Here is a 123,318-nt window from a genome sequence, read left to right on the forward strand (position 1 = left end):
CCTGTGGGCTTGTTCTGTGGTGTTTGGAACGGTATGTTTGTGTTTTTTGGCTGCTCATGGCCTCAGCTCTGCTTCTGGTGATATGTATCTTGTACTGGAAGAAGCAAAGATCACCAATGTCAAAGCCATGATTCTTCAACATCAGCTTTGTTGGACTGGTCATGTTGTGCAGATGCCTGATGATCGTCTTCCAAAGCAAATTCTCTATTCCAAACTTAAAAAATGGAAAGCTTAATGCTGGTGGTCAACAAAAGAGGTTTAAAGACTCTCTCAAGGCAAATCTTTAAAAATGTAGTATAAACACTGACAACTGGGAAACACTGGCCTGCGAACGCTCCAGTTGGAGAACAGCCTTTACCAAAGGTGTCATAGGCTTTGAAGATGCTCAAATTCAGGACGAAAGGGAGAAATGTGCTAAGAGGAAACCCTCACCGTGATCAACTCCTGCCCAGAAACCTTTGTCCCCACTGTGGAAGGACGTGTGGATCCAGAATTGGCCTCCACAGTCACTCACGGACTCACTGTTAAAACCGTGTTTATGGAAGACAATCTTACTTGGCTACAAGTGATCGCCAAAGAAGAAGAATTTGGGGTGCTTGTGGGGTGTGTAATGTGGGTGTGCTGCAAGGCATGGGGTGTTCTGGGTATGTTCAACCCACACTTGTTGTAAAGAAAGTACACAGCTGAACCGACATTGCTGAACAAAAACAAGAAGGTGAGAACATATTTGTGAGAGGCTAGTGATGAAGCACACCTCAGGAGAAACAAAATGTCTGCTGCAGTGCGACAGAGATTTTATGAGGTTTGTTGGGATCACACAGTTTAGTTCGGTTTTGTCTTTTAAATATATTTGGTTTGGACTTTTCAGTTGCCTCAATACATGGCAAGCAGGGCCAGTCTAGGGTGTCTTGCCACTTGAGGCAAAAGGCCTCATTGCCTCCCCCCTCCAACCACCATTCTTTCCAGATCCGGGCCCCTGCCGTGATGCCTTAGCTGCACCCCTATCCCGGGTGTAGTGAGGATGCTGTGGCAGCAATGTGAGCATAGCATGGGCAGGGAGGGTGCAATAGTAGAGGAGGCAGTGAGTTCCTCAAGCCTGGATCTGGCACCTGAGGTGATGGCCTCACCTTGCCCACATAGGCAGGCTGGCCCTGTACCCCATAGTTCGGTTCAGAGGCACCCTTAGAACAAGCCGGTGACATGAAACAACTTCTTGGGCAGGTAATTCAAGTGGGAGATCTGTTTCCCTGCCTCCAAGCACAACATTTCCTCCCAAGTTGACACTTTTACTTGGGATTGGAGAAATCCAAAACCTGACATGGGTTTCCTCATGGGCTAATATGGGGCTACTGCAAAGTCAACCTGAGGATCTGCTGCATTGCAGGCATGTCCTTTGGGATTTTGAACTCTATCCCAGTCTATTCAGGCAACCGTGCTTGCAGGGGAATCTGTGGCAGGAGACAATTCTGCAAACATAGGTTTCCCTAATGTCAATTTTACATCTGCATCATGAAGCCACAAAAAGCAAGCCTTGTTTCATTTACTATTATTTACCTGCTTAACGGGCAATATAATATCCTTTTGGAAAGAGAAAAATTATCAAATTATTCACTTCCTATCTGTTTTTTAAAGTATAGAAGTAGCACCTCTCCTTATCTTTGCAAGTCTTTGCACACTTACCTGAGAGTAAGCCCCTTTTGGGTTAATGTGCATAAGGAAAAGGTAAAGGGACTCCTGACCATTAGGTCCAGTCGTGGCCGACTCTGGGTTGCCGCGCTCATCTCGCTTTATTGGCCAAGGGAGCCAGCGTACAGCTTCTGGGTCATGTGGCCAGCATGATTAAGCTGCTTCTGGCAAACCAGATTAGCACACGGAAACACCGTTTACCTTCCCACCAGAGCGGTACCTATTGATCTTCTTGCACTTTGACATGCTTTCGAACTGCTAGGTTGGCAGGAGCAGGGACCGAGCAACAGGAGCTAACCCCATCACGGGGATTCGAACCGCTGACCTTCTGATCGGCAAGTCCTAGGCTCTGTCGTTTAACCCACAGCGCCACCCGGTCATGCTTATTCCCTCTCTGATGTTTTCTTCCCCTTTTAGCTGTATTTGGCTTTCGATTTGCCTGTAGAGCTTGGAAACAGGACTCACCTGGGAGAACAGTAATATGTATACGGAATCCAAGATCATAGCCTCTTTTCTTTATGCCACACCAGTAAATCCCAGCATCTTGCTGTGTGAGGCTGTCCATTCTGACTGTGAATTCCAAATCAGTATGATTGTCCTTGATAGACATTCTGCCAGCTTTCACTTCTTCTTCAGATCCTGTAGTCTGAACAACTACACTACATTTGTTCCATGAGCTTCCTTTGCACCAATATTTTTTATATGTCTGATACCAATATTCATATCTGCACATCACAGAAAGAGACTTGCCTAGAAATCCACCCAGTGCTTCAGGACCAATCAGAACAGACATGCAACCTGGAAAACAGAATGAACCTGGAATGAGGCACCACCTCTCCAACTAATATCCCTCTCGTATAGCAGAAAAAATATTAAATTACACATCCCTGTATCCGGATGAGAACTGTGGCCTTGGCACTAAGGATGCATAGGTAGAGATTTCTTAATGGCTGTTTGTGTGCCCAGTACCCAGAGAAGAAAAGAGATAATGTTAATAATGTTGTTGCTCAGATGGGACAGGTAGTGTTCAATCAGTTCTGCATGGGGTTGCACACCCTCTGAAGGATAATTTTGGGAGTATTCCCTTGAATCCATTCCTGTCACTGGAAGCCAGGACTGCCATCATTTTTCATTGAAAAAGCTTTTTAATTTTTATTAAAGTACAGGCAACCACCGATTTTTGCATTCTGGGTCATCATGCACGATGGTAGGGCATTCATCAGCTTGTTCCCTCGCATTATACCCTGTTCCACCAACCATGCCGTCCCATTTCCAGCCACTTCTGTGTAGCTGCGATTTGGGTCCAATTGTTGCGTGTAAATTGGTTGTTGCCTGTATACCAGACAGCCATAAAGAAAATTAGAAAGCATAATGTGGAGGCAACAGCTAAGGCAGAGTAGGCAGATACAGTGGTACCTTGGGTTACAGATGCTTCAGGTTACAGATGCTTCAGGTTACAGACTCCACTAACCCAGAAATAGTACCTCGAGTTAAGAACTTTGCTTCATGATGAGAACAGAAATCGTGCAGCGGCAGCGGGAGGCCCCATTAGCTAAAGTGGTATCTCAGGTTAAGAACAGTTTCAGGTTAAGGAATCTGGCAGCGTGCATAGACTGGAGCTACAAGGAAGCCATGCCTTCCCCTGCCTCTGATCCCACCTCTTATTGCCATACACAGCTCACGTCCCTTTATGGAGTCTTGCTTCACAACGACCACCTTTCTCTCTTCCTTACCTGGAAGCAGCCCCCAGATCAGGAGCGTCAAAGTCCTCCAGAGCCTCATGGTCCTGCTGTTTTCTCTGTTCAAGCCAGAGGGAGCTGGAGAGTAGCCAAAGTCTCCCAGGAAGCTCGTGGTGGAGGAAGAGGGGCACCACAATGTGTTGGAATCCAACTGCTGGAATAATCTCTGGCTAAATGAAGCGGATCATGAGGCAGAGCTTCGAAAAGTGGAAATAGGAAGGCTTCTATGTTGTATGTTTGATGTGCAAGACTGTGGTTAGTGTAGTTCTGCTTTTATGGCATGCGCAGGCGGAATGGGGAAAGGAAGAGCAGCTTCGATGGATTGGGTCAAGTGTCCGTCAAGCTCTCTTTCCAAGAGTGGCCAATCAGATGCCTCTGGAAAGTTCAAAAGTTAGCATGTTTCTAATAATACCAGATGCTCCGCCTGGTTAGATGGTACTGAATCAGGAGCAGGCAGCCAGATGCCTCTTCACAAGGAGGAATGGAAGTAATATTCGTTGTTCAGCATCAGGTACTCAGGGATATACTGCCACTGTATAGGGAGGTTCCATTTTTACTACAATAGTTAATAGGTATTGAGGAGGCTTATTCTACATTAACATATCTTATCCTTTAAAAAAACCCACACATGTTCTAGCCTGATCACCTTGAATTGCCCTTTGAATCATAGGGGGAAGTAGGATCATGACAGTTTCTACAGAATATTACAACATGTCATAAGTCCCAGTGGAGGTCTGAAAAGTCCTTGTTTCCAACTACAGTGGTACCTTGGGTTACAGACGCTTCAGGTTACAGACTCCGCTAACCCAGAAATATTATCTCAGGTTAAGAACTTTGCTTCAGAATGAGAACAGAAATCGTGTGGTGGCGGTGCGTTGGCAGTGGGAAGGTACCATTAGCTAAAGTGGTACCTCAGGTTAAGAACAGTTTCAGGTTAAGAACAGACCTCCAGAACGAATTAAGTTCTTAACCCGAGGTACCACTGTAAAGGAAAGCTCTGTTAGCTCTTTCCACTGTTATACAGCTCTTACAGTCTGAAAGTTCTTCCTGGTGTTTAGACAGAATCTCCTTTTCTGTAGGATGAAGCCATTGGTTCGAGTCCTATCCTATGGAGCAGGAGAAAACAAGCTTGCTCCATCTTCCATGTGACAGCCCTTTAGATATTTGAAGATGGCTATCATATCTCCTCTCAGTCTCCTCTTTTCTAGGCTAAACATAACCAGCTCCTTTAAATGCTCGTTGGAAGGCTTGGTTTCCAGACTCTTGATCGTTTTGGTTGCCCTCCTCTGCACCCATTCCAGCTTATCAATATCCTTCTTAAATTGTGGCATCCAGAACTGGACACAGTACTCCAGGGGTGGAGTAGATGTGCCATTGGTCTGATCCTAGTAGGGTTTTACTTTTGTTCATGTGTCCTCATGACACCCTCACATATTCTTTCCAACTATGAGGGGGTTCTCTGAACTCCCCTCTTGCTTATCTTCTCCAGGGTTGTGATGACAGCTGAGGAAATGTACCTCCTCCTTTTTGCCAACACAGCTCACTGCCCAATCTGATCAAGGCACATCACCCCACTGGGAATAACTGCAAATGTGCATAGAAGGACTATAATCATCACAGCATTTTATATAGAAGAAGAAGAGAAGAGTTTGGATTTGATATCCCGCTTTATCACTACCCGAAGGAGTCTCAAAGCGGCTAACATTCTCCTTTTCCCTTCCTCCCCCACAACAAACACTCTGTGAGGTGAGTGAGGCTGAGGGACTTCACAGAAGTGTGACTAGCCCAAGGTCACCCAGCAGCTGCATGTGGAGGAGCGGAGATGCGAACCCTGTTCACCAGATTACGAGTCTACCGCTCTTTACCACTACACCACACTGGCTCTCGCCAGTATATGTAGCAATAACAGTTTTTTATATATGCATTGGGGAGATGTGGCCACAGCAGTGGAATACTAGAAGGAGGAGGCATGCGTCTAACAGTATCGAGTGCTAGGTGGTGGGTGCCCAGTGGCAGTGAGAAGTTAGGGGTCACAGGGGATGGCAATTGGGTTTTTGTCTCTAGCAGCAGAACATCACACTCTGGCCTTGAACTGGATGATTATAAACACCCCATAAGCAAATCACAAGAACTTGCAGGCTGAATGTTTATTTATTTATTTCACACACACACACACACACACACACACACACACGTTTGATTGTGAGAAAACCTAAGTGGTTTTTGAAAATATAAAATAAAACATTAAAATTATCAAGAAAACCCAATTAAAAACAACCTTTCTAAACTCCCTTCTCTCTGTACAGTGGTACCTCGGGTTACATACACTTCAGATTACAGACTCCGCTAACCCAGAAATAGTACCTCGGGTTAAGAACTTTGCTTCAGGATGAGAACAGAAATCGTGCAGCGGTGGCACAGCAGCAGTGGGAGACCCCATTAGCTAAAGTGGTGCTTCAGGTTAAGAACAGTTTCAGGTTAAAAACGGACCTCCGGAACGAATTAAGTATGAAACTGTACTCAAACCTTGTTTTAACCTGCCACTTCCCCTCAGTGTCTTCCTCTGTTCACTCTACATAAACCTCTGCCATTCCTTATAATTGCCACTCTCTCCCTCTCAGTATGCCTCCATCCCTGCTTTGCTCAAACTTCTGCCATTGATTTAAAGCATAATTTTTCCTCTCTCCCTTCTCATTCCCATTCCACGGCCACTGTTGCTGTGTAACCTGCCTTCATTTTGCTCTCTTCCTCCACCCTGGTTTTGTGAAAAGCCAGGATTGTGATATAGTATTACAAATCCTCCAATGGATTTTTTATTATATAGAGAAACTACGATAATATAAATGCCACCAGCACGCACACTCAAACAAACAAACAAACAAACAAACAAACAAACAAACACATGTAATAAAATTTCCAAGTGAAACTGATAAAATGAAATGATTGTCAGCAAATGGGGTCCGGGGAATCAAGACACTGACTGATCTCTGTTTCAGAGTAGACAAATTCACAGTGACTTTGAGGCTGGATGACTTTTTTGGATCCTGGTACTTGCAGATGCAGAAGTTGAGGACACAGCAGAATGACAACGGAAGAAGCTGAGAAAAATGCCTTCTTGCATAGTTTGTTTCCTCTTTTCTTGTTGGGTTGAGTCATTGTCCAGATAGGAAATGGTGATAGTTCTCACAGTGGTCCTTCTGACGTCACCTCCTCAGAGGGCTATGTCTTCTTACTGCGCACCCAGATAATTGCAAGGATCATACCCAGGAAGATGGGGACTTTCAAGGCAATTGAAACCAGGAAGGACATGTAGACCAGGTATCTGCATTGGAGAAACAGAATATTATCCTCACTGGAGTAGATCGCGATGCAATAACCCCCCATTCTCTCACAAGAAGCTTTGTGGCTCTGAAAAGCATATACCAAGATCCCAGAAGCTACAAAGCATGGCTTACTGAGTTGGGGGCTTATTGTACAAACTCTGTCCCTTACTTTATGCCAGGGGTAAGCAACCTAAGGCCCAGCGGCCGGATGTGGCTCAATCGCCTTCTCAATCTGGCCTGCGGACTGTCCGGGAATCAGCATGTTTTTACATGAGTAAAATGTGTCCTTTTATTTAAAATGCATCTCTGGGTTATTTGTGGGGTCTGCCTGGTGTTTTTACATGAGTAGAATGTGTCCTTTTATTTAAAATGCATCTCTGGGTTATTTTGGTGGCATAGGAATTTGTTCATTTCCCAAAAAAAATATAGTCCGGCCCACCACATGGTCTGAGGGATGGTGGACCGGCCCACAGCTGAAAAAGGTTGCTGACCTCTGCTTTATGCCTTCAAGATCCACACAGAGTAAGGATTGATGATCATTAGCAATAAAAAGGTATCTGTGCAGAATGACAATCAGGGGACTGACTGATGACTGGCCACCACTAGTCTCCCTTGACCGACAGAACCCAAATAATCTAAAGAAGCCTCCTGGAGGCTAAGAAATTCCACCTTCCTGTCCCTCATCTCATTTTACAATTTTTATCATGGTTTCCTGAGAAACCCATTTTAACTAGTCCAAAATAGAGTGACCCTTCTCCTGGAGAAGATGCACTGGGGCTATTTCAGGGTCCTGACTACTCTGGAAAACAAAAACGAGCATGGCTTGTAGGGAAGGAAATAAGGAGAAGGTGAGGCAAGGAAGGACTATAAATAAAGCCTAAGTGGAGCATCACTGTGGGTAGAGCATCATGAAGTAGAGTGCTATGGAAGTTTTTGTTTTTATTCAGAGTTTTCAACAAAAAACAAACTAATCTAAAGAAGATAAATAGGAAAGAAGGAAGAATATGCCAAAGGAATTAAAACATTAGCCGGATGATACAAACCTGTGCAGTAAGAAATAATCAAATAGGAAGATAAGAGAAAATTTGCGTGTCATCCAAAATATTCAAAACATGTGCTCTAAGTTCCTGGGGTATCTTAAGCTGCATGAATTAATTATCATGTCATAATATGGAGTCCCAGGCAGTGGAGCATTTCCAGCCACACAGATTTATTTTTCAGCTAGGTGCTATTTTGCTGACAAGGACTGAACTCTGAATTTCTCAGGAAATGCAAGAAGGAATAACTTGACCTAATTAACCTGGTCTATTAGCAACATGTGAGGTATACCTGATTTAAATGAGTAGGTTGAATAAAGAAATCCTTTTAGTTAATTATAAGTTGTTCACTGCACAAGAACAATTCGCTCTAATCTTAGGTTTCTCTTAGGTGTCTCCCATTTACCTGAAGCAGGATGCGGGTGGCGCTGTGGGTTAAACCACAGAGCCTAGGACTTGCTGATCAAAAGGTTGGCGGTTTGAATCCCCACAACAGGGTGAGCTCCCGTTGCTCGGTCCCTGCTCCTGCTAACCTAGCAGTTCGAAAGCACGTCAAAGTGCAAGCAAATAAATAGGTACCGCTCCGGCAGGAAGGTAAACTGCGTTTCCATGCGCTGCTCTAGTTCGCCAGAAGCAGCTTAGTCATGCTGGCCACATGACCCGGAAGCTGTACACCGGCTCCCTTGGCGAATAAAGCGAGATGAGCGCCACAACCCCAAAGTCGGTTATGACTGGACCTAATGGTCAGGGGTCCCTTTATCTTTAAGTTGTTCAGTGCACAAGAACAGTTCGCCCTAATCTTAGGTTTCTCTTAGGTGTCTCCCATTTACCTGAAGAGACTCAGTAAAAACTGCATGAAGGTGGGAAAGATTTCAGATAGGAAAATGTTTTGTTTTTCTTTGGATATGTCAGCTTGTTGTGTGTGTGTGTTACACTAAATTAACTATTTTAAGATTTACCACCTTGTACCAATTTGTTAGCAGGGGCTCCACAACCTGCATGTGTAAGCACAAAGGTGTGTGTGTGTGTGTGTGTGTGTGTAGTAGCAGGAGATTGCAGACATTCAATTGCAGTCTTTAAACTGGAGATCTTTATTCCTGTCCGCATCTGTATTGGGTTTGCTTTTTACATATAGAATTGTTCTTTATTGTTTTTATTGCTGATGTTTTTACTGTGAAATTGCGTTCAGATATTTTTGGGGAAGAGGTTCATAAATGGAATCTCATTCACGAATAAATAAATGATTCTGTTCCTCTGGGAAGCAGAACACATAGACAAGTCAGAAGGGAGAGAGTGGCTCAAACCAGACATGCTGTGAAGGAAGTTCACGCACCTGATAGAACTGATATCCTTGTGAAAGGCGTCTTCTGGTCCTCTGGTAGTTTCTAATATAGAAAGAAGAAGAATGGAAGACAAGGGTGTGAAATTGGGCTGCTCCACAGTAAGTCTGTGCATGATATAAACCTGATCTCAGCCTGAATAGATGAATCTTGCTGTCACTCAAATCAATGGATTAAGTTTCCCTCTACATTCAGTCTTTCCAGAACAATCCATTCTCCAATCTCTATCTTGCATGGCCTACAGCAGGGGTCGGCAAGGTTTACCTCACCTGAGCCAGTTCACTCCAGTGGAGATCCCTCTGTGGGCTGGATCGTGCATGGGCTTGTGATTTCTGGCATCTGCGTCTGCGCAGACGCAATTTCCGATGCCGTGGAAGTGAGTCCCCGAGCTGCACTGTGACGGTTTAGCTCAGCGCACAGGGACTTGCTGAGGGGGCGGCTCAGTTTGGGGGCGGCTTGTGGGCTGGTTAAACGACCCCATGGGCTGCTTGTGACCCATGGATCTTAGGTTGCTGACCCTTGGGCTATAGTTTATACAGGAGTGGCCAACGCATATAGGATTTGACTGAAGCCAACATGACTCCTACTTAAGGAAGCTGTAGACAATGAACATGTGTTCGATCAGGTGAAAAACAATATAAGGAAGGTATTAACTGGAAAAAAGAGAGCTTTAATGGGACGAAGATACGATACTGCCTGGGTCACTCATATTCATAGTTGTCAACTTACAGATTTGAAAATAAGGGACCAGCAGCCTCGAAAATAAGCGGTGGTTCCCACAGCGCAGCAACCCGGCAAAGGGGATGCAGCAAGGAAAACCACCGTCACCTCTCTGCTGGGAAGCACTGAGCAAAGGCAAGTTCCCAGGCAATGCGGCCGATTTTATCGGCACAAGGCATGCAAGCTCCACCCCCCAGTTGTTCTTAGACTCCTTATTGGGTAAGCAACGCAGCCAAGCAACACAGTTGGAGCCTCCCTGGCCAGCAGGGAGGGAGAGGAGCTGCTTCCTTTGAAACCTGGGAAATTTAAGGGACACCATCAATAAGGGACAGCAGCAGGACACAGCGCTGAGATAAGGGACTTTCCTGCCAAATAAGGGATGGTTGACAGCTATGCTCATATTCTCCAGAAATTTTGAGCATGAAGGCAAACATAAAAAAGCAGAAGCTACAAAGGAAATTGGATGGAGGTATGGGAAGAGACTCTTAGTAACACTTTCATTTCCAATTTAGAAACAATCCTTTAGACTTTCAGTTTTTAAAAAAGAATGAGGAAAGGAAAAACACAGAATCTTGTGACCTGTTTTGATGGTGACATTTGGCTTAATACAACTTTAGGCGAAGCCTAATATTTCCATATGTTCTGAAGTTGCATTAAACGGTTGGGTCCCTTGGACAGCCCTAATGCTCCCATCATGCATGGGTCCCCTGATGTTGTTGGACAATGACCCTCATCATCTCCAGCCAGGTCAAGGATTGGAGCACTGTAGTCCATCCATCTCTGGGGACTGAGAACCAAGGAAGGCTGCTGGAGAACAATCAAACCAATTGAATGAAACCAATTGAATGTTAGGGCTGGAGAAGGCTGTCCTACAGCAATTATTGATTATTATTATTATTATTATTATTAACAACAACAACAACAACAATAACAACAACAATTTATTTATACCCAACCCATCTGGCTGCGTTTCCCCAGCCACTCTGGGCGGCTTCCAACAAAATATTAAAATACAATAGTCCGTCAAACATTAAAAGCTTCCCTAAACAGGGCTGCCTTCAGATGTCTTCTAAAAGTCTGGTAGTTGTTTATCTCTTTGACATCTAGTGGGATGGTGTTCCACAAGGCAGGTGCCACTACCGAGAAGGCCCTCTGCCTGGTTTCCCTGTAACTTGGCTTCTTGCAGCGAGGGAACTGCCAGAAGGCCCTCGGCACTGGACCTCAGTGTCTGGGCAGAATGATGGGGGTGGAGACGCTCCTTCAGTCCAATGGGGAAAAGCAGTCCTCTCCTTCTCTCTATTCTCACCATCACTTCAGCTGTGATTCAGCTTCCTGGGCTAAAATCAGAGCAGGGGGACTCATTAACCTACCTGTCACATTGACTGGAACCATCAGATCCGAACCTCCCTGCACAATCATGCCACATTTGTACATGCCGGTATCACTGTTGGTCAGCTCATCAATCGTCACTGTGAACTGGTTTAATGAATGGTTGTCTCTGATGGAGACTCTGCCTTTCCTCACTGGCGCTTCTGAACCTGAAGTCTCGACAATTTTGTCACATGATGTTCTGCTCATTTCTTTGCACCAGTATTTTGGGTTTCCCTTATACCGTTCATCGTATCTGCATTCCACAGACGCCAATCCTCCCAGGATTGCATGCATCTTGAGGATGGTCAAGTCAGAGAAACATCCTGAAGAACAAAAAGAAGCAGGCTAGGTTACAATCTTTCTTCTCCCCAGCAACTCTGTGTGTGTGTGTGTGTGTCTAAATTCCAAAGCTGGTCAGGGTGGGGAGGCCCAGTGCAGAGGCTTTATCATCACCCCCTCCTTTTTCCTAAATTCCATTGTTATCTTCTCATACACCTCTAATTTTGACATAGTCACATTTACTTGGCTGAACGATAGCCTCCCACCAAAGGTCTGTGCATAGGGCCCCACAGACCATAAAGCTGCCTATTTTCATTAAGATTAGTTAAAGGTAAAGGGACCCCTCACCATTAGGTCCAGTCGTAGCCGACTCTGGGGTTCCGGTGCTCATCTTGCTTTATTGGCCGAGGGAGCCAGTGTACAGCTTCTGGGTCATGTGGCCAGCATGACTAAGCCGCTTCTGGCGAACCAGAGCAGCGCACGGAAACGCTGTTTACCTTCCCGCCGGAGCGGTACCTATTTATCTACTTGCACTTTGACTTGCTTTCGAACTGCTAGGTTGGCAGGAGTTGGGACCGAGCAACGGGAACTCACCCTGTCGCGGGGATTCGAACCACCGACCTTCTGATCAGCAAGACCTAGGCTCTGTGGTTTAACTCACAGCGCCACCCGCGTCCCAGTAAGATTAGTTAGGTATGGCTTAATTGTGACTGTCCAAGCTTCTCCCATCCTCTCGGCATCCACCCCATTCCCACTTCTAATATGAAAGCCTATCAGTTGGCACCAGAGTCTACAGCAGGGGTAAGCAAACTTTTTCAGCAGGGGGCCAGTCCACTGTCCCTCAAACCTTGTGGGGGGACGGACTAAATTTTTGGGGGGGAAATGAATGAATGGACAAGCCCTGGTGGCTACTTACCTGTGTCTTGCGAGCGGCAGGGGCTGGCGGAAGCGGAATGATGAGCCACGCACGAAAGGGCTCCGGAGAGGGGCTGGCAGCAACCACTGGTGGAGGAAGAGTAGTGCAGGGGGAGCGCTTCGCACCCGGCAGTGCGATCCCAGTGTGGTGCTATTGCGGCCGCTCTCCGCCCCCCGGTGCCGGAGCATGAAGCTCCGCCACTGGCAGCAACAAACCCCGAATTCAGCCAGCTTACAATGGTGGCTGCTCAAGCGCTCACTCATGCTGCTGCTGCCGGCACCAACAAAGCCCTTCCCCTTCCTCTCTGCTCTAGGCAGGGCGGGGAGAAGCCAGGAGGAGGGAGGGAGGAGGCGCCACCGCGGTGTGAGGGAGAGGAAGGGGAAATGGTGCAGCGCGAACGATCAGATCCACGCTGAACCACACGGCAATTCCCAGACCATGTGCGGGCCGGGTCCAGAAAGCAACTGGGCCAGATTCGGCCCAGTGCCTTAGTTTGCTGACCCATGGTCTACAGTGTTGTCCTGCAATAACAGACAGCGTTCATTATGAAAGCTGTACAGTGGTACCTCGGGTTAAGAACTTAATTTGTTCTGGAGGTTCGTTCTTAACCTGAAACTGTTCTTAACCTGAAGCACCACTTTAGCTAATGGGGCCTCCCGCTGCCGCTGCACGATTTCTGTTCTCATCCTGAAGCAAAGTTCTTAACCCAAGGTACTATTTCTGGGTTAGTGGAGTCTGTAACCTGAAGCATCTGTAACCTGAAGCGTTTGTCACCCGAGGTACCACTGTAATTAGTTGTAGCTAGCAACTCTCATTCACAGGCAAGCTAACCTTTGATTAAATTTGGAAGCGGTAAAATAAAAACAACCATCTTACCTGGCAGGAGGAATACCAGGCCGAGCAAGGACAGTGGCTGCATTGTCTGGTCTAGACAGCTGCTCCCTTCCCACATCTCACTTCTCTTTGGGACACTTAAAAACAATTATCTGCAAATATTGCCTGTCATGGAGGCAAACAATTTGTGCTTCTTCTTTCTTCACATTGCTTCATCACTTCCTTTGGCTTCCTCCCATGTCTTTTCCCACATTGTTGTTTTGTACAACCAGCCTATTGTAATGACAACCAGGCGGGTAGAGATAATTCTCTGTCTCAAAAAAATTTACGACAGAACATCCTAGCAATGCGAGTGAGGGGGAAGAAAAAACACATTGCCTCTGCCTAACTGCAGTTGCCTTTTCTAGGGCTAGACTGAGCAATTTCCTTAGCCTATTTTCTAGAAACAGCCCCCAATATAACTAAACCCTTTACTGTATTCTTTGAATATGCTCCACTTCAGCACAACATTGTTCTCCTTTGTCATCTTTCTTTCTTTGACATGCACATTTTCTTTCTGTCTTTTTAAAAATCTGTTTAACTTCCTGTGAGTGCCGTTTTAAGAATTACAACAACGCTCTTGCATCATCTGCATTTATATTTATTTCTCTTCTGCTGTCTGCATTTATATTTATTTCTCTTCTGCTGTCAGTATAAATACCTTTCTGGGTGCTTCCAGGTATCTGTTCATTGTGGGATCTGTGCTCCTCATACAGGCATAAAACATTCACACAACATTGTTGGTATATAAATGTCAACCATATTAATTCCCTGACTTTTTACATTATTGGGGAAATCTGATAAATTTGTTTTTGTTTTAAGCTCTGGCTTGGAAGCATTGTTCCTAACATTTAGAACTTGACATCCTCTTCTGTCTTTCCCCAGTGGGGTAGCCATTTTAGTTATTTGCAGCAAAACCAATGAAGTTGTCTTGTGACAACTTCAAAAGACTAAGGGTTGTATTCAAAGTAGTGCTAGGGAGATCATTCAGTTAGTGCAATTGTTTCTGCTTGCCTGACGAAACCACCTCCCCTCTCCTCCCACTTTATGCTGGTCTGGCGGGTTCTCCTGACCCTCTGGAGCAGTTTGGGGGAGGCTGTGAGGGAGGAAAGTGGGGGGGGGGAGACCTGCTGCACTAAAGGGCAGTGGCATAGCATGCTATACCAGCGCCCGGGCTCTTGTGGTGGGGTGGGAGGGAGGGAAATGGAGTACGCATGTGCATTCAACAGCCTAAAGGCGTCCATGTCACCCAGAGATAAGAAAAGAAGAGTTACATAGATCACATGGAGAAGTAGTTTTCAACAGAGCCCAGCGATGGAAGCGCACAGCTGTATTGAGGCAGCACCAGGCATTGAAAGTTTGCACCCCATACAATTTTGCACCTGGGGCAGCCGCCCCTGTGGCCCTCCCATGCTACGCCACTGCTAAGGGGAATCATTGCACTGGTTTCTGCTAGTGCAACGATTTAGCTTAATACGAACCTAACCAATTTACCACAGTGCAAGCTTCTGTGGACTGCAGTTCACCTCACCAGATGCATGAAGCTGCAAGAACATAGACTCAGCTGGAAGTATATATGCATATGGGAACTGTAAACAGTGAGGTCAGAAGTAAATAAGATACAGAAAGTACATATATGATAATCACACAATTCACTGTTAGTTTTTAAGGTGCCACAAGACTCTTTGTTATTCTTTTTCTCTCCCCCTCCCCTTTGTATCTGTACTAACTTTCTTACCAAACTTCCTATCTCTCTTCTATTCTTTGCAGGGCATCTTCAGACATGCTGTTCACCCATTTGTTCATGCACAAAGCTTATCTGGTACAGTGGTACCTCGGGTTACATACGCTTCATGTTACATACGCTTCAGGTTACAGACTCCGCTAACCCAGAAATAGTACCTCGGGTTAAGAACTTTGCTCAGCGGCAGTGAGAGGTACCATTAGCTAAAGTGGTACCTCAGGTTAAGAACAGTTTCAGGTTAAGAACGGACCTCCGGAACGAATTAAGTTCTTAACCCGAGGTACCACTGTAGTTAGATGATGTTCAGTCTTAACTGACTATTCTTTCTGATTGATTTACAGGGTGGTTATTACACAACAATGAGTGTTCATCCTGAGTTTACGCACACCCCTCCCTTTAATCATTTGTTCATCCCACAATTTTCAGTGTCTACAATTTACCCTTCAGTCCATGTTAACTTTGATTGCAAATCTATTATACCACCACTAGACGGCTCTGTATGCTTCTAACTACACAGGTTTAGTGCCGAGGGTGTGATTTCTGTTGACCAAGAAAGTGAAATCTGGATTTTTTAACCTTTGTGGCTATAAGAATATTCTCTTTCAGAAACATCTCTGAGCTCACCTGTCCTTTCATGTGCTACTGGAAGATCTTAAATAGGCCTCCAGATGTTGATGGACTACAACTCCCATCATCCCGGACCAGTGGCCATGCTGGCTGGTGCTGATGGGAGTTGGAGTCCAACAACCTCTGGAGGTAACTAGGTTGGCTACTCTTGGCTTAGAAGTTATGCACACATAGCTAAAAAATTTTTTTAGCAAACTTCAGCTTTTCATATGTATTGGTTCTGTTGTGTCTGAATGTCCAAATGTGTTTTTTTTCAATTATCCAACTTTCCAAAAATTCAACACTTCTTGAGATGGTTTGACCCCTTTCTGTTTTAACAATACAAATTCCACAAATATTTTCCATATTTCCTCAACATAATTTCTCTTCCACATTCCCCTTCTTACTTTAATAGCACACATCACTTTATCATTAATTGCCACACTTGCCTGTACCATTCCTCCATTTCATATTCAGCTTGCCCCTTCCACTTCCTAGCTATGATAACTCTTGCCACTGTCAACAAATGTCCAGATGTTTCTGGCTGATGTGAGTTGCAAAGTTCAAGCTCCTTCAGTGAAAAGATTTCCCCAGTCTAAAGTGGTCTTGCCTGTCTATAGCTTTGAACTACTGATACCGCGTGACATTGCAGGAATTGCACTTCTTTATTTTAGCCTCCCACACACCTCATGGCAAGTTCCCTTTTATGCATTTTCACTGCAAAAAACACCATTCCATAGAGATTTTTTTTTTTTTTAATGAGTAAGGCTTTAGTCACTGGGCATATGCCAAATTTTACTAATTTGCACCTCTTTCACAACTTCATTTACGTCTCTCCCACCCTCCTCCCAACCATCCCAGAAGCAAACAAGGACCAGACATCTCTTTGCATGGTGCCCCATACGCATACAGGTATGGATCCTGTTCTGTATAGACGATAGTCTCTGGGCCAATAGCTGAAGAAAGGAAAGCTGTCTGAGGACTTTTGGTGTAGTGTGTGTGTGTGTGTTTTAAATCCATACACATTTATTAAAGAAACCCATAACACATTTTTGGAAGGAACACCAGAAGGCAAAAGAGCTCCAGGATCAACCTTGAAATTGAAGAATACCTTTTGCAAATCAGTTGATGCTTTGATAGGCTATAAAGGATTTAGTCTGGACAAAGAAGAATAGGTAAATAATTACTGTTAATGCAGCAGCAAACGGCCTTCCTGGCCTGGCTGGTTATGCTAAAATGCATTGACAATGTTTCTATAAGGTAAAGGTAAAGGGACCGACTCTGGGGTTGTGGCGCTCCGAAACATTTGAAAACTGAAAGCTCAGTATGGAAGCCTCAAAACAGAAAACTCAATATGGAAGCCACATTTCATGTTCAACTTCTGAGGCTCGTTCGACAACTGAAGCACTTACTTCCAGGTTTACGGCGTTCAAAAACCGAAATGTTTGTCAACATTGTGGCCAGCATGACTAAGCCGCTTCTGGAGAACCAGAGCAGTGCACGGAAACGCTGTTTACCTTCCTGCCGGAGCGGTACCTATTTATCTACTTGCACTTTGAGGTGCTTTCAAACTGCTAGGTTGGCAGGAGCAGGGACCGAGCAACGGGAGCTCATCCCATCGCGGGGATGTGAACCACCGACCTTCTGATCGGCAAGTCCTAGGCTCTGTGGTTTAACCCACAGTGCCACCCGCATCCCAAATGTTTCTTTAAAAGCTGTTGTAAATTTGCAGGAGGTCCGTCTGCCTGAGCAGCAACTCACCAAGGGGAGGGGGCAGGGAGGGGTAGCTGCCCCCCATCAATAAAAAATACATAGCAAACTGAGGTTCTGCCTGCCGCCCCCCCCCCAATCCTGGATATGCCCATGTCACCAGGTGAGGGCGATTTGCAGGGCCTCGAGGAGCAGACACTGGGTCTGGGTGTATCAACGGCGCAAATCCATCCTCTTCTGACTGGGCAGAAAGTGTTGGAAGCTGGGCTGTGAGACACTGGGGAAGAGTGTTAGGGCAGCCAGATGATCTGGCTTGACTCTCAGAACCACGTAAGGAGCGCCAGCTGGATGGCATTCTGTGTGGCTGGCACAGCTTCCTTGAGCAAAAGGCAGGCTTGCCTAAAACAGGGACAGCTTAGAGCTGAGCTGCCCCCGTGGTCAATCAGCAGGCCAGCCAAGCTATTCAATATTTTAGTATGCTTTTGCCCATGTTTGATGAAGGAGAATTACAATGAGCTGAGGCTTTGCTTTCCTCTCGTATTGTTCTGATTGCTTTGGTTTATTACTTGCCCCTCGTGCTAAGGTCCTAGAGAGGGTCTCAGTTTAAAACACAACCTTGAAAACAGTTAAAAACAAATTGTAAGAATTGGGTGGGTCCTAAAAAAAATAGACACATCAAATATCAAAGGCTTGGATAATGAGGTGAAACCTCAGCATTCAGTGGAAACTGTACAGTGAAGGCACAAGACATAGCTATGGGAAAAGGAGTTCAACAATGATGGGACTGCTGTAGAGAGTGTTCTCTCCTGCTCCTCCACCGCACAAGTTTCTGAGGGCTCTGAAACAACCAAGAGGTTACGGTTCCATAGTGCGTTTTAGGTCAAAGCCTTCTGCTTTGAGAAATGAGAAGAAAGCTTCCTCTTTCAGGTGGTCACTGAATTTCTGTGCATGGAAATGGAAGATGGCGCTCATGCCTTGGTCGACTCCTAGGCTAAGAAAGAGATGGTTCATCAGCTACAGAAAAGCAACAAGAAAAGATTCCACATTAAAGTAGCAGCACCTGAGCTGTGGTGTTTTGCTGGGTTCCTCTTTCTTATCTTGGACTTGGTTTCATTGCTTATCCCAAGAAAAACCTCTTGTTCGTACAGAAAAAATCAGGGGTTAAAATTGGTTTGAAGGAGGAACAACATAGAAGTTATTTGTGGGACTGCTTTCTGGTTTTGACTCTGGATAATTAGGTAGGTAATAATATCAGAAGAAAGCAGAGCTTGGTGGTATAAAACCACCCAACGCTCCAGGCTGTTTCACACATTTTTCAGGCAAAATGCAAAACATTTTACATGTGCTTTGTAAACACATCACACCTGCACATGCTTGTCTAACACATGTGGTCACCTTTGGTGTGTTGTGCTAGTAATTTGCCAGGGATCTGCAATCAGCAACATTTCTCTGCAGCATCTGGAAAACATGGATTTGGGCTGTGCAATAATTTGTGAAAGAGGCCTTTGGAGTGTGAGTAACCTGACTTGATTTAGGATAATAAAAAACCCCACATTGGCCAAGTACTGAGAGGAGGAATAGGGAAAAATAAATTTTGTTAACTGCAGCAGCAAAGGCCTTACTAGTTTCTTAATAGGATCCTGGATTTTCTATATTTGGCATGTAAATTATCTCTTGGGTATCAGTGTTGGCAGGGCCAAAGTATGCAGACCTCCCACCTTCTCACCTTCTCACTTTCTCACAACATCCCTGGAAATCTGGAAATTAATGACACGACTGAGTCATCAGTGAGAGTTGTTTACCCTTAGATGGGATACCTTAAAGCTCTTCTTCAGTCTCTGGAGCCTTGGGGTTGGAGCTTCCTCTGGTCTTTCTGTACCATACATGCACCCAAACCACGGTGGCCATCATAGCTAGGAAGACGGGGATTTTCCACATGACCAGGAGCAGGAAATCAGTGTTGCTAGGCTGGGTTCTAAAGAGAGAAATGTTCCACTAGTTTCTTTCTTTCTTTCTTTCTTTCTTTCTTTCTTTCTTTCTTTCTTTCTTTCTTTCTTTCTAATTCACTGCCATAATGACACATGCAAGCAGTATGAGCATGAATTAAATGTGCATTAATTTTATTTCTATCTTGCCTTGAGGCTTTTTTGTTGTCGTAGAAAGGTAGATTAGAAACAACACAACAAGATGGAAGAAGTAAAATATTGAGATCACACATGGGTGAAGGGAAGTGAGGGGTATATGGGAATCTATAATATCATTTATAATATAATTTGTTAATTGCGTTGTATTTACAACGGGAAGCTTAGAGCAATTAGATATATTTTAATTTAGGTAATCTATGTAATAGGCTTATGTTAGAAAATGAATATGGATTTTGAATTTGGTGTTTGTAAATTTAAAAAAATTGTAATAAGAAAAAAGAGATAGATGCTGGCAGATAAAAAAGAAAAGAAAAAGAAAGATAGATTAGACGCAGAATGAATGAATATGCATAACATTTTTGCCATGGGTGGGAAAGATGGCCCCTGGCTCTTCACTACAATTAGACGTGGCATTCAGCTGGACTTGGCACCCAGCTAGTATAATAGGCTACACTGGAAGTCCTCCCTGGAACATATGGGGTGTAAAGGGTTATGGCACCTTTCAGGATCTACGGGAGATACAGCTGGCTCTTCTGTTGCTTGTTCCATGCGTCCAAAATGGGTTGAAGGAACAGAATCTGCAGGGGGGTGAAAAACATGCACAGTCAAATCCTAACCTGGGAAATTTATTCATCTTTTCAGATTTATTTTTTTAACAGGAGATTTTGGTGTGGGTTCAAATGGTTTGCAAGTTGACGCTACTCAGAGCCAGCCATGCAATATGAAATAAAAGGAAAACACTAAATGAAGAGGCAACTGAATGCTAGACCTGTGCCCTGATCCATCAGAGCTTGTGGCAAACCTGCAAAAGTTGCATGTGTGTCATTTAAACATTCATATACTGCTTTCCTGGTGCTGGAAGAGACTCTTGAGAGCTCCATGGACTGCAAGAAGATCAAACCTATTCATTTTTAAGGAAATCGGTCCTGAGTGCTCACTGGGAGGACAGATCGTGAAGCTGAGGCTCCAATACTTTGGCCACCTCATGAGAAGAGAAGACTCCCTGGAAAAGACTCTGATGTTGGGAAAGATGGAGGGCACAAGGAGAAGGGGACGACAGAGGACAAGATGGTTGGACAGTGTTCTCAAAGCTACCAGCATCAGTTTGACTAAATTGTGGGAGGCAGTGGAAGACAGGAGTGCCGGGCATGTTCTGGTCCATGGGGTCACGAAGAGTCAGACACGACTAAACGACTAAACAACAACATACTGCTTTCCTGTTATAAAATAGTATTCGAAGCAGTTTACAAATCCCAGTAATATTGAAAGCAGTTTACAAATAAACCCTTTGCATTTAAAAGCTTACCAGCAGTAAAATCAAGCCTTAGGGTGAAGCCCAAAGTAGAGTTTAAGGAGATTGATACACCAATGCAAGCATGTCTGCTTGACTGATGGGGTGACCAACCCTCTACTGACCCCAGGGGTGATGTGGAGGAGGTCATGGGGGAGGGTGGCATGGGGAGGGGAGGGAGGAAAGCCCTGTTGTAGTAGTGGGACTTGTTGTGCTGGCTCCCACTAGAACAGCTATTTAGCTGAATCCAGCCCTCAGATTATACGGAACTGGAAAGAGCAGTCAATAAGAACAACAAGCACCGGTCACCTATCAAATGTCTTCGAAAATAAAAAAAGGGTTGGCCTAAGTGATCAAAACATTGACAGCAGCTGAACCTGCCTATGTAAAATGATGGGCCAAAGCAAGTAGAATTGTTCGCCAAAAAGACTGCATGCTTCAACCAATATACACACCCCACATACTTGGTGGGATTGACTTTGCTTTTGCTAGTCAAGCCGATAGTCCTAGATTCCTATGGATTCTTCCAAGGCCTGCTACTCTCCCCACTTCTGAGATGTCACCACCATTACCCACACACCTTCAAATCTATCCCTGTAGCTCTCAAGGGCCAGAAGCATGCTCTCATTTAATAATAATAATAATAAATTTTATTTATATCCCGCCCTTCCCAGCCGAAGCCGGGCTCAGGGTGGCTAACAACAATCAAATAATCAAACAGTCAAATAATCACACATTCTAAAAATATTTCATTATAAAAATTAATTAAAATCAAATTGATGGCAACCGATTAAACAAAATTCTGTGCAGGTTGCCAGAGGAGGGAGTCAGGCTGCGCCCTGACCAAAGGCCTGGTGGAACAACTCTGTCTTGCAGGCCCTGCGGAAGGATGTCAGGTCCCGCAGGGCCCTAGTCTCTTGTGACAGAGCGTTCCACCAGATTGGAGCCGCAGCCGAAAAGGCCCTGGCTCTAGTTGAGGCCAGCCTAACCTCTCTGAGGCCTGGGACCTTGAGGATGTTATTATTTGCAGACCGTAGGTTTCTCTGTGGGGCATACCAGGAGAGGCGGTCCCGTAGGTACGAGGGTCCTAGGCCGTATAGTGCTTTAAAGGTTAAAACCAGCACCTTAAACCTGATTTAGAAAGAAAGGTGCCATTCTCAAGGTTCTGAGTTCAACCCATATCAAACCATCACACAATTCCAGCTTTAGGAAGCTAGAGTCTGGAGTGGCCCAAGCCATTTTGCCACCCGCGGTGAAGGACAAGGTGGCGCATTCCACATTCTATGCACAAAATCTGACCAGAATTGTAGCCTTGGTGACGGAACAGCATCTTCCACTGCATCCTAGGGCACCGAGCTGGCACACATTTCTAGTCACTTCCCACCCCTCAGAATCTGCAACCTGAGGCAGATGCCTCCCCTGCCTCATGGAAGGAATGGCTCTGCTGGAGTGCATTAGCTTCTTTTGTAGGCACAATGGCCTAAGAGTAAATGCAGCAGTGGGGAAGTGTACCTGTAATGATAACTTCCACTGGGTGCCAGATGTTATAGGCTCTCTCTACCCCACAGATATATGTCCCGGCATCTTCATTAGTGAGGTTTTCCATGGTCACAGTGAATTTATGGAATGTGTGGTTGTCTTTAATGGACATTCTGTCATTCATCCCCTCTGCCTCCATCCTAGTTGTACGGACAGTGTGGCTACTAGAACAGAGGGTCAAACCTTCTTCTTTGCACCAGTATTTGACAGACTTTTCATCCTCCTTTCCATATTTACACTGGACAGACAGTGAGCCACCAAGAGGTGCAATGACTGTTTCAGGGCCTTCCAGTGTCCAACAAACTGCGAAAGAGAGAAAGAGAAAGGAAATACTTTTCACTCAGAACAAATCAGACGTTAAGCATATTCAGAGCTATTACACACAAAATCGTCTGTTCCAAAATGGATGGAGCCATATTGCCTGCCTCAAAATCTGTTGCTTTAATGGTTATGCTTTAGGGGGAACCATCCTGAATATTGCTAAGGCTTCAGTTACATCAACCACACATTTATAACACTCTTTTCATGGAGAACCCTGGGAACTATAGTTTGCTAAGGGTGCTGGGAATTGTAGGTATGTGAGGTCAGCACCCTAAATAAACCACATTTCATGGCATTCTCCATAACTCATCAAGTGGTATAAGAGTGCTGTAAATATATGGTGTGAATGTGACTGAACACAATAAGCTGGAGACTATGTTCTTTTATGATTTTAAACAGTGGTACCTCAGTTTTCGAATGTGTCCATTGACAAACATTTCAGTTTTCAAACGCTGTAAACCTGGAAGTAAGTGCTTCAGTTTTTGAACGGGCCTCAGAAGTCGAACATGAAATGTGGCTTCCATATTGAGTTTTCTGTTTTGAGGCTTCCATACTGAGTTTTCAGTTTTTGAATGTTTCGGAACTTGAACGGTCTTCCAGAACGATTACGTTCGAAAACCAAGGTACCACTGTATATTGAATTTACCGGTATATACCTCCCTTCATCTGAGGACAACAGGGCATAAAACAGCATAAAACAGCATAAAAACAGAGAAATACATAACATGTTAACAAACAAAGCAACCCACCCATGCGTCCACACGTTTAAAAGGTCATAGATGGATTAATTAGCCAAAGGCCTGGGAGAGGCTTTCTTTTGGTGCTTAAAGATATGCAATGAGGGTGCCAGACAAGCCCCTGGGGAGAGCTTTCCACAAATGAGGAGCCACCACAGAAATGGCCCATTCTCATGCTCAAATTCCCATTCAGCCATGAAGCTCACAGGATGACCTTGGACCAGTCATTGCCTCTGAGCCTAGCCTACCTCATTTTGCCTCATAAGGTTGTTGTGATGATTAAATGGAGGGGGGGCATCTACACCACATTGAGCTCCTTGGAGAAAAAGGTGGGATATAAATCCATTAAACAAACAAACATCCCCATACTAATCACTTTTTCAATTATGCAAGTATCTCTGATTGCTTATTTCTGGGGTGGAAAACTCAAGAGCAAGCATTTTATCCTTGGTTCTTGAGCTCCGCAGATTTCTGCGCAAGCCTTGATTTCAATATTTTTATCATTGACCAAAAGAACGAAGGGGGGGGGGAGGAAAGATGGGGATTCCTGAGCCTGCATCTTCCCCAGCAGAATGCACCCAGTGGAAAGCCCAACTTATTCCACACCTCTAGTTCTCACCTTGGAAAAAAGTCCAAATCAGACCACGAAACAGTTCCATTGTCCTTGTCCTCTGTTCAGGTAAGTTATTTCGCAGGGGGAAAATTAGTTTTTCAGCTTCTGGGAGCTTGTATTAATTGCATCTCTCAACGCCAATCCTGCTGTCTAGTCGTCTGTGGCATTTCTCTCCTGCCTTGTCAAAGAAGGTGGTTTTTCACTAAGGGGAGGAGAACTCACCAGGTCTTGCTCAATTTATGAAAATACATGATGATTAATCTCCTATGAAGGAGAGACGTGAGGCCCTGCAATGTCATAGTAAGAATGGAGAAGTACCCAGATTTTTAAAGTTCTCAGAGGGGTAGTAGCCATAACCGTCTGCTGCAACAAACCCAATAAACCACTGTGAGCTTTTGTGGACCACAATCCACTTTATCAGATGCACGAAGCGTCATTCTGGGTTAATATCCTTTCTCAAGAACTCAGGGCTAAGTGGACATCTTTGAAAAAGTCTCAATGGTCAAATCAAATCTATAGTTCATTGTCCTTTTTGTATTGTTGTTGATTGTCCTTTTCAGTATGTTTGTTCTTTGGAGTACTTTATATTTTCATATATGTGGGTCTTACAGCTTATTGTGACTCCATCTAAGGCAGCTTCCCCTGTTTCAGGATGCTTGCATTATCAACAGTAACTCTCTAACTGTATCTGCAGGATGTCTTGATCTTGCTCATGCTACTTGTATGTACCACAGCACTTCACATTTGTTGAAGCTTGGAGGTCCACCAGCACATCTCCAGACTAAACCGAGCCAGCAACTGGACCATGCCACGGAAGCCTAAAATGGCTGGGCAGGCCAGCATCATCAGAAGGCAGCCCAGTTCGCTGCTGCAGAGTCAGGGACAAACTATGGTTCTCCCAGAATGCCTCCAACCCAAGTATCCCTCTAGCAAGCTGGATCATTGATACCGTGTGGGGCAGTGCTATTTTTCTCTAGAAAGAGATGCCAGAACTCACATGAACACCTCTTATAATGGCAATGGGACCCACCTGACAGATGCTGGAACTGAGTTCAGGTGAGTTCCAGCTGAAAAAAAGTCCTGGCGTGGGAACTTCCCTATCCTTCAAGTGATCAGGAGCAGCCTGAGGATTTCTTGCAGGGAGGTGTCAAATGCCCTGGTGAAGGTACACACTGTTCCTATCCTGGCAGCCTAACATGGGAAGAGTTGGATCAAGCCAAAAGTCTTTCTAGTCCAGCATCCTTCTGTCTCCTGGCTGTAATTCTGCAGCCTGCATGGAAGCATTTCAGCTTTTCCTCACCCACCTTGCCTAAGAATCTTGCCCAGAATCTCCCTTTTCTCTCTTGTTTCAGCCAGATGCCTGTAGAAGGTATGCCAGCAAGACAAGAAGAAGAAGAAGAAGAAGAAGAAGAAGAAGAAGAAGAAGAAGAAGAAGAAGAAGAAGAAGAGGAGGAGGAGTAGGAGGAGTAGGAGGAGTAGGAGGAGGAGTAGTAGTTTGGATTTGATATCCTGCTTTATCACTACCTGAAGGAGTCTCAAAGCGGCTAACATTCTCCTTTCCCTTCCTCCCCCACAACAAACACTCTGTGAGGTAAGTGGGGCTGAGAGACTTCAGAGAAGTGTGACTAGCCCAAGGTCACCCAGCAGCTGCATGTGGAGGAGCGGGGAAGCGAACCTGGTTCACCAGATTATGAGACTACCGCTCTTAACCACTACACCACACTGGCTCTGAACACCACACTGAACACAACAGCACTCTTCTCATGATTCCCAGCCCACTGGTCTTATAGCCCACTGGCAGGGATATACTGCCTGTGACAGTGGAGGTGGAACATAACCATCATAGCTAGCAGCCATTGACAGTCTTATCCTTCATGCATTTGCTTATTCCTCTCTTAAATACACCCATTGGTGGCCATCACTGCTTCTTCCTGGAGCAAATTGAATATTTTAACTATGCAGGGTGAAAAGAAATGCTTTCTTTTCTTTGTCCTGTGTCTGCCACATTCAGATTCACCAAGTGACCCTGGGTTCGAGTAGTATATGAGAGGGAGAAAAATCTCTTCTCTATCTGCTTTCTTCACACCATGCATCATGTTATATAACTCCATAATAACCTCTTCACTTAAATTCAGTTCTCCACATTTCTGCAGCAAGTCACCATTTCTTTTTAAGGAAAACTTGGTGGAAATTAATCCTTTCAGTGTGAGTTTCTCCTAATAAACATTTTTGTATGCAATTTTAACTAACGTTCAGATGCTTTCAAACAATTTACCCTAATAGAATATATTTACTGTGCCCTTTTCACTAATATTTTCATTTCCCCCGCACACTTTCCCTTAATATATGCGCTTCGGTAAACATTGTTTGATCAGAGAACTGCATTGCAACATTCACAGATGTGTGAATTTTGAAGGATGCCTGCGTATGGGAACTCATATTGTTTGGGGGAAGTGCAAATTTGATAGATTCATCTTTAAATGTGAACTGAATTGAATTTATCCCCTGATTTCCTTAAAGAAGAGAGCAAAGCTAAACAACTTTGGGTGGCCCCCCCTCCCAACAAAAATCCTAGCTACGCCCATGTCTCCCATCAGCCCCAGTCAATGGGGCCCATGGTGTAGGATGATGGACATTGAAGTCCAGCAATATCCTGTGAGACTCAGATTAGTCGCCCCTGCCTTAATTTACAGCCTGAATATGATACCTGCTGATTCCCTTCTGCCTCTGCTTTTTGGAATTATATTATACTGTCAATACAGCTGTAAACTGACGTTCTCTTCATTGTTGAACCCAGCTCAATGTCACCAAAGGACACATGTCTTAACCATCATGAATTGCAGTCTGGGGTTTTCAATTTTTTTCCTTTTTTCTTTTGGAGAAAAGGAATCTTTAGATTTGGAGGGGGGCAGCTCCTGCTTAAGCATCATGCTAATCACTGAAATGGCTGTTCATCTGGTGGAAATAAAATGCGTAAAACTATTTGGGTCAGTGCTCAGAACGTTGCTTGAAGGCGATGCAATTAGACTTCATGCAGAAATTTGGAAGGACGTTAAGGAAACATCTCTGAGCGCACGCACGCAGGGACATGCATCCTTTGTGACACTACTGGATAGGAGCTCTCAAGTGCAATAAGAATTGCGGAAAGATAAAGGGATGGACAGCAGAGCAGAGTGTGTAATAAGAGGAGCCACATTTTTTAAAATAAAGGAAAACTCGGCTCATGCAAATACGTCTCATGCCTGCTGAGAAGCACTATGGTTTTGAACCAAATTGCAATTTGCAAAGAAATAATGCAGGAAATATCATTAGGGGTTCTGCTTAGCCCATTTGCCATTATTAGATTGGACATGGAGATCAATGGGGTTTATAATCCTACTATTTGTTTCTAGAGCACTGGCTGCACAAATGCATAAGCACAAACGATAGTTCCCTGACCCAAGGAGGTTACAATAAGCAGTTTGGCACTCAAGCAAGAACAGAGAGGCAAGACAAATAAAGGATGGAGATGAGCACCCATAATAAAATGCAATTTTATTTGCAGATGCCTTTGCAGGCAGAAAACCTTGAGGAACAGTTTACCAGGTTAAGAGCTTCTCAGCAGCATGTTGTATGATAACAGTTCATAACAAAGTTATTGGAATGCATTTGTCACTGCGCACAATTAAGACACTTAATTATTCTCCTGGCACACCAAAGCGGCAAATTTGTTCCCTTTCTTTCCCATTGTTCTTCTATTTATAAAAGTACTTAACGTGCCTGTATCTACACCCAATGTATTATGCTAAATGCAGGATAATTTATTTCTTTAAAGGGTGTTCTCAAAGTATAAAATGCTACTGGGAAAACACCACCAGATCTCCATGATCCTGGCCTTCCCAACGCCTGGTACGTATACTTGGATGCAGGCCTGGCCAGGACGGTCTTCCTGTTATATACCTGCTGGGATTACCAAGGCATCTGACCCTCACCTGAATCTCACAGCTCTCCTGATAAGTCATTTGGTCTGCAGTCACAGTGTGGAAATAAAGGATGATTTCCAGATACCAGATACCAGGCACTCTACTATTCAAATTAGGCCCCAGTGTTTTTCTTACAATCCCCTTCTCAATGAATTAATCAATTTTAATCTAGCATGTAAATTCTCAAAACTTTCTTATTTGTTAATCAGAGCAAGTAAACGACTGCTCTCTCTTCATTACAAAACAGAATTTCTACCTGGAACACACTTGAGCAAACCTGCTCCTCTTCCTTTCACAGATATTTTGTTGCCATTTGCAACTCTAGCTGCCTCTGACGGGTTTCCGTATTTTTTGCTCCATAAGATGCACTTTTCTCCTCCTAAAAAGGAAGGGGAAATGTGTGCGCGTCTTATGGAGCGAATGCAGGGGCACACAAGCTCCGCACGGCTCTTGCAGGCTTTTCTACGAGGAGGGAGAAGGGACTGACACGGCCAGTCAGTCCCTTCTCCCTCCTCGTAGAAAAGCCCGCAGGAGCTGCGCGCTCCTTAAAGGGTGTGCGGCTCCTGTGGGCTTTTGCGGGAGGTGGGGGTATTGCCATAGCCGCGCGCAGCCTCTCCCTGCCGGAGAGGTTGCGCAGGGCTAAAGAAGCCATAGCTGCGCGCAGCCTCTCCTGGCTGGAGAGGTTGTGCACAGCTATGGTAGAAGGCTCTTTAGCCACACGCAACCTCTCCAGCCAGGAGAGGCTGCGTGGGGCTAAAGAAGCCAAGACAGCGAGCGGGATGCATCCCGCTCACTGTCTTGGCTTCTTTGCTCTTTGGGGCTGGGGGGGGGCTTCCTCAGCAGCCCCGAGAAGCTCGTGGAGCAGTGGGAAGGCTGCGTGCCTTTCCACTGCTCCCCGACCTGCTCTTTGGGGCTGGTAGTGGGCTTCCCCCCGCCAGCCCCAAAGAGCAGGTCGAAAGGAACCCGAAGCCTGCAGAGCACAGCGGGAACTCCCACAGCACTCCGGAGGCTTCAGGTTGCCTTCACTGAAGCCTGGAGAGCGAGAGGGGTTGGTGCGCACCGACCCCTCTCGCTCTCCAGGTTTCCAAGGTAGCTGCCTGAAGGCAACTGAACGCACCTTGAACGGCACCTTGTTTTAGAGGGGGAGAACAAGAAAAAAAAATCTTCCCCTCTCTGCACAGCGCCTCCTGCCGCTTCGCTGAAGGGGTGCTGGGCAAAGAGGGGGAGAAATTTTTTTCTTGTTCTCCCCCTCTAAAACTAGGTGCGTCCTATGGTTGGGTGCATCCTATAGAGCAAAAAAATACGGTATCATTTAACTCTTTGGGGGGGAACTTAGCCTCACACGTCATGTGCATGGAAGTTGCCGAATCAATTAACCAACAAAAAGGTTACTGTTAACAGCAGCAGTTTTCCTGTAACTTGATATTGCTGGATAGTTCTGATGAACTGCAAAAGCATTTTTAGTTTGGGAGAGGGGAGATTGAGGCACTGGGGAGTGGGCAGGCTGGCGAGGCCCCCTAGATTTAGAGGCCCTAGGCTTCAGTTTACTTAGCCTATACATAAATCCAGCTCTGCCCCCACCCCAAGTAAAACAACCCTCACCCTCATTAAACACTAAATTAAAACAATTAGAAACAGTTTACAAACAGTTTAAAAGACTCCCAGCCACTGGTCTCAGGCCAGAACAAGGGAGCAGCAGGAGGGACACTCTAGGAGGCTGAGGCAGGCAAGGGCTCACAGCCCAGGTGGGGCTCATTTGCTTGGGGAGAAGGTGTGAGATTCCACAGCTGGAGTGGGCTCAGGACAGGTGAGGGTCACATGCCTCATTAAGCCCAGATGCTGCAGTCAACATGCCAAGCATAAAAGGGAAGCAGAGCTGAGGTGCTGCGTCTGCTCAATTGCCCATTTTGATGGACTTTGGGTTAGATGCTCCAGAGACTCTGCAGGACTGTGCTTTGGGTTTGATTCTAGTCTGTGTTTCCTGTCTGCTGGACTTTGGACTAGACATGCTGTATGCACCAGCAGGACTCGCCACCAGGTAGGGCAGTTAGCTTTTTTTTTTTTTTTGCTGCTGCTTCACATTGTTGACTCATGTTTATGGTCTGTGGTCTATTAAGCTTGTGGTCTATTAAGACCCCTAGATCCTTTTTACTTGTACTATGGGCAAGCCAAGTGTTGTCCCCCCACATCTTATATTTGTGCAGCTAGATATTACTATCTAAGTGTAGGAGCCTTGCTTTTGTCCCTAATGAAGTTCATTTTGTTAGTTTGGGCCCAGTTCTCCAATTTGTTAAGGTCTTCTTGAATTCCGATTCTGTCCTCTGTGGTATTAGCTGCTCCTCCCAGTTGGCCATTTTCAGATTAGATGAGCATCCCCTCAATTCCTCCATCATCATCATCATCATCATCATCATCTTTATTTGTATGCCGCCTTTCCATAGTTAAAACAATGCTCAAGGCGGCTTAAAACATGACAATATTTACATAATTACCAACATAACAAAAGTCATAAGCAATAAATAGGTAAAGGGACCCCTGACCATTAGGTCTAGTCGCGGACGACTCTGTGGTTGCGGCCTCATCTCGTTTTATTGGCCAAGGGAGCCAGCGTACAGCTTCCGGGTCATGTGGCCAGCATGACTAAGCCGCTTCTGGAAAACCAGAGCAGCGCACAGAAACGCTGTTTACCTTCATGTGTGAGGAGCTGGTATTTTAACTCCCCTGGCCTCAAACTTCTAAGGAATTTAAAGGTGATAACTGAGCCCCCAAAGAACTGGGGAGCCAGCATAGCTAATGTAATACTGCTGTTGTATGGACAAAAGACCAGGCTTCCATTAGCAGTGCTGTTTTGCCCCAGTGTTTATGAACATTTCTCAAAGGCAATCTCCTGGAAAGTATGTTGTAATTAATCTAATTTTGAAGTGCCTAGAGCATGCATAAAGATGGCAAGATCAGTCGTATCCAGAAATGGCTGCAGCTGACCTACAAGATAAAGAATTGTATAAAATAATTTGTATATTTTTTTTCTGTGAGAAGTCTAAATATTCCCTGCTATTCTTGTTAATGGCCTTTTTCTTAGGCCTGTTAGCGGTTTTGTAACTCTATTGGAGATTTTTAAACACAGGTTGTATGTCTGATACTTGTCAGAGACTTCTTTTTTTAAAATAAAGATTTTCCATATGAAAACCTCAGGGTTGTTGTGAGGATAAAATGAGGAGGAAGAGAATCACGTGAGCCACGTTGAGCTCCTTAGCAGAAAGGTGGTGTACAAATGCAATACAGTGGAACCTTGGGTTAAGAACTTAATTCGTTCTGGAGGTCTGTTCTTAACCTGAGACTGTTCTTAACCTGAAGCAACACTTTAGCTAATGGGGCCTCCTGCTGCTGCTGCATCGCCGGAGCACGATTTCTGTTCTCATCCTGAAGCAAAGTTCTTAACCCGAGGTAATATTTCTATGTTAGCGGAGTCTGTAACCTGAAGCATATGTAACCTGAAGCGTATGTATCCTGAGGTACCACTGTAAATCAATCACAAAATCATAGAATGCTGGAGCTGGAAAGGATCCTGAGGATCATCTAGTCCAACCCCATGCGATGCAGGAATATGCAGCTGTCCCATCGAACCTGCAACCTTGGCCTTATCAGCACCATGCTCTAACCAACTGAGCTATGGCACAGAAGAATGAATGAGTTATACAGGTTTTTCTTCAGGGTGTTGGACTAGATCAGGGGTCATCAACTTACCGCGCCTTGGGCCGGTGTCTCCAGCACCGATTGTGTGGTGGGCCGGAGGAGTGCATGCCCATACATGTGCGCACACGCTATTTCTGGCGCACTTCCGGGTCGGAGGAGCACCGGAAATAGCTTGAGCGCATGTGCACGGGCCTTCTCCGACCCGGATGTGCACCGGAAATAACGCATGTGCACAAGCTCCGCCCTGGAAGTGGGCAGCCGTGCCGGTAAAAGCAGGCGGCGGCAGCGGGGGTCGCTGTGGGCCAGATAAACAAGTCCCTCAGGCCTTATCTGGCCTGCAGTCTTAGTTTGGGGACCCCTGGACCAGATGATCACCCCTCTCAAACTCTACAATTTTACGATTCTCCTTATATTAAATGAACCTCCTGAATGCAGCCCAAACTCAGGACAGAGAAAATCCAATTCCCCCAGTCGCTCACCCACTTCTGGAAGACAAACCTCTTTAGTAGCTAGAAACAAGATCGCACAGTTGCTGTTGGTGACAAATGAGATCATTGGCACTTCGAAGAAGCATCCAGCTAAGGGTTGCTTATACTCAGCCCCCAGCACTTTTTCTGCTGCTGCTCAAGAAACCTGACCTGATTTCAGCGATTGCACAATAGCAGCAAGAATGAGTGAGTGAAATGCTGTTGCCCTTTCCTCCTCGGGGGGTTCCTTCTGTCTGGCAAACATCCTCCATGCTGCTTACCAGTACTCTAAGTCAAGGCTGCGGGATCCGTGGCTCTTCTTGGACGCAATGGCTGCAGATGATGGTTGCTGAAGTCCCATATCTTATGGAAGGCCACAGGGTTCTTCTCAGCCCTGTTGTAAGGAAGGACCATGGCTCAGAGGGAGAGCTGCTGCTTTGCATGCAGAAGGTCCCAGGTTCAGTTCCCAGCATCTCCAGGTAGGGCTGGGAGAGATTTCCTGTGTGAAACTTTAGGCAGCTCTCTGCCAGTCTTGGTACATAGACAAGGCCTCTCCTCCTCCACCAGGGGAGGGGTTGTGAGTGGGAACAGCTTCCCGCTGGGGCAGGGAGGCGTGCTCGGCTCCCTGCTCCTGATTGCTTCTGCTGCTGCGGCCAAGCCTTCCAGCCGTCCAATAGGGCTGGTTGGTGGGCGGGGCTAGCTGTATTTAAACAGCCGCGGCAGCACTCTGCTCCCAGTCTGTTCTAATGAGGAGAGCTTCCAGTTGTACAGTGGTACCTCGGGTTAAGTCCTTAATTCATTCTGGAAGTCCATTCGTAACCTGAAACTGTTCTTAACCTGAAGCACCACTTTAGCTAATGGGGCCTCCTGCTGCTTCCGTGCCGCCAGAGCACGATTTCTGTTCTCATCCTGAAGCAAAGTTCTTAACCCGAGGTACTATTTCTGGGTTAGAGGAGTCTGTAACCTGAAGTGTATGCAACCCGAGGTACCACTGTATTTGCATCAACAAGCTCCTCCCATTGGTTGTGAACCCTGATATGACTTCTGGCTGTGCGGGGTGGAGTCTGGTATTTCTGTTTCATCCAATGCCTAAGCCAATACTACTCACAGGCTGTAACCAATAAAAGTTGTGGCCTAATTTTGCCTATTAACCTAAAATAATGTGTCTTTGTGTCTTATTATACTCCCATGCGGATGGCGGGTCCTTGACTCACAATTCTCTGAGCTAGGTAGACCACAAGTCTGAGTCAGCAGGGAAGCAGCTTCCTATATTCCTAAAGAACAAACTGGGGGGGGGGGCACTTCAGAAGCAGCTTACTAGATCCAGTAGGCGTGCATTGTTTGAGGCATTCCGATGTAGACTTTGAGAAGCTCTAGCTGCAGATGGAACTCAGCTTGGCTTTTGCATCTTCTGTCTCGAAGGTGCTGATCGTTCTGACAGTTTGCAGCACTGCCTGCATATTTACACAAAAGTAGTGAGTCCTCCCCCTTTCAGAATTGAATCCCTGCTCCTAAACCATCAGAGAGAAGGTTTTGTTTGGCTAGCACCAACTATCGAAGCCTCTGCCATTGATGTGCCTTTAAATTTGTGGGTGCCCAGACTCTTCATGGGGAATTTTGTGGGTGCTTAGGAACCCAGGGCCCCAGGGAGTTGGCACCTATGGCAGTGTGAAAAGCTTCTCTTGCTGGTTTTTGCAGATCAGGTTTGATGTTGAAGGCCCTGGATAGCTCCCACCTATTCCCATTCATTAGGCAATCCTAGAAAAGCCATTTTGTCAGCAACATAGCAGGTTGCTGTTGTTGCATTACACCTTACTGTACAGGAGGATTCTCAGGATCTGGAACCAGAAGGCTAGTGAATGAGTTCATAGGTCTGTTCTTCTCTCATGCCAAGGAACCAAACAGAAACTAATCAGTCATATCAAGCAGGAGCCATCAGAAACAGCTGAAATTCATGCTGCCTTTTAGCGTGACTATGTCTTGGGTTCCTCCACAAAACCTGTTTGTTCGCAATTCACCCAGATTTGCTCGCACAAAGCTTACATTCGGGTTGGTGCCTGCCCAGTCTTTATTGAGTATTTGTTCTGATTTGTTTGCGGGGACTTGACATGACAATGAACCTACAGTGTTTATACATCTTCCTGTTAATAATTCGTTCAGCCCACAGTTTCCATTGCATCTCCTTGTTGCTTTGTAACCACAAAAACAAAATGCCATGGAAGGGCTGGGGGTGGTTTTAAAGCAGGTTTGCTGCACTAGGGCAACAGAGCACTTAAAGTCAATTTAATTGATTGATCAAACCTAAATTTCCCTCTATGCTCTCAAATTCCTTGTGCAAAGTACTGACAGTTCAGATTCCAGGCTAGTTTTTAAAGTCTATGTATGGCCATAGTGAACTTTTGCCGCATGACTGACCTCTAGTGGTCAATTGGGAAATTGGCTTCCCTTATTACTGACTGCTCTGATGGTAAAGGTAAAGAGACCCCTGACCATTAGGTCCAGCCGTGGCCAACTCTGGGGTTGCGGCGCTCATCTTGCTTTACAGGCCAAGGGAGCTGGCGTACAGCTTCCGGGTCATGTGGCCAGCATGACTAAGCCGCTTCTGGAGAACCAGAGCAGCGCACGGAAATGCCGTTTACCTTCCCGCCAGAGCGGTACCTATTTATCTACTTGCAGTTTGATGTGCTTTTGAACTGCTAGATTGGCAGGAGCAGGGACCGAGCAACAGGAGCTAACCCCGTTACAGGGATTCGAACTGCCGACCTTCTGATTGGCAAGTCCTAGGCTCTGTGGTTTAACCCACAGCGCCACCCACGTCCCGCTCTGATGGTACAGAGACCTAATAAGCAGAGTGCTTTGAGTTTGACCTGCTGTTTTGTGGGCAATAGCAACCTGTCTCTATCCTGAGCTTCCCAGTTCCTAGCTAATTCAAAGCACGCCCTGTTCTGCCATCACAACTCTTGTAAAACAGAATTGGTATTGTCTATTAATTGCCCTTTATTGTTTTCGGATGCCAAGTTGTCCAATATAAGCTGATAAATAGTTAAATACTTTCTTGTATATATTTGTTGACCAATGAAAACAATGGTAAGCACAGTAAGCATTGCTTGTTCATCCATACTCAAAGGAAAGGCCTTGCGCTGGTTGTCATTGATTTCAGCTGTGTAGCATTTATTTAGCTAACTGGATTACTTCATAAGGACCTGGGCGCCAGTGAGAAATCTCAGGTGATGGAGAGACTAGAGACGCAGGAACAGCTTGTGTTCAATGGGTCTCCAACAGAGATTGTATCTGTTGCATTTTCCTATTAGTCAAAGGTTGCCTAAATTTAACAAGATTGTTGCCTTTCAGCCAGCTCCTCAGATGGTGCAGATACACAACGTTTCATTACTTTCAAAGCAGTTGCGCTGACATGATACAAACTAATTACTTGTTTTATTGCCAAGCCCTGTTTGCTTGTTCTGTGCTTCCCAAACTGAATTACAGCCTCATAATAATGACATGTGCATTCTTTCATTTTATTCTCAACCGTTGTTAATGCTACTGGGCCAAACTTATCCTTCGGGTTGTGGGCACCTCTCCTTTGAGCCAGAAGGCACACTCCTGATCAATTTGTTTTAGTGTAAAACACAGAGGAAAATGCACTCAGGAACCTTAGAATGAAGGGTAACTTTCTGCACCAGCCCAGTGCCTTAATAGGAAAACAATAAAGAGACAATGAATTTCTAGTCTAGATTACTAGCTGGTGTGCTGTCTTCATTTGTGGTGACCTGGGGCTCTCCAGAGAATGGGCTCCTTCTCCCATTAGCCCCAGCCAGCATGGCCAATGGTCAAAGCTGAGGGGGGCTGTAGTCCAACTACACTTGAAGGGCCACAGATTAGCCAATCCTGACCTTAAGCCTTCACTAACGGGGGTAACATAATGTAGTGTCAACCATTGCTGAACTTGAAGATGCCCAGACTGTACTCTCAGATGCGTGTGCATTGATTTTGTAGCTCTTAATGCAGGCTATAATAATCTTCTGTTTTAAATAAGGAATTGTTTTGTGCTGTATTCTTTTGCTATGCGTCTGATTTCGCATTTTACTCTGTTGGAGTTTGCATGGGTAGAAATAAATGAATATTTCAGTGCCGTTCTGAGGGGGTTTCTATAAATAGCCAAACATGAATGCTCATGACAAGAGTGAGAGTCCAGGGAATTCAGATGGTTTCTTAAAATTCACAATGAGGTCACTTTAAAGTTATTGCCACCCACATAACAACAGTCACTCTCTTGATCTGCCAAACACGAGGTCCCCCGAATGAAGATTTTAAAGGCGTTTACTATCGGCCAATATGATGCAAGACGGATGTCACAGCGTGGGGAGGGAGATGGTGGCTGAGTTTCCTTGAAAATCAGGGTGCAAGTTCAAGTTGGTTTCAGATGTTATGAAGGGACAGACTGTTCAGGTGACTCTGGAAGTAGTAGACAAAGGGATGCCACATGCATCTCACTAAGTCTGGGGGGAGGAGCTGGGAGATGCATGAGTTGCCTTTCAGACTTTAAAAATTAGCAGGAGAAAGAGACCCAATTTAAATGTACAGTGGTACCTCAGGTTACATACACTTCAGGTTACGGACTCCGCTAACCCAGAAATAGTACTTCAGGTTAAGAACTTTGCTTCAGGATGAGAACAGAAACCGTGCTCCAGCAGCATGGCAGCAGCAGGAGGCCCCATTAGCTAAAGTGGTGCTTCAGGTTAAGAACAGTTTCAGGTTAAGAACAGACCTCCAGAACGAATTAAGTACTTAACCTGAGGTACCACTGTAGTAGAACATTTAAAAATGTCACCATTCACCTGCAGTCTGAAATGGCATAGTCCATTCTCCTTCTTCACCACCCTATGACTTCATTTGCTGCTGTGTGGTGGACCCAGGTCACCAGGATAGGTGTACCTGCTCCTGCAAATCATGATGTCATAAGCCAGTGGCCTGTCATCCAATCATTTCTTGCTTGGGTTTACTTATTTTATGTATCAGAATGCAGACACAGAGGGGGTCTGATCTCTCAGTAAGACGACTTGCTGATCCATTAAATCTGCTTAGGACAGACCTCACAAACTTTGGCAGCAGGGTGGAAAATAAAACAAGACAAGGTTTCAGGGTCTGGGATGTTAATGGCTCACTCTTCTAGACATTTGAAAGGAGAAAAGAAAAATAGACATGTTTCTACCAATTCTGGAAGGTTTGCTGTGGAATGAATGGATTGTCTTTATTTTATCATAGTTCTATGGGTGATGGGATTCTGACTCTACCACTTTGTAATGCAAGTGTGTGTGAGTGTGTTTTGAACATTAGCTGTGTCATAAGCTCACACATTGACGTAGCCAGGATTTTTGTTGGGGTGTGGGGTGCAGAACCTCAGATTTGTATTCATTTGGGGGGGCAGCTGACCCCTGCCCCCCTTGACTGCCCCCATGAGCTCACAGCACACAGTTGTTGTTGTTTAGCCATGTCCGACTCTTCATGACTCCATGGACCAGAGCACACCAGGCACTCCTGTCTTCCACTGCCTCCCGCAGTTTGGTCAAGCACACAGTAAACTGGCAGATAAAGGAGCAAAATATTCTTCCCTGAAGTTCAGGCTTGCATTGTGCACAGAATTTCATTTCATGCATTCTCAAAAATAATTTTAAAAAACCTTCACCTGAAGCGGCCCAGCCCAGAATGCTACCTTCCCATTCTGTGTAATGCATAGGATGGCTCTCTGTGTGCCTGTTTATTTTCTTGGTGTCAATCAAATCTATGTTTAAATGGAAATGTCAAGGCTGGTTATTAAATGGTTAGGCCCTCTTAGCCTTGCATTTTACGGGACTCACTAGTTCTTAATCCTCATTTCCGGTTGCTGGTTGTTGGGTTTCTGTTGCTTGTCATCTCCATACAACTTCCCCTGATGGAAGGAGAGTTTTACAGCTGACTAAAATAGCAGGTCAGTCTTAGGAAATGATAGAGCCTTTCTTCTTCCCTGCTTGCTACCATCCTTTCACTTTGTGCTACATTCGCTGCTGAGACCACTCTCCTGATCCAAGCAGTTATGCTACTGGAGAGAGAGCGGAGAAAAAAGGCAGGCATAATTAACTTGGCCAGGAACAGTCATTGAGCTAGAAGTTCACGGATGTAGAAATGGTTCTCGGAATTGGCACACGTGAGGATGGGGGGAGGTGACTTAGAAAAGAGCCCTGTGTATAAATAAAATATAAACCTAAGCCTTGCCTTACAGTACTGTGTGATTTAATTTTTAAAAAGATCAATTCATGCTAAGGTGATCTATAACTTTAAAAAAGAAACCGCTCGTAAACATAATTTGCCTTAATCCAGTAAGGGAGATTCCCTTGTCGGATTTGGAATTGTGCATGCTGGCTGCGTTATGAAGGCTGCATTGTGAAGCCTGTTTTGTCAGGAGGCTTTCAAAGGCACTTCCATGCAGACTACAAAGTATAGTTTGTGTGTGTGTGTGTCTGTGTTCCGCTTCCCATCTCATGCCAATGAGAACACACAAGCTAATGATTTCAGCTGCTGTTGTCCACCACCCTGGGATCTTTTGGTAAAGGGCAGTATATAAATCATTACTAGACCATGTTGAAATTATTAGACTATGCTGGCTCTACCATTGGGCAGAGTAAGGGGGTGGCCTCAGGTGGCAAATATTGGAATGTAGGGGGGGGGAGCAGCAGCCTTCCTGTCATTCCCCTTGAACCCCTTTGCTTTCCGCTCTGTTGGATGACAGGCTTGCCCTGCCCTGCCCTCACTGTCTGCTCTGGGCCCATCAAAGTTAGCCTGCCACCCTCTGGTGTGGTTGGGGACACTGTCCCATCAACTGTGCTGAAGCAAAAATCGGCTTCCAAGCATTGACTTATAGGTGCAAAATGAAGTTGGGTACTGCCATCTTGCTCTTCATCTTGAGCGGCAATATTTTGGGCTGACACGTTACTGACTTAAAACACAGCTAGGTTACTCTTTTTTTTCAGTTCAGAGCAAAGCTGAGTTGGGGGAGGGGAACACATCAAAATGCAATATTTCATTGTAAAGAAACAAACCCAGAAGGGCAGATGTGAATTATGGTTAACACCAGCGGTGCACCACTTCCCACAACAACAAAGCACCTTATGCAGGGTTAAGCAGGACGTGGCTACACACCCCGAGACTGTTAATTGCCATACGAAAGAAGTGCTGAAAGGGAAAGTCTCTTTCCATCGTAGACAGGATTGCCTTTTGGTATAGCGTAACTTCTTTGACTCTCAGTAGCCTCGATCCTATAGGAAGGGCAACCTTCACCTGCACAACTATAGCTGTGCTCTAGATGGGGCAAGTAGAAATAATCCGTTTTCTTACGTTGCCTGCAATCCTCCTAACAGTAGCTATTGCAAAGAACCTGAGTCAGCTACACGAGCAAGAAAGTGCCATGAAGTCCTGTCCCTTCAGAAAAATGGCATGTCTTACGTAATGGAAAAATAAGTGTGATTGAGGAGCTAATTTCACGTGGCCTCAGTTCCCCTCGGTTGGCTCATTTGCCATTCCACTTTTCAGCCCTTGTTCATGAAAACAAACTAGAAACTGAAGAGAGTTTGTATTTTGTCACATGATACCAGTAACTGGGTTTAAAAGAGGATGTGGGAAACTGCACTCATGTACAGATGCCTGACTAGCTAAGCAGGATATGTAGGTCTGTGCCAATAAGCAACTGAAATAATTCTACATCCTCAAGTAAGACTGTAAAGTCTTTGGCGGCCTAATCTGTTTCCCAGAAGCAGAAGGCAGAACAGAAGTACAGGACATGTTCACAAGGGGAGACGTTTTGAGCAAAGACTAGTGCATCAAATCAGCCTTTGCCAACTTGGTGCCCTATGGATATTTTGGACCATAAGTATCAGGCTAGTGGAAGATGTCGTTCAAAATATCTGTAGGGCATCAAGTTGAGACAACACACACTAGTTCCAACACCCAGTTCATTGGATTGCCTGTTTTTAAAAGAAATCTGACAGGCAGAAATTTAGCAGGTGATGCTTTTTGCAGATGAGGTGATGGGGGCAGCTTCACTGACTTAATTTCAGCACACTGGCTCACTAGTGAAAACACAGGAGCAAGGTCAGTTTAAAGTTGGCAGTCCTAGAATGTGATCTCCCATTACAATACGCTTACTAAACTGGTCCAGGTGATAGAAACTGGAGGTTGAATGGAAGCAGCACCAGCTATAGGGTTGGAGAGTACACAGAAGTGGTCACGCCTACCTCTGCGATGTTGTTTTTTATACATACATATTTGCATGCATGCATACATAATTTTATTTGTATGCTGCCTTTCCACAGTTCAAGCAAAGATCAAGGCAGCTTACAGTATGAAAAGCATAACTCCAACATAACAAAAGTAGTCACAAACAATAAAGCATTAAAAATACACAACTAAACTGCACAATTTCCAAATAACAAGATCTAAAATAGATACCCCCCAAAAAAAACAACAGCAACAACTCCCCCCTCCCCAAATAGCACTCCAGCCCAAAAGTCTGTTCAGCAGTCTCAACTTTTGTAGCTGGAGTCAGTCTGGACCCACCCTCCCAGTCCAGGTGGGAAAAGGCCTGCAAGGCAGGGAACAGGTCTCCCAGGGAGAGACATTCCAGAAAGTCACACATTTAATGTTTACTTGTTTAGTATTCTGATAAAATTGTCCCTGCTGCCACTTGAAACAAGACATTAAGATACCGGGGGGGGGGGGGGGGGTTAACTCCTTGGTCTATACCAACCTGTCAAATGTTCCAGCATCGTAGCTGGAAAGCTGACATAACTAGCTACCATAAGGGAGACCCCTTGGAGGCACACAGTTGACTAAAAATATCCTTTCAGTGCACTTCATTGGTCTGAAGGTCAAGCATTGCTAATAACGATTAGGAAAGAGATCAGTTCTGTGAGTGCCCTAATAGAAAACTGTGTGTGTCCATAGCTTGAGTAGGACATGCAGTTCTAGATGCTCTACAGTAGATCTAATAAAAAGCTGGAGCATTTCTTCCATAGTTTCACAGGCCATATAAAACCAGAGGGGTGCAGCCTGACCAAAATGAAGGCTATCATTCACTGTTAACTACACACTTCCAGTGTGTAGGCTTGGCAAGATTTCAGGCCACGATTAGTTTTCAGCAGGGCTTTATCTCATCGTTGTCCTTTGGGAGGGATGCGGGTGGCGCTGTGGTCTAAACCACTGAGCCTCTTGGTCTTGCTGATTGGAAGGTCAGCGGTTCAAATCCCCGTGACGGGGTGAGCTCCCGTTGCTCTGTCCCAGCTCCTGCCAAATTAGCAGTTCAAAAGCTCGCCGGTGCAAGTAGATAAATAGGTACCACTGTGGCAGGAAGGTAAATGGCGTTTCCATGCGCTCTGGTTTCCGTCACGTTCTGTTGTGCCAGAAGTGGATTGGTCATGCTGGCCACATGACCCGGAAAGCTGTCTGTGGACAAATGCTGGCTCCCTCAGCCTGAAAGCAAGATGAGCACTGCAACCCCATAGTCACCTTTGACTGGACGTTACCTCTTTTTTTACCTGTCCTTTGAGGCTCGCTATTGTTGGCTCCTTTCCCTGTGACGGCTAATCCACTCTTATCCTCTCTGTGCTGCCAAATCTATGGCACAAATGATGGTCCCATTTTCTTTCACTCTCTTGGTTAGCATAATGAAATCCTGCAGAGCTGCAGGTGATTGCCAGAGAGAAACTTTGTTCTGAGCATCAGCAAGCCAGGTGGAATTGTACATGATTAGTGGTTGTACTCTCTGCTATAAGAAACTGCTTGCTCTGCTTGTATGTTTGCAAACACACACACACACACACACAAATATCAAGTATTATAAGGGCTCTTTAAATATTCAATATTCCATCTAATTTAAATGGAAATTGACCTTTTAAAGAGCTAGCTCTGGAACTTCCCCTTTTCCCATTTTCCTCCTGACCAGATATATGGATAAACTCTCCTCTTTGACTGTAAACTGACATGAGCATCCCTGTGATTTAACAACATAATTTAGAAAAATAACCAAGATCTGGATAAATGCACTGAACATTTCTTTCCAGCAACATTCCTTTTTAAAAAAGAGAAAAATAGCTTGATGCTCCAAGATATTGTTAGGGATAGGCACAGTTACCTCAAACATGTGGTCATTCTGTCTCATACTAGGAAGAATAATTGTGTGTAAAAGAAAGTTGCCGCCTTAAGTCACGGCCAGATTTTGGAAAAGAAATACCAACAGCAGAATCAATTCCACTTGTATAGTTACCCTTACCTTCTAAAAGGGGAATTAAATCTACTTGTCATACTACGTATTCCCAAACTCAAGCAGCAGCTTGTATGACCTATATCCTGTTCACTGCATCTTACATCTTATTTATTGTTTTATTACATTTAGGCAGTGTGGTATAGTGGTTAGAGTGTTGGACTAGGACCTGGGAGACTAGGGATCAAATCCCCACTTGGCCATGAAGTTCAGTGGGTGGGCCAGTCACTTCCTCTCAGCCCTAACTTACCTTAAAGGGTTTTGTAGTGCAAATTGAGGGGGAGAACCATGTGCAGTAGCTTGAGCTACTTGCAATAAATAAATAGAATCATGCCATTTCTCAAAGGTGCTCAGGGTCACATGCATGTTCTCCCTTTTCTTAATATTATCCTAACAACCACCCTGAGAGGAAGACTGAGAGACAAGAAGAGGCCCAAGGTTTATGGCCAGGCTGGCATTTGAACCGTGGTCTGCCCAGTCCCTGTCCAACACTTTGACCACTACACCACACCGTCTCTCAGCATTACCTAGTCAGTCATTCCTTTTTCTTGGGAGTTTCGGTCCTTACTCAGGCAGAGATCTGAGGGCAACGACTGTCAATCACTGTCTTGGAATTTCCCAGTGAAACAAAGTTTGGAAAATTGTTGCTTTTTGCATTGTGTTTAATAATAATTATGGCGATCAATTTTGCTTCAGGTTCTGAATTTGCCTGGCAAACAAAAGGCATCCATATTATTGGTTGTGTATTTGAATGCTTGATTTAACGTCTCTTAATATCCAGTGGAGGGACGCGGGTGGTGCTGTGGGTTAAAGCCTCAGCGCCTAGGACTTGCTGATCGTCAGGTCGGCGGTTCGAATCCCCGCGGCGGGGTGCGCTCCTGTCATTCGGTCCCAGCGCCTGCCAACCTAGCAGTTCGAAAGCACCTTCGGGTGCAAGTAGATAAATAGGGACCGCTTACCAGTGGGAAGGTAAACGGCGTTCCGTGTGCTGCGCTGGCTCGCCAGATGCAGCTTGTCACGCTGGCCACGTGACCTGGAAGTGTCTCCGGACAGCGCTGGCTCCCGGCCTATAGAGTGAGATGAGCGCACAACCCTAGAGTCTGGCAAGACTGGCCTGTATGGGCAGGGGTACCTTTACCTTTACCTAATATCCAGTGGGTATCCAGGGACGCGGGTGATGCTGTGGGTTAAACCACAGAGCCTAGGACTTGCTGATCAGAAGGTCGTGGTTCGAATCCCCTCGACGGGATGAGCTCCCGTTGCTCAGTCCCTGCTCCTGCCAACCTAGCAGTTCGAAAGCATGTCAAGGTGCAAGTAGATAAATAGGTACCTCTCCGGTGGGAAGGTAAACAGTGTTTCTGTGCGCTGCTCTGGTTCACCAGAAGCGGCTTAGTCATTCTAGCCACATGACCCGGAAGCTGTACGCCGGCTCCCTCGGCCAATAAAGCGAGATGAGCACCACAACCCCAGAGTTGGTCACGACTGGATCTAATGGTCAGGGGTCCCTTTACCTTTACCTAATACTGTATCCAGTGAAATCTGTTTCTGGTATCTAAAGGGAATTGCTCAAGTAAGACTCTACCTTCCCCCCTTTGAAATGCAAACGAGAGGCAAACTGGTACAAAAGCTCCAAGCCACCTTCTCAGTGAATGATTGCCTCCGGCAGCTCACTTTTATTTAGGAATCTGTGCTACATCTTCCTTTCCGGAGTTGTGTGGCTCTGCTTGCATCAATGATAAAATCAGTTCCCATGAGCATCTGACAGCGGCAAAGAGGCTGTCCGCACCTGGAGGAAAGAAGGATATTGAAAGCTGTTGGGAGCGAAAAATCTTGCCAGATTTTACACCGTATATGATCGAAAACTGTAGCTGGACGTTCTCAGACACATTCACTCCTTTGGTTTCTTCTGAAATCCGCAGTGATAAGTTTGAAAGTTGCTGGTAGTGCCGGAAAAGGAACCAGGGGGCAGTGTGATGTAAGAGGAAAAGCAGAGTGTTTATTCAAGTTTGGGCACTTAAAGGGACGACGTCAAAAACCTTTATTACAATGCATTAATATCTGTTGGGTGGGGCTCGCCGCGGATGTAGCTGACGGCTTAGTCTCCCAGGTATTGCGGGTGCTGTTCTTAGTGCTGATCTGTGCTTAGAGCGGGTGCGGTGGAGAGGTCTCCGTGGTGCTTCTTGGCCGAGGAGTTTCCGGTCTTCTTGTGCTGCCGGAGCTGGCCTTGGTGCTGAAACCCTGTCCAGGCGCTGCAGCTTTATGGATCAGTAAAAGCTGCAAGGTTCTCGCTTGCTCAGCACTTCGCAGTCCCAGGAAACCCAGATTGTCAACAACCGCCCCCCTCCCTCCCGCACGCCGCCGCCGCCTCCCGTACCTCTAGCCTAGCTTCACTTCAGGGCGAGCTCTCTTTAGATGCGTTTCTTTCTCACCTTTTCCTTCTCCGGGAGAGGAGGAAAATGTAGCAGGCTTGAGTCCGGAGAACTGCTGCGCTCGCTTGCTGCATTGAGGTCTGGCCCTGAGCCGGCGCTTTTAGCATTGACGCAATAAAATTAGCCTGGAGAAGAGAAATGGAGACGTACTGGGGATATCAGAGCGGGGCTGGCAGCCCTTATGACTACTCGGGGATGGGTGCCAATGGGACTGGCATCCAAAGCAGCACTTACTACAATGAGGACCTTCTGCACAAGGTACAGATGTATTCTGTGGGGGGGGGTAGTTGTAGGACGTAGGGCAGAGCAGAGAAAGAGTTAAAATTGGAACCACTGCATGAAACAACATCAAGGAGACAGAAAGCTATGGTACAAAGGAGAGGGACGGAGGCTTATTCAATGTGATCTTTATCGTTTATGCCTGGTGCTTTAGAAGTTGAATGTATGGGACAGGAAGTGTTTCACATCCGGCTTGTGAGCGTCCCAGAGGCATCTGGTTGGCCACTGTGGGAACAGAATGTTGGACAAGATGGGTCTTTGGTCTGATCCATCAGGGATCTTCTCATGGTTAAAAAGAACCCCAACAAAAACTGTAGAGTTCTTAAGGAGAGCAAGTAAAAGAGATAGGAGAGAATTTGGTGCTGCATGTAAATTCATTGCAATTGCATACACTTTTATAGGGGAGGGGAGTGAAGTTTAAACCAGATCCATCAAATGGAAATCAGCTGTGGAAACTAAACCATGATTTGTGCACTGTCTTTTTTTAAAAAAAGACTCTGGTCCCAAGCTTGCATATTTTCATATAGCAGCTCCTCCGAGCTCCCTCTTGAACTATCCAAGTAAATATCTGCAATGTTTGGAGAGCCCAAAAGATGGCGAGAACGAGTCCTGAACGTGATGGGACATTAATGCCAGGCTGTGGCTTATTTATAGAACCCCATGAAGAACAGCACTGCAAGAAACTTCCAATTTGCCAGCAAATTACAGGGAATGGAACTGTTTTTGTCTACTGTGTTGTTGACACAACACAGCTGTTGAACAACAACTGTTAGTTAAGCCCCTTGTTTATTTCGAAGGACTAATTAGGATAATTTGAAGAGGAGATACAAACAATCATTGAATTTAAAGAGAAATAGGGTGTGTTGTCTAAAACGGACCCTAAGGGGAGTTTTTGGGAACCTGCCATGTGAACTATGTGGTTCCACCCTGCAATCAGAGTCTTTTGGGTGGAAGCCCTCTCTTATAGTGCCTGGGCAGCTTCTATTCTGGATAACAGGATCGCTGTGTCTCTGTCATCCTTGTGTTCTGTATCTTTCTATAGTCAGTCTCTCTCTCTCTCTCCCTCTCATAGCCTGCAGTCCTCAAGCCACTTATTCCTTATGGCTCTAATAGTTCCTGAATTTAATAAGGCTTCACCTCTATTAACTCAACTTAATGGGTTTGATGGCTGCATATTTCAGCCATGCAGGGTTCTTGATCAGTAGTAAGTTATTGCTTCCAAATGCCTCCATTTGTACCTATTCCCATCATCCAGTCCTATGTATCTAAGGTGTGTGGCTGCTGCTTCCATAAGATTAGCTCTTGGGATGTATTGATGCTGAGTTTGAATCTTTAAATGCTCTCTGCGGTTTGGGTGTTTGTGACCCAGGTGGATTGCCAGGCTGCCTTGTTTCCCTTGTCCCCAGTTGGTGATAAAAATAAATAAATCAAAATTCCAGGCAAGCAAACTTGCAGCTTCTAATAAGATTGCCATGGATGTTGAGGAGGCTATTGCTGCGGGTGTAGGAATTTGTCACCACATCAACATCATGCTCATGGTTCCTGGTTCTAAGTGGTACTGCTAGAGTGCCTGACTGAACAGAAGCAACAGTCGATTTGGAGGGCCTTGTGATGGACCTGTTTTTGCATGCATCACACTCCATGGTGATATCCCTGATGATGATGATGATGATGATGATGATGATTTATTTACACCCCGCCCATCTGGCTAGATTTCCCCAGCCACTCTGGGCAGCTTCCAACAGAATATTAAAATACAATAACCTATTAAACATTAAAAGCTTCCCTAAACAGGACTGCCTTCAGATGTCTTCTAAAAGTCTGGCAGTTGTTGTTCTCTTTGACATCTGGTGGGAGGGTGTTCCACAGGGCAGGTGCCACTACCAAGAAGGCCCTCTGCTTGGTTCCCTGTAACTTAGCTTCTCGCAGCGAGGGAACCGCCAGAAGGCCCTCTGCACTGGACCTCAGTGTCGGGGCAGAACGATGGGGGTGGAGACGCTCCTTCAGGTATACTGGAGTGATGACTTCAGTTTCCTTGGATTTTCATTAGCATTGAGTGATGGTTTATGGCAGGGTGGAACACCCGTACCCTTCCAGCTCCCATCAGCCCCAGGCAGCCAGAGTGACAGGGTGTGTGTGTGTGTCTATAATATTTTACTGAGTTTTAAATATTTAAAATATTGACTCGTGAAGTCCAGTGTTGGGAAAGTTCTGTGATATGTGAAAATACTGGGTTGTATCTTGTGTTAGTTCTACTCAGGCATGTTCATTAATTTCAGTGGGTTTATTCTATCTTAGGTCTATTAATTTCAGTCGGTCTATGCTAAGAAAAAACTTAATGGGATGCAACCCACTATTAGTGTGTGTGTGTGTGTGTGTGTGTGTGTGCGCGCGCGCGCCTGTGGTGTCGTCTGCCTCTCCCCCCCCCCCCATCAGCTTCCTTGACAATTACATGCTTTAAAATTTAGGTGATAACTTGTTTGCTGTGTGACATGTTCTTTCTTTGGGGTGGTCCGCCTCTAGGACAGAAGCATCAGTTCAGTTCAATCCTTTGTTTGAAAGAAACAGAAGCAAGGTTTAGACACTTTTAAAATATTCCTTTGGAGAGCTTTTCAAGGTTATTATAACCAAGGAGATGATGGGGCTCTTGTATACCACCTGAAGTCAAACCCCAGTGCACATGTGTACGTTTAATGACTTGGACTTCTCTGAAAACTGGTTGTTGTCTTGAAATTAAATTGCTTCCTTTCATTGTCTGGCTCATCTTCCCTCTTGTGGCTACATCAGCCCTATAAGTCTTGGTATAAATGGGTTATTGAAGCCTGCACCTTGTCAGAAGCTTGTCAGACACTCCAGTATACCTGAATTACAGGAGTACCAAACTTTTAAGGCTTCGTTTATCGTTCCCCCTGCCTTCTGATGAAGTTGGATGAGCACCGGCAGTCTAGCTGTCAGCTCATTGTAATGTTGGCCTAGTTCTCTGGGCCAACTAGAAGTGACATTGGGAAACCCATAATCATATCTTCTGTGATTTTTTTTGATTTTTTTTTAAATGCTAAATGAAGCCACCTGAGTGAGGGTGGTATTTAGACTAGGGCTACTTTCCCCCCCTTTTCACTGATTTTCCATTTGACTCATTAACTCCCTGTCCCAATTTGCTGATAGGAGAGGTAGAATTACAGGTCGTCCCCCCCCCCCCCCGCATGGAGCAAATATTAGCTCTGGGGGCAGGCAATTCATATCAGGGAAATGGCATGGGAGGGGGGAGGAGAATGGTTAAAAATGTTCACCCAGTGCTACAATCAACAGCCCCAGTACAAATCTACTTCTCCTGCAGATGAATTTATCAGTTAAAAAATGCGAGAGATACAGTTACAGGTGTCAAATCGGATCGGACCCTCACAGAGAAAGTAAGCATGTGTCCGGACTGTACCACTTCAGATTGCAGGTGGAGGCCCACATGATTTGAATGTTCCATTCTAGATACAAAAATGAATAAAGAAAGACGTCCACATATTAACATAAGTATGGGAATGATGTTGGGGAGAGCACTAGACTATAATTCTTCCTGGCATCATTTCCTGTGTGGAGGAGGATGTTGCTGTTGTTTTGTATGGAAGAGTCTTCAGTCATGTTGTAAGCCTGTAAGTGGTGCAGCACCAACTATGCTGCTGATTGTTTTCTTTAGAATTGTCATGTCTCCAAATTGTCTTCTGGGTGACCCAAAATGTTAGTCACACTGGGAACCACTAGTAGGTGAGTGATTTTGTATTTGGATCTCAAGTAGAAGGCACTACCCAAACTGGTAGGGTTTCCTGAAGGTGCAAATGGTAACAGTTGCTTGTGAAAGAAAAATGCTACCACCACCATGGAAAGAGTTAAAGTAGAAGTCACTCCTATAAATGGAATATAAAGGGGCACTATAGGAAGAAGGGCAACAGCTGCTTTGGTATGTTAATAACTACCCAATGTCTTTTGAAGACAAGCAAGGTGGAAATAAGGAAATACGGGACCTTCTTGTAGGGATGAGGAACCCATGGCCTCCCAGATATTATCAGACTCCAGCTCCCATCAGCCCCAGCCAGGATAGCCACTGGTCAGGAATGATGGGAGCTGTAGTCCATCAATATCTGAAAGGCCACAGGTTCCCCACCCTGGGTTATGTTCATCCACTCAACAAGGTCCAGAGTCAGAGAGCAGAAGAAAGCAGGGTAGACCAGCATAGAGGTGACTTTAGGTGAGGAGGAGGAGGAGACCTTTAGAAAAACTAACAAAGCAAGCAAACTCTCTGTTTCATGCTCTGCAGGCAAATGAAATGTGGAAATATCCTGAGTCATGAGCAAATCCTTCATAATACTCAATTTGGTAAACAGATTATGAACTGCACGAACCTGGTTTCAATTGCTTTACTCCTAGGAATATTTCCTTATTATTTGGCACATTGTCCTTTCAATAGTGGTGGCTGCCCCTGGGACCCTATTAAGGGGAGGAGGGGAGGTTTCAAACTGTGAGTGAAGGAAAATATAAGATGGGAAAACCTTCTAAGTTTCTCTGTCCTCTCCACCCTCTTCAAATTGCTTTCACATTTGATAATTAATGAGATACTCATTTTTTTTAAACTGATGCAGCATTGATGTGGGGTGCAGCTTCTGCTCCTGATTTAACCAGCTCCTGTGCTGAGGAGTGCTTTGTATGGAGAAGTGAGCTGTTAAAAAAAGATAAACTTGATGTGGATATGCTGTAGGCTTCTTGTTAACATTTCTGCATTTCTGCAAAGCACACAAAACAGCTGAGTGAAATGCCCCATTTTGGAGAACAAGTGGCACTTGACACACTTTTGGAAGGCAAGTTTCCCCAGCAGTGGCAATGCCCAAACAGGAAGTGGAACAGGAAGTTGCCACTATTACTGTCCTCACAGGGGATGCCTAGAAGTGTCTGCTCTGTGTTGGCAGGAATTCAAGGTAGGTGCAGGACCTTGGAGAGCTCACAAAGTCCTATACTCTCTATACAAATTACTGTCTTTAAAGCTGTGCAAGCGGTTATCTCTGTAAGCACCTAGCTGTAGCCGGAGCCTTATATGAGTTGACTGGATTTCTCATGTAGTGAGTCCCACCTCCTTTGGAGGTGTTGGTTATTAAAGAGTCCTTGTCTTTTTCTCTCTCTTTTTTTTGCAGTCTTCAGGTTCTCTGGGTCTGGTGAGATGGGCGCTGTGGGAGACTCACCCTCTGAATTAGAGGAGGGTGGTAGAGTTGTGTCCACCAGCCAGATGATCCTGAAGAAGGTCTTAGTAGTTCTTCACCCACAAACAGATCTAGAGCCTCATCTTCCTCTGTGTGGTCCATTGCACAGTTTATGGTAACGAGGTGGTAGGTCAGTGGTATAACTCTTGCACTAATATAGCTAGCCAATTTGGACAAGCAGTGTTTCCTATGGGGATCAATGCAGTGACTGTCAGGAGCACAACTGAATCTACCTGCAACTTGCAAGTTCTTCTGTATGGAGGCCCCATCAGCCAGCATTGGACCTGCCATTTTTCTGTGCTTCGTGTATTTGTTGTAAATGGGTTATAAATTCTAGTGTCTTGGTACCAGCGAGGAAAGTGCTCATGTTGGAGCATAACTGGGAAAGGAATACTTATAATGATTTGATATCACAAAGCTGGCTCAACCCTGCAGTGAAACTGCCAATGCAGCTCCCAGGACTAAGGAATTAAGGTTCAGCAGCTTTATACCCAGTGCCAAAGAAACTCTAGGATTAAAAGAACACTCTTGTCCTCTGGGAATTGGCCGAATGGAAATACTGCTGCTGGGTTCCACTGTATGCTATATATTCTGGTGCATGCATTTTATTTAAGTGCAAGTTCCTGCTCGATTTCCAGCAACTTTCCCTTCACTTTTTTCCTTGCCTATTACAGTGCAAATGAGCTTGCAAGAATGGTAGGTGAGCAGAGCACACTGAAGGGCTTATGTTTCACGAGCAAACTGGGAACAAACTCCAAGCATGTGGCCCAATCAAATGGAAACTTCTGATGCCAACTTCATTTGGTGGGACTTAATGTTAGGATCCTGGGCAATGTGTAGCAGGAAACCAGGAATGAATGCTTCCGGGGTAGCACTGCTTTTTTATATAGGTCAGGTGAGATGAGGTGGGATATCTCACTATGTTGCCAGCTACGTGGATGTTATTGTGTAGAACGGAGAAGAATGGGACTATGGCTCTGCTCAGTTTTGTGATTCTGGTGATTTTATGGGTGCTGCTTTTACTGTTGTGTCATTTGTGTTGCATTTGACTTTTATTGCATTTTGTGGCGCTGTGGGTAAAACCTCAGCGCCTAGGACTTGCCGATGCATGGTCGGCGGTTCGAATCCCCGCGGCGGGGTGCGCTCCCGTCGCTCGGTCCCAGCGCCTGCCAACCTAGCAGTTCGAAAGCACCCCCGGGTGCAAGTAGATAAATAGGGACCGATTACCAGTGGGAAGGTAAACGGCGTTCCGTGTGCCGCGCTGGCCCGCCAGTTGCAGCTTGTCATGCTGGCCACATGACCCGGAAATGTCTGCGGACAGCGCCTATAGAGTGAGATGAGCGCACAACCCTAAAGTCTGGCATGACTGGCCCGAACGGGCAGGGGTACCTTTACCTTTACTAGATACTGCCTTGTAAGTTCCTAGTGAAGGGTGGCCTATATAGTTAATGAATAAATACATAAATGCCTAACCGTTAGTCCCGTGATTCCCAATATGGGGCATGTGCCCCACAGGGGGGCAATTTGATTTTTAAGGGGTGCAATTCCAGAATGAGTTATTAACAGATAATGGCAGTATCTGAAGAAGTGTGCATGCACACGAAAGCTCATACCAAGAACTGACTTAGTTGGTCTTTAAGGTGCTACTGGAAGGATTTTTTTTGTTTTGACTATGGCAGACCAACACGGCTACCTATCTGTAACTCCACATGAATAGTTCACTTTTTGAATAATAAGAATTATATGTCATGGGGGTAGGGGGGTCAGGATTTTAGAGATGCTTAGGTGGGGCATGGCCAAAAATAGATTGGGAACCACTGCATTAGTCAAAGCAAATCAGAACATATTCCAAGCTGGACTATCTGGTGGCCAGTATCTTCTCTACTGCAGAGCAACAGCCCTTTCCAATTAAAGGATACCTTACTATTGATCAGCTCTTCTTCCCCTTGCAACATCTCCCCAAGCATTTTAAAAGATGGTGGTAAAATCGTGTCAACACCTAAAGTTAGAACGTTATTATTTTGTGCCCTTTTAGTTCATTGTGGGTTTTTCTTTTTGCTTTTCCATTTTAATTGTGTTCTTCATTTTGTAAACCACCTTGAGAATATGAGGAAGCGGTTATGTCTTAAGACATTCGAAGAAATGCAGGCTAGATTGTACGTTCCCTTCTAGCATCTCCCTTTCTTCCTTCTTCTGGAGAAACTGCAGTTTGCAGCTGAAAAACCTGACTGAACTGCATGATTCGGTGATAAAAATAAAATTCTGAATAATATAATGAAGTTCAACCAAAGGTTGTGGTTAGCACTGTATGTTACTTTCTGCTTACCAAAGGTGGGAGATTTTGGTATGTGTTCAATTTTACAACCCTATATTCTTGTAGCGGGAGAAGACAAAATTACCGAGAGAGCTATACTGTATGTAATAATGAAACTGTGTGGAAATGTTTGTGTATTTGTCCTGCAGGGAGACTGTGACAGTGCCACAATCCTACATGAGTCTGTGTGCAATGACCTGGATTTTTCTATCTTGGGCTTGGTGTCAGTCCTAAGAAGGGCTGGGATTCTGCACCAGCGCTGCCCAGAAAAATAGGAGGAGGATTTTAATTTATCACCCACCCTAAGGTTCCAGGGCAGATTACAACAATTTAAAATAGTTTAAAGCAGTTTAAAAACTTAAAAATTAAAAAATATACAAGCACACAAAAAACCACTACTATGATTAATGTGGAGTTCCTGAAGGGGAGGCAACATATACCATGATCTGGATTTGTATGAGTTTATTTACAAATATGCAGGCTGAGCATAGGCAAAGGCAGACAGCTTAACACTCCAGCAACAAATTCTCTTCAGAGGGACAGCAACACTCCCTTCCCATCTCCTGTTACCTTAAAAAGGTAAAGGGACCCCTGACCATTAAGTCCAGTCATGACCGACTCTGGGGTTGCGGCGCTCATCTCGCTTTATTGGCCGAGGGAGCCGGCGTACAGCTTCCGGGTCATGTGGCCAGCATGACTAAGCCGTTTCTGGCAAACCAGAGCAGTGCACAGAAACAGCGTTTACCTTCCCGCTGGAGCAGTACCTATTTATCTACTTGCACTTTGACGTGCTTTCGAACTGCTAGGTTGGCAGGAGCAGGGACTGAGCAACGGGAGCTCACCCCGTTGTGGGGATTCAAACCGCTGACCTTCTGATCGGCAAGTCCTAGGCGCTGTGGTTTAACCCACAGCGCCACCCACATTCCTTATAGAACCCTTAAATCAGCTCATCCCTCTCTGTGTATCTCTCCCAGGTTAACTTGGCCTCAAAACTGCAGTTTCTCTTCTGTTCCTTTACCATACCCTCCAACATTTCTCCAATGAAAATAGGAATGTCCAATTCAATAATAATTTTATTCTTTATACCTTGTCCATCTGGCTGGGTTGCCCCAGCCACTCTGGGCAGTTTCCAACATATATAAAAACATAATAAAACATTAAACATTAAAAACAATTTGCCTATACAGGGCTGTCTTCCAATATCTTCTAAAGGTTTTATAGTTATCTCCTCAACTGAGAGGGTCGCATAACTCCATAGCCTCCAACATTTCTCCAACGAAAATAGGGATGCCGTAAGGAAAAGTGGGACATTCTGGGGGGGTCAAATCAGAAACCATGATGGCTTCTTTAAATCTGGGACTGTCCCTGGAAAATAGGGACACTTGGAGGATCTGCCTTACATCTGCATGCACAAACACACATGCACACAATTAGTCTTTACTGGGTAGGTGAGTATGTCACCTCCCAGAATCTCGGAGGTTTCTCTGTAATTCAGGATGCTCCAAGCTCTCTGTACCAAGAAACAATTGTCTAACAATTAGCTCCTACAGAGAGAGACTCCTGGGCTATTAGCATTCCTTTGTCAAATACAAGACTCTGACCAGGCATTGCCTTAAGCCACCCATTACTGATTCAATCCTGCTGACAGGTTACCCTTGAGGCAATGTAGCTCTGGGCAGAAGGAAAAGGTTTCTTGCCTTAATGCAAACCCAGAGTGCTAGGCCTATTCATAGCAACCACATGGGAAACCCATAACAATGCTGTCCCCAAATACAGGGTTTCTGGAATTTGGTAGCAATGTAAAATGTGCATGTTGACACTGGCTGGATGATTATGTCAAAATGGGAATTTGTGAAGCTGAGAACAAGGAAGATTGTGAACTGACATCCATGACTGGACATCAAATAATCTGATCTATAGTCCAATTAAGCTGGAGAATTTGGGAAATATCAGTGCGGTACTGTCTTTGAGTTACATGAGCTGAATGCGGATAGGATTGCTACTAAATCTTTTACATGGGCATAACTTGAAAATGCTGAAACTGGTACGCCCACATGGTAATGGAATAAAAGAGGGTGGAGGCAGATATTGGGACATGCTGGAGGTATGGGGTGAGTGTGGGAATGTTCAGGGAGGCAGGAAAGGATATATTGTTTAATTATATCCTTTCCAACTTGCGTTAACAAGTTCTATAATTTAACAGAGTAACATTCCGCTTTTAAACTTACACAGCGGATAGGTTTGCCAGGCTTGCTTAAGTTTCTAAAATAAGTTTCCTGGTAATTCCCCTTTATTCCCTCCTAAAAGGAATAGTTTACTCACACATTCTGTTCACAGATGGATCCCAGAAGGCAGACTTAAGTTACAAAATATATACACTTGGAATCTATCCCATAAGGAGATAGTTCCTTTGTCCTCTCTTGGCCAAGAGAGCATCTCAGGCTGATGAAAGCAAAATGGAGAAGAGAGAGGTGTTGTGGCCAGCCCTGTGCTTTTGTTACCTGCACAGGTGAGGTCATGCCCACCTCTGGTCACATTTAGAGGAAGTTTGTCCCAGCCCAGGAGGAAACAGAAAGTTTATCTACTGTCTGGACAAACATCCCTCTTCATGTCTAAACTTATCCACTCTAGGAATGTTGTATTTGACTGCTCTGTGTTTCACACCCCACAGTGAGAAGGTCAAAGAAGTAGCTAGCTTTCTCTTTAGGGGAAAGTTTGTATCTCAGTGACAGAACATCTTCCTTCCACGCAGAAGTCCAAGTTCAATGTACCGCATCTCCAGGTAAGACTGGGAGAGATTTTGTGTCTGAAACCTTGGTATTTAGGAATGATAGATGTTGCAGTTCCAGCAACAGCTGGAGGGCCACAGGTCCCCCATCCCTGCAGGAGTGGCTTAAATGAGCCATTGTTGATTGAACCATCCATGCATGTAGATAAAACTGGCCTACATTTCAGGGCTTTGTGAGCTTCACTCATATAATGTCTGTGGAGCACTTGGGAGTAATAAACCCAGTTGGGAGTCTACAGGCAGGGAGGGTTATGATGGCAACATTCTGCAGATGGGAAATGTCTTCCAAAACAGAGGCAGAAAAACTTAATTGCTCTATTTTGCATCAGAACCTGTTTGCAGGCCTAAGTCACACAACCTTTATGTTCTGTCTTTGGCCATGGTCAGTTTCCCAGCCCGTTTCCGAGGGATTAAATTTATACCTTGTGGGAACACACTGTTAGAGGTGGCAATTCTTAGACATGTAAACTCTGAATTTGTCAGGGTTACTTTGTCAGAAGTATAGGGGAAAACCTGAAACCCAGAATTGGCTCATATAAATCCCTTGTGGGGTTTATGCCGATTGCTTGCTGTCAAGCCAAACAAGGATGTGAGTAGCAGTTATTCCAATGTAATATATTTGGGAGCTGCCATCTGCCTACCTATCTTTTCCGTTCAGAGGAATTATATTGGATGCTGCTTTAATGCTAGTACAACAAGCCACCTACTATTAAGTCATTATGCCGTCTAATAGTGTATGCATGGGCCAAATATAAATATACTATTGATGTTTGGTTTCCCATCTCTTCCAAAGAACATATGAGCCCTGCATGCATGCAGTTTCCATTCATTTGAGAGCTAATGGTTTTGATTAATATTTAAGGAACAGAATATTGAAAGCCACCCTGGTGACATAGTGATCCAGATCGTTTAAGTGAGCTGCGGGTAAATAATGGGAGATTGAACTCCACACCATTCAGAGTAGCTGCGGAATATTTTCCAGCTCTTATCAATACAGCTGGAGAGCAGCCTGTTGATTTTAATCAGTCCTCTTGAAAGTGCAACAATGTGTTGCACAGAGGAACATGCAAATATCAAGTCCCTCCTGTGACACGATCCCTTTCTTCTTGGCTGAAAAATCACCACACATTTGAGTAGATGTGGGAGAGAACAAAGAGCCAAGCTGTAGTTCATCTCTTCCTCTTTTCTTGGACACCTTGGCACCAATGAATGACAGCCCACACACAATGACCGCTCCCCACATCAAATGGGGGTGCCTTTTGTGTGGTCGCACGCAGCCCCCCAGATCCCAGTGCAGCTCCTGGTAATTTGGGCTGGCTTCATCCTCCCCAGGCTGGATACCTGGAGGTCACCACATCCCTCAGCCAATCACCCAATCCTGCCTGGGGAGGCGTTGCCAGGGGATTGGCCAGGTAAGGGGAGGGACCACCCTGCCCACACAACAGAAGGTGAATCTTACCTGCTAAGCATCAGTTGGCTCCAGAGCTTCTCCCACCCTGCCCTCCCTCAGTTAAGTCTTCTCTTGCAGGTTAAACTCTTCTCCACAGGTACCACTGCTACGTCAGGGTCGCTGTTGAAGGGCCGGAAAGGAATTTTCCTGCATTGGCAGGTTTTGCCTTTCCCATAGCAAAAAGTCACAACTTTGGCAGTTTCAGGCCTTGGGCAGAATCCTTTAGTCTATCTTCTTAAATGGGGGGGGGGTGTGAAGTGGTGACCATGCCCCCCTTGCAGTGGTGATACCAGGGTTCCCCATTAAAGGGGTCTTGAGGGGAGGCATTGGCCATACACTGAAAGATTGTCATTGCTCTCCCCTCCAAGGCGGCGAAACAAGGGGTGGGCTCTCTGCTTGAACATGTGTTCTCCAGAGCCAGCCCAATCCCCACACATTCTGGATAACCCTGGTGTCCCCCAGATCCCCGGCGGGGGACTGGGAAGGATAAAAGCCAAATGCCTGAGCCAAGGTCTCCCTACACCTGAAATTTAATAAAGTTGTGGTCAATTTTAATCCCATAGCACGTTGTCTTGAATCATTATTCCGCTCGGGGTCGCCTTGGGGTTGGGGGGACTCCGCCTGTTCACGCAAACATTGGCTATGTGCACATTATACTGTTTAAAGAACATTTGAAGCACACCATTTCCCTCAAAGAATTCTGGGCATTCTAACTCTGTGAGGGGTAAACTATAGTGCCCAGAATTCTTTGAGGGAAAGGCTGCGTTTTGAATGTGCTTTGAAGGTATAGGCTGGGTGCATGCAACCACTGCCTGTATCCTGCTACCATGCATTGTTTTCCAGAGGTCTTTACTTCTTTTGGTGGTGGGGAACCTGTGGCCCTAAAGATATGGCCACACTACAATTCTCATCAGCCCCAGTCAGTATGGTTCCTGTCTGCCTTCTCCAATCAGCTTGAAGTACTAAACGTTCCTCCAGTGTGTTGTACACAAGAATGTTCCTGCGCCATTTCCAGACTGTCACTATCTTGTGGGCCGGATTCAGTTTTGTACCACCAAATTTTAGTTGTGTAATGAAAGTGGATTTGGTGCTCTTCTGTGGAAAACCTGCTTCCCAAAAAGAAGCAAAAAAGTGAAACTCCCCTCCCCTCCCCCCCGAGTTTTTGCAGTAAGAAAATGATGGCAAAGTACACTGGAAAGTGCGGTAAAATTGCTTAATGTGATGCCATCTCATGTCTGCCGTCAGAACAAAAGCCCAATAAACAGTGGATCTATCATCTTCCCACAAATTTTGTGAAAACAAATTGGGCACGTGCTCAATAAATAGGTAATCCAGAGGAGCCCCTGGATTAGAAAAATGGCTCAGTGGGGTTTTGTTTCTTGTAGAAAAAAAGGACGGAGGAAAGAAGCTGGTGTAATGCTGCTTTTTTAATTTTTTAAAAATATTTTTATTTTTACAAATTTATATAATCATTTCGTGAGATTCTCTTAATCTCTTGACTCCCCCCCCCCCAATCTTACATGGATCCTAATAACTATTTTTCCAAGTCTACACATCAATGCAGTTTCCATAATTTTCTTTTATGCATAAGCTTTGTAACTTTAGCTGGACTTTAAAAATCACTTGTAATGTTTTAATTCGTTTACAATGGTCTCCTAGATAGGTTATAAAATTTTCCCATTATTTTTAAAAGTCTAAATCTTCTTTTTTGGTTTTTTAATTAAATATTTTCTTGATTTACAGAAGTATGTGTGATGTCTCTCTCTTGTATTTTTTCTACGTAACATTTTTACAAATCAGTTTCATTTGTTGAGACATTAGGAAGAAAAGGTGGAGGGGGGATGATGGGGGGGGTCAGGCGGCGATGTTGTTTCTATTTTGCTTGATGTATGTAGGGTTTGGTGTCAGTGTTGCTTGTGCAGGTTCTCTGTTGTTCACTTGTGTTCCTTTGGTGGTGAGAGAGGTTGGGGTTGGCCTAGGGTGTGGTTGCTTGCTTGTGATTGGCTGTGGTGGTCTTTGTTTTCATGTGTGAGTGGAGTGGGTGGGTGTTAGCCATATTGATTTGTATGCTGTTGGTGGATTATTGTCATTGTCTTGTGGGGCTGTGTATTTGATAAAGGGGAGCCATACCGGGAGACTCAAGAATCAAGAAGATAAAGACTTTCAATTGTACACCTAGAGAGGGACACAACTGAAAGTCTTTATCTTCTTGATGCCTGAGTCTCCCAGTTAGTTTAGCTATTTCGGCATAATCCAGTGGTTTGGCTTGCCATTCTTCCCTAGTCGGGATCATTGCTTCTTTCCACCTTTGAAGCCGATGTAATGCTTCTAATGCATTTGAGAACTCGTAATTTCGTTTTCACCTCTGGCTGGAATAGGCAACTGTGCAGGGCAATCTTATACATGTCTACTAAGTTAAATAACACACTCCCAGGTAAGTGTGTAATAGCCTTAATTTTGTTTTTCTCTGTGATGATTAGGGAAATGGGAGTGTGAGTTCAATACTGCAGGGCAGGCTACAGGACCAAGTGGAGCTAGTTCTGAAGGTTCAAATCCAGCTTGTCATTGGTAGCAGCAGCCTCCTGCCGTCCTGACACACTTACTTAGGGCTGGGATAGCTCACAGGTGCCCTCCAGATGTTGGACTGCAAATTCCCATAAGCCTCAGGCAGCATGGTCAATGGGGAGGGATGATGGGAGTTGTAGTCCAACAAAATACATGGAGGGTACCACACTGGCTACCCCTGTACTAGAGTGTGAAGACTATAGGACTTATTTCTGGGTGCATACGCATAAAAGATTGCGCCATTAGTGCCTCCCATGTTAAGTAGCAAGAGGGATGTTTTCAGTAAGCGAAGTATGGAAATGCAATATGCTTTTAAAATGATACGCATAAGGAAGGGGTGTCCATAGAATTGCCTGAGGAGGGAGACCTGGCTCTTTAAGAATTCAGTATTCTGCTGGTTCAGTTTTGCCTGCTTTAATGAGAACTCCTGGGGCCATTCACAAGATCCAGCGTCCTCTTCAAGTAAGGAGCAACTTAACAGAGTATCTGTTCCCAATTACAGAAGGAAATTCAAGCTCACGCCGCCATGGATATTTCCAAACCGCCTCTTGGGCAATAGTGCAGACAGGCCAATCCCCCAGCCAGCAAGCACCCACCAATGAACTGTTCTGAGCCTCCAGGCTGAGCATATCCTCTTCTCCTCCCCACTCCAGACTTTAGCATTTGATTGGTTCATCTCACTATCAGAAACCACTTGTGTCCTGTTTCTTAATTGCACCCATCCCAGGAGAATTTCCCAACAGCAGTTCTTAAGTTTCGAATAAGCACCGCAGTAACAATCAGGCAGAAATGCACACAGATTCCAAACAGCTTGTGATACTTCATTGGCTCTTGATATCAAACGTACCTTACATATAGCAATGGACTCACAGGCAAGCACACAGCAGCGGCCGTACAATAACATGGCAGAACGTAAAACTCATTGATGTAACAGAAATGGTGTGGAGAGCAAGGGATGCTTGAGAAGTCTGATTTCAATGCAACTTGATCTGATCTGCCTCATCCAGATCGCCCCATAGATTTTGCACTTCTTCAGATTTTGCAATCCAGTTCTTGGTTTATAATTTTTAAAAATTCACAGGCTTTTTAAATGTATACTTTAGGATTCCAGATGTTTGCAATGAAACAGAATGTGTTTAAATATTATTTTGTGATAAAACATTTAAATAATTTTCTGTAGGTTTTTTTTTTAAAGCACAAAAATGGAATGGCCTTAGGAAAGAACTTGAGCATGAGAATGTTCCATCCCTGTCAGGGACCTATGAAAACATCACAGCTTATTAGACTGCTAAGGCAGGCAGGCTTAGTTTAACATGGCTTCTTGACTGTAGCTTTCTTCCGAGGTTCCTGCAGTGGTAAGGATCAGCTACAACTCATCACAGGCCACTGGGGATCAAGTGTGTGGAGTCCAGTCATACCACTATAAGTGACAAGGTGATGCAACAGTCCATTATTGGAGGGGGAGAGGAGCAGAAAGGGAAAGTGTCCCACGAGGAAGGTCCCAACTATTTTTCCTTTTCCGTCCACAGTACTTGATAGTTATCAGGATTTGGACTGGGTGGCTACTACATATTGGCATACGTAGCTTCTTCAACTGGAACTTGAAAACTTAAGGAAGCATAAGACACCTGTTCTGTAGCTGTAGGAACCTAGAAAGTGAAAAAACAGCAACAGCACTGGTCAAGGAGGCAGGGACTATTGCAAGAAGAGAAAGCATTGCAGGTGCAAGGAGCCAGCGTCGTGTAGTGCAGGGGTGGAGAAGCTCAGCCCCAGGGGCCAAATGTGGCCCTCCACACCTCTCTTTTTGGCCCTTGGGACTGTCCCCAGGCCACACCACTTACTGGCTAAGCTTTGCATTCTCACTGAGTGTTTTTGCCTGGCTGGAATATGTCCGTGAACTCCAATTATGCCTCTTGCTTCCCTGGTTGAAGGTGTGCAAGGGGGTGTGCTCAGTGTGTGTAGAAACAAGGTAAAATTCACAAGTAGTTTGTGCAGAAGGGAATGTGGGCCTCCAGCTAAAACAGGTTCTCCACTCCTGTTATAATGGGCAGTGTTTTCGATTTGGACTGGGGAGAGTCAAACCCAAGCCCCAGAAAACTGGGGGGGGGGCAGGGAGCAGGGAGGCAGGCTCTCAAACGATAGTCAGCCCACAAGCCTCTCGGAGCCCGTCACAGATCCTGCTCCTCGGAGGAAGGGCAGGATAATCCCATAATAACATGCAACACAAGTGCACACACTCTTGGTTTGCCTAACATATTGCAAGATTGTACTTGGGCAGAATTTGCTAGTAGTGTCTTGGAGACTCTAGACATCACTGCTGTGGTACAGAAAGTAAACATGCAGGATCTCCCTGCCATGAGGGAGTGCTATTGCCATGGAAGTTCATTCCACTCAGCATCCCCATGTCTAGCTTTGGCCAACAGCGATGCTTCAGAAGAGGGAAGAGGGATTGTGGGGAATGCCTGGAGTTGCAACCAGCATCCACCCAAATTTGCTTTGGTCCACTCTTTTGGGAGTTTGTTGCATCATGGAAAAACCTCTGTCAACGGCAGCACCACATTGTGACTTAAGGACAACAGAATGTGTCTTTAAAGTCCAATATGAGCAGTGACAGTCACACTTTGGGGCACATGCATAGTAACTGATATGCTCCTGCGCTGGACCGAAGAGAGCTCGTGTGGATCTTGCCCATTATTTATGCAGTCCTGGCATTGCCAGACTTAATGCAGACCAAAATGAACTAAGACCCATTTTAAACTACAAACAAAAGCATATATTATGAAAAGCCTATTACGTGGTGGTGGTGGTGGTCTGAGCTGTAATTTATGGCGTATGCATTTCCCCAGGGTTCTTTGTGAATCACTAACTCAGGAAAATCAGTTGCACAAAGCAACAGGATTTTTTCCAAAACTACCTTCTTTGTGATGTGCTCAAAAACGATATACGTTTTAGGCGCTGCCCCCTTAACATGCATGGAGATCAAAGGTGGGCTATAAAAAGAGCAAAAAGCATTGGCAAATTTTCTACTCATGGGATGAACCTCTGGCTGAGAAGCAGAAGTCGAAGCTTTCATCACGGTTGCATATTCCACTTCTTCTGTGTGGTTTGTTGCTTGGTGGGAGCTGGGCAGAGCTGGCTTGTGGTGAGGTCTCTGCTTTGGCTTCTCAGTTCTACCAGAAGTATTGCCTTCTGCACGATTAGGAGCCTGAAATTAAACCAAAAACAACACGGTGTCCCATTTGGTATCTTTGAGCAGACCCCACCCCCATACCCCTTTGTATCTGTAGCATTATCTTAGGACATGTTTCCCCAAGACATTTGCACGTGGCCAAAAAAACACACACGGAGCTATCGCCTGCAATCTTAGTTCACAACAGGTGCAAGAACTGTCTGAGTATGGCACCACAGTATGCTACCTGAAAGAAAATGGTACCCTATTGTACCGAGTTCCACAGAAGTTGTAACAGGATGTGCTGGGAGTGGATCAGCGTGGGTCAAGGGAAGTGGCCTTTTAAAGTGACTCTTCCCTGAAACTACTCTTAGCATTCTGGGAAGGGCAAGAATTTGGTTCAGCAAGCCTGCTGAGGTTGGAGGCAAAAGTGAGGAGAGGAGGGGAAGGGAAGGGAAGGGAAGGGAAGGGAAGGGAAGGGAAGGGCGAAGTCCTTTTGCCACTTACCGTAGACAGGAGGATATCCCCACATGCTTTGGCAGCTGAAAAGATAGCAAATAGGTTGCAATGTCACACCAGTGTCTTAAAACTATTTTTTCCCCATTTCATTTTAAAAGCAGGTCAGGGAAATAGGAAAACAAGCATTTGGAAAGAATGAGCATCTCCACCGTATCTTCACATAGCAGGAAGGAAATGTTCTCAAAGGAGATGTGGGTAGCTGGCTGTGGAAAGTGGGAACAGATTTCCTCAGCCCTCCTAATCCAACTTCTGTATTGGTCTGGGTTGAGGCAGATGTTCTGCATGAAGGGGCTGTTCTGTTCTTCCACCTCCTTCCTCTGCCTCAGCACAGCATCACCTAAACAGCAACGTGCTTTAGAAACCCAGTTTATTTTTTCAGGAAGTTTCACTTCTGCCGCCTGCTCTTCTGCACTGCTACTTTTAGGTAGCCACAAATAAAACAATTTTCCAGGCCTCCATAAGTAGCTCCTGGGTGTGATATTGGGGCAATTAAAGCTGCATTGAGTGGCTATAGCTGGAGAAATATATTAACTGTAGTTATGACTATATACAAGTTCAGCCAAAGGAAACATCTGTTCACTTATTTAAAATATTTTGAGCAGGCCCTTCATTGTAATGGAGTGGGCTTTGAACAGCAGTATAAAACTCAGTTTAAAAACATGAGATTCCACACCACTATGTTAAAGGTAAAGGAACCCCTGACCATTAGGTCCAGTCATGGCCAACTCTGGGGTTGCGGCGCTCATCTCACTTTATTGGCCGAGGGAGCCAGCATACAGCTTCCGGGTCATGTGGCCAGCATGACTAAGCCGCTTCTGGCGAACCAGAGCAGCGCACGGAAACGCTGTTTACCTTCCTGCTGCAGCGGTACCTATTTATCTGCTTGCACTTTGATGTGCTTTTGAACTGCTAGGTTGGCAAGAACTGGGACTGAACAACGGGAGCTCACCCCGTCACAGGGATTCGAACCACCAACCTTCTGATCGGCAAGTCCTAGGCTCTGTGGTTTAACCCACAGCGCCACCAGCATCCCATACCACAGTGTTAGATTAAGCTTATTAAATTTGTGTATTGCTGCCCACTAAAAAAAAAGTCCCAAAGCAATTTACAACCAAGTAAAAAACTGCAGAGGGACATGGGTGGCACTGTGGGGTAAACGGCATTTCCATGCGCTGCTCTGGTTCGTCAGAAGCGGCTTAGTCATGCTGGCCACATGACCCGGAAGCTGTACGCCGGCTCCCTCGGCCAGTAAAGCGAGATGAGCGCCGCAACCCCAGAGTCGGTTACAACGGGACCTAATGGTCAGGGGGTCCTTTACCTTAAAAAAGTGCAGAAAACAATGACGCCCCACCCCAATGCCAGCCCGGTAGGATAGCTCATATACAGGGTTGCACTGGAGGTCTTCAGTTAGTTTTTAACAGACGCGTAACCAGATTTCGGGAGTCTGAGGTCACGCAAAGTTCAAATGACCTGAAATATGGAGGAAACCAGAAATGACAGTGGAGAGGCATGGGAGATGGAAAGGTAGGGACAGACAGAAAGGATGAGACAGGAAAGATGAAATGCAGGGACTTCCTGCACACATCCACTCACCTTTTTGCTTCTTCAGGCTCCGCATTAGCAGCAAGGCTGCTACTAAGAGCACCACCAGCACCAGAAAAATAACCGGCAACAGGATTGTGATGAAAAGGCTGGGATATGAAAAAGGCAGGAAGTATGTGAGACATGGTGTGTTGGTTGTTACTTGTTCTTTGGCACGTAGCTCTGCAATGTGAATGGGACCTTGCTGGATAGAATTTAGAAGCTTTGAATCTTCCTCCGCAGGAGAGAAACCCCTTCAGTTTGTGATAAAGGAGAAGGATAAACTCCACTCCCTACTTTTGCTGCTGCATGTCTGGGAGCTGACATCTCCAATGCCCCTTCTCCCTTCATCTTGCAGATCTCTTTCCTTCTACATCAGGGATGGAGAAACCAGTGGCCCTCCTGATATTGTTAGACTTCAGCTCTCATTGGCCAGCATTGCCAATGATCAGGGATGTTGAAAATAATTTAGTTATTACCTTAGATCCCACTTTCCTCCAAGGTGCTCAAGGTGGAATCCATGGCTCTCGACTCCCGATTTTATCTTCAAACAATGGTGTGAGGAATGCGACTGGCTCAAGGACATCCACTGAGCTTCATCCCTCAGTGGGGTTTTGAACCCTGGTCTTCCTGGCCCCTAGTCCAACACCCTAACTACTGCACCACTGTAGTCCAACAACATCTGGAGGATCATTGGTTCTTCACCCCTGCTCTGAAAGTATCTTGCCCAAATCCCCAATTGGCAATTAGGAAAACAAATGTTTTCTGTTCCGTGTCAGAATTAACATAACATGTGAAATACTTCACATGGGCTGCTCAGTGGTTAGCTAGCCTTTTGCTCCTTACACAAAGCAGCACTGTGTCACAGCAGAAGCAAACAGAAGCTGGAAACCACAAATGGAAATGAAGAGCTGCACGTCTTAGATTTCCCTAAACCAGCATTTTAACAGACGTCTGTTGTTCTGTGTGAGTCCTTACCCTGGTGGTTCAGAGTCTGGGCCTCTGGTAGTTACTGCTGCCGCTGCTGCTGCTGTAGTAGTAGTGAGAGGCTCTAAAACAGAGACAAAAACACAGACTTCATCCTATCTCTCTATATGTATATACCATTATATTGTACAATCAAGAGTGCATGTGTGAAGGCATCATGAGTCCACCAGTTCCTCTGGTCGGCCGCCTACATCTGTCATCATTGAAACCGAGCCTCACTCAGTTTCTAAGAGCCAGGCCACTTCCAGATGGCCAATTAGTCGAACATTCATCCCGATCTGTTTGCATAAACTTTGCAAGGAGGTTATACAATGTCAGCTGTTCACTGAGCAGTCATTCGTAATCCTTTGCAGGGAAGTTGTGTGACCTCAAGTCAAATTAAGTGTTACTGCACACTTTCTAGTGCATTTTCTTTCCTGCAAAAAGTCAAATTGCCGGGAGAGTGGATTTGTTGCAGAGAAACATGAAACTCACTATGGTTGTGCCACCTAAATTTCCTGGTCTGTGTTTGAATCCTGACCATAAAATAGCTTAGTCTGGAAGGAGCCCTGGTTAGATGATACATCAGCCTTCTTTCCTGTGCAAATAGCTGCTTACTTCAACCGTTTACTGATGTGAGCGGTGTAGTGGCTGGAGTTGGGGACCAGCATGAGTTCGCTGTTCCTCTTCTGTGGTAAGAACAGTATTGCGAGGAGAATCTTGTGCAACCTCTGATATTACACACAACCAACTGTTTGCATGAGGTTCATAGAATCATAGAATCATAGAGTTGGAAGAGACCACAAGGGCCATCGAGTCCAACCCCCTGCCAAGCAGGAAACACCATCAGAGCACTCCTGACATATGGTTGTCAAGCCTCTGCTTAAAGACCTCCAAAGAAGGAGACTCCACCACACTCCTTGGCAGCAAATTCCACTGTCGAACAGCTCTTACTGTCAGGAAGTTCTTCCTAATGTTTAGGTGGAATCTTTTTTCTTGTAGTTTGGAACCATTGCTCCGTGTCCGCTTCTCTGGAGCAGCAGAAAACAACCTTTCTCCCTCCTCTATGTGATAACCTTTTATATATTTGAACATGGCTATCATATCACCCCTTAACCTCCTCTTCTCCAGGCTAAACATGCCCAGCTCCCTTAGCCGTTCCTCATAAGGCATCGTTTCCAGGCCTTTGACCATTTTGGTTGCCCTCCTCTGGACACGTTCCAGTTTGTCAGTGTCCTTCTTGAACTGTGGTGCCCAGAACTGGACACAGTACTCCAGGTGAGGTCTGACCAGAGCACAATACAGTGGCACTCAGATCTCAGCCTCACAGGTAAAGCGGAGTCAGGTAACCTACCTTCATGCTGGCACCAGCCTCAGAGTGGCAGAGCAGAAGGTTGAGGAAGAAGAAAAAACAAAACACCTGTAATCCTTGCCCATCACTGGGCCTAGTAACCACATGTACTGCAATGCTTGAAGTCAAAATCAAAAAAGCACAATGGACAGAAAGCTCTACAGGGAAGCTGGTACAGAAGTGAGGGAAGTGGCGGTAGATTAGAGCAATGTTAGCATACCCTCCGACATTTCCCTGATGAAAATAGGGATGCCAGAGTGTGGCCGTAGTCAGCTCACTCGCGGAAGAGCGCAGCACCACAGCAAGTGCCAGCACTGGCTTCAAGCCCTGACTTATCCCTGGGACATTCCGGGATCCAATCAGAAGCCGGGATGACTTCTTTAAATCCAGGAATGTTCCTTTACAACAGGAACAGTTGGAGGGTATGCATGAGCAATTGTCACCCTCAATATGAATTCAAATATGAAGAGTAGACGACATGAAACAAATTGTTGTGAACTGTTTCAGCATATATTTATTGAGCAAGGACCAATTTGGTCTGGGAGTTCGTAACGTAGTTTCCCATACCAATTGCATAAGACAGAAGGCAAATGTCAATGGTCCCACATTCAATATGTATTCCAACTATGACTGCAGAGCTCTTTCCATGGTCATGTGTCTGACACACAGTTGTGGTCAACTGAGGTTTGCTTTTCTATGGCTTGGTAGGTGAGGAATTGTACAAGAACTTCAAAATGAAAGCAAGAGAACTTCCTGGGGAAACAGAGAGCTCAGTTGGTTAGACCATGGTGCTGATAACGCCGAGGTTGCAGGTTCGATCCCTGTATGGACCAGCTGCATATTCCTGCATTGCAGGGGGTTGGACTAGATGATCCTCAGGGTCCCTTTCAACTACAGTGCTAGTGCTAGGTGTTCCTCACATCTGCCGCCACCTTCCTGGTCTAGCTGTAGCTCCCCAGCATTCAGGCAATTCCAGTAATCTGAGATTGCAGGGAAAGGATGTTGCTTGTTGTGTGACAAGTACTTAATTTTTTGGATTGCAAAGTATATTTCCATTCTTAGGTTGTTCATCCTCACACGACATAGGCTTCTACAGCCTCCTAGTTCTCTGCAGTTCCTGCCTGTTGTTCTGGGATGAATGCAAAATGTCCTTTTCCTGAACATTTGAACCAACTGTACTACTAAGGTGGGATCAATGCCCTGAGCCACTGCTACCATCGACTGCATGCAAAATCATTGTATCCAGAGAATAGCAATGGAAAAGCGGGGAGGGCCAGTTCTTGGGCCCCCTCCTCTGGTACCCAATGCCCTAACATGAATATGAGTGTTTTCAGCATGAAATACTAATGAGCAAAAAACAGACAGGGTAGCTAGCATAAAGCACCCGTTTTCAAATACATCCTTCATCAGTGTATATACATATTGCAATCTTATGATCATACAAGCCTCACTAAAGAAAATCTTTCCTGGTCCCCTTTATGCAACATGTATGTACAATGATGAAGGATGTATTTGGAATTGAGTGCTTTATGCTAGCTACCCCCCCCCCCCGGTCTGTTTTTGGCTCATGAGCATTTGATGCCAAAAACACTACTATTCACATAAATTAAATTTTTGAATCAGACTTTTGTCTACTTTTTGCTTTTTGGCTTATAACATGTACCCCTTGTTTTTTGTACTAACTTCCAATCTGTCTCAAAAAGTCAGGGCAAGAACTTACCTTGCAAGACAACCACAGTGACTGGAAAATAATCCTCAAACCCAAGTGGTATATTTATCCCACACCGATATCGCCCAATATCCTCCAGAGTCAGGTTCTCTGTAATAATTGTAAATAGGCAGAGGCTACGATTGTCATTGATAGAGAATCTGTCCTGTTTCACTAGGGAAGATGATTCTGTTGTTTCAATAATTTTCTTGCACTGGTAATTCAGATCCTTGCACCAGAATTTCAGATAGGATTCATATGCTTTTGAATAACGGCTTATGACAGATAATGACCCACCCACGGGTCCACTCACTGTACTATTACTGATGATGGGTAATCCAGAGTAAGGACCTGAAAAGAACAGAGTAAACAACACTCACAACCCTCTCCTTCTGCACGGAAAAGTAACACTAGGGACATTAGGCCAAAGGGGGGGGGGGCTAGTTTGGAATTCTATCAGTTAGTGCCAGTTTTCATGCATTGCGTTGACTAACAAATATATAGCATATCAAACATCCTCTGAATAATTTCAAACTAAATACACAGAATGAAACACCATAAAATAAAGATTCCAAAAGTTGTTAAGTCAACAACAACTGAACAACCTTAGCAACCTGCAGAGCTCTAGAAGTCAAATCTCTTGAGGTGAGAGGTTGTATCTCAAAGGCGCTTCCTACCCACACGGACACCCTGTGCCAACCGATTTTGTGACATACCTTTTATTACTGCACTTCATGCAATGCAACCTGGCTAGATTTTTTATTTTATTTTTTTGGTTGTAAGTCGCTCTGAGTTGCCTTGGGCAAGATAAAGTGACTACAGTGGTACCTCTGGTTAAGTACTTAATTCATTCCGGAGGTCCGTTCTTAACCTGAAACTGTTCTTAACCTGAAGTACCACTTTAGCTAATGGAGCCTCCTGCTGCCGCCGTGCGATTTTTGTTCTCATCCTGAAGCAAAGTTCTTAACCCGAGGTACTATTTCTGGGTTAGCGGAGTCTGTATCCTGAAGCGTATGTAACCTGAGGTACCACTGTAACAGATGTTGTTGTTGATGATGATGATAATAATGATGATAATAATAATAATAATAATAATAATAATAATAATAATAATAATTTAATAACAAGGAGGGGTCCTACTCAACTCCACTAAGAGATGAGCACAAAGAGGCGACAAATTATATTGCTGTGCAATCTTAAGTTAAAAATTCTGAGCAAACAGGAATGTCTTATCCAATGCGTTGTGCCACAGGCATGTTTTCCTGAGGAGCGCATTCCGCAAAAGAGGAGATCCCACTGAGAAAGCTCATTCGCTCCTTGCCTTCAGAGGCGGGACTAGCTGCTCTGGCACCTGGAGCGGCACACATGCTGTGCACCCAGGGGCAGAGCTAGCTGCCCGCAGGGCCAGTGTCCCAGGGGTGGCAGAGCAATGTCACCCCCCCAGAGATGAAACCTGGGGCGGACTGCACCCCCCGCACCCCCATTCCTCCGCCAGTGCTCACCTTCTCAGAGGGGCCCCCAGGCATGGAGAGCCACAAGGTGCTGTGAGAAGGAAAAGGCAGGGAAGAGCTTCAAATGTACATTCTGCTCCGGTTCCCTCGGTGTCTTTTAAAAAAGGCACTGGTGAAAGCAATTCTTGTTTTTTAAAAAATAATGTTAAATAGTTATCATGAAAAGAATATTAATATTTAATAAAAGCAGTATGTCGTGGAGGGGGGAAATATGAGTTGCTCACCGGAAACAAAGAGAACTGTTTCAGGTACACCTAATAACTCTTTAGGTTTCTTGCTGCATGGCTGCTTCACAGCCCTTTCCAACCAGTTTTGTGCAAACAAACTCAGCTCCAGGAAAGCTGTCTGTTCTTCTACTGCGGCTGCAGCTGCCCAGTATGTTCTGCTGCTTCCTTCCCCTTGCAGCATCTAAACCACTCGTTTCCTTCACATAAATAGCTAGCTGGTGCGAATGTGCCTTTATTTTATTTTTCTGCGTTTTATATTCTGTGGCATTCTGCAACACTGAGAGAGCTTGTGCGTTTGTTTGCTTGTGGGTTGGTTGGTTTGGGAAAGTATTCTAAAAAATATATTGAACTATAGTTAATTTTTAAATTAACATGAAAAAAATGGAACAACAAAAAACGCAGCACCACCAATAAAATCGGCAAGTGTCGACAAGACAAAACGTCATGAGTCACCTGTGATTAGGAAAACATTCATGATTTTTTGTTAAGACTACCTGTCACGGGGAACTGGAGAATGTGACAGAAAAGGCTCTGCGTTGTGATCACTAATATACAGTTGTTCTCCTCCCTCAACAGCTGGAATGTTGTTTGAATTTTGAGGGCAAGCTTAATATCTAAATTTGCACATAGGTCACTTTTCACTTCTCTATAGAATATTATCTTTGAGAGGCATGCAACATCTGAAATAGTTTGAGGGAGGAATCGTAGGGGGGAATTAAGGATGGACTCAGCAGCCTAATTCCATCCTGTTTCAGTTTAGCTGGTGCTCAGTTATAGTCCTGCTCCATGCCATTTTGTGCAGATCTTTTGAAGGAGTGGAAGAGAAGTCCACATTTAAAACGTATGCATTCTATATGGGGTTTTTTGTGAAAAATATGCATTTCCCCCCAATGCATTTCAAGGCAAAATGCATGTTTTAGTACACAGTCATTTTTAACTTGGAAACTAACTTTTTATATGCACTTTTAGTGCACCAAAATGAAATTGCAAAATCCTCAGATATGCGTAATCTTCCTGGGAACTGCATTCTGAGTAGCAAGCAAGTCTGCGAATATTGGATCAGGTCAGTCTGCTGCTAGAATCAGGCTTAAATCATTCCCCCCCCCCTCCCTCAAAATGTTTACCAAATCATGAGCATTTTGCCTGATTCACAGGGCTCATCTGCATTTCTGTTTGATTGGTGACTTCTGGACATGGGTGTGAAAGGTGTCTCTTTCGTCCCACTGCTTTTCCAGGGAAAACTTGGTAGTTACCACTGAACCAGAGCAAATGTCAATTGGGGTTTTCTGCAGATCGACTTTTGTTCCAATTCAGGGCTTACTCCCCACCTCAGCTTGCCCTGCTGTTCCTCCTGGGGAAACCCGATCTTTAGTGCTGAATCAGAACAAATGGCAACTGGATTTTCCACAGATTGTCTTTGTTCCGGTTTAGCACTAAAGAGGGCTGTTTTTCCCAGGAGAAAGCTGCGGGGCAAAGGCAAAACCTGTGCTTTTTATGCACAACACAAGCAGAAGTGAGCCCTCAGCGGGTTTTCGTGGGGAAACAGTGGGACAAAAGAAAAGACCAAAAGGAAGAAATTGCGGGACAAAGAGAAGTGTGGAAGAGCCCACAGTGAATCACTCTCATTAACTTCTACAAGGTTTAAGAGCAGCTTCTGGAGAGCATATTTGTATCCATGAAATGGGACCTAAAACCTTTCCCCCGGGGATGTTGCTCTGATCAGATGTGGAGATCTCTGCAGCTGCTTACCAATAAGGGGGGAAAACGAGACACCTGGTCAGTAGGTTAGCTCTCTATGAATATTCCACTGAATGCTACCAGTGCTATGTCTTAGTGCACATGGTACACAATATTCCTACCAGCAACCATCAGAGAACATTGGGAGTGGGGCTGTTAGTTCCAAAAAGCACAACCCAAAAACCAGTCTCAAATGTTGTGCTCCTTCACTTGAGATTTGCAAAGAAGGAGGACACGGGGCAGGCAACACACACACAACACCTTGAAGCCACACCATAAGAGAGATGCTTCTCTCCGCAACATCTTACTCAGATGCTTGTGACTTCAAAGCACTGGGATTCCCCCAGACTTCCCTTTCTCACCCATGTTGCTCAGTTTCTGGGAAATTCTACTCAACTTTAGCCCGGTAAATGAACTACTGAGCTAGTGCATCTTACGAATTAAGGAGCTTCCTTTCTGACAGAGATATATTTGTGCTACAGAGGAGTTGCATTACAACAAATTTCACGATGATGCCACGCAGTACATTCCGCAATCTTGGCAAGACGCACGTACCGTAGTAAAAAACAAAACAAAAAAACCCCTCTGAGAATAGAACAGGACATTGTTTCAACCACTAGTGTCTTATTTGCGCTTCCTCTTGACTGTGGATGCTTCCAGGCAGTCACTATTGGGGGGGGGGGATTTAATCACATACACATAAACTTAAGGTTGCACAGTGATAGTTGACTGGGAGGCCATGTGCAATAAATCTGCTTCCCAAAAGATCTGGCTTTTGGGAAAGAGGAAAAGTGATGGCAAAATGCAATTGGAAAGTGTGGGATGGCGCTCGCTTTGACACGATGCCATCAACCCCCTCTGCAAACAAATCGGAATGAATTCTCATCAAATAGTCAGGGTCATCCAATCTCCCTGAAAGCACATCAGGATGAATGCTCCGTAAACAGGTCATCTGAAAGCCTGGTATCCACTGGGCAGTCAACAGCCAAGTCCCCCTCCCCTCCTTACAAAGTTGTTGCTGATAATCAATCTTGCAATGTAATAGAAAGCATTTTCTCAAGCTACCATATAGGAGCAATAGGTTCACTCTACACTGTGGTAAGGGATGTGGGTGGCGCTGTGGGTTAAACCACAGAGCCTAGGACTTGGCGATCAGAAGGTCAGCGGTTCGAATCGCCATAATGGGGTGAGCTCCTGTTGCTCGGTCCCTGCTCCTGCCCACCTAGCAGTTCGAAAGCACATCAAAGTGCAAGTAGATAAATAGGTACCGCTCTGGTGGGAAGGTAAACAGCGTTTCTGTGTGCTGCTCTGGTTCGCCAGAAGTGGCTTAGTCATGCTGGCCACATGACCTGGAAGCTGTATGCCGGCTCCCTCAGCCGAGAAAGCAAGATGAGCGCCGCAACCCCAGAGTTGGTCACGACTGGACCTAATGGTCAGGGGTCCCTTTACCTTTACCTTTACACTGTGGTAAAGAAAGTGCTGCGAGGGTGAACAAATGTTTTTAAACAAAGGTAAGATGCTGTGAGCTTTTTCGTGAGAGATCAATGCTATATAACACCCCATGAATAACAAAATGCCTGTTGTAGCATAGCACAGAAATTGTGAGATCTGATGGGATGCCAAATTTTAGTGGCGTGTTTTAATTTATTTATTTTAAATATCCATGTTGCCCTGATCCATTTTATTATGGGGTATACAAATGGCCTCAGGGTCACTTTTATCACAGAGTGACAGGGAACAATTTGGGTAGATAATTCTAGTAGGAATTATCCAAGCACATTTCCTCCCAGTTTGACACTTTTACTTGAGATGGGAGAAATCCTAAGTGTGGCGTTGGTTTTCTCATGTGTTGACATGGGGCTGCTGTACAGTCAACCTGGGAATCGACTGTGTTGCAGGCATGCCCTTTGAGATTTCAAATTCATTCCAGTCAGTTCAGGCAGCCTTGCTGGCAGATAATCTATGGCGGGAGACAATTCTGCAAGCATAGATTTGCTTAATGTGAATGTTATACAGTCAAACCTCGGCTCCCAAACGCATCCATTATCGTACGTTTTGACTCCCAAATGCCGAAAACCCAGAAGTAACTGCTCCAGTTTTCAAATGATTTTCTCTGGGGAGTTTTTTTCCCCTTTTTCCCCATTGACTTTGCTGACCGCCCTTTGATCCTCGGCTGCTGAACGGTCTTCTGAAACGGATTAAGTTCAACAACTGAGGTTTGACTGTACCTGCATCATAAAATTGTAGAGTTGTCCAATTCCTTGCAATGCAGGAATCTTTTTGCCCAATGTGCACCTGAGATTAAGGGACTCACGGTCTACCAACTGGGCCATCTCAGCTGGCAAAAACATAAAACAAAATTTGTTTCGTTTAGCATTATTTCCTTGCTTAAAGGATAAAATAACCTCATTCTGGAAAGCGAGAAATGATCAAAATATCCACTGCCTGTCATTTTTTAAAGTATAAGAGTAGCAACTCTCCTTTATATTTGCAAGTCTATGCATGCTTACCAAGGAGTAACCACCTTTGGGGTTAATGTGCACAGAACGTAGTTCCACTCTGAGGTTTTCTTCCCCTTTTAGCTGTATTTGGCTTTTGAGTTTCCTGTGGTGCTTGGAAACAGGACTCACCTGGGAGAACAGTAATATTTACAGGGAATCCAGAATCATAGCCAGCTCTTGATATGCCACACCAGTAAATCCCAGCATCTTGCTGTGCGAGGTTCTCCAGTCTGACTGTGAATTCCAAACAAGTTTGATTATCCTTGATAAAAAGTCTGTCAGCCGTCCTTTCTTCTTCAGATCCTGTCGTCTTAACAACTGTTTCACAACTGCTCCATAGACTTCCTTTGCACCAATATTTTACATGTTTCCTAAACCCAGCATCATATTTGCATCTCACAGAGAGTGACCTGCCCAAAAATCCACTCAGTGCTTCAGGACCAGTCAGATCAGACATGCAACCTGAAAAGCAGAATAAATCTGAAGTAAAGCATTAGCTCTCCAACTAGTATCATGGAAAAATATAAAATTACACATCTTCGTGGCTGGATCAGAACTCCAATAATCCACCCCCCCACCTCTATTCTTCTGGCATGTCAGTTCATGGTACTTAATGTTGGGAGTTAACAGCAGCTTCCGGAGGGCCACAGGTTTCCCCTATCCCGACGGAAAGGCTTCAATCTGCCGTTCTTTTCACTAGTTGAGCAGGAACTGTGTTGGCCCCTGACTTCTGCTGTCTTTGGGTATGGAGGCAATAAACAAGCGAGTGAGGGGGATCTGATCAGGCCAGGGAAGGTGCAGTTACTAAATCATTCATATTGGGGTGTATGATTGATGAGTTGATGGTATACACTAAAGTCACTGCTACTGGGTGTATGTGCCAACCAACTTGAATAAAATATGGGGGACAGGAAAGCCCCGCCCCACATAATTGATCACATGACACAATGAATACGCACGCGCATGCACGCACATATTTGAATGGCAATGCCCATCAACTGTTTTATGGGGGGGTGAAGACCCCTCAGCCACTAGGATTTGGCAGGAGGTGGTGATCATGTGAATTGTTGGGAAATTCTTAATCTTCATATTGAAAAGATAATGAGTGTTAAACTTCATTTTTTTAGATCTAGGGTGGTTAACCCTTTGGGCCCAGAACCTTTATCGATAGCCAATTTTGCAAATGCCACATGCCAACGGTAGACATCGCTTAATGGATGTGCACATGCGCACACATGCATGCACACCAAACATACAGTGTACCTACAAATATCTCTCTCTCTCTCTCTCTCTCTCTCACTCTCTCTCACACACACACACACACACACACACTTCTTGCACATGCATATTCCCCACAAGAAACTGCACTGCAATATCTTACACTCACACAGTTGCTCACTCCTGCACACAAGCAGAGACAGGCATGTGCACACATGCACACACAACCAGCATTTCCATCCTTTCCTAAACCAGCGCTGAGGTTGGGGTGCCTGGAAATGCTGCCTTTCCTTTGCACAGGTCATTCATCAGCGCTGAGAACAGGAGATAAAGCACTGCTATTTAGAGATGGCCCTCTAAAGACCAGGCAGAGCACTTCATTTCCCCCAACTAGCTTAGGAGACAAAGCTGTAGGGGCTGCTGGGCACATCTGATAGTTCAGTGGGCTGGATCCACCCAAGGACTTCTAGTAGTGCAGCAGGGCTTTCCCTCCTCTCCTTCCTTTGCGTGCCTCGTCCCCAAACTGGCTCAGGGCGGGTGGGTGGCTGGGGGAACCACCGAACAGCGTGCAAGGGACGGAGAGGACAGGTTGTTCCACCAGGCAAGCAGAAATGGTCGTGCTGAGGATGCAATCTCTTCAGCCCTGTGTCAATGACACCAATTTCTGCAGAGTACAGTGGTACCTCGGGTTAAGTACTTAATTTGTTCTGGAGGTCTGTTCTTAACCTGAAACTGTTCTTAACCTGAGGTACCACTTTAGCTAATGGGGCCTCCCGCTGCTGCTGTGCCACCAGAGCACGATTTCTGTTCTCATCCTGAAGCAAAGTTCTTAACGCGAGGTACTACTTCTGGGTTAGCGGAGTCTGTAACCTGAAGCGTATGTAACCTGAAGCATATGTAACCCGAGGTACCACTGTAATGAGGGCAATTCTCCCCTTGTCACAAGCTGCCTATTCCTGGTGTGTAGAGAGAGAGACTCTCTCCACACCAGGGATGGGCAGCTTGTGACAAGGGGGGAATTGCTCTCTTTACCCCACGGAGATTAGTCTGCGTCCACACAGCTTCTTTCCTAACAGCCCCCTCCCCCACTGCCCTGAAGGTATTGGCAGAATGCATTAAATTCTGAAATTCCACCCCACACTCCATAAATTTAAGCTATGGAGCCAGTGCAAAATTGGCTCTTTTGCATTGCTGCAACTCCTTGCATCTTGCCAGAAGGCAAACTCTGAAGGCACATATCTCTTGTGTATGGGTCAGGCTGCCTCTAAATTGCAGAAATTATCACACGCTTACCCCCAATTCCCATCTTACCCTGTATGTCCCTGACCGTTCAGGGTAAACAGGCAGACACAAACCACTCACCTTTTAGGTTGAAGAATAACATTCCCACAATGAAGTGCCATTGCCGCATGCTGACCATTGCCGCAGACTTGCATGATCTCCTTTCTTCTGTGCCTGCTCTTTTGAATGCACGGCTACTTCTCTTTTACGGTGCTTTGTTCCCCCCTCCCCATCCACTTGAGTTAGGGGGAATAGACTTCTCCTTCTGCTTCTGCTTTCTTCCTGATTCCCTTCGCCTGCCCTGGCCATTGCAGCAGTTTCATTTTCTCATAATGCTGTCGGAAGCAAAAAGCAGAAGTGTCAGCGTGACTGAAATCTTGTACTCTCCGTCTGCAATTTTGTCAAAGGTTTTTTTGTTTTGTTTTTTTTAATGGAAGAACAGGTGGGGCTGAGCTATGAAGCTGGTTGTAGATGCAGTGCAATTAATGAAGGGCTCAAACAGGTGAAGGGAGCCAAGGACAGGATTGAGGGCTGCAGTGGTACATTGAAATACTTTGTTTGGATGCTAGGTCTTCCTGTTGCTGGACTGCTGATCTACCCCACTGAGAAATGAGAGAGACTTGGAACACAAGGTTCTCAGAGGCCAGGTCTACCCAGGACTCACTGCTGCAACGTCAGCTGATTTATCAGAAATGAAGGGCCTGTTCTTAGATGTCAGTTATGTGCATTTATTTGTTTGGAGTACATTCGTGCCTTGGAAGTTGAATGAAGTCCATTTGACTTCCAAAACGTTTGAAAACCAAAGCGTGGCTTCTGATTGGCTGTGGGAAGCTCCTGCAGCCAATTGGAAGCCGCAGAATCCCTGTCAGATGTTCGGCTTCCAAAAGAATGTTCGCAAACCGGAACACTCACTTCTGGGTTTGCGGCATTCGGGAGCCAAAATGTTCGAGAACTAAGCTGTTGAAAAACCAAGGTACGGCTGTATTTACTTTGCTTCTCCCCCTGAAATATTCCTGTGGGTGTCATACTCTCAAACCCATGTCTAACCACATCTCTCCAGTATTACAAAGTTACCAATTAATCTGCTGCCAGCATTTGTACACTGAGAACAGAGAAATGGGGCCTCGGCCCTTTTAATTCGGACGCTAACCTGATTTTTTTTGGTCTGATTCCCACAGACTATCCTGGTTGGAGACAGCGGAGTTGGGAAGACATCACTGCTGGTTCAGTTTGACCAGGGCAAGTTCATACCAGGCTCTTTTTCTGCAACTGTGGGCATCGGATTTACCGTAAGGGCCACTTGGCTACTCTAGGCATGTTTGAGAATGGTTACTTAAATGAGGGCAGACCTTTACTATACAGTGGTACCTCGGGTTAAGTACTTAATTTGTTCCAGAAGTCCGTACTTAACCTGAAACTGTTCTTAACCTGAAGCACCACTTTAGCTAATGGGGCATCCTGCTGCTGCCGCACCGCCAGAGCGCGATTTCTGTTCTCATCCTGAAGCAAAGTTCTTAACCTGAAGCACTATTTCTGGGTTAGTGGAGTCTGTAACCTGAAATGTATGTAACCTGAAGCGTATGTAACCTGAAGCGTATGTAACCCGAGGTACCACTGTACAAGTACTGACATCTGGCTTTCTGTGCAATGAAGCCCAGCAGATGGTGGTAGCAAATTAAATCGAAGACTGCATCATCAGGAAACTGGCCTATACACCAGGATGTTACACCTATTTATGGGGTTCCAGATATCACTACGTTGGGGGTGAGAAATCTGTGGTCCTATGGGTTAAACCACAGAGCTGTGGGTTAAACCACAGAGCCTAGGGCTTGCCGATTGGAAGATGGGCGGTTTGAATCCCCGCAACAGGGTGAGCTCCCATTGCTCTGTCCTAGCTCCTGCCAACCTAGCAGTTCGAAAGCACGTCAAAGTGCAAGTAGATAAATAGGTACCGCTCCGGTGGGAAGGTAAATGGCATTTCTGTGTGCTGCTCTGGTTTCACCAAAAGCAGCTTAGTCATGCTGGCCACAGGACCCGGAAAAACTCTTTGCGGACAAACGCCAGCTCCCTTGGCCAGTAAAGCGAGATGAGCGCCGCAACCCCAGAGCCATCCGCGACTGGACTTAACTGTCAGGGGTCCTTTACCTTTTATGGGTATTATTAGACTCTAGTTCCCAATAGCCTCAGCCAGAAGGGTCAGTGGCCAGGGATGATGGGGGTTGTACCAACAGAAGTTAGTGGTAGGACCCAGAACTTGCTCAGTATACCAAATCTATGGCTGTCCTGGACAGAAGTGTCTGGTTCTCTACACCATCCATCACCCAGTCCTAGAACCCTGTGCTGTTCCTGCTATTTTCCTTCCTTTTCTCCATTCCTTTCCTCTCACCCCTGTTGCCACCACTGCAGCTGATGAAGTTGGTGAGGCTCTTCCTAGATCCATTAGAAACATGGAGGAGGAGTCCTTCCAAGTTGCCAGCCAGTCAGAGCACACAGCCTAGATTAACCCAATCTCAGCACAGGTGGTTGACCCCATGGAAAGGACAGTAATAAACATTGGAAAGTTTCTGTCCAGTTCTTCCCCTATCCATCGTCAGCCCCTACTAATGAAACAGAAGAAAAAGAATGAGCACTGATAGGACTTCCACTTGCCTTATTGCTATGCAAGGGTGTGTGTGTGTGTGTGTGTGTGTGTGTGTGTGTGTAGTACCACCAAAGTGCAGTACATTGTCAATTATTTTGTCTGTTATTATATGTTTACCATTGAGAGCATCAGACACATTTTCTGCCTTAGGCACCAACACACACACACACACACACACACACACACACACACACACACGTGTTTGTTTATTTGAAATTTGTGTGTGTGTTTATTTATTGAAAACGTTTCTGTACCACTCCTCATCAGTAATACTAGGGAGGCACACAACAAATCAATACGTACAATGCCATTCCAATAAAATCAGCACATGAAAATACAATGGAATGCATTATAATCCATAGCAGACCAGTCAGATTCCACTCACAAACCCTCACAAATGCCTGGGTGGACAGATGGGTCTTTAGCCCTCACTCTGGCATCACCTGCATAAAATTACACAGAGAGAAACGGCCCTTCAGTCTCAGACCTAAGGAAACTTTTGGTGGATACTTCTACTGCTGAAAGGGCTGCTTAACCCTACCCATTGCCCAGCCCTTTCCCACTGCAATCGCCACCTGCAAACTGCTTCCCCCCCAATAACATTCCAGGTGCACATTTACCCCTGCAAATATCTACCTGGAGCCCCACAAGAAGACAAACAGCCCTCTGTGTGTTGGGGGAACAGGAACTGGGGGTTGTATCTGACCAAGTAATTAAATAGGGCCGCAGGTGGCGCTGTGGTCTAAACCACAGAACCTAGGGCTTGCCGATCAGAAGGTCGGCGGTTTGAATCCCCGCGATGAGGTGAGCTCCCGTTGCTCAGTCCCAGCGCCTGCCCACCTAGCAGTTCGAAAGCATGTCAAAGTGCAAGTAGATAAATAGGTACCGCTCCGGCAGGAAGGTAAACGGCGTTTCCGTGTGCTGCTCTGGTTCACCAGAAGCGGCTTAGTCATACTGGCCACATGACCCGGAAGCTCCCTCGGCTAGTAAAGCGAGATGAGCGCCGCAACCCCAGAGTCGGCCACGACTGGACCTAACGGTCAGGGGTCCCTTTACCTTCCTTTAAGTCATTACATGCATGGAACAACTTCCACTTGTGCGCAGTGGAGCGCCGCCTCCTTCCCCTGCTCAGCCACCCTACCCAACCCCCCAGCTGTCTGGAGGAAATTCAAAGGAAGTGTGGGTGAGAAGGGAAGGGAAGTTCCATTAAGCAGCTAAAAATTGTTCCACTTTCTCTCTCACACACACACATGCAGAAACATCTACAAAAAATTGCCCTCTCGTAAATCTGCTTTTCCTTAACGGAAGCGGCACCCTGGATATTTAAGCACATGCCATGTGTAAGCCCCCTCAAGCACATATTATTTTTGCTAAATGGTTTTCTAATTGGCTTAGTTTTGCTCCTGCCACAATGTATACAGTATAGGCCATGCGTTCCCCCCCCCCCAAAAAAAAGCACCCTCGTTGTTGTTTTTCATTGTTTGGTATCTTGCAGCAACACCGTGCCTGAGCCACGATGGCGTGTCCCACACACAAGGTGTTCTTTAATAACACAGCTAGCAAAACTAAGTGATAAGAGCAGTGCTGACATATGCAAAGCTCTCCCAGTGACTGGGATAAACGGGGCAGAAGGCACATTTATGCCCCTTTGCCAGCCATTGCTTCCCACCCTGAAATGTGTGGATAGCTGGAATGTGTCTTCACCCCAGGCACCCATGATGCACAGCAACCACCCTGTGACCTGCTTTATATGTTGTTTCCGTGTGTGTGTGTGTGTGTGTGTGTGTGTGCACGCACAAAAATATCCCTCCTGTCAAACTGTCTGAAAAGGATGAGTGACCAACTCTAAAACCGGCTCCAACATAAGCTCCAACATTTCTCTGATAAAAATAGGGACGTCCTATTCTATTATTAGGGACACGGGTGGCACTGTGGGTTAAACCACAGAGCCTAGGACTTGGCGATCAGAAGGTCGGCGGTTCGAATCCCTGTGACGGGGTGAGCTCCCATTGCTCAGTCCCTGCTCCTGCCAACCTAGCAGTTCGAAAGCATGTCAAGTGCAAGTAGATAAAGAGGTACCGCTCTGGCGGGAAGGTAAACAGCATTTCCGTGCTTTGCTCTGGTTCACCAGAAGCGGCTTAGTCATGCTGGCCACATGACCCGGAAGCTGTACGCCGGCTCTCTCCGCCAATAAAGCGAGATGAGTGCCACAACCCCAAAGTCGGTCACGACTGGACCTAATGGTCAGGGGTCTCTTTACCTTTACTTTATTCTATTATTATTATTATTATTATTATTATTATTATTATTATTATTATATCCCACCCATCTGACTGGATTGCCCCAGTCACTCAGGGCAGCTTCCAACATATGTAAAAATGTATTAAAACTTTGAACATTAAAAAAAACTTTCCGGGACATGGCTGTCTTCAGACGTCTTTTAAAGGTTGTATAGTTACCGGTACTTATCTCCTTGACTCAGTGGTTGCATAACTCCAGGCCCTCCAACATTTCTCCAATGAATATAGGGACGTCCTATCATACCCTCCAACATTTACCCAATGAAAAGAAGGACGTCCTAAGGGAAAGTGGGACATTCCAATATCAAAACAGAAACAGAAATCTTTTGCCACTGAATGACAGGTACAGTGGCCCTTCATGGTAGGCATCAGACCCAGGAGAGGACTTGAGCCAAAGGCCAAACATTTCCTAGGCCAGAACACGGCTGCTCTACGCATCACCACTTGGGTCTGGCTTGGGGGGGAATGAATTGGGAGACAGAGAAGGAAAGGGCGACGGAGGGCCATCTCCCTCTGCCCCTGATTGGCTAGAGTCAAGTCACGTGTCAGCTTCCTGCTCTCACCTGCTAGCCCTTGGCCATTTGAGGAGTCCTGCTTAACTGCTGCTCACACCGTGTTCCTGCCTTGTGATCCTAGCTTGCCGGCCTTGCCTTGCCTTGCCTTGCTCTGCCTCCTCGCCTTGTCTGTGCCTTTTGCTTCCTGCCTTTCCTTCTCTCCTGCCTGGATGGATTCCACTCAGCCTTGGGCTCCATCGCCCCATCCCAGAGGCACCCTGCACAGCACAGCACACCAGCCAGGTCTGTAACCTTCCTCTTCCACAGCCCAAGATGGTGGCACTTCTTGTGCAGCTCTGGGAAACAGTGGCATGGCGTGGGGAGGGACCACAGGGGTGCCAAAAATGGTTAGGGATGGAAAGTTTCAACACCTAGTGCTGCCTCAATACAGCTACGCAAACACATCACTGGGCTCCGTTGAAAACAACTTCTTCATGCAAACCAGGAAGTGACCTTTCCAGACAACGGAACAACTATTCTTTTATTATCTCTGTGGTTGCAATCTCCTGGGTGATGTGGATGCTGTTAGATAGTTGAATATGCATGTGTACTCTATCTGTTTCCCTCCCTCCCAGCCCCGGGTGCTAGCAACCCACGTTACGCCACTGCTGTGAAATACCTCATAACTGTAGGCTCTCACATCCCACAGCTTTATGAAGAAGACCTCTTCAAAAACCAGGGGCATGTGTGACATGACATGAGTAGCATTTCCTGGTATCCTTCCATCCAGATGTTTTGGGATGCATGTCCCTCCATCCTTCACCGTTGGCTACACCGACTGAGGATGATGGGAGATGTGGTCCAAAACATCTGGAAGGCACCAGGCCAGGGGAACTGCTTTCTGGGCCTATGTGTTGAAGGCCACCATCCCTGGCACCAATTCCCATAACTGCATAAACAGTATAAATGTTACATGTTCACAATCCGCTTGTAGGTGCTTTCTTCTGTTATGGTCACCCAGATTCCAAATATGATATGTGTCGTATTTTCTTGTTTGATATGGTCACGGGAGTCACTCCAGGATTGTTAATTATAAATGGCTATCTCATAACCTTTAACCACTGCTTGTCTTACTGTTTGATGAAAAGCAACAAAGGAGAGGAGGACGCAGGTGGCGCTGTGGGTTAAACCACAGAGCCTAGGACTTGCCAATCAGAAGGTCGGCGGTTCGAATCCCCGTGATGGGGTGAGCTCTCATTGTTCAGTCCCTGCTCCTGCAAACCTAGCAGTTCGAAAGCACGTCAAAGTGCAAGTAGATAAATAGGTACCACTCTGGTGGGAAGGTAAACTGCGTTTCCGTGCGCTGCTCTGGTTCGCCGGAAGCGGCTTAGTCATGCTGGCCACATGACCCGGAAGCTGTACGCCGGCTCCCTCGGCCAATAAAGCGAGATGAGCACCGCAACCCCAGAGTCAGCCGCGACTGGACCTAACGGTCAGGGGTCCCTTTACCTTTACCTTACAAAGGACAGACCTTTCCCCTTTCTGGCTGAGTGAAGGGAATGAAATCAGCAGAGTAATTTGCAACAAATGTACGATTGGATTGCTTGCTAGAGGGAGGGGTGATTTTGGCAAAATATTTTTCCCCTAGAAGAACATTTTTGGAAAAAGTTACGGTAGAATGCAAAAGCTGTTGTCACTATTAATTGAATTCATTAATTTGTTGCTTTTTAAAGGACCATGACTCATTTCTGCAGAAGTGCTGCTATTTGAGATAGTCAGCAAACACATAGGACCTGGAAGAAAATGTGTGGACTGCTCCTTTTCAGGATGCTGGCCAACTTTGCCCTCTTTGGGAAAACTCCATTTAATTTCCTTAACACCCCCCCCCATCCCCCAAGTTTTCCTTCCAGCCCCAGTTAGTCATTGTTCAGCAGTTACTAAACATGTTCTGCTGTCACTGGGGTGTTTTTGCCTCTAATTTGTTTTAGTAAACTTTGCAAACCTTAGACTTCTCCCAAGGCTGCTGATATCTTCCTTTAGTGTGAGGAAGATGCTGTTTCGGTTACATGAGGCTCCTTGCTCCCAGAATGAGTTGGCTATCAAAATATACAGTACTGTATAGGATAAATTCTGGGAGGCTCTGAAGCGCAAGCCTTCCCCCTTATGGCAATTTTAGGCAAAATAGGTTTGATCTTGAGAATTGCGTTTTCAACTTGCTTGAAGGTATTTATTTATTCATTCACTCATTCATTTCATAAAATTTATACACCACTTGATTGTGTTTTTTTAAAAAAACTTCAAAGTGGTTTACAAAAAGAATAAAATGATAAAATTATTGGTAAAAACAATTGAAAGCAACTATTTAAAATATTCAAAATATTCAAAAAATAAAATAAAATCAGCCTGCCCCTTGCTACCATCCATGCTATGTGGGACACGGAAAAGAGCCTCTCTTGCTGATTGTAGAGAGCAGGCAGTAAAATGAAAATAAGTGTTGTTCAGCCAATAAAAAGGCAATGAGCCAACCCATAAGCCCCAAAATCTAATAAATCACACGTATCTGGAATAAAAGGCACTGTACTATCAAGGAAGCTTTCAGCAGTACAGAATGTTTTTTCCTTAAATATTTACTGGTCTTAGCAGCGTTTGTTCCAAACATGCCTATAATTCAAAATGATCACTGGCATGCTTTCACTCCCCATGTCTGCAAGAGATTAAATTTGTGGGGTTTTTTAAAGCACAATTAAAAATGAAGTTGGCAAGGCTCTTAGATGTTTCTTCTACCATGAAGGCAATTTCCCCTTTTATCTGACACAGCTAGAAGACTCCCATGGCACACCCCATTTGTTGTAAGCCAAGAAGCTTCCTAATATTAATTAGAGTTGGGCTAGGTTCAAATCACCAACTCAGCCGTGGGTGCTCTTGGGCCAGTTGTATCCTCTCAGCCTAGCCTGCCTCCCAGGGTTGTTGTGAAGATAAGATGGGGAGAAGGAGATGCATATGATGGAGAAGAGGGCCTTCTCAGTGGTGGCACCCACCCTGTGGAACACCCTCCCACCAGATGTCAAAGGACAAAACAACTACCAGACTTTTAGAAGACATCTGAAGGCGGCCCTGTTTAGGGAAGCTTCTAATGTTTGATGGACTATTGTATTTTAATATTCTGTTGGAAGCTGCCCAGAGTGGCTGGGGAAACCCAGCCAGATGGGCAGAGTATAAATGAATATATTATTATTATTATTATTATTATTATTATTATTATTATTATTATTATTATTATTATTATTTTAGCTACTTGGAAAACCACACTAAAGATCTTTCAACAGCTAAACCAAATAAATACTAGGGGAGAAGGCTTGGTGCAATTTTAAACATCAGCTGCTTGCTCTCATAAAGGATTTCTAGTGGGGGGAAATAAAGTAAAAAAACTCTTTCTTAAGGGCAGCTCTTTGCCATTTATCCATGTTCAAAGTTCAGTCCTGAGCTGCATTCCAGAACCATTGAGTTCCTATGACAATTTAATTTGTTCACAATCCTGAGCCAGCCCAAGACATTTTGCTGCCTAAGGCAAAGAAGAAAACCCGTCCCCTTCCAGTCATGGTGCATCAAGAGCCTGCTGGATCAGTCCAATAGCCCATGTGGTCACAGTGCCAACAAGATGCCTATAATAATAATAATAATAATAATAATAATAATAATAATAATAATTCACTATTTATCTCCCCCCCATCTGGCTGGGTTTCCCCAACCACTCTGGGCGGCTTCCAACAGAATATTAAAATGCAATAATCTATTAAACATTAAAAGCTTCCCTACACAGGGCTGCCTTCAGCTGTCTGGTAGTTGTTCTTCTCTTTGACATCTGGTGGGAGGGCATTCCACAAGGCAGGTGCCACTACCGAGAAGGCCCTCTGCCTGGTTCCCTTTAGCTTGGCTTCTCGCAGTGAGGGAACCGCCAGAAGGCCCTCGGCACTGGACCTCAGCGTCCGGGCAGAACGATGGGGGTGGAAACGCTCCTTCAAGCAGGAAACCCACAAGCAGGATTTGAGCACAAAGACACCCCCTCACTGTGGTTTCTAGCAACTGATGTTCAGAAGCATTACTGCCTTGAACTGTGGAGGCAGAGCAAAGCCATCATGGCTAGGAGCCATTGGTAACCTCATGTGGCCTTCAACCCCGATGCCTTGAACTGGCAAAGAGAAAATGTTACTCCTTGTACCTTCTCACTTTCAGCTGTCCTGCCCTGCAAGGACAGAGTTTTGCCATACTCCGTATCAGAGTTATAGGAGCCTTTGGGCAAAACTCAGCACCTGCTTGGCTGCACAGGTGTCAGGAGCAGAAAGTTACTATTCTCTCATGAAACTGCAAGAAAACAATTTGCAGGCTCAGTGTGGAGACCATCGGTTTTTCTCTGCATTGTGGATTCCTTCATCATTGCCACTTGCGAAACGCCTATGAGAAGCCTTCACTCGTTTTGGGTGTTTCAAAGGAACTATAATCTACATTCAGTTTTCCTGATCTGATGCATTTTACATTTCTCGAATATTTTCTGTGGCATTGGTACAGAGACCGGAAATACAGGTTCTTCTAGTGAAGGGTAGTGGGGAATCAGGGCTAAATATAAGGTCTTGGAGACCTGGAGAGTAGCTCGGACAAGCAAAAATAAGTAAATCAATGCGTGAATGGAACATATCTGTGTGTGCCATCTCCTTATGTTTCCACGCACCATTTACTTTCTGGATAAGGGCAGGGCATTGCTGCACACTTAGGAAAAAAACCTTAAACTGCATTCCTACATGAGGGTAAGGCCCATTGAACCCGGTGGGACTTCCTTCTGAGGAGACGTATAGGAGGGCACTGTCACTTTGAACTGCACATAGTTTCTCCCTGCTTATTTATTTCTTTAAATGGATTTACTTTTGACAGTCACATAACCTAAGAAACCCAACCTGACCTTCTGCGTTGCAACTTCTCATTTGCACAACAAGATCTAAATTGTTAGGAGGCAGATCTGCAAACAAGTCTAAGCTGATCTGGTTTTAGAGAACTATGTATGGGTTCTGATTCCTAGTCAAACATGAGATTAAGTGTGGGGCTACTTTACAGGAGCTCTGCAATAATCTTGGAACTAGTAGAAGGGCATGTTCTTCTGCCTAAGGGGAAAACTTACTATTTATCTTTAAAACCATTGTAAACAGCTAAAATTGTTAGTAGGATTGGAGTAACACTTGTAGTTTAATGGTGAATTTTGGACATAATGAAGATGTAAGAGATTTGGATTATTATATTATAAAAGATGCAGGAGGAAATGGCTAAAAATAGGACCCACAAAGGGGAGGAGGGAAGTCCAGGCGATTATTTGGAATCTTGCTTTTATGTTCTATGTTGGATAGGTGTTTGCAAAACTTTAATCTGAAAAACCAAATACAGGCAGCTCTGAGAACTCCAGAATGATATCGCTTGGAAACCCCCAGAGTTGCCAATAGAACCCAATTTGCCAGTGAGGCACTGCCCCACCAACCTAAGTCTAGACTTCTCCAAGCCTACCTGCCTTACAACCAGTCCGGGGGGTTGCCCTGACATCTCTCCTTCCACCTTAGTCTCATTGTTGCCCTTTTAGCATAGAGGAGGATGAGAGGTAGAACTGCAACTCTTTGGCTCTCCCCGTCATGGGCTCTGGCTCCCCCTACTTTTGGCCTCCCAGTCTTTTGCCATTGGACACCAGCAGCCACCACTGCTCCTTGGAAGCAAGAGTACCCAGGTCAGTGTACACCTTGGTGCTTCTGTGTACTGGTGCTTTGGGATCTAGGGCTGCCTGACCCACAGAGGGAAAGAGGTGAAAACCCCAGAGCTAGAAGCAATGTTGGCTTTCGGGAGGGTGTGGGCTTTTGGCCACCCTAGGCAGTTGCACGAGGGAATTGCAATAGGTTTCCTGGAGAGATATAGGAACCAATGCTATCCCTCATTAAGCTGGTTGAAGAAATAGGAAAATAAATGTAAACCTGCAAGATATGGTCATAAAGATTGTTTGTTCTCGGTCACTGACTCTATAGAAAATCAAAGACAGAATTAGCAGTTTGAAAGCACATCAAAGTGCAAGTAGATAAATAGGTACCACTCCGGCGGGAAGGTAAACGGGTTTCCGTGCGCTGCTCTGGTTTGCCAGAAGCGGCTAGTCATGCTGGCCACATGACCCGGAAGCTGTACGCCGGCTCCCTCGGCCAGTAAAGCGAGATGAGCGCCGCAACCCCAGAGTTGGCTCCCTTGGCCAATAAAGCAAGATGAGCACCGCAACCCCAGAGTCAGCCACAACTGGACCTAATGCTCAGGGGTCCCTTTATACTATTGACTTAGTAATTTGGGTATATGTTAGAGGTTTTTTTAAGGGATTATGTTTGTTTTTATCCTGTTTGTTTTACTGTTTGTTGCCTGTCTTGAGTCTGTTTGGAGAGATAAATAGGATTGAAGGTTGTTTTTTTATAAAAAAACAACAACCACTATTTTATTTTAAAGTAATACACGTTCCAGAGTTTTTGATCTTTTATCAGCCTCTAGGTGGGAGGTACAGTTGAAGCTTGTCTACTACTTAACCTAGTAGTTCTCAAAGAAGATGATCTCCTCCTGGTTGCTGTCCCTTTAAGAGTAAGGGTGGAGTTTCATAAGAACAATGGTACCAAATACATAGTCCATGTGGATCTGCCTATGGCAGAGGTGGCTAACTGGCTGCCCTCCAGATACTGCTGGGCTACAGATGACTAACCATTGGCCATGATTTGAGTTGGAGTCCAACAATATCTTGAGGATCACTGGTTAGCCACCCATGGCCACTTAGCCCAATATAGGAAAGAAAATGCTATTCTCTCTGTATGTCCTCTGCGGGAGTTAAGATGGTTGGGGCATTCATTGAATTGCCAAACTCGGGGCCAGGCTGGTATGATGAACAAAGCATTAGAGTTTGACAGAGGAGACCTCTGTTTAAATATTCACTCAGTTAACAGGATGAGTCACTCACTTTTCCATACAGAGCAGTTGAGTGGGTAACATGGAACTTCCTTATGTATAAAACTGAGCTCCTTGGAAGAAGGGCAAGTACACAAACGTGATAAAACCATAATTTGAAAATTCCCATGGAAGGAATGTGGCGCTTGCGTATTCTATCATTTCAATGAAACATGTGCAGGTTTTAAATTACTATTTTAAAAGTAATTTTTTTATTTTATTGGAAAGAAAGTTAAAGCTTTCAGTATTTGTATGTAGCTCCCTTCCTTCTCTGGCTGTATCAAAAATTGAAGCATCTGCATATCATGAATGAGAATTGAGAAAATCAATACATAAATAGATACAGGTAAAGAGGGGGTTCTTATCTGACAAAAAGGCGATAGCATGCCACTGGCAAGCCACTATTTCCTCTTTAATGTAGACATTGTTAGAGCAGCTGAAACAACAGAACAAACACTGGGGAGAAATTATCCATTATTGACTCACCCACAAAATTCCCAGGGAGCAGCATGACTAAACACCTTTCAGGATTTTGTGACTTCACAGAGCTGAATTATGTCTCTTTTGGTGCATTGACTATTTTCATATTCATCTTATTTTATTACATTGCAAGCATTTTATCATGTTCTTTTCCAAGGAACTACAAAATGGTTAACAGATTTAATAAAAGAGATCTGTGGAGACCTGTTGCCTCAGAGTTGTCTCAGGCAATCTCCAGTTTCTGTTTAATCCCAGGGATCTGAAAATATAAAGCAATTTCCACCCAAGGAATCTTCTTCTCAGTCAGCCTGGTGAGGATGGGGAGGGGAAGAAAGGGGTTGTTCTGATCATAAATCTAGAATTGATTTCCACCAGCTGCAGATTTGGTGATATTTGGGTAGAATAAAATGCCTTTAGCTCTAGCCAGAGGCCTTGTGTTCTGCAATTCCCATGAGCATGATTTTGTACAAAGAAAAGAACTTCACTTAAGAGATGTTAGATGAGGATATTGTTTAGGTAAGGCGATCCTTTAATGCTGTGCAAATTGAGCAAGGAATTCCTGGCAGTTCCAGAAACACACACACTTTGTTCTGTTACTGGATTTCCTCAGATTAGAGAAGATTTGAATGAAATCTGAGAATTCATTTGGAATCAAATTTACTCTTTCTCAGATATTGTTTAAATGTCATGCTGCATGTAACCAAAGTCTTTAAAATAAAAAATCCGTAGAGGTCAGAGGTCAAACTGATGGAAAAGATGCCCCTCTGTGGGTTTTAGATGGAAGAGGCTTTGAGTTTTAAATGCTACTTAGTTTCACGGAAATCAACTGATCTTAGAATGCGGAATCACCCAACACATTCAATCTCAGGGTCCAGTTTCTCGGGAACGTTGGCTCTTTAGCAAGTGTGCCAGACAGTGATGCTTATTCCAATCATTCTTGGTGATGCTGAATGCAAGGGCCAGGAATGATCCTAGGTCCGTGGAGTTCCCACTCGCGGAGTCTATTTGGAAAGAGGCGTGGGAAAGGGGGCGTCTCCCCTGAGCCACTCTCAGCAGTTACCCCCTGCCCGATCCTTAATAAGGGAGGTAGACAAAACGTGTGCGTAAAGTTAGTAAATCCTGCGCCGACAGGACTTGTGCGCGGTGAAGGCTCCGGCCCTGTCCCGTGAGCCGCTTTGGAACTCGCCCCGTCGGTTCCTTCCTGAGCTCAACGGCCGCCACTTCGGGGCTTGGAAAGGGGCGGTTCTGCGGGCGGCCGGGGAGGGGCGGCGGCGGCGGCGTTGGCAGCAGCAGCACTAGCAGCGTGGCCGGAGCTGGCCAGCCTTTCGCAGGTAGTTCCTGCTCCCTGCCCGGCCGGAGACTGAAGCCACCATGATCAGCAACGGGGCAGGCGCCCCTCCCGCGCGCAACGGGACCCCCGCGCCTCCGCTGTTGAGAAAAGCCGCTTCCCTGGGCGGGAGTTACGACGTCGCCGGCAAGGTCGGAGCCTGCTCGGGTTGGGCGCCAGGGGGCGCGAGTGGGTGTGGCGGGGAGGGAAGGGGAGGGGGCTGCCGGAGGGGAGGGGGGCTCTACTACTGGGATGGGGGCACTGCCCTCTCGCCTTCGTCGTGGCGCACATGGGGTGCCCACTCTCTCCGGGACGTAGTTTTAAGTTTCCTCTATTCACTGGTCGTTCTCCTTCCAGCTCTGAAACTCTCCTGCCTGGCTCCCACTCTGCCAGCATCCCTGGGCAAAGAGTCGGGGGCCTTTCTTGCCCCCCCCCCCAGCTTCTAAAGTGAAAGGTGCCAAGGGACTCAGCCCTGCTTAGAAAGACATCCCAGATGTGTGGAGGTTGCTTGTAGCCATTTGGGGACCAGGAAAGTAAATTTGCATGTGCTCAAAGGCACTCTGCTTCCTGCATTCTAAAAACGAAGCGGTGACTTTAGGATCTCCAGTGAGGTGGCTGCCTCAGGTGCAGATGCTATAGGGCAGAGAGCAGGCAGTGCTGTTTGAGCCACCTGGCCTGCCCTGCTGCCCTCAGGTGGATGAGGGAGAACTCTGCTCCATTGCCAGTAAGAATCAACTGCCAGTCTGTACAATGGAGTGCCCTGGCTCCTGCTAAAAAGTTTACCTGCACAGGTGGTAGAAGTTCAACAGGTGCTGCTTTTCCAGCCTGGGTTTCTACCTGTCACCAGACTTCCACTACTCTGTCAGCAAAGGTGGCTGAGCTTGCAAATGAAACTGAAAACAGCCACTGGTTGGTTTCTAGGCTTCTAAGCCTTGATTGCAGAGGCCTTGCCAATCTCTGACTGAGGCGAAACCCTGTCTCCATTTAGACATCATAGCAGGTTGTTTATAGGTTGGGGTGCTTGTCAGCTTCTCGTTCTTGAGCAACTTAAAATGAATCTCCCTGACACAGCAATGCAGTGGGTTCTCCTTTCCTTCAACAGAGCAGTTCCTATTCAAACCGCACCCAGAGGAAGCTGCTAAAAGTGGGCTTTGTGGGGAGGTTGGTCAGCAGACACATCTCTCAGAATGAAAGCAGCGGCAGGGAGGGAGAGAGAGAGAGAGAGAGAGAGAGAGAGAGAGAAGCTTTATGTACGGCAAAGGGGTTAGCTTCTTCAAATGCAGCTTTTTCATGGCTCTCCTCAACCTAGGGGTGTGAGCTCTGGGAAACCTCTCTGCCGCAGCGACGAAGAGAACGTATTCCCAGAAAGGTCGCTGGGGTCGACTGCAGAGCCCTTTAGCTGCTGTAGTTAATTGTAGATGAGCTTTCCTCATCCCAGCACCCAGTTGAGGAACTCTGCTAACAGACAAATAACCAGAGCCAGCTGTATCCTCTGGTAGCAGATTTGGGTGCTGGTCAAAGCTTTTCAGTGTGGCTTTCCAAGGAGTCCTTTGCAGGTGTCCAGCTTGGTCTTTGCTGTCAATTTCGTACAAAGCCAGCTTTGAACCATGAAAAGCTAATGGGGGGAATGGAAGTTCTGTCTTTTCACCTTCACAGGATGCCACTGACAAGCCACTCTCATTATGAAAAACGTAGCATTGGAAGGCTGATGAATAGCCTGCCTTGCAAGCCTGGCAAGGCCCAGGTCTTCTGTCATCTGGGGATTCGGGTGAGCCTCTAGTAAGCTGGAGCTCTTTTGAATGCGGAGGTCATTCCCACCTGCTCCCCACCTGCCTGGCTGCCTTCTTACACCCAGTCAAGGCACTACCTGCCAGCTGTCTCCTTAGTCTCACGGTTGCCCTGTCTCCTGCCCCACCAGTCCCACCAGTAGTGGGAGCCATGCAAAGGGCCAGTTCATGGGATAGCTCAGTCTGTAGAGCATGCAACTCTTAATCTCAGGGTTGTGTTTGAACCCCAGCTTGGGCAAAATAATAATCATCCTGGGTCGCAGGGGTTGGGCTAGTACCCTGCCCATCTGGCTGGGCTTCACCAGTGATCCACACAGTCCCAACTCCGCAGTTCTTTGATTCTGTGTGATCACTTCTCATGGCCAGTGACTTGCTCTTGCTGCTGCTCACTTGCTTGGAGAGGGCAGCTGAACAGGCCGTGGCACAAAGGAGTAGAAGCAAGGTCAAGAATCCCTGGAGGATCCATTGTCAGGCCCTGGCAGATGCCTGACAATGCAAACCCCAACACTCACCCAGATTCCCATCTCCCTGACCTTCTACAGGTCTTTGCACATTTGCAAGTTGAAGAACCACACACTGCAACCAGACATGCACCACAACCTATTGCTTCTTTCAAGTCTAATGGAGGGGGGCACTGTGGGCACCAGGAAAGGCCTCTGCATGCACATGTATGCCCACAGGCACCAAACTGGCGACCCCTGTGTTACAGAGACAGCAAAATGACAGCTTCCAACCCAACTCTCTGCATACATCCTTCTCTGCAAAAGTTGGTGCTCTGGGACTTGCTTCCTTCCAATAAGCATAAAAATGGAAGGGGTTTTGTGGAGTATATGAGGTCCGGTACACGTCTGCTGCCTCTCAGCTTCTCCGGACTGTAGCAGAGTAAAACACACCGTCTGCTGATGTGTTGGCTGCGTGAACCCTCTGGCTACCAGTCTAGCCTTGTACTGTGGTTCTCCAGTTGCTGTGGGTTTAAGACGGTAAACCCAGTGGCTGCTCACGGCCTGCTTGCCTGTTGGTAGCGTCATGATGGAGAACACTTAGAGACTCCATTGAGCTCATTTCCTTCTGCATTGCCTCTTGCCATTTCCTGGCTTCTACTTCAGGCAACCTCTGAACTTCCTTGAAACTCTCTGGTTTGCACTGAGCCACACCAACCCACATGCTAGTGACCTCAAACCTTTCGGGTGGTTTTCCCTCTTTGGCTCCCCCATGGACAAGTCTTCATCATAGATTCTGCAATGTGTAAATGTGAAGCAGGCCTCCTACTTTTTAACTCATGGTGGAAATCTGTGCCTTGGGGAACAGGGATATATCCATTTGGAATAGGAGCAGATCGGAAGACACTTCAAAAGTCTTGACCTCATTGTTTGCTTTTCCTGCAAGGGCTGCTGACATATCTGATCGTAGGCTTGTCCCCTAGTGACAGAAAAGAGATTGCTGTTATCTCAAAGTAGACTGGCAGAACCATTCTTTATAGGGGGATGAGCACTTGCTGATCGACATTTTTCAAAGGACACATTCCGGGGTAGGGTGGGGGGTGCGTCTCTTGTTAGTCTGTTACACTGGGAATGCAAGAAAGGAAGTCTTTTTTTTTTTAATGAAAGGTTTATTGCGACAGAAATTCCTGTGCTCTAGAGACCACTGGATGAAAACTGGGCTGTAGTTCATGAAAGCTTACGATAGGGTGGTGCAGTAGGACCTGGGAAGACCTGGGTTCAGATCCCCACTCAGATGTGAAAGTGGGCAACCTTGGGCCAGGCGCTGTCTCTCAGTCTAGCTCAGCAGTTCTCAACCTGTGGGTCCCCAGATGTTGTTGGACTACAATTCCCATCATCCCTGAGCTCTGGCCTTGCTAGCTGGGGGTGATGGGAGTTGTAGTTCAACAACATCTGGGGACCCACAGGTTGAGAAAGGCTGGATAGCCTACTTCGCAAGGTTGTTGAGAGGATGAAACAGGAAGGAGGAGAACTTTGTATGCCTCTTTGAACCCTGTGGAAGAAAAGTGATGATGATGATGATGATATTATCATTATTAGTCTTTAACAACAGAGAGTTTTGTGTCACTTTAAAAGCTAACAGATTTTATTATAGCATAGGTTTTCATGGACTGCAGCCCATTATGCCATAATAAAATTTGTTAGTCTTTAAGGAGAGACAATACTTTTTTCTGTTCTCCTCCTCCTCTTCTTCTGCTGCTGCTTCTTCTGCTGCTGCTGCTGCTGCTGCATCAGACTAGCCAGCTACCCCCCTTGGGAAATAAGTTTTAAAGATGCCACAAGGAAGACTCCTCTTTGTTTCTCAGGAGCAGCTCAAATAACACCTTCCTCTCCCCAGCGTAAAAAATGGACCCAGAGCTGCCAACAAAACCAGGACTTCTAAGCTGAGGTCTGTTTGCTTAGGAGGAGTGGATGCTGGCTTGCGTGTTTGCTCAGCTATCTGGCAACATGGGTGAGGCGGCTGGGGGGCAGGAGTCCCAGATCAAACAGAGTTAGCTCATGACACGTATCACCTGGGTAAAGTGCTCTAATGGTACCTCTCAGGTGTTTATCTGGGAGATCCTCAAGCCATAGTGGAGCCTCTGTGAGCCCCGGTGGAGCCTATGTGCATTTATAGCTGCAGTGACTTTTAGGGGACATTCTACAGACAAAGGGGAAGAGAGCGAAGGGACTATTTGCTGTAAACAGACTTGAATGCCTAATCACAGCCTGCTCATATATATCAATGACAAATCTGGCTCCAGACAAAGAAGACCTGAGGTGCAGGTCCTGTTTTCCAGCTGGGCCATTGCAGATTACGTGAGGGGTTTACAAAGTTTTGGAGCTTACAGAGACACTGTTTACTCACAATGGGGAAGAAAAAACTTGCTTGTTTAAGGCAATGAACAAACCCTAGGAGTGTAGTAGGAGCAGCAGCACTGACCCTAGTAGGGAATTTCTTTGAAATCACAGATATGTCTTGGGTAAACTGTCCACCCCAAAATATTGGGTCCTATGGACAGTTTATATGGAGGTAAGCCTCACACAGCCTTGTTGTCTGCGATAAAAAAACGCAGAACATTCAAAACCAAAGTTAAATATGTGGCCCTGCACAGCTCCATCGGTTGTTCATATTTGGTTCTATCGCTGTAAAAGAAGTTGCCTAAAGACTTTCCAGAGGGTGAATATAAAGAAAATAGGAAGCTGCCTTTAGCTCAGTACAGAAGAGTTTCCCCAACTTGGGTCTTCAGCTGTTCTTGGACTACAATTCCTATCATCCCTGACTACTGGTCCTGCTAGCTAGGGGTGGTGGGAGTTGTAGTCCAAAAACAGCTGTGGACCCAAGTTTTGGAAGTCCTGGTCTACAGTAACTGGAAGTGGGTCTGCCAGACCCAGCCCTACCAAGAGATTCCAGGTATTGAATCAAAGATCTCCTGTATCCCTAAGATGGATAGATGGCTGAGCAAAGGCAGGAACTGGAGTATGTGGCTTGCAGCTTGAATATACTGAGACAAAGTGTTCTGCCTGTAGAATAAGCAGTTGCAGTAACAGCTGGCAGCTGGAGTGGCTCCAGGCCAGACCATCTCTCTTGGTCAGGAGAGGGAAAACAGTGGCAAAGTAGTAGAAGTCATGGAAATGAGGGCAACCAGTCAGGGAAGAGGGTTTATAACCTTCTAGTCATCCTGAGAAAGAAGAGATGATTACAAATGTGCAAGAGAGGCCTGGAACTCCAGAGAATTGTGGGCTTGGTGCCCCTCAAGATTGCTCGCCTACAGGCAGAAGATTACACGTCCCAATGCACAGTTCTTGAGACAGCATGGAAGGTAGGAAGACTTCTTAGGACCTCTTGGGAGGTCATGAGAAGATCCTGTTAGATCAGGGCAATGAAAATCTAGCACAACAGCCTCTTCTCAAAGTGGTCTTCCAGATGCTTGTGAGAAGCCCAGAAGTTAGTCCTAAATGCAACAGCACTCTGCCCACCTGTCACTCCCAGCAGATGGTATTTAGAGCCATACTGCCTGTGATAGGAATTTTATGGTCTTAGATATATGGCAACGTTCATAACCACACGTACATAGATCAGCACAGGAAAGCCAACCTGGAACCATTTTGATTCCTAAACTGAGCAAATGTTTCTCTGCATGGTCAAAATGGAAAAGTCTCCCCATTGTCTCTTTCCTCACAAATCCTGTCTTAAGGACACATTTAAGATACAAGGTGTGAGCCTGTGACCTGGCTCAGGAAATAAGTATTTTACCACTACAAAAGAATGGCCAGGCTCCCCAGGAAATCCAATCAAGTAACCTGCCAGACAGGAGATAAACAAGGACAAGAGAAAAACAACATTTAAATTTCTGTGATGTAGGTGGGATGTATCTGAGGGGTGGTCTTAGGTGATGTATGCATAATGTTCTGGGGGTGGTCTTGATCTACAGGGTGGCAATTTCAATAGTCTTTATAAGGCCTTGCAGGCCATTGTTCTGGGTCCTCTTCCTCTCCTGCGTGTGAGGGGAGCACCCTGTTGCAACAGATCAATAAAGATCAAGCTTACTAGCTGCTTTGCTTCTCAATATTCTCTGGTTGGCCTCTGTTATTTTCTCCTACCAATAGGGAACCTATGTAAGGACTCTATATGGGCTCTTGGATACCCCATAAGGGAAAAGGGCATATTTTTATTTACAACACTGCCTCCTACAGTGAACCTAGAGGGACCATGGCTTGGTCATAAAGCCCCAGACCATCGCTTGCAAGCTTTGTTGTTGTGGTTTAGTTGTTTAGTTGTGTCTGACTCTTTGTGACCCCATGGACCAGAGCACGCCAGGCACTCCTGTCTTCCACTGCCTCCCGCAGTTTGGTCAAACTCATGTTGGTAGCTTCAAGAACACTATCCAACCATCTCGTCCTCTGTCGTCCCCTTCTCCTTGTGCCCTCGATCTTTCCCAAGAGTCTTTTCCAGGGAGTCTTCTCTTCTCATGAGGTGGCCAAAGTATTGGAGCCTCAGCTTCAGGATCTGTCCTTCCAGTGAGGATTCAGGGCTGATTTCCTTAAGAATGGATAGCAGTAGCATTAAGGCAGGAGGGAAGCAAACAGGTTTCAAGGAACTGACAGCATTCTGTCCCATGTTGAGTAACAGCCACTGTCAACATTGTGACCCAGCGAAGTCTGATGGGGAAGCTAACACGAGAGTGAAGATTAAGTTTTTCCTATGATTGTTTTGCTGCAGTTGGCTGACCTCCTGGCTTGCTAGATTAGATTTCCCCACCATATAGCGATCCAGGGGGGAAGCCTATTTAAGTGGAACTTCAAATAGGTCTTCAAACAATAGGGCATTGGCCCGTTATGTAACACCAGGAGCCAAAAAAATCAGCCAGGAAGTGAATCTGACTCTTGAAACAGCAAAGAGCAGCCTGCTCTTGTGCTCGCTTGAGCTTGGCATCCTGGACCTCAGAGCACTCATCTCTTCCTCCTACTCCTCCTCTTTCCCATCGACTTCCCTGCTCCCACCGAAGGTACGTGCTGTCCCTTGCACTATTAATGGGCTTTTGCACCCCATGTTGTAGGTGATGCTGCTTGGAGATTCAGGCGTGGGGAAAACCTGCTTCCTCATCCAGTTCAAAGACGGGGCCTTCCTCTCTGGGACCTTCATAGCCACTGTCGGCATAGACTTCCGGGTGAGAGCACTACAGCTGCCAACGAATGCAGAGAGATGCTTCTGTTACAGCGCAGGGAATGGCTGCCCCTACTGAGATTATGTTAATTGCATAGATTTTTTTTTAATGTAATCTTATGTGACTGGGGTTGTAGCATGCAGGGAGGGGTTTGTTGTAAATAAAAATATGCCCTTTTCCCTTATGGGGTATCCAAGAGCCCATATAGAGTCCTTACATAGGTTCCCTATTGGTAGGAGAAAATAACAGAGGCCAACCAGAGAATATTGAGAAGCAAAGCAGCTAGTAAGCTTGATCTTTATTGATCTGTTGCAACAGGGTGCTCCCCTCACACGCAGGAGAGGAAGAGGACCCAGAACAATGGCCTGCAAGGCCTTATAAAGACTATTGAAATTGCCACCCTGTAGATCAAGACCACCCCCAGAACATTATGCATACATCACCTAAGACCACCCCTCAGATACATCCCACCTACATCACAGAAATTTAAATGTTGTTTTTCTCTTGTCCTTGTTTATCTCCTGTCTGGCAGGTTACTTGATTGGATTTCCTGGGGAGCCTGGCCATTCTTTTGTAGTGGTAAAATACTTATTTCCTGAGCCAGGTCACAGGCTCACACCTTGTATCTTAAATGTGTCCTTAAGACAGGATTTGTGAGGAAAGAGACAATGGGGAGACTTTTCCATTTTGACCATGCAGAGAAACATTTGCTCAGTTTAGGAATCAAAATGGTTCCAGGTTGGCTTTCCTGTGCTGATCTATGTACGTGTGGTTATGAACGTTGCCATATATCTAAGACCATAAAATTCCTATCACATTATCCCCCCTTTGGGGCTAGAATTTTTCTTAAAATTTTTTGCCCCACAAATAATAACATCGTATGTTGTAAATGGATGCCTTTGTATAAATATATCATATCTCCTACCAATAGGGAACCTATGTAAGGACTCTATATGGGCTCTTGGATACCCCATAAGGGAAAAGGGCATATTTTTATTTATAACAGGTTCTCTAACCCTTTCCTCCTCTGCTATGATACCAATTAAAAGTGCTACCCCTACCCTTCTGTCGCACACACTGCTGGTAGTGATGGGAATGTATAGCTCATTAGTCCCATTAGGACCAATTGCAGAGCAGGGAGGGGATTTCCACTAGGATAGTAGCTGGGGAGGAAACACCCCATTCCCTCTATGTCAGGGGTCCCCAAACGAAGGCCCACGGACCGGATAAGGTCCGAGGGACTCGTTTATCCGGCCCACGGCGACCCCTGCCACCCGCTGCCTCCGCCCACTCTTACCGGCACTGTGCTGCACAGGTCAGAGGAGCACTGGAAATAGCTTGTGTGCGTGTGCAAGCATTATTTGCACATGTACAAGCCTTACTTGCGCATGTGCAAGCGTTATTTCCTGTGCACATCCAGGTCGGAGGAGGCCCATGCACATGCGCACAAGCTATTTCCGGTGCACATCAAACCCGGAAGTGCACGAGAAATAGCATGTGCGCACGTGTATGGGCACGCGCTCCGACCCGCCGTGCAATCGGCGCTGGAGACACCAGCCCGAGGCACGGTAAGTTTGCTGAGCCCTGCTCTATGTTGCAGTCCCAATGGAATGTTGAACCCCCTGCACCTAGGATCAAAATGTTGTTGTTTTAAATTCCAAGACATGTGGCTGCAAGCCACACAATTAACACGATGTGGAGCTCAGCCCTGAGATGAGAACAGGGCAGGCAAAGGGTAGAATAAGGGCCAAAGTAGACACAGCATAAAGCTTTACTGGACCAACTCAAGTTAATGTACACAAGTGTTTTTTAGATCCACAGAACCCTCCGTTGGTAAGGCAGGTCATCGTATTATGTGTTCAAAGCATTCATTCTTTCCAACTAGGGTAATGTTTAGTTTCAGTGCCAGATTGACGTACAGTGGTACCTCGGGTTAAGTACTTAATTCGTTCTGGAGGTCCGTACTTAACCTGAAACTGTTCTTAACCTGAAGCATCACTTTAGCTAAGGGGGCCTCCTGCTGCTGCCGCACCGCCGGAGCACGATTTCTGTTCTCATCCTGAAGCAAAGTTCTTAACCTGAAGCACTATTTCTGGGTTAGCAGAGTCTGTAACCTGAAGCGTATGTAACCTGAAGCGTATGTAACCCAAGGTACCACTGTATAAGCTAAACAAGCTATAGCTTAGGGCCCCACTCTCTTGGGGGCCCCCCAAAAATATACTACTTCATAATTGTGTTTTACTATTAATATACTTGTTCTTAATTGTATCAACAATTACTTTGATAAAATACACATTTTGTTATGTGCAAATGGCTTTAGATACCTATTAGGTCCATAAATTAGCATGTAGCATATATTCAACACAAAAAACAGTGACAATTTGTTGTCGCATTCTGCTACCAGTTTTGCATGTTCCTTGGGTGCTAGTGACACCTGCCTGACATTACAAAGAACCCATACTATCTGGCAGAGTCAATGCTTGAATACATCCGTGTTGTAACCTGGGACCCGAATCATATGGAAACAATTGCCAACTACCACATTGCCTAAATATTGCATGAGCAAGCCATACATTTGTCCTATTCCACATGGCATAGGATTCCTGTACCTTGATCTGGTGCCTCTAATGGATCTATGGGAGGGGGCAGCAACCTCTCCTGCCACTACAACACTCTGAGAGGACTGGTGGAAACATTGGGGAATGGAAAGAAAGTTTTACGACGCAGTTAAAAATGGACTTTCGTTAAGACAGGCTTGCCCATAGGAGGACAAGGGGGAGGAGGACCAGGGTCATCGGAAGGTGAATGTATGGTTATCGGAATGTGAACTTGACCTGGCAGGTCCCCCTGAGATATAGATTGGCAAGCCTCTGGAAATCAACGGACAGACTGTGGGAATGTTTTTTATGGAGGTGTGGAAATGGCGTCTGTCCTTTATGTGATATGACTCTTGGAGAGTGTAAAACCCACACAGAATATGTTTGTTTGCAACCCGCTTGTGAAGATTATCAGAGATCACAAAGAAAGGAATATATGATAACAACAAGAAGATGAGGAAAATAACAAAGAGACTATCTGGACAGAACTGGATAGAACTGTTCAATTAAAGCAGCAGCAGCAAGAGCGAAGTTTGGATCCCTTTCAGAGCTTGAAGTATGGGTACCCCCAACAAAAATTTTAAAAATTTGGCTGTATAATTTGGAACTAATGTGATTTGGAATTAATGTGATTTGATTGGCCTGTTAATAAAAATTATATTAAAAAAAACACAATAGCACATAACTGTAATATAGACGCACAAGTGATACAGTGCAAGACTGCAAGCGTCTGGATCTATGCTGTTTTAGAGAAGGAGCTGTATTTTAGAAAATGATTGTCAGCCCCAGATTTGCCTTGTAACCCTAATGTGGGCAACGCAGAGGGGAATCCGTGGGTGGCCTTATATCATTGATCATTGTTAATGCAAGAAAGAGGAAGTGGAGAATACCTTGCGACCAAACATCCCTTACAGGACTCGAGAACCACTTAAAACAGCATGCTGAGCCCTAATGGTTTGCTTCTATTATTTCCAATGACTACGGAGAACTGTTCTCACGCAGCTTTTCCGGTGCAGGACTACATTGTTCTCAGTGGCTGCTGCTCATCTGGGCCAGAATGGATCTGGTTCACTCAGGGCCACTGGGAACGTTGTAGCTGGGGTAGCTGCGTAGAAAGCTTCCCACACCAAACGGCAGGGCGGTTTCCTGATCATAGCCTCAGTTAAGGTGACAATGGCAGGCGAGCAAATGTGCCGTTCATCTGCAGATAAACCGATCAGATATGCTCGCTGGCTTGTTTCCATTGCACAGTAATGTATCCTCCTGACCCCAGATCTCAATGCAATGGTATCAGGCACCAGGAATCTGGGCATTCCTCTCCCCCAGAATATGTGGCCTGGATGTGAGACTTTTTGTTGATATGGCTCCTTCTAGGATGTGCCATATACCACTGTGGCATACTGAGAGCCAGTGTGGTGTAGTGGTTAAGAGCGGTGGACTCCTAATCTGGTGAACCGGGTTTGCTTCCCCGCTCCTCCACATGCAGCTGCTGGGTGACCTTGGGCTAGTCATACTTCTCTGAAGTCTCTCAGTATCACTCACCTCAGAGTGTTTGTTGTGGGGGAGGAAGGGAAAGGAGAATGCTAGCCACTTTGAGACTCCTTAGGGTAGTGATAAAGTGGGATATCAAATCCAAACTCTTCTTCTTCTTCTTCTTCTTCTTCTTCTTCTTCTTCTTCTTCTTCATTCCACCCATCAAATTTACAAGATACTTTTCACACGGCATGACTAGTGGCGCAGCAATAAAACTGCTAAGCAGGGTCTAGTGTGGTTTCAAACTGGATGGGGGACCACATGTTGAGATTCCTGTATTGCAGGGGGTTGGACTAATGACCCTCAGGGAGTTTCCAACTCTCCTATGATTCTACTGTTTTTTAGCAGATTTTTCCCATCCTCAGTAGTTACAAATAAGCACCAACAGTAGTTTGATGGAAGCAATTGATATTAACTGGGTTAATGCGTTGGCGTTAATGCGTTGTTCTACACTTCCCTAATGTATATAAATGGGATGGAAAACTTGCAGCCTTCAGGATGTTGTTGAACTACAAATCCCATGAGCCTCAACCAGCATGGCCAATGGTCAGTGAGTATCTGGAAGGGCAAAGGCTCCCCATTCCTAAGTTTATAAGAAATGACAACTGGTGGACTTGGGATAACGGTAACAGCTGAGACGGTTAGCCTGTTCTTCATAGTGTTGGTCCTGTGCTTAGTGGGAAGAATGCAACTCAGTTTGCCTTATGCCGTAGCAAGGTCATTCAATGGGGCACTGAACAATGGGGGCGCTGCTAGTGGCAAGAAAAATTCACCCTGCTGATCAAACCTCCCAGCCAATCAAAGCAATAACCGCCAGAGAGTCAGTGTGTTACAGTGGTGCCCCGCAAGACGAATGCCTCGCAAGACGGAAAACCCGCTAGACGAAAGGGTTTTCCGTTTTGGAGGTGCTTCGCAAAACGAATTTCCTATGGGCTTACTTTGCAAGACGAAAATGTCTTGCGAGTTCCTGCAGGGTTTTTTTCCTCCCCCCCCCCCTTTTTCTAAGCCACTAAGCCGCTTATCTGCTTATCCACTAAGCCGATAAGCCGCTAAAAGCCGCTAATAGCGCTAATCCGCTAAGCCGTCAATGGGCTTGCTTCGCAAGACGAAAAAACCGCTAGACGAAGAGACTCGCGGAACGGATTAATTTCGTCTTGCGAGGCACCACTGTATAGTGATTAGAGTCACTGTGTCTGTTCCTGTGAAACATTTATCTGTCTTTTAAACTTTTGAAAACTGGTATCTAGCCTGGAGCAACTCCCCTTCTGATGACCATTAGGTGCATCTGTAAAGATTCCTGTATCTAAAGGCAAAGGAAGAGCAGACTTTCCAGTTCCTGCCATTTATTCCGCTTTATACACTAGTGTGGTTTTATTTTTATTATTTTTTTTTCTTTCAGAACAAAGTGGTGACCGTGGATGGTGTGAAGGTGAAACTGCAGGTAGGTCTCTTGAAATTACACTAATGTTGCCTATCACCTGAACTTCTTCCAAATAAGTTAGAGGGATTTTGGCATGCACATGGGTTGGTGTTTGTCCCTGCCGGAGTACAGCTACCGTGCTAGCCCTTTACGTGTATTATTCTTTTATGAATTCTCATTATTCTATTGTTTGGGTACCCAATGATTCCTGATGTATTATTCTCTGCCCACTGACCTTTTATTGCATTTATCTAAGGCATCCCTCAGCCAGGGCACCACCATGGGGAAAGCCCTGTTTCTCTCTGCAGTTCAAAATCACAATGTCATATTAAATAATACATTGTATAAAACATGACCGAAGAAGATCACAAATAAAACACAACTTTTAAAACAAGTGGCTAACCTGTGGGCCCTACAACCCTCAATCAGCCCCAGTGAGCGTGGCAAATAGTTGTGGATGATGGGAGCTGCAGTCCAACAGCCTCTGGCCACAGGTTGGTCAGATTACATACCTCCAATTTCATCACTGTCTCAGTTTAATTTATTGGTTTTGATTCATCTACCCGAGTGTACATCTGGCCCTATATGCAGGTTTTATAGGACATAGAACCCTGCAGGGTTCCACTTGATAGAACCCAGCAGAACCCTCTCCTTGCAAGGAACCATCCAGACCTTACCTGTGAAAATTTCTGTTCCATTCCTTATCGTTTTGCTTCGTTTGTGTATGTGTGTTTTCCCGCTATGCTGCCACTCGCTTGGCATTGGGGTTCCTGCTCATGCAATATCGTGAAGGTCTTTCTTGTGATTTACCAACTTTGCCTTGTTGCAGATCTGGGACACGGCAGGCCAGGAGCGGTTCCGAAGCGTGACTCATGCTTACTACAGAGACGCACAGGGTACGTCCTCCAGTTGGGTGTCTTGCATCGGAGCTGGTATTCTTAGCAAAGCAGCTCTTCGTTGCTAGAATCCAGTAATAATGCTATTATTATTTGGGCGCAGCTCGCAATTCGGCTGTAAAATGTGACCCCGTAATTTTTCATTAAAAGAATCGCAGGCAGCAAGGCTGGGAATGTGTCCCTGGCTGATAACCTCGACAAGTCACTGCCAATCAGAGTATACCAGGAGTGGGGAAACTGCATTTCCCCTGTCCATGATGGACAGAACAATTGCCACACACAGGAAGAATAAGGATTTAGTTTGAGTGCTGCACTTGTAGTTTCGTAAATCATTTAATGTGTCAATACGAATGGAAGTTGTTCATATTACAGTTGTTGTGTAAGGGATTGTTATCTTGAGTGGAGTGTAATTGAAATTAATTAGCTTTCGGATAAGCAGCAGAATGTAACATTTGATGTAACAAACCAGAAATGGAAGTTGGGGGTAGTCAACAGGGGGGGGGGGAGAGCAGAAAATGGATGTTAAATGATGATACTGAATAATTGTTATGAGAAAAGAAAAACAATAAAAATTATTTTTTAAAAAATAAATTAATAAGCTTTTGGAACACAGAAATAAAGAAAATCACCAAACCATCAATTCTAGCACACTGGGGCAGGGGATGGGACACACCTAAATTATATAATTTGGTATATGAATGATTGGTATTAGTAATTGTATTATCATTTGGCATTGTTATAATGAGGCAATTATTGGACTATAATTCAAAACTAATAAAAATTATTATAAAAAAGGAGTGGGGAAACTGTCCTTGAGTCCAGCCCCCATTACACCCGACCGATTGACTACACTGACAGGGGTTCATAGAAGCTGGAGTCTGACAACATCTGGAGGGTGGCAGGTTCGCTGTCCCCAGAGTCTATTTGTGAACCACTTTGAGGTTCTTTTTACAATGAAGCGGTGTATAAATTTATAAAATGAATATAATATACTGGGGTACAGAGACCAGTGGTTTGACCTGGAATAAAACATGATCATTTTGGGGGAGGGAAACAAACGTTTTTCTTTTTTTCTTGCAGCACTCCTCCTCCTCTATGACATCACCAGCAAAATGTCCTTTGATAATATCCGGGTGGGTGTTTAACGCTTGCATTTGAACCACGTAATCCGGTGCTAAAGTATGATGATCCCACAGCCCTTGCTTATCCCGACTTGCCCAGACCTTCCTCTGCTCATCAAAGAATCAAGATAAGAGCTCAGCGTTGCCAGCTAGCCAGAAAAGGAAAGGGAAATCCCAGCCTGGGCTGCTTTTGTATCAGCCCCACAGTTTGATGTGCAGAAAACAACAGGATCTTTTCACAGCAAGGAGATAAAACTTTATCACCTGCACATCAAAGGGCTGAGCAAAGCATAGCTGCAGTTGAAAAGCTGGCAATTCTTTAGGAACGTGATTGGGGAGCTTGCAGTCTCAATTTTATATAGGAGAGTTGAAGAAGGAGGACAGGAGAAAGGAGAGTGGGGCAAGCAATGAAAAGATATGCATTTGTTTCTCTTACACATACTTAGAGTTGCTTGAAGGTGGGGTATAGGGATTCAGGCAGGAGAGTGGGGGACCTTTTTGGCTCCATGGCCCAGATCCTTATCAGATCCCAGCATCATGGGTCAAAGGTGATTGGGTGCTTTGAAGTCCCCGTTTGGGACTTCAAAGCACCGCATGCAGCCCAGGCATAAGGTGCGTTAGGCTTTTCCCTGCATGGAGCTCATTCATGGAGCCGACTCGGCAGGCTTTGCCTCTACCTGTTTTCCCCTACCAATGGACTATCAGCTCCAGATTGTGCATTGTAGCCACATGATGACAGCTGTGGAGCACGTGGGTGTGGCTTGAAATTGCTTTGCGAGCCAAATTTGAACCCTTGGCGGGCCCGTGAGCTAGAGATGCCTCCACTCTTGACTTAGGGGTCACCAGTGGGGCTAAATCCAAGCTTGGTCTTACAATGTAAGATAGGACAGTATGACATTGGCTTTACTACCCCTGATGTATTGGTTAGGATGGAGGAATGCCACCAAGGGCAACCTTACTTTGCCCCACTCCTTTAAGCAAAGCCCTCCTCCCTCAACACATCTGTCTGCATGGTCCAGACAGGGGACTAAAATAAAGGCTTAACAGTGCAAGCTATGCATGTCTAATCCGAAGCAAGCCCCACTGGGTTTCATGGGGCTTACTCCCAGGTAAGCAATTATGGAATTGCAGCCTGAAGCCACTTATCATGATGGTGGTCCAGCCACTTAAGAGACTCTAGACCATGGTTCTAGTTACAGGTAGGTAGCCGTGTTGGTCAGCCGTAGTCGAAACAAAATAAAAAAATTCCTTCCAGTAGCACCTTAGAGACCAACTAAGTTTGTTATTGGTATGCGCTTTCATGTGCATGCACACTTCTTCAGATATCTGTATCTGAATCATTATCTGTATCTGAAAAAGTGTGCATGCACACGAAAGCTCATACAAATAACAAACTTAGTTGGTCTCTAAGGTGCTACTGGGATGCGGGTGGCACTGTGGGTTAAACCACAGAGCCTAGGATTTGCCGATCAGAAGGTCGGTGAGCGCCCGTTGCTCGGTCCCAGCTCCTGCCAACCTATCAGTTCGAAAGTACATCAAAGTGCAAGTAGATAAATAGGTACCACTCCGGCGGGAAGGTAAACGGTGTTTCCGTGCGCTGCTCTGGTTTTGCCAGGCTTTGTCATGCTGGCCACATGACCCGGAAGAACGGTCTGCGGACAAACGCTGGCTCCGTCGGCCAATAAAGCGAGATGAGCGCCGCAACCCCAGAGTCGGCCACGACTGGACCTAATGGCCAGGGGTCCCTTTACTTTTTACTTTTTACTGGAAGTATTTTTTTTATTTTGTTTAGACCATGTTGAGGGGTGTCTGGCCTGTTGATATTATGTCAAGTGTTAAGACCCCGTGGAACTCCCATTGCCCCGTGTCTCCTTTCCCTCCAGCTCTCATTTTTTGAACGCAGTGCTTTGCCTCACGACATGACACACCACACTAAACTTTCTCTCTTCTGCCTCTTTCCCTTTCCCCACCCCTCTTACAGGCCTGGCTCACAGAGATACACGAATATGCCCAAAAGGATGTGGTCATTATGTTGCTAGGCAACAAGGTGCGTGTCATTTCCTGACAGGTGATGCAGACCTGCTCTTGGTTTCGCAAATAGTTTCCCCTTTTTCCCCCTTGACTCTGAGCTATCTCCTCCTAGCGTGCTTTGCAGAGTCGTCTTCTGTGGTCGGCACATAATTGGAGGAATTCTTTATCCTGGCACCTCTTGGTTTTTGATAACTCCCTCCAGCGCTTGCTTTTCTTAAGCACCGTGAAGAGGCTTCTTTCTTCCACATGCACTGGGAGCCTTTCTGCCACCATCCCTCGCTCTGTGTTTGCTCTTCCCAGCAGCCTCAGTGGCAGAGGTGCGATTGGATTTCTGTATCTAATCCAGTAAGAGATGAAGAATAAAAGAGCCCTGTAGCATTTAGCACAAGTTGTTGTGGTGAAAGCCCCATCGTTCTGCCAAGACACTGAGGTCCAGCGCCGAGGGCCTTCTGGCGGTTCCCTCGCTGCGAGAAGCCAAATTACAGGGAACTAGGCAGAGGGCCTTCTCGGTAGTGGCGCCCACCCTGTGGAACGCCCTCCCACCAGATGTCAAAGAGAACAACAACTACCAGACTTAGAGAAGCTTTTAATGTTTAATAGATTATTGTTTTTTAGTGTTCTGTTGGAAGCTGCCCAGAGTGGCTGGGGAAGCCCAGCCAGATGGGCGCAGTATAAATAATAAATTATTATTATTATTATTATTTGCATCAAGTGGCATCTTAAATTGGCAGTTCTCACTTAGAAGTGCTTCTGGAAGACATTGTAGCTCTGCCGCCTGTATTCCTAGTTAAGCAAGCAGAGGGTGACTTCAGGGCAGGTGGAAGAATCACTGTAGGAACAGCAAGCCACATGATAGCATGCCAAAATTATTTTTGAATCGGACTTAAAAGTGTACTTCTGAAATGTAACATTTCCTGAATCCATCAGATAAAGAGGGGTTGTTAGATAAAATAACCAACAGATAGAAAACGGCCGATATTTTAGTGCCCTTTTTAATATAATGACGTTTTAAAATGTGTTGTGGAATGGGGGCAGGGATTATTGGGTCATCTTTGTTTTTAATTTTATTATGTATTTTGTGCTTTTTATATTGAAATTTTAATGCTGTGAACTGCCCTGAGATCTACAGGTATACAAATTAATTTTAATTGTGATGATGGATTGGGTACAGAATATGGTTACCAGATTTTTTTCAATGAATCTGGGGACACTTTTTTTTTTTTTTTTTTAAGCTGAGTAGCAACAGGGAGTCAGTAGTGGGGATGGTGAGGCAAAAGACCCTTGCCCCAGGCACACATGAATATTGTATAAAGGTGCAAAGTCCTTCTTTCGCACCCTGTGAAACATAAATGCACAGCGTTTTTTTTAAAAAACTGGGCAATGGCGCGCCGCCCACCTGTAACTCCTAAGCCTTCTCCAATCTCCTTCCCCCTTTGTTTTGACAGATTAGGAGAGGCTCAGGAGTCACCGGGTGGGCGGCCATTGCCCAACAGGGGCCAGCCTGGTAGTGCAGTTGGCTCTGGTTGGCTTCAGGGGCTGCTCGCTGCTTGCTGCCATGGCGCAGGAAAAATGGCAGGTGCCACAGCAGCGGGCAGTGAGCAGCTCCTGAAGCCAGCCAGAGCCAACCGCACTACCAGGCTGGCTCCGGACTGCTGAGGCCGCCGCTGCCACATTTCCCAGGGACAGATTTGCAAATCTGGGGACATTCCGGGGACGGAATTTGTCCGGGGAGAGATTTGCAAATCCAGGGAGTGTCCCCAGGAACCGGGGACGTCTGGTAACCCTAGTACAGAAGCTCCCTTTATGATTAGGTTAAAGCATGCAATTAAGTATAGAGAGGAGGGGAAACAAGAAATGGAATACTGTATAGCATACATGAGACACCTTTACATGTACCAGTAGATACTGTTGGGTTTATATGCATTCTATTGGCCTTGGAACCTTCCTGGCCAAGACCAACCAGCAGAGGGCGCCCAACACTGGAGGCATCTACCAATGGCTGTTCACTCACTTTATCTGAAAGACACTAAGGAACATACGGACATACAAAGTTCTGCAAAAATCCTATGTCTGACTATATGGATTCCATCTCTGCAAAGGGACAATCCAAAAATGACTCTGAGCATATTGTGTGTCACATAGGTGCTCATGTGCTGCAGACATAAATCAGTTTTATCATTATTGGTTAATTTTTCACAGAAGTGCACCTGTTATCTTTCGAAACAAGCAGAAGCATCAGCCCTCATGTCAGCATCGCCCTCTGTTGGCGGAGTCAGCACTAGGCAAGCCTTTGCATGTCAGGCGGGCTTGCCAGATGTCAGTGGACCACACACCTGGCCTCCCGGCAGCAGCATCCCTATCGGGTACCAGGACGGTGTGGAGTCAGGGAAGCAGGAAGTTTGGATGCACCAGCAGGAGCACTGGGCTCTCATCCTCACCATGCTGACTTCGCCACCACCCTGCCCCACACCATCCCTGTACCCAGCAATGGCACCACTGCCAAGAGGTCAGGTCCACAGCGGCACATCTCCCAGCCAAGCTTCTTCCCTTGCCACAAGAACTGTGTGTGCTGGGCTGGTCACATGAGTTATTCCTAGATTTCTTTCCCTCCTGTCCCTCTGGGCGGCAGGGATCTGTGTAATTGTCTCTGCCCACTGGACGTAACCCTGACTTCAGTGGCATCAGAAGAAGCCTCCTTGGGCTGCCATTGCTGTGCTTAGCAGTGATTCTCAAACCAGGTTCTCCGGCTGATGCTGGACTACAACTCCCATCATCCCCAGCCGCTAGGGATGATGGGAGTTATAGTCCAACAATAGTTGGGGAACCCAAGTTGGAGTAATACTAGCTTATTGTATTGTTTCTGCAGGGAGGGAGGCGGTCTAGTATATCAAAGCCATAGATATTAAGATCAGAGACGACACTTCTGTTGGAGGTAAGACCTACTCAGGTGAAGAAGTCACTACTCTTCTGGGGTGGTCATGTCCAACTGCCATTTATTGATTTATCCAAATAATAGAATCTACCAGGAGGGCACTTTCCATCAAAAGATCCCAAGGAGCAGCCAGTTTCCTAGAGGTTTGATCTGTTGGCGACTCTTCTGATCCTATCTCTTCTTGAATATCTTCCCTTTTGTTGGCAGGCTGATGTGAGCAGTGAGAGAGTGATAAGAACAGAAGATGGGGAATCATTAGCCAGGGTGAGTGAACTAATGCAAGAACCACTTGTGCCTCGGACTGGACTGCTGGTGTGGACCCTGTGGTGCTGAGCCACCTTCTTAAAGAGAAAGTTCCCTAAAATGCGATACAGTGGTGCCTCGCAAGACGAAATTAATTCGTTCCGCAAGTCTTTTCGTCTTGCGAGTTTTTCGTCTTGCGAAGCACGGTTTCCCATAGGAATGCATTGAAAATCAATCAATGCGTTCCTATGGAAACCGCCTTCAGACCAGGTTTGGGGACAGTCTGTCCCCCGACCTCTTCTGAAGGCCGACGGGGGGGGGGGCGAAAGTCTTTGCTTCCCCCCCCTTCCCGGGACAGTGGAGACTTCTCCGCTGTCCTGGGGCGATTTTAAAATGCTGGCGGGCGGCAGCGAAGCCTTTGCTGCCGCCCGCCAGCATTTTAAAAACCCAGGGACAGCGGAGGACTTCTCCGCTGTCCGGGGCGATCTTAAAATGCTGGCGGGCGGCAGCGCTGCCGCCCGCCAGCATTTTAAAATCCCCCGGGAAGGCAGGCAGGGGGGACAAAGACTTTTGCCCCCCACCCGCCTTCAGAAGAGGTCCAGAGGGCTCTCCAAGCTGCGGATAGCAGCCTGCTGCCCCGCGCGAGGGGCAGACATTCGCAGCTTGGGGAGCCCTGCAGGACTTCCCCGCAGGGCTCTCCAAGCTGCGGATAGCAGCCTGCTGCCCCGCGCGAGGGGCGCTCTTAAGCAGAGCGCCCCTCGCGCGGCGCAGACATTCGCAGCTTGGGGAACCCTGCAGGACTTCCCCGCAGGGCTCTCCAAGCGGCGAATGTCGGCCCCGCGCGAGGGGCGCTCTGCTTAAGAGCGCCCCTCGCGCGGGGCAGCAGGCTGCGCACCTTCCCCTCTGTTCCCGGACCTGTCCTGAAGGCTTGCGGTGGGAGGAGGGCTTTCCTCCCCACCGCCAACATTCAGAATGCTGTTCTGAATGTTGGCGGTGGGGAGGAAAAACCCTCCTCCCACCGCAAGCCCCGGGAACAGAGGAGAAGCGCTGCGCACCTTCCCCTCTGTTCCCGGACCTGTCCTGAAGGCTTGCAGTGGGAGGAGGGCTTTCCTCCCCACCGCCAACATTCAGAATGCTGTTCTGAATGTTGGCGGTGGGGAGGAAAAACCCTCCTCCCACCGCAAGCCCCGGGAACAGAGGAGAAGCCCTTCGCGCCTTCCCCTCTGTTCCCGGACCTCCCACCGCAAGCCTTAGGACAGGTCCGGGAACAGAGGAGAAGGCGCGCTGCGCTTCCCCACTGTCCCCGGAGATTTCCCTATGGGCTTTTGTCTTGCGAAGCAAGCCCATAGGGAAATTCGTCTTGCGAAGCCGCTAAAAAATCGGAAAACCCTTTCGTCTTGCGGGTTTTTCGTTTAGCGAGGCATTCGTCTTGCGGGGCACCACTGTATTTAAGGTGAAAGTTCGGGGGGGGAGGTAGGCTCCAAGGTTCCCTTGCCTCCCCTTCCCTCCAGAAACAACATAGTAGTGATTGATTTCTCTCTTTGAGGGTGAAAAGAAGCCGAGAGTACACAATAAGAAATATCTCGCTGCTTGGAAGTGTGCAACTGCTGCACTGGCTGAAGAAGCCCCTTCCCAGACAGAGCATGGCAGCTGGCAAAGGGCTCGTGTTCAATCATTTCTGATATTTTGAATCACTATGTTTGGATCGAGTTAACTGTGTGACGAATTTGTTCGTTTGCCTTTATATTCTAGTGTGCTGCCGATATGGCTGTAGCGTCTGTTAACGTTTGCTAGCTTCCGTTGTTGCTACCATTGAGTTGTTGGGGAAGCGGGATACAACATTGAATTAAATAAAAGGGCAGGGGGTGGAATTCTCCACGGCAAGGATTTACCAGGTTTGCTTGCAAGATCTCCTGAATATTTATCCACTTTCTCCTCAGGAATATGGAGTGCCTTTCATGGAGACCAGTGCAAAGACTGGCATGAACGTGGAGCTGGCGTTTCTGGCCATTGCAAAGTGAGTAACAGGCTGTAGTCAGTTTGCTTCTGCTTCCTGGAATTAGCAGGTAGCAATAAGAGAGAAACAGACCACCTTGCTGTCAGATTATCATGTTCTGCCATGAGATGTTGTTGTAAACAAAAATTGCCCTTTTCCCTTTTCCAAGAGGCCATATAGAGTCCTTACATAGGTTCCCTATTGGTAGGAGAGAATAACAGAGGCCAACCAGAGAATACTGAGAAGCAAAGCAGCTAGTAAGCTTGATCTTTATTGAACTGTTGCAACAGGGTGCTCCGCTCACCCGCAGGAGAGAGGAGGAACCCAGAAAAATGGCGCGCAAGGCCTTATAAAGACTTTTAAAATTGCCACCCTGTAGATCAAGACCATCCCCAAAAACATCATACATACATCACAGAAGGGGTGTAACCTAAGACCACCCCTCAGATAGATCATACCTACGTCACAGAAAAGGCGGTCTTAAAACAGAAATTTGAATGTTGTTTTTCTCCTGTCTTGTTTATCTCCTATCTGGCAGGTTACTTGATTGGATTCTATGGGTAGCCTGGCCAGTCTTTTGTAATGATAAATACTTAGTTCCTGGGCCAGGTCACAGGCTCACCCTATTCATGTCTTAAATGTGCCCTTAAGACAGGATTTGTGAGGAAAGAGACAATGGGAGGTTTCCCACTTTGACCTTGCAGAGAAAACATTTGCTCAGTTTAGGAATCAAAATGGTTCCAGGTCGATCTTCCTGTGCTGATCTATGTACGTGGTTGGTTGGTACACTTATGAACATTAACATATATCTAAGACCTCAAAATTCCTATCACAATATGTTGGCCAAGTGGACTGAGGTGGCATTCATTTCTGTGGTCTAGAGCAGCATTCCTCAGACGGGTGCACCCCAGATGCTGTTGGACGCCAACTCCCATCAGAATGGCCAACATGAACGATGGTCAGGAATGATGGGAGTTGTAGTCCAACGACATGAGCCAGGAGTCATGTTGGGGTGGGGAAGGTTGGTCTAGCATATCCAAACAGCAGGAGCAGCCAGGGCACGGCTGCAGTCCTGGCCAACAATGGCATCGCTGCTGGGTACCAGGGATAAGGTCAGGGAGGTGTAGATACAGCAGCGGAGCCAATCCTGTGCTTCCACTGGTGTGTCCAAACCACCCCAACCTCCCTGTTGCCTGCCTGTACATACAGACACCTTGGTATACATCAGTGATGTCACTGCCAGGAGCACCTTGTGATATTCTGTGCCAGTGATGTGGCCAGTCACCCCATTAGACTGCCATTGACATCCGTAAATCAAGGGATGACTTGCAAGCTCAGTGGCAAGTTGCAGGTCCAATCGCTGGCAGCTCCAGGCAGGGCTGGTCTGAAACCCTGGAGAGCGTCTCAAGTCCTCCAGAACTGAGCTCGATGGACCAATTGTCTGGCTCAGTGGAAGGCATTGCCCTTTGTTCTTATCTGATGCGAGGCTTCCACAGGCCAAGTTGCTTGTTTCTCTGGGCAGGGAGGGACCCTTCGGCAGAAACAGCCCCTGAGTGGTGGTTGTTGTTTTTTGCTCTTACGCTTCCAGAGAGCTCAAGCAACGAGCCGTCAAGCAGCCAGAGGAGCCCCGGTTCCAAATCCACGACTATATAGAGTCTCAGAAGAAGAGGAGCAGCTGCTGTGCCTTCCTTTGAGGGACGAGGAGGAGGAGGACACAAGGGAAGCCCAAGTGCACAGCAAAAGAGGTCAAGAAGCAGAACTGGCACCTTGGCAGCAACGCCGGGCAGGAGCTGTGTTGCGGACGCTCTCCAAAGACAATCCTTTTTAGAGAATACCGTTTCCAGGTTCTAAATGAGGTCATGCCTGCCGTTGCGGGTGTATGTGCGCTTGCAGGCATGCGTGAAGGAGGGTGTGTGTGTGTGTGAGAGAGAGTGAGTGAGTGTGTGGTTATGTGCAAAGTGTTACTTCAAAGGCCAAATGCACTCGAGTCCAGGACCGGCCGACCTGTGCTCAAAGTGGAGCTGGTCAGGATCTGTAATATTGCCCAGGCCTAGTCTTTGCAAGGAATTGGCCTGGACTCAAGATTCCTGGACAGAGCATCATGACTTATTTAGACAGGGCCACCTCTCCCAGCCCAGCAGGACTGAGCTAGCTTGACCTCAGATGCAGAAGCAGGATCTGCGCAGAGGGAGGTGTCCTTTGGCAATGTCTGTAGCAGCATTTTGGATGAGGTCCGGCTGAGCTAAAGGGTTAATTTAATAGCAGTGACATGACTGGCGGGGGGGGGGGGGAGAGACTGCAACCCTTTTGCTTCCCCTAGAAAGATGACGCTTCAGATGTTAAAATGAAACTAGCAGGAGTGTCCAGTAAAGAAAAAGTAGACACATTTCCTTTGACCTCTGGCTCTTTCCTGCTGCCCACGCCCAAAGATCCTGCAGTCAGGGCTGCCTTCCTTCTCCTCCCTTCCTCCCTCTGCCCCAAGGAAAGGACTGAGGGATGCAAGTATTATTCCTAGTGTGCCTGTTACGTCAGGAAAATGCTGCCGACCCCGGTTGGTTTGGAAGAGAAATCGCTCTGCGCAAATATATCTGTTACTGGCTAGAAACAAAGGAAAGCTTCAGAAAGCTCGACTCTGCTTTTCGTTCCGGTCAAACCAAGATCCTCTGCCAAAGTGAAGCCCAGTAAGTTGAAAGGCAGCACAGCAGAATGGGGAGAAAAGTTGTCTCCCTCTGTTCCAGCCTTGGCCAACCCAGTGCCCTGCACATGTCTTGAACTACAACTCCCATCAGCCTCAGCCGTTGAGAGTTTCAGTCCAGCAGGTCACCAGGTTGGCCAAGACTGCTCCGTTCAGACACACAAGTTGGCTACTTCAGAGGCTGTCTGCTTTGGAAAGTGGTGGAGCATTATATGGTGATTCCCCCCACCCTAGGCTCCTTCAATTTCTTTCTTGCAAGCAGGCCTGGGTTTCTGGGAGAGAAGCAAGCTCCCTTGCACAAGTTCATACCAGCCAAGCAGCGTTGCTGAAAGAATAAGCCCCCGGAGATCTATATTTGGGCCCATGCAATACTTGTCCATCTTGTACAAACTCCCACCACTCCATGCGGCATGGTGTCAGAAGTCTCCACCAGTGTGATGCAGAGGTGTTTTCAGGAATCATGCCTTACAGCGGAGATAAGGAATCTGGGGCTTTCCAGATGTTGGTCGATTACAGCTCCTGTCGTCCCCAGCCATTGCTCTTACTGGGTGGGGACGACGGGAACTGGAGCCCTCCCCCTGCCTTATTCATATAAGAAGAGTGCTCTTGTAGCTCAAATATAGCCGTAGACAACAGAAGCAGCAAATCCACACAAAGCAATAGTTGTGATTCTTATGTTCCTAGATTCCTATGCGATCCAAAGATCCCTGTGTGCGGTTAAGGCCTGGCCATATGCATGTTCGTTTTGAAGTGTGTGCCACTCAGTTCAATGGTATATATTCCTAGTGAATGGGATATATTCCGCACTTCCCTTTCCTCTGTGCATTCTAGCCATGGCCCATGCTTTAAAGCTCTGCATCCTTTATTTTTATTTTTTTTGCTTCAGAGCGTCCCCTGCGAAAACTCACTTTTGAAAGCTCAATCGGAGCAAACAGCAATCTGCGGGAAACCCAAATTTCCATTGGTTGTGCGGTAAGTGGGTTTTCTTGGGGAAAGCTCTGGAGCAAAAACAAACAAACAAACAAACAAACAAACAAACAAACCCAAGAGTGCTTAGTCACAGAGCTTTAAAGCACAGACCTATGCCTGGAATGAGCAGGGCAAAAGACAACTGTGGATAAGCCCTGAGTGGACTGCAGCCTTACTTGATTTCAATAGGTTTTTAGTATGCTGAGCACTTTTGCTATATTCTATGCAATGCAGCCTAAACTGTCTTCTCGTCACATGCATCATGCTCATATTTCCTTAGCTCTGCTTTCTGGAAATACATCACTGGTGTATGTTGTGTTTAAATTGATGTGGCACAAACCCTTAGGCTGTTGAAGAATTTCTCGTGTCTGGGTTCTCACGTTTTGGTTTCTGCATTTGGAACGTGGCTGTCGTTATTGCTAATCACCCCAAAGGCAACGTATGAGTTGATTTCCCCATTTGCCATCCCCTTCGGTCCTCTTCTATAAAACGTGGATTCCTAAATCAGTGTGGATTGCCACTGGACCAGACAAGAATTCTCAATGGCCAACCATGTTGGTTACATGCTGCTGCTGGAGGCAGACACAGTCAGTACCTTGGGAATAAATGGAGACTGTTAGCCCCATGAAAGAGATGCTTCTCTACAATGCCCTTTAATTCATTCCCTTGGTGGCATGCATAGCCTACCAACAGTTCTACTGCCCATATTTTTATTGGGTGGGTGGGGGTGCCAAGGAAGGCACCTTCAGTAATGCCCCCTTAACCTAGAAGGAGTGGGGGGATGAAAACAGAACATTCTTCATGTGTCCCACAACCCCTTGTTTGGTGCTCCGTGTAAAGTAAAAACGGTGGCCCCGTGGCCCAGACTCAGAGCTGGCAGATCCTATGCTGTCCTTGGGAGCCCAGCCCATCATTTAATTTAGGGCTGAAGGTAGCAAAATGGACTTTGCACCAAAAAGCTTCAAAGTAATGACTGTAAATATGTCAAGGAAAAAGCACAATGAAGCCGCTGGGAGGAAAATTGCAGGAAAATTATTGTCTGCTTTAGGGGCAGCTCATGCATTATTATTTTTCTTCCAACCAAAGATCCACCTTTGTTTGTAAGGCTGCAGGAGCACCTTTTTAGCTGGCTAGTAGCTTCCTCCTAATTGATTTATACCCAGCCTCTGCAACTCACAATCTACCAAGTGCAGCCCATGAATGTTGTGGCCAGCTAGTTGCTTGACAAGTAGGCATTAAATACAGGGGATGCTATTATGTCCTGGGTAAGTTGTTTATTTTTACACACCTGACACAGCCAAAAAGACACCTCTGTTGTGATACACAAGTTAAACAGAATTTTGTTTCCATGTTCTAAAAAACAAAACGTAAAGCCCTTAGTTTTATTCCCTTTTTTGATCTCTGCATGTGGAGACCATTCTTACCGACCACCCCCAAGGCGATAGTCTCCTGAGGAAGCAGGACAATTGCTTTTACAGTTACAGATAGGTAGCCGTGTTGGTCTGCCATAGTCAAAACAAAAAAAATTCCTTCCAGTAGCACCTTAAAGACCAACTAAGTTAGTTCTTGGTATGAGCTTTCATGTGCATGCACACTTCTTCAGATAGGTGTTGTTTTTTTTAATTGCCTTTACAGTGACGGCTTAACGGGAGCATCAAGTCTACCCTAAACAGAATCTTCTTGGGAGGATTTTGTCTCAAGTTGTATTTATTCGTAGAAAGAGGACCACCCCCCCCCATTTCTCCATTTCTAACCCTCCTCAATTATAATGCCAATCATAGAAATATAGACACAACAGGTAGAATTATATCATCCAAAAAGTAGAAATAAATCTATTAGACTTTTTGAATGATATCATTATTCTATTATATATGCTTTAACAGTTATTAGCCTACCTGTTGTGTCTATATTTCTGTGATTGGTTTTCAATTATAATGCGGCATCCCATCATTCCGTAAGGGATGAACCAGACATGACAGGAATATGTAGAGAGAGACATCCCATCCCATTTCATACTATCCCTCTCCTGCTTGAGCCCCACCTACTTAGTACAGTGGTACCTCGGGTTAAGTACTTAATTCGTTCCGGAGGTCCGTTCTTAACCTGAAACTGTTCTTAACCTGAAGCACCACTTTAGCTAATGGGGCCTCCTGCTGCCGCCACGCTGCCAGAGCACGATTTCTGTTCTCATCCTGAAGCAAAGTTCTTAACCCGAGGTACTATTTCTGAGTTAGCAGAGTCTGTAACCTGAAACGTATGTAACCCGAGGTACCACTGTAATTTGTAAGCAGAGGCTATCTTGCATCCAGTGGATGTGATAGGCCATTAATCAAAATACAACCAAAATCACACGAATGCTCAGAATTTAAACAATCTAGCTACCTACCATTCTATCAGGGACATGTTTTGCATTCAGAGAATCCTATATTCAGTCTGTATTGCAGGGGTGGCTAATCACTGGTCCCCCATATGTTTTTGGACTCCATTATGATGGTGGTGGTGGTGGTGGTGGCAAAATGTTTATTCCAAAACATTATTTTGCTACACATCTTTAAAAACCAACAAAATTATTTCCAGAACAATTTTGGGGTGGATTCTGTCCCATTGTTTTCAATAGGAACTAAGTTCAACTAACTTAGTCTCGACCCACTCCATGGATGGTTCAAATTACTCGTGCACAACTTCCTTGTGGCTTGCTTTTAGGTTAATAAAGAGTCCAGTGTCCACTGGATGATTCATAGTAAAAAATTGTGGTTTTAAGTTGGAGCAGTGAATAACACAAGCTCCCTGCTTTGTTTGTGTGGGCGCTGCATTTCCTTTCTGTATCTGTACATAATGCAAATACTTCTACTTTTTCTTTCCCAATATCAGAGTCATTGACCGTCCAAAGGCATAAAATGAAAAACAAAGAATATGTAATAGAGCATTTGAATGTTTCATTGTCTCAGTACCATTTCCTGATTCAGCCAAACCTATCCATGTTTTGATATCATGGGTATTTTTTTTTAAACACCCTAATTGCACTGTAGTTAACGGTGCATTGCTTCTAATGCAGAACCTATTATATACTGGAGAATCTTGACTACATTGGCTCTTGTTTTTAAGACAGACTGTATTCAGGTCCTCATGATTACTCAGAAAAGACCTTAAAACATGTAGGCAGCTGGCACTAAAGCAGGGGGGTAGGGAACCTTTTCTGACTGGTGGGCTAGATGGTCATTTCTCCACTCCTTGGCAAGCTGAGTTTGACAGACAGGCAAGGCCGTCCGATGTCAATCACCTGACATCACTATGACATTGGGTGCTGTTGCACTTTGAAGTTCCAGTTGCTGGGACTTCAAAGCACAGCTCTGTTTGAGGCCTCAAATAGGAGCAAGGGCAAGGAGGCTGTCTGAAAGCCCTTTCCTTGTTTGAGCCTCTGTTTTTTGTGGAGAAGTACCTTGTGGAGCCAGTGCTTCTGAAAGGCAGCTTTTCTCCTCCACTCTCCATCACTTGACGGGAAAGGGAAAAAGTAAGTGCTTTGCCAAGGGGGGAAAATGGAGCTGCTTGCTTTGACTGTTTCTTCCTCAGCCTACAAGTGGAGGGGTAAATCCTTGAATCTGGCCCATTGGCTGATGTCATGTGTGACGTCTCCCCAGGGCAGGCTGCCATAGGCCTTCTTCATTCTGTACTAATATCTCAGCCACCAGAGTAGATTGGGGGGGGGGAGAGGGAGGGGTTGTGTGGTCAAAGGAAAAGACCTATGCATTTAACCGTCAAGCCCTAGTCCTCTATGGCTATCTTACGTCCTACTGTCATGGCTGATCGAAGACCAAATGTCACCTCTAGGGAGAAGCATCTTCAGACCTTCTCCTCCGTTTGTTAAGAATGATATAAATAGCCTTTTTGCAATTGCACAAGAAAATCTGGCTGAGAACGTTCTAGGAGGCTAGAGAAAAATGGAAGGACGAAGGAAGTCTGGACATCTTCACACGATTCTACAAAGGTTCAGAACATTCTAGAAGATTAGTGAAAAATTGAGTCAATGCAGAAGATGTAAAACATGTTACTTAAAGCATTCTGTTCCCCCTTTTGTTGCTAATAACGTAAGTTTGATACTTAAAAGTTTCGTGTTTAGTGACTTATGGGGTATCAATATTACAATCACCTTAATTTTTTACGGGAGGTCAAAAAACCAAAATGTTAATGCAATTCTGGAAACAGTTCAGTACCGCCAGCTTAACATATAAATGAAAACTATTTGCTGTGCTCTATTTGTTGGAGCAAGTAAGTGGATGACTTAGGTGGCGCATCCCAAGGCCCACTCCTTGGTTGCTTCCTGTTCAATCCAGGCCTGCCTATTGTCTTAAATGTCTTGTTCCTGCACCATGAATCTCAGCAGCCATTCTCCTAAAGAATGGAGGGGGAGGGGAAATGGGAAAGTTCTACATAGTTGTAAAAAGCAAATGGAACAAAAGATGCAAACCTCGATGCAGCTGCATTTAACTGAGCAGCAGAAGTGCTCTACAAAGCAGTTTGCAGAACTGCTCTTTGAAACATCTCTTTCTTCCATTAAACAGCTCTCCCGGGCTGCTTTCCACCTACGAAGCCTGCTCACTCCTCTGCCTGTCTGCCAACTGTTGTTACCATGCTGCAGTTGGTGTGGCTGCTTATTTGCAGCCATGTGAACTACAACACGACAATACCATTACAGCGGTACCTCGGGTTAAGTACTTAATTCATTCCGGAGGTCCGTACTTAACCTGAAACTGTTCTTAACCTGAAGCACCACTTTAGCTAATGGGGCCTCCTGCTGCCACCACACTGCCAGAGCACAATTTCTGTTCTCATCCTGAAGCAAAGTTCTTAACCCAAGGTACTATTTCTGGGTTAGCGGAGTCTGTAACCTGAAGCATCTGTAACCCGAGGTACACACACACACACACACACACATATATGTATATGTATATATGTATGAAGAATAAATGTATATTCTGCTGTTCCACAATAACAATATTGTTCAGGGCACCTATGTAATGACACCTCAGAGTAAAATCAGAGTACGGGCAGTGCTTCTTGCCCTCATTCTGAATAGGCGAACATTTTGACCTTTCCCCACAGCCCTGAACAATATGAGTAACTTCCTGGATCAGACCAATGGCCCATCTACTCTGGCATCCTGTTCTTGCAGTGGCCAACCAGCCTGAGCCTGTGAATAAATTTTACCCAAGGTCTCAATAAAAAGCTGACTCTCCATTTAGGACTGTACTGTATTTTTACTTCTTCTTTCTAGGTTCTGATTTTACCATTATTGACAGAAAAACTTCCTCCACTGAATTGCACCAGGACAGTAACCTCTTGTGAACAACTGAAACTACTCTAGTTTGCCACTTTATTATGTTAGCTAGCAATAAACAGCCTTAACAAAGCATTTCATATGTTTTTGCTTATTACTTCCTTCTGCACAGAGTTCCAGAAAGTTTGGCATCTTTAGTTCTGAAGTTCAACACCTCCGATGCTGACTATGGCACCATGCCAGCTCTCCCAGCCTGTATGTGTGGCTTTCTCTGCTGCAAAAACATTTCTAAACAGAGAATTTCCTACTCTTGAGCACATGGTTTGACATATAGTGACACTTTTTGTCTTGGCTGCTATTTATGGATTTCTGGTTGCAAGTTAACAGAATTAAACATCAGTATGTTGGAGAGAGTCAGTGTGTGTGTCTGGTCCTTCAAGGGAACAATTTTCTTTACTCTGCAAATACATTGCACTATCCCACTGAATTCAGAAAGTAAAATATTGCATTGTATCCTTAGTAATAATAGTACTTTGGTTCAGGCTTTCAGCCTACCAGACTGTTCTAGAATACTGTATTCTGTTCTGTTTCTGGGTTTTCTTTTCCATCTGACAACATTCTGCAGCAACTGAGCATGCCCAGTTCTCACTGACCTGCTTTTCTTTATTTTTACATTCTATATAAACTCATGAAAACCCA

The 123,318-nt window shown here is 45.7% G+C and overlaps 5 protein-coding genes across 8 annotated transcripts in view; 1 reads left to right on the plus strand and 4 right to left on the minus strand.

The window, feature by feature from the left end:
• The window catches only part of LOC310839434 (CMRF35-like molecule 7), a 5,020-nt gene extending 1,361 nt beyond the window's left edge, over nt 1–3,659 (minus strand). Inside the window, exons 1-2 of the mRNA XM_083728079.1 lie at nt 3,420–3,659; nt 2,152–2,484 (exon numbers count right to left, since the gene is read on the minus strand). Of these exons, the coding sequence (XP_083584205.1) occupies nt 2,152–2,484; nt 3,420–3,468 (382 nt within the window). The 5' untranslated portion in view covers nt 3,469–3,659. The remainder of the gene's footprint in view (nt 1–2,151; nt 2,485–3,419) is intronic.
• A 1,898-nt stretch (nt 3,660–5,557) lies between these two features.
• Nucleotides 5,558–13,781, minus strand: LOC310839436 (CMRF35-like molecule 5). Its single transcript, XM_083728083.1, has 4 exons — nt 13,288–13,781; nt 11,216–11,539; nt 9,119–9,170; nt 5,558–6,747 (listed from the first exon to the last, which is right to left on the minus strand). The coding sequence occupies exons 1-4, from the start codon at nt 13,361–13,363 to the stop codon at nt 6,645–6,647; spliced, it is 555 nt and encodes a 184-aa protein (XP_083584209.1). The 5' UTR covers nt 13,364–13,781; the 3' UTR covers nt 5,558–6,644.
• A 3,698-nt stretch (nt 13,782–17,479) lies between these two features.
• Nucleotides 17,480–24,153, minus strand: LOC310839432 (CMRF35-like molecule 6). Its single transcript, XM_083728077.1, has 5 exons — nt 23,996–24,153; nt 22,292–22,621; nt 19,988–20,066; nt 19,162–19,319; nt 17,480–18,335 (listed from the first exon to the last, which is right to left on the minus strand). Exons 1-4 carry the CDS (start codon nt 24,033–24,035, stop codon nt 19,163–19,165), a joined length of 606 nt encoding a protein of 201 aa, XP_083584203.1. The 5' UTR covers nt 24,036–24,153; the 3' UTR covers nt 17,480–18,335; nt 19,162.
• A 20,567-nt stretch (nt 24,154–44,720) lies between these two features.
• RAB37 (RAB37, member RAS oncogene family) lies at nt 44,721–118,601 on the plus strand. 3 transcript variants are annotated; one of them, XM_083728072.1, is made up of 10 exons: nt 44,721–45,089; nt 78,415–78,525; nt 98,804–98,914; nt 104,441–104,482; nt 105,291–105,357; nt 106,438–106,490; nt 108,460–108,525; nt 111,649–111,705; nt 113,625–113,701; nt 115,269–118,601. In XM_083728072.1, exons 1-10 carry the CDS (start codon nt 44,970–44,972, stop codon nt 115,372–115,374), a joined length of 810 nt encoding a protein of 269 aa, XP_083584198.1. In that variant the 5' UTR covers nt 44,721–44,969; the 3' UTR covers nt 115,375–118,601. The 3 variants fall into 3 exon arrangements, with proteins under 3 accessions (XP_083584198.1, XP_083584196.1, XP_083584197.1); XM_083728070.1 differs by lacking the exon at nt 98,804–98,914; XM_083728071.1 differs by lacking the exons at nt 44,721–45,089; nt 78,415–78,525 and adding an exon at nt 90,831–91,629.
• Nucleotides 59,097–77,691, minus strand: CD300LF (CD300 molecule like family member f). Of its 2 annotated transcripts, XM_083728046.1 has the most exons (8): nt 77,318–77,691; nt 74,867–75,199; nt 68,774–69,112; nt 65,715–65,787; nt 64,749–64,846; nt 63,144–63,178; nt 62,508–62,672; nt 59,097–61,116 (listed from the first exon to the last, which is right to left on the minus strand). In XM_083728046.1, exons 1-8 carry the CDS (start codon nt 77,373–77,375, stop codon nt 61,033–61,035), a joined length of 1,185 nt encoding a protein of 394 aa, XP_083584172.1. In that variant the 5' UTR covers nt 77,376–77,691; the 3' UTR covers nt 59,097–61,032. The 2 variants fall into 2 exon arrangements, with proteins under 2 accessions (XP_083584172.1, XP_083584173.1); XM_083728047.1 differs by lacking the exon at nt 68,774–69,112 and having other exon boundaries at nt 77,318–77,650.
• Nucleotides 118,602–123,318: the final 4,717 nt, after the last annotated feature.

The sequence above is a fragment of the Podarcis gaigeae genome (assembly GCF_964106915.1).
Source record: "Podarcis gaigeae genome assembly, chromosome: 2".
Classification (NCBI taxonomy): Eukaryota; Metazoa; Chordata; class Lepidosauria; order Squamata; family Lacertidae; genus Podarcis; species Podarcis gaigeae.

Coding starts and splice junctions, on each gene's coding strand:
- LOC310839436 (XM_083728083.1), bottom strand. CDS start 13,363: ATGTGGGAAGGGAGCAGCTGTCTAGACCAGACAATGCAGCCACTGTCC. Junction 11,540..13,287: donor CCTGGTATTCCTCCTGCCAG/GTAAGATGGTTG, acceptor TTTGTTCTTCAG/GATGTTTCTCTGACTTGACC. Junction 6,748..9,118: donor AAGGATATCAGTTCTATCAG/GTGCGTGAACTT, acceptor TCTCCAATGCAG/ATACCTGGTCTACATGTCCT.
- LOC310839432 (XM_083728077.1), bottom strand. CDS start 24,035: ATGGAACTGTTTCGTGGTCTGATTTGGACTTTTTTCCAAG. Junction 20,067..22,291: donor AGTGGAAGTTATCATTACAG/GTACACTTCCCC, acceptor ACCCCCCTGCAG/ATTCTGTTCCTTCAACCCAT. Junction 19,320..19,987: donor TCTCCCGTAGATCCTGAAAG/GTGCCATAACCC, acceptor TTCTCTCTTTAG/AACCCAGCCTAGCAACACTG.
- RAB37 (XM_083728072.1), top strand. CDS start 44,970: ATGGAGACGTACTGGGGATATCAGAGCGGGGCTGGCAGCCCTTATGAC. Junction 45,090..78,414: donor ATGAGGACCTTCTGCACAAG/GTACAGATGTAT, acceptor TGATTCCCACAG/ACTATCCTGGTTGGAGACAG. Junction 106,491..108,459: donor TGTCCTTTGATAATATCCGG/GTGGGTGTTTAA, acceptor CCCCTCTTACAG/GCCTGGCTCACAGAGATACA.
- CD300LF (XM_083728046.1), bottom strand. CDS start 77,375: ATGGTCAGCATGCGGCAATGGCACTTCATTGTGGGAATGTTATTCTTC. Junction 63,179..64,748: donor GAGCCTGAAGAAGCAAAAAG/GTGAGTGGATGT, acceptor CTATCTTTTCAG/CTGCCAAAGCATGTGGGGAT. Junction 61,117..62,507: donor CTTCTGCTTCTCAGCCAGAG/GTTCATCCCATG, acceptor TTCACTTTCTAG/GTTCCTACAGCTACAGAACA.